General features: G+C 39.2%; 10 protein-coding genes and 1 long non-coding RNA gene across 20 annotated transcripts in view; 5 read left to right on the forward strand and 6 right to left on the reverse strand.

Annotated features, from left to right (window-relative positions):
- The first annotated feature begins 4,398 nt into the window (after positions 1–4,398).
- Positions 4,399–11,521, forward strand: LOC119496791 (pepsin A-like). Its single transcript, XM_037784359.1, has 8 exons — positions 4,399–4,817; positions 4,898–5,015; positions 5,479–5,597; positions 7,018–7,214; positions 7,326–7,442; positions 8,248–8,392; positions 8,480–8,578; positions 11,225–11,521. The coding sequence occupies exons 1-8, from the start codon at positions 4,650–4,652 to the stop codon at positions 11,354–11,356; spliced, it is 1,095 nt and encodes a 364-aa protein (XP_037640287.1). The 5' UTR covers positions 4,399–4,649; the 3' UTR covers positions 11,357–11,521.
- Positions 11,522–15,304: 3,783 nt separating this feature from the next.
- Positions 15,305–21,037, reverse strand: LOC119496783 (amphoterin-induced protein 1-like). Its single transcript, XM_037784346.1, has 2 exons — positions 20,641–21,037; positions 15,305–18,270 (listed from the first exon to the last, which is right to left on the reverse strand). Exon 2 carries the CDS (start codon positions 18,207–18,209, stop codon positions 16,671–16,673), a length of 1,539 nt encoding a protein of 512 aa, XP_037640274.1. The 5' UTR covers positions 18,210–18,270; positions 20,641–21,037; the 3' UTR covers positions 15,305–16,670.
- Positions 21,038–35,290: 14,253 nt separating this feature from the next.
- Positions 35,291–40,086, forward strand: LOC119496885 (G-protein coupled receptor 61-like). Its single transcript, XM_037784577.1, has 2 exons — positions 35,291–35,586; positions 36,679–40,086. The coding sequence occupies exon 2, from the start codon at positions 36,897–36,899 to the stop codon at positions 38,298–38,300; it is 1,404 nt and encodes a 467-aa protein (XP_037640505.1). The 5' UTR covers positions 35,291–35,586; positions 36,679–36,896; the 3' UTR covers positions 38,301–40,086.
- A 1,557-nt stretch (positions 40,087–41,643) lies between these two features.
- Positions 41,644–50,043, reverse strand: LOC119489730. Its single transcript, XR_005207241.1, has 2 exons — positions 49,774–50,043; positions 41,644–42,244 (listed from the first exon to the last, which is right to left on the reverse strand). It is a non-coding gene; the product is annotated as an uncharacterized LOC119489730 (long non-coding RNA).
- Positions 42,144–80,239, forward strand: LOC119489687 (AMP deaminase 2-like). Of its 6 annotated transcripts, XM_037772453.1 has the most exons (20): positions 42,144–42,273; positions 44,413–44,503; positions 44,701–44,771; positions 67,820–67,950; positions 68,848–68,978; positions 69,546–69,614; positions 71,586–71,697; positions 71,808–71,997; positions 73,351–73,489; positions 73,585–73,674; positions 73,781–73,910; positions 74,028–74,222; positions 75,202–75,333; positions 75,441–75,604; positions 76,221–76,347; positions 76,437–76,600; positions 76,730–76,850; positions 77,563–77,736; positions 77,860–77,970; positions 79,017–80,239. In XM_037772453.1, the coding sequence occupies exons 3-20, from the start codon at positions 44,762–44,764 to the stop codon at positions 79,230–79,232; spliced, it is 2,406 nt and encodes an 801-aa protein (XP_037628381.1). In that variant the 5' UTR covers positions 42,144–42,273; positions 44,413–44,503; positions 44,701–44,761; the 3' UTR covers positions 79,233–80,239. The 6 variants fall into 6 exon arrangements, 5 of the variants coding, with proteins under 5 accessions (XP_037628381.1, XP_037628391.1, XP_037628374.1 ...); XR_005207237.1 differs by lacking the exons at positions 42,144–42,273; positions 44,413–44,503; positions 44,701–44,771 and adding an exon at positions 49,381–50,289 and having other exon boundaries at positions 79,017–79,314; positions 80,033–80,239; XM_037772463.1 differs by lacking the exons at positions 42,144–42,273; positions 44,413–44,503; positions 44,701–44,771 and adding an exon at positions 47,203–47,466.
- A 3,554-nt stretch (positions 80,240–83,793) lies between these two features.
- On the reverse strand, positions 83,794–94,149 carry eps8l3a (EPS8-like 3a). 3 transcript variants are annotated; one of them, XM_037772485.1, is made up of 20 exons: positions 93,884–94,149; positions 92,815–92,901; positions 92,639–92,712; positions 92,489–92,553; positions 92,242–92,400; positions 90,666–90,815; positions 90,517–90,581; positions 90,307–90,434; positions 90,032–90,225; positions 89,657–89,762; positions 89,435–89,508; positions 89,255–89,329; positions 87,994–88,139; positions 87,536–87,818; positions 87,380–87,426; positions 87,205–87,301; positions 86,967–87,071; positions 85,665–85,750; positions 84,609–84,741; positions 83,794–84,518 (listed from the first exon to the last, which is right to left on the reverse strand). In XM_037772485.1, exons 2-20 carry the CDS (start codon positions 92,877–92,879, stop codon positions 84,507–84,509), a joined length of 2,064 nt encoding a protein of 687 aa, XP_037628413.1. In that variant the 5' UTR covers positions 92,880–92,901; positions 93,884–94,149; the 3' UTR covers positions 83,794–84,506. The 3 variants fall into 3 exon arrangements, with proteins under 3 accessions (XP_037628413.1, XP_037628430.1, XP_037628421.1); XM_037772502.1 differs by having other exon boundaries at positions 85,665–85,747; positions 93,884–94,148; XM_037772493.1 differs by having other exon boundaries at positions 90,307–90,431; positions 93,884–94,142.
- Positions 94,150–96,338: 2,189 nt separating this feature from the next.
- Positions 96,339–102,891, reverse strand: irf6 (interferon regulatory factor 6). 2 transcript variants are annotated; one of them, XM_037784159.1, is made up of 8 exons: positions 102,671–102,891; positions 102,105–102,283; positions 100,501–100,696; positions 100,317–100,412; positions 99,494–99,760; positions 98,336–98,728; positions 98,081–98,199; positions 96,339–97,378 (listed from the first exon to the last, which is right to left on the reverse strand). In XM_037784159.1, the coding sequence occupies exons 2-8, from the start codon at positions 102,276–102,278 to the stop codon at positions 97,154–97,156; spliced, it is 1,470 nt and encodes a 489-aa protein (XP_037640087.1). In that variant the 5' UTR covers positions 102,279–102,283; positions 102,671–102,891; the 3' UTR covers positions 96,339–97,153. The 2 variants fall into 2 exon arrangements, with proteins under 2 accessions (XP_037640087.1, XP_037640079.1); XM_037784151.1 differs by having other exon boundaries at positions 102,105–102,287.
- Positions 102,892–105,872: 2,981 nt separating this feature from the next.
- LOC119496680 (guanylyl cyclase-activating protein 1) lies at positions 105,873–110,102 on the reverse strand. Its single transcript, XM_037784168.1, has 4 exons — positions 109,908–110,102; positions 107,985–108,134; positions 107,610–107,700; positions 105,873–106,473 (listed from the first exon to the last, which is right to left on the reverse strand). Exons 1-4 carry the CDS (start codon positions 110,100–110,102, stop codon positions 106,343–106,345), a joined length of 567 nt encoding a protein of 188 aa, XP_037640096.1. The 3' UTR covers positions 105,873–106,342.
- A 6,845-nt stretch (positions 110,103–116,947) lies between these two features.
- Positions 116,948–129,827, forward strand: LOC119497851 (pollen-specific leucine-rich repeat extensin-like protein 1). Its single transcript, XM_037786273.1, has 5 exons — positions 116,948–117,240; positions 121,201–121,289; positions 125,328–125,418; positions 126,387–128,328; positions 129,063–129,827. Exons 1-5 carry the CDS (start codon positions 117,165–117,167, stop codon positions 129,157–129,159), a joined length of 2,295 nt encoding a protein of 764 aa, XP_037642201.1. The 5' UTR covers positions 116,948–117,164; the 3' UTR covers positions 129,160–129,827.
- Positions 129,828–132,810: 2,983 nt separating this feature from the next.
- Positions 132,811–137,157, reverse strand: wdr77 (WD repeat domain 77). Its single transcript, XM_037784615.1, has 10 exons — positions 136,773–137,157; positions 135,222–135,407; positions 134,983–135,124; positions 134,802–134,851; positions 134,161–134,231; positions 133,886–133,943; positions 133,711–133,782; positions 133,515–133,623; positions 133,368–133,436; positions 132,811–133,283 (listed from the first exon to the last, which is right to left on the reverse strand). The coding sequence occupies exons 1-10, from the start codon at positions 136,879–136,881 to the stop codon at positions 133,136–133,138; spliced, it is 1,014 nt and encodes a 337-aa protein (XP_037640543.1). The 5' UTR covers positions 136,882–137,157; the 3' UTR covers positions 132,811–133,135.
- Positions 137,158–141,354: 4,197 nt separating this feature from the next.
- Positions 141,355–143,766, forward strand: part of LOC119484167 (protein polybromo-1-like) — a 17,431-nt gene continuing 15,019 nt past the window's right edge. For both annotated transcript variants that reach the window (XM_037762773.1, XM_037762870.1), the window contains exon 1: positions 141,355–141,480. The gene's annotated coding sequence lies outside the window, so the exon portion shown is untranslated. The remainder of the gene's footprint in view (positions 141,481–143,766) is intronic.

Consider the following 143,766-nt stretch of genomic DNA (forward strand, 5'->3'; position numbering starts at 1 on the left):
ATAAAACACGACTGATCAGTTCAACTTGCTGACTAGTGAACTGAAAATTTAGTTGGATAAAGATACTGTTTGCAAATAAAAGTATTTGTATGCAACAAAATTTCATTTAAAATTTTTTTTTTTTATTATACTGAAATGAAAACAATAAATAATAAAAGTAGGAAATATAAATTAAAGTGCAAATACAAACAATATCAACAAGAAAATACCAGAAAATAGGCTAATGTAAACTGTAGTGCAACAACAAATATTAGGGTAACACTTAATTTTACAGGGCCGCAAATTTCATGGTAATTAGGTGATAATTAGCAAGTAACCTCTTTGAAATTTCTTTGGAATTACTCCCAAATTACCCCAAAATTTACCTTAAAATGTATCAAGAATTACTTTATTATAAACATTATTTAATAATTATATTCCACTATTTCCCAATAGCTGGTAATTTATTCAATACATTTCCAAGAAAAGAATACAAAGTTAATTGATATGCTTTATTTCCATGTCTGCTGATAAATAGATAATAACTAGCAAATAACTTTTGAAATATCTTTTAAAAACTCCCTGAATCATGACATTAGCTACCAGGTTATATCTGTGTAGACAATAAGTCACACAATGGTGAGATTTGTGACTGATCAGAAGTGTCTTCTATTAGTTTTGGTTTTCCACCTCCGATGAAGAGCAGCGCAGAGGCCGCTTCTCAAGCCTAAGGGCCCTATTTTAACCATTATATGCTATTTTAGCATCTAATTATTAAATAATGTTTATAATAAAATAATTTTCGATAAATTGAGGTAAATATTGGGGTAATTTGGCAGTAATTCCAAAGAAATTTTAAATAGATTACTTGCAAATTTCAATAAAGGCAATAAAGGTCAGTAAATGTTAAAAGATGACGTGCTGACCGAACCATAAGAGTTAATGAGGTCTTGCTTAATCTGTAGTCAGTATCCGTTAGCTGCAAGAGCTTTTGGCAACACAGTCGGCACCTCTACTTCCCTGTTCTTAGTTCCGCACCTCATTTGACCTGATAGTCACGACAAACTGAAGGACTGCTTTGTTGTTTTCTGTGTTTTAGGAAAGATCGCTACATGTTACTCTGACAGAAAGCTGTCAGTGAACTAAATTAGTCTAAAACAAAGCACATATAAACAACCCATGCTTTATTTACCATGGCTGCAACTAACGATTATTGTCATTGCCGATTAATTGATTAAATGTTAAAATGTACTGTGTGATAAACACAACGGCTAACCTGATGATGATTATGTGATCGTGAGTACAGTGTTTTATTTACCTGTTAAACTTTTTGTTATGATTTTCTTTTTTTGACTAGTGCCTTAAATGTTTTTTTTAATATGACCTGGTCATAATGAAAATGTTGAGTATTTCAGGTATCTCAGTGTGGAGGCAAGAAAGAAAGAAAACTCTTCTCTCTCCTCTTTGAAAAGACTCATGTTTACCTGCAGTGTGACTGAATGAGCTCTATACATGAGCTCTGAAGTTATGAACTCACATTCAAGGAATTCATCAGACAAAAGAAACTACGCCTTGGTAAGTACAATTTAAATTTGTTTTAAAATGTGCATATTTTTTTTTACCTTTTTGGTATTCTATATGAATGTAAATTGCATTTGATTTGTACCTGAATAAAAGCTGCTATTCTTGAAACACATTCTGACGTCTTTTTTTTTCATTTGAGTGGTCTCTTCTGGTTCTTAGACTCTCGGTCCTCTAGAGGGCACAGTTGGATGGCGTGACATGAACAGAAGACGTGCAGAGAGGGAGAAACGATACAGTATCAGTTTTTTTTAATAAGTAATGAGATAAGCTTATCCAGTTGATTTATGGTTGACAGGTGAGGAATTTTCTAATGAGACACACTAATGTCAATAACATTTGGTCTGCAGGCATTTACTCTTTATCTTTTAAAAGCCATTAATACTTGAAACAACCCTAAATGTGACGGCAAACTATTTCCTGGTGCGGAGGGACCTTTTAAAGTTGCTGTATTCAATAATACTTAACATTTCTTTCTGTAGTTGATGAGAAAAGTCAACAGAAACTCATTCAGAGTGCCGTCTGGGAAAGGTCAAACCTCACCGCTTCATCACCACTTACAGTAAAACCCTCCTTGTTGTGACGATGGGAGAAAGTGCTGAAATGATTTCTTTTAGTTGACCAAATATAGGGAGCACTTTTGAATGAATGAATGAATGAATGAATGAATGAATGAAAGACTTTATTTCGAACATAAAATAAATAAAAACAGATACAAAATAATAACAAACAAAACAAGAGTAATAGTGTCCGAAAAGGAGTAGGTAGAAGTAAAACGTATATTTCCCTACCCCTTTCTCACTTCTCCTCTATTAACTCATATATCATAGAATGATAATATAATATAATATAATATATCAACCCTTACAGTAATTGTCTGCTTGGTTAAACGTGATGATGTACATGGCAACTTCAAAACCTGACACAGGGTGACCTTTTTTATTCAATCAGTTATATCTGCACTGTTTTGGAAATCTGAGCTCCAAACAAATCCACTAAAACACAGAACTGGACCTCGTATTCACTCACGATTGAATCTGATGAGTCTTTTATCACACAGACGAACACCAGACGACTAAATCAAATAGTTTCATGAAGGTTTGTTTTTATACATTTTGGTGTAAAACAGACCTGTAATAGACATTTTTATCATATATATGTAAACATATCTAAACTTATAAAGTTATTCAACACGTTTTCATCCCAACTCGTCATTTATTGACGCTTTGTCAGACCCCGCAGCATCACACTTTTCGCTTGCAGTAAACACATACTTAATGTTGTGAAGAAAACAAAAACACTTGCTTAGGGTCCAGCAACAAATCTACTATAGTTAGGTTTAGGATAAAACTACATGGTTAGGCCTGAAACTACTATGTTTGTTCAATGAAAATGACCCTGAACGTTGTGAACAGGCGACACGAACGAACAGCTGATTGTAACGTGACACACGGGACACGAACGGCGGTCTTCTCCCGCCTGCCCGCAGTGTGTGTCTTTTCGCTCTTAAAGCTACGTCACCACAGCACTTTCCCTGAGCGTTTAATATTGACGCGGATGAGTTTACATTGTAGTTAATCATTTCTACGCTAAAGGGTGCCTTGTGCGACGGTATCTAACGCCGCCCGCCGTGACAAAGCGTCGGTATTTGACGCCCTGGGAGGAGAATGGGCTGAGTTATTGGGGTCATTTATCACCTGTTGTTGTGAAATCCTTTTGTTTAATGTTTTTTTTTGTGGTTTGAGGCTTATAGACTCTTTTCTTTCTATTATTCAATTCATTTTAATAAATTATTAACAGAAACGGTCAATGGAAAAGGTGAAACTCATTATTTAGCAATTTATATTCAACAAACTGTTAACACATGACGTGTTTATTTTATTTCAGCTGGGTATGTTGACTTTTAATGCCGATTTCTTTGAATAACCAACTGAGTAAACTTGCATTATGTTCTTTATACTAAATTGATTGACATTAGATTAAAGGACATTAGGAAAAACATACTCAAACATTCCTTTATCTGAATTTACTCATTCGACAAAGTGGTTTCTTATCAGCTCAGCTGTTAAAAGGACAAGTTCAGACCAGTTTTGACCTCCATATATAAACTCCATATATAAACTCCACCTGCACCTCTGAGATCTTTATTGGGTCACTTTAGAAATAATGAAGTCCGTCTTTGTATTGCTGGCCTTTCTGGCCGTCTCACAGGGAATTCTAAGGTAAGATATACAACAGACATTCACTTATGCTAAAATAAGAATATGCTATTTTCAACATGCTTTTGAGTGTGGTCGCTAAAGGTGTTTTTCAAAGTGTTACAGCTGTAAGATTTAAAAGAGTTAGTGATGAAATTCAGGGAAATTTAGAATAGGATAGAGTGATAATGCTCGCTAATATTTATTTATTTATTTAAAGAAATCCTAGTAAGCTTTGCTGAGAATTTAAGACAACCCAGAAGTAAAATTTCACTGCAAAAATCTGTCACAAAAATCATTATTATTAAAAATGAAAATTCAGATTGTGCTTTTTTTTTCCAGAACTGAGTGCATCATCTTGATTTTAATTTGAAGAAAAAAAATGTAAGGCTCAATATGGCCTTCATAAAGGTTTTAAAAGTTTCTTTATAAGAAAAAGAAAACCTCATTCACACAATTTAAGATGTCTAATACTCTAAACAATAATAGATAGATAATCCACCATAATATTACCATATTCAAATTATTTTGGACACACGGTACAAAGAGCAACGCTTAAAACGAAAGTGATTGAGAATCGAGCATTGAATTATTTTTTGTTTTTGTCCACCACATGACTGAGTTGGTCCATAGATGCTGAATTAGTGACTGAATCAGTAGCACCTGCATGGCATCGTTGCCATCAGTGTGTGAATGAGAGGCCAATTCTAAAGTGCTTTGGATAAAAGCGTTCCAGCCATTTATGATCAGCCGCTCCTCTGAGACAAGCTCTTGACCTTTTTCTAGCTCAGAACACTTCTGTTTATTTTCCCCGTTCTACTTCCCTAAATCACTCCCAGGCTGACGCTCCTTTTTAGGATAAGTTATGAGGTATGACATATTCTCAAAAACATGTTTGTGAGTATCAGGATTCCCTTGAGGAGAGGGAAGTCAGCCAGGCAGCAGCTGGAGGAGAGCGGCCTGTTTGACGAGTACAGGACGAAGTTTCCGTACAACCCTGCAGCTAAGTTTCTCCCCAGGAACGAGCAGAGTGAGGTGCCCTTGACCTTCGACCCAGACGTAAGTAGCATGTAAGCACTGTATACTCTGTAGCATCATGAAATACACACACTGACTAAATCATCTTATTTTGGGCAAAGACAACATACTATGGAGAGATTGGTATTGGGACTCCACCTCAGTTCTTTAAAGTCCTCTTTGACACCGGCTCCTCCGACCTGTGGGTCCCCTCCGTAAGCTGCACCAGTTCTGCTTGTGGTGAGTATTAATCATTATTATATAATCATAAAGCATAATTTATCATGGTGATGATCCTGTATGTGTAACAGGCCACCTATTGGTTTATTGTTTCAACCAAAAATGCTAAACATTTGCTGTTTCTCTTCTCTCAAATGTGAGGATTTGATGTTTGATATGATAGTAAACTGAATGTTTTCTGGTTTTGTACTCTTGGTCGGAAAAAAAAAGCAATTTGAATAAGTCACATCAGACTCTGGGAAATTATAATATGCATTTTTACAATTTTTGGGGCAATTTTTAGACAATAGGATTCAACAGTTATTAAAATAATTGTTAGTTTCTTACTGTATTCCTGAACTTACAGTATGTGCACACTCTTAAGTCTTTGTAACAGAGGACGTCTTTTTGTATGAGGCAAAAAGTAATGAAATGGACTTTCTGTTACCTGTTTCTCTCTCTCTCGTTCTCTGTTTGTCACCAGACCAACATGCAAAGTTCAGCAGCTCAGCATCCTCCACGTTTGAGGCTGGCACAAAGACGTTCCGCCTCTCATATTACAGTGGCTATGTAGCAGGGAGTACTGGATATGAGCTCATAAAGGTGACGATAAAACACCGACACTGCATTCTTCACCACCAGGTGGTGGAATGTAACTATGAACTTTTACTTACATTTCAGAGGGAAATTTTGTACGTTTTTTTACTACATTTATTTGACAGCTACTAGTTACTTTTCAGACTCATATTTGAGTTTTCTCTCTCTCAAATTCAAGTAAGCTTTATTGGCATAAATGTTCAGGTTACGTTATTGCCAAAGCTAAATTATATATTACTGAATAATTTCATTTCACACAAGAAATAATCACAATATCATAAACACATTTTAAACACACATTCTTTTACAGATGTAATCAATCAGAAACATGTTCAGAGCTTGTATCACCTCTTATTGTATGGCAACAGTCAACATATTTTGCAGCTAATGTTGCGCACTGATTTTTCTCCCCACATAAATACGGTAGTTTCTGAGGATCGGGGAGATGGATAAACTCAGGATATACATTATTTTTCTTTTTTTCAAAGAAAACATCTCTCACATCCTTTTATTTATCACAGTACAGTAATAAGAGAGATTCTGTCTCCACCTCTCTTGTATGAGAAAGTGAACACAGCCTGGCCTCTCTGGCTAGTTTGTTCTGCCTGTTATGGCCTGTTTCTATGGCCGGGCTGTGTCCACTCAGTCTGGACATTGTCAACGATCTGCCACCGTGTACTCTCTGTTTAGGGTCAAATCGATTTAATTTAATAATTTATTTTGTGATTTGGTGGTTTATGGAACATAATGTGCAATATCTGTACTCTTACACCACTTGATACTGTATATACATATCTATCTGATCCCCACCGTTACCCTACAGTACCCGTTTATATTTTTATGATCCATACTGTTAACCTCATTTTGGCATTGTATATATTGTATATATTTAGGATTTGCACCTTATTTGCACCTTTTGTTATTGTTATCTTAGACTTTTTATATTTGTACTCTTCCAACTTTGTATTGCAACTGCTGCACAGCACTTTCCCACGGAATAAGTAAAGTTTTATCTTATCTTATCTTTAAAAAAAATGAATACACATTTCTGTATCAGTACTTTTTTCTTCTTTCGTACCAAGTGAATTATCTCACAACCCTTCAGATTTATCTCGTGACCCTTTGGAGGGGGCCGACCTCTAGGTTGGGAATCACTGGACCAAAACATTACATACTGTAGTTAAAACTAGCTCCACCTCGCCTGCTGCTTATGCATTGATGTATCAGTAATACTTCTATACTTTTACTTAAGTAGGATGAAGAATGTTTACCTGTAATGGAGTATCTTTACATTAATATATCGGTATTTACTCAAGTAAAAGATTGGAGTACTTCTTCCATCACTGCTGCTGACATACATGTATATGTACCATACAGTATGTGATCTGTTTCCTATAACATTTTACAACTTGCTACTCCTCATCAGATAAGCGATCTCTACGTAGCGCACCAGATCTTTGGCCTCACTGAAACAGAGGCAACTTTCCTGGGCTCTGTGCCCTGGGACGGGATTCTGGGTCTGGCCTTCCCCGGCTTGTCACACGAAGGAGGCACACCTTTATTTAACAACCTGTGGAACCAGGGCAAAATCCCCCAAAACATGTTCTCCATGTACCTGAGCAGGTGAGGCTTTATTTGAGTTACGAACAGAGGAATAATGATGTAAACCTACAAACTGTCTCATGTGCAAAATTATGTTTTTATGAATGCTGCAGTGCTCATTTTCTCCTCCAGTTCTGTAGAGGGCAGTATGTTAATGCTGGGAGGAATGGATTCCTCATATTACACTGGAAGCATAAACTGGATCCCCTTGTATAAGGCCACTAACTTCTGGAACATCCAAATACAAAGGTAGCGTCCTTTTTCAGGTTTAAATGTTCATGTTGTGTTTTAAAGAGGACCTATTATGCTCATTTTCAGGTTCATACTTGTATTTAGTTTTTTTACTAGAACATGTTTACATGCTTTATCGTAAAAAAACACTTTATTTTTTCTCATACCCACTGTGCTGCAGCACCTCTTTTACCGTCTGAAAAGCTCTGTTTGAGCTCCTCACCTCCTACCCAAAAAACCCACTCTGCTCTGATTGGTTAGCTGGCCCACTCTGTTATGAGTAGTCAGCCAAACCAAACTCCTTGGACTCCGCTCCAGCTCTGCTCCAGCTCCGCTCTAACTGTCTTTGTTTGAGGGCGTGCCAAACTAGCCGCTAGGCAAATGTGTTAGTTGGTGACATCACCACGTTGCGGAAGAAAAGGCAGGACTTGAAGCGAGGCGTTTCAGGAAGTTCAGGAGCAGTGTTTCTGTGGGGGAGTGTAAAGCTTTGTTTATATTCGCGCGAGACACCGTGGCGCGGGCCTCTGTAGATGGAGCGCGTCCAGTGCGTTGTTCCTTGCAATATGCTCAAATAAAATATTGTGTGGATAAGCAAGAAGTCAATGAGTGGTACCGGAAAGGAAAGTAGGCTGCCTTGCAACAGTATAAACACCGACGTACCTCCAAACATTGCATTTGTGTATTGTAATTATTAATGTCACTTACTGTACCTCCAAGTCAGAATTATTTTCCGTCTCTTGGAGCTTTTACAATTGACATTATTTCGAGGTTTTCTTCTCCCCTCTGTTGTATGTCATGAATGCATTTGTATCGATACTTGCAGTATCACCATCAATGGGAACACGGTTGCATGCTCTGGGAGTTGTGAAGCATCAGTGGACTCTGGTACTTCTTTCATCACCGGCCCTAGCAAAGATATTAACAACATCAACGGTTGGTTGGGAACCTCCGCAAATCAGTATGGCGAGGTGAGTGTTTTATATAATATTAAATATGTCAAGTGAACTGCTCTGGGTTTTAAAAAAAATGTGACATTTAGTATATCTGTCCCTCAGGCTGTTGTGAGCTGCAGTAACACAGATCTCCTGCCAGACATCATGTTCAACATAGACGGCTACAGCTTCGCTCTTCCTCCTTCAGCCTATGTCATAAAGGTTTGTGTTTTAAGCGCAGAATGATATATGGTACCACTCTCTAAGGCAGACTTAATAGTTTTAACTAATGGCTTAATCAATGTTAAAGCAGCAGTGGGTAGAAATGGAGCAAATATGATTTAAAAAAAAAAGTTATTTTTTATAAAACAGTCACTATATCCTGACAGTAGTGCATGAGACAGGTAATCTGAAAAACAATCATGTGCCTCTGTGTCCTCCGGTGCTCCTAATGGCATCTGCAAGATTTCACAGCCTGGAGGAAAACAACCAATCAGAGCCGAGCTGGAGTCTGCCATCTCTGAGCAGCTGTCAATCACTCTCGAACTCCGATCAAACGGTCAAACTAGGCAGCGATCAAATATGAAACAATATTCTGTTACTGTAATGCCTAGTTCTCACCTCAAATGTTGTCAGAATCATCTTGTAGTGTACTGTTTAGCTGTAAAATGAGAAGGTTTGGGATCCAGCAGCCATGTTGAGATCTGCTGAGGAAATACCAAGCACCGCCCACCAGCCGAAGCACAGCCAATAGGAACGCTTGATTTTCTAAAGCCTGAAACAGAGTCATGAGGAGGTGCAGAAGTCTAGTTTTCTCTCAGAACACTTGAATTACAATATGCTGAAAGGTTATTATGGGATTTTTGCCCAATGATGCCAAAAAATTGTTCCCTACTGAAGCTTTAATAAATCACTTATTAAGCCATGAATAATTTAAACCTTTCTTAGGAGCAATGTTTGCTTCATAGAGTGTTTATAATTCATGAATATGGATGGAATATGTTTGGGTTGCCAGGTTTGATACATTCTTTAAAATATATCCTCCTCCAGTATAACTTGCTTTGTCTTTTCAGCTCTTTAATTAATCAAGACGACCCCTACAATGGATAATTCAACCCATTAACCTTCTGAGAAAGAGCTGCCGGGCATCTGAATAAAAATGTGTCTATTAACAAGTAGTTCATATTTACAACTCCAGCCTTGATGGCTATTTATAAGAAGATAAATCCATAACCTTTTATTATTATTATTATCATTATTGGCATGAGCGATAAATGGATTAAGGATCTGGACGTTTGGCAGCTCGTTTCCAGAAGTAAGTGGTTGAGGTCTTATTGATGAATTACAGAGTGAGCTAAAGCCTGTTGAACACCAGCCAAAGGGATTTTTCACAGCCTGTTTTGAATGATTTACGGCTAAATAGATGAAAATCAGAATCAAAGTTAAGTATGTTCAAATATGTGCTGACACAAGAAAAGTTGACTCTCAGTAGATCTGCTTAAACCCAGTATGGAGGACACATTTACAGGATGGTAAAGACAGAAGCATACAGCTAAACAGAGATGTCAAGCTAAACAAATATATGAAAACTTAAACATATGGTATAGCTATTATATACAGACAAGAGCTGGTCCACAAACTACATATATTCAGGTGAGCTTCTTCTATACACTATACATTCAGTTACCATTTTATAGGTACAGGTAGCTAAAACTAATGCAGTCTAATACAACAGTCCTGCAGTAGATCATACTTCATGAAGGTCATACAGTTCAGTTTTGTATAGCCTTATGCAGATGGGTGTTTTTATTATTTTGTCCACACCATTTGCCTCCATGAGGGTAGGTTAAATAAATAACAGTAACACCTGTCTGTAGAATGCAATACAGCTCAATAGGCCTTTCTCACAGCAGACATGTTGACTTGTCAAAGCAGGAAAAGCACAGGTGTTACTGAGAACACTGAACAATGGGTCTGTCCTGTTCAAGTGTTCCAGTGAGAGGAACAGCGAGTCAGCACGCACAATACCAGGAAGGTTCCTAATGGAGTGAAATGACCTGGAAGTATCTGAGTAGCAGCCATGATAAGAGCTGGTCCAGTCCTCTAAATAGTAAGGAAAGGAGATTCAATGCTTCCTTTCTTATCTTCTTTAGCATAGGATACACTGGACCATCCTTTACCAAAGGAAACGAGATATTAACATCCCACAATTCCTTGCAGCCGCAACATTTAAAGCATTCTGCCGTTAATAAAAATAAAATAATATCTTGCATATTATTTTCATGCAGTCATACACTAATTGGGATTCATGTTGATAAATATGAGTGGACAGTGATAACCATTTCACTTCACTTTATTTTTTATTAATTATTTTTTTCATACAAAACAGGAATAACAAATAAAATGAACAATAGCAAACTGTCAATAAACAAATAATCAACATAAATAAATATTACATGTCCGAAAGGGAGTAGGACTTTTTTTATTTCAATTCCAACCTTGATAATGAAGTGATATTTTTCACCGGTTGTCCATGTCAGGTCAGATGATCCTTTATTTATATGTTGATGTAAAGTGTTACAGCAGCAGAAGGACCTGTGGTATCTCTCTTTCACACACCACGGGTGACTGAAAGAGCTTTTTAATAAATACTATGACAAAGTCAAAATGTCTTCTGTGAAAAAGGCCTACAGTACCACAAAACTACATCCTTCAAAATGCATCAGTTGCAATATTATAAAGTGGTACCAGATGTTCATCAATAAAAAAAAAACACCATTCAAAAAGCAGCTTCTGCAGGTTTATTTCTCTGTTCCAGTATTTATGTACCCTGAGGTGATGAAGCTGCTCTCTCTCCTCTCTCCTCAGTCTGCGTCTGGGTGCAGGACCGGCTTTGCTGGGGTCCCTGGCCCCTGGATCCTGGGTGAGGTCTTCATGCGCCAGTTCTACACCGTCTTCGACGTCAACAACAGCAGGGTGGGCTTTGCTCAGGCTGTGTGAACACACGTGAAGAGCTGGGCCAGTTTTAAATGATATTATTGAGGCTCAAGTCTGAGAGCTGTGAGATATTTAGAAAATAATTCACTTTATTTTTATAACAACGAACAAACTATCCTGTAAAAACGTTCATAACTGTGAATGAAACTAATAAAATATTACCTTTCAGACCTTAAAATCTTTGTTGTAAAGCAGGAATTCAAATGCCTGTACATGTTATCCTAGAATATTCTGCAGAGGTAAAGAATCAACCCAAATGTTTTACTCTAGTATGGATCTGTGTGTTGGTCGACACTAGATGGCGTAGGAATCAGTGAGCTGCACATCCAGTCACTTCACCATTCATGTGATTCATGTGGTTCTCCTGGGAGGGGCCTGAGGAGAGGATGAGTCATCTTACTTAGAATTCAGTCTCTAAAACACAGAACCGACCGCCACTCATTCATTGTCAACAGCCGGCAGCTCACATTCATGCCATCTGTGTCTGTGATCTGAGATTTTCTTTAGGCTGCTGCATTTGTTCTAATTATAATCTGTGATTTACGGGGATGCGTCATTCAGCTCTTTTTCCATTTCAACACGTGCATCAACACACGGATCCTTAACCCTCTCGTGCCTCATGTGAACACTTTCATTCATATTTCCATTTAACACTTTAATGACGAAATACTTTAAAATTCAATGCTGCATTGCTGCAGTGTATTTCCCAAATGGTTCAGTGTAGTTACACACACAGCTGGCTGGTGTTGCATGAATTGTGGGTAAACATGGTAACATGAGACAGCAGCTACTGTACAGAAACAGGACATCCCTGCAGAGCTCTTCAATCATTCATCGTGCAGAGGGACTGCAGGGCTGCAGGTGAGGTTTCACACTGCAGCATCTGTCAGAAAGATGGACTTCTTTCCAAAAATAATGAACTGAATAATTAGGGGTGTAAGAAAATATCAATGCACTTGAGTGTTGCTGATATTACTGTATTGATTCTCAAAAACACTCTTTAGTTTACATGTAAAGATTCATGGCAGATGGTGGCTCAGATTGTACAAAAAGTAGAGCTATGATGTAGCACGTTTCACTTAACAATTATGCTTCTTGGTACAACTACACAACATAAAGATGACATTTTTAACTGGAATCTGAGACCTAAATCTAATGTCAAACACCAGGAGGCCGGTATAATCATACTGATCCAACTGACCGTTCTTGTCCTGGCAGAGGAGAGTGAATATAAACCAGAGTGCTCACTCTGCTCAGGGAGATCTTGCGGTCAACAAACCAAATAAGGGTGAAAAGCCAGCAGCACCGATTGTTGCCAGAAGAAAGTAAGCGTGAGGGACGGGTGCAGCAAAATACGACTCCCTGGGTGAACGGTTTCCGCTCCAGCGAGCTGTGCGGTCTCCCGTTTCACCCTCAAGTGAACAAGGCCGTGTCATTAGTGTGATGCAGAAACCTGAAGCTGGCTAACTTGGCCGGCTGAGGCCTGATCTTCGCCAAAACAGACGTCAAAATGAGGTCATCGACATCATCGTATCTGTTGTGTCGCATTTGGTGTTGAAGGAATAGATTGACATTTTGGGAAACACATGTATGCTTAGTCACTTTCTTGCAGACAGTTGGATGAGAAGATTGATACATCTAACTCTCGGCAAAATAGTGACTAAGCATATTTCCCAAAAATGTTGAACTATTCTTTTAAACCTGCAGTAGGCAGAAACTTTTTCGCATCATTTGGCAAAAAAAATCCATAATAACCTTTCAGCATATTGTAATTCAAGTGTTCTGAGAGAAAACTAGACTTCTGCACCTCCGCATGGCTCCGTTTTCAGGCTTTAGAAAATCTAGACTTTGACCAATCACAGGTCATTTCAGAGAGAGAGCGTTCCTATTGGCTGTGCTCCAGCTGGTGGGCGGTGCTTGGTATTTCCTCAACTAATCTCCACATGGCGGCTGGGTCACAAACTTTCTCATTTTACAGCTAAACAGTACACTACAAGATGTTTCTGACAACATTTGAGGAGAGAAATAGGCATTACAGTAACAGAATATTGATTAATATTTGATCAGCGCTTCTTAGTTTGACCGTTTGATCGGAGTTTGCGAGTGATTGACAGCTGCTCAGAGACACCAGGCTCCAGCTCGGCTCTGATTGGTTGTTTTCCTCCAGTCTGAAATCTTGCAGATGCCGTTAGGAGCACCGGAGGACACAGAGGCACATGATTTTTTTTCAGATGACCTGTCTTGTGCACTACTGTCAGGATATAGTGACCGTTTTCTAAAAATAACTTTTTTTAATCATATTTGCTCCATTTCTACCCCCTGCTGCTTTATCTTTATCTTTTAAATCTTCTTTGACTGCAGCTCCATTTGACAGCTTCAGTGCATTCAACTCACATGAATATAACCCACATCATTCACTTTGTTGACATTTTTTGTAGTTTATGAAATACAGGAACACAATAACAGACAAGATATAATACAGCAAATAATAAAATACAATAAGTCCTTATACAGGATTGCATATATTAAAATATAAGTTTGTGGCTTAACACAGAAATACAACCTCAACATACTAATGACAATATAACTGTAAACAGTGAACATGTAGGTTATTAGTTCTCAGCATGTAACTCAGTCTTTGGTTATAAGTACCTTTCAGAGGGAAAAGGAGATCTGTACAGTAGATATGTTCCCCTTTTGAGAGAGATACGAGTCAATGAAGTGATGTAGCTACATTATAATACTATTAGACCACGCGGTCATGACTATTTTCAGTGCTATAATTCCCACAGAGACATTTAATGAGGGTGTTGATCTTGAAAAAAAGCACCATGAGAAGTGACAGGATAAAAATAAGAGTTCCTTCAAAATAAAAGTACATTTACTGTACCTTGCTACATCTATCATTTGGGATCGGTGTGTTTTGCTGTTCAGTTGCTTCACTCGTTTATTAGTATGAATAATTATGTTTATATTATTATTATTAGTAGTGTTACTTCAAACTGTGTTCTGGGACGATCCTTCATCAGCTACGGAGCCAGAGTGACTTTAAGTTTGTGAAAACATCATCTGTGCTGGACTCTATCTCCTGTTATTTCCAGATGTATATCCTTCAAGTTATGATGTGAGCCTCTAAAATCAACAACGGAAATTAGGATGTGTTTGGAAACTGCTACTTCTATATTTACATTTCAGCAGCGTCAGGCAGCTTGTGTGCTGCACTAGCTGCTATTTCTGACTGTGTTTATGAGACCGCTGGCTGGCTGGCTGGCATTTGCTGATTTGCTGAGGGTTGGGCACTAAAGCATTCAGAAGATGGTACTCGCTCTCTGTTGTTTCCCTCGGGCGATGCTCCCTGGCTGCTATTAAATGTCCAATGTGACAGGATGAACATTTCTGTTAGCAGTCTGAATCTCACACTGAACATTTTGTTTTAACTGCATCGTAACAATAAAGTAGGGTTCTTTGTGTTTCATTTCATGTATCCAACCTAAATGGCATTATAGTATTTTTGAACATGATTAACCCTTTCTAAACAGTTCGAACTGAAGAATTGAGGCTGCTACAGCTGCGATGACATGATATCTCTGCAGACCCCACATGTTACGTTAATGAAGTCTTTTTAAAAAACGTCATTAATGCAAATTAGGCCTAAAATGGTTAAAATAAGCAGACACGTTGCAATCAGGGAATCAAAACCTTTGTCTTACAACTGGAACTCATCCATATTAAAAAGGTATTTCTGTGTTCAATATTGTTTACAGTGTCACCTAGAAAGTAGGAGTGTAACGATACATCGATTCATTGATCAACAATCAAATATCATCGATGCAAAGTGAAAACATCGATACATATCATCTTACACCTTTATTTTGAAATTCCCACTTTATATTTATCATTTTTTATTAAAAAGAATAGATTTTTTTTTCTCATTTAAATGTCTGGATATTTTAGTTGCTTTTTGTTAGTTGATATAAGTGATTGTGTTAAGTGGGCATAATGATATCGTATCATATCGATCAAAGACCCCAGAATAGAATCTAATCGAAATCGTATCAGCAAATATCGTATCGTTATCCAAAGGATCAATATAATATCATATCATGATGAAACTTGTGATTTATACTTCTATTGGAAAGTACCATGCAACTAAATTACTGGGTGAAATAACTGGCTCATCTCAATAGTTGTATTTATATTGTTGTAAACAAGGAGATGTCAGTCAGTACCTACCATTACCTACAGTGTGTACAGTATATGGTCGTAGTTACATTAATAACTGCCACAACACTGGATGTCGTCTGGTTCATCTGAAAACATTTTGTTATCATGTTTTTTCTTGTTACGGTGAACAAATTTGAACTAAATTTAATAAAGTGAATTACAGTAAAAGTCTTATGTATCAAAAAAGGCTGGGTTAATGATTCAGTAATTATGCTGAATCCAACTTAAAATAGACTTGCATACAGAGCAGTATTTAAATATGCACATATTATTAATTGAGCATTAAATCACACTCAAATCTAAAACAATATAAATAGATAAAATTGCATAAGAGTAATCCTTATAGCGTCGTGTCCTGTAGAGGCCGACAAAACCAAACAGGAATGTAAAACATGGCATAAATATTAAACATCTTGCAGTGGTAAATTAGGTGAGTTCTGCAAGCTCTGCATAAAAATGAGCTTCTATTTCAAGCAGCAACTTTAGTCCAACATCTTAAAAACTTCTACTTCTTTGTAGTGCCACAATCCCACAGTGCATAAAAAAGATGGATAACTTTTACTGTGAAGCCTCAGAAGCGAGCTGTTTTCATGCTGTTTGTTGTCTGAGTAATTAGTGCTAAGAGTTAGTATTTGTTTACTTTCTTTGAGGGACTTCCATCAAAAATGCAAAAAAAAACTTCTTATATTCTTACTTGCATAGCAATATCTCGCAGGACCAGCCGATAACTTGCAGTAAAAGTGACAGGAAATAAAATAGTAGAAAATGATAATAATAGGAGCATTAATTAAATTTTCTTTAAAGACATTTTAAGTTAAGTAATGGAAATAACTGCAATCCTGTGACAACTGAGATAAATGCATTCATCAAAAATATTTTTAGGTCACAAATGATTTTAACCACATCTCTCTGCATTATCAGCGTTTTGGGGTGTTTCTATATTGTTTTTTTTTATCAACTTTACATGCCGCCAGCTGTGAGAAAGCTTTAACTTTTGAATCTTGCACACATTCAAAGCATACAGATCTCAGTGTAGCAGCCACACGGGTCGAGCCATCACTGTCTTACCCTCCGGCCGCCGTGCCTCTGACTGCTACACCACCATGGGGGTATCGGAGCACACGGAGCTGACGGACTCTGCGTCAGACCTTCGTCTCTCCCTGTTGTCCCCCTGCCACTCCTCGTCTTCCTCGCCTATTGGGTTCAACCTCCCGTTCTGCTCCAGCTGGTCCTTGGGTTGCAGGAAGGCCACGTGTCTGTAGGCGAAGCCTCCGCCTTCCACTCTTTCCTGCCCCGTCTCCTCGTGTGCCTGAGCGATGCTGACGGTTGAAGAGTGGAGGCTGTCTCTGGGGTCGCCTTTCTCCAGGCCCTGACCTGGACAACAAGCGTAGCGGCAGGGCGTGAGATAGAGGTAGATGAGAACCATAAATAAACTGACCAGACACGCTACGAGGGTGGTGTAGGCCGTTTTGAGGTTCTCCAGCCCGCCGCTCTTGGTGGAATTAAACACCATTACAGTTACATAAAGCGTCTCATTGAAGGAGTCACTGGTGGCGTAGCAGGTGTAGACTCCTGAATCCTCTGCCTTCAGAGGCCCAAGCTGGAGGCCACCGTCAGGACGCATCACAGCAGTCTTGTGCGCTGGAGACAGTGGGATGTTTCCAGGCAGCACCCAGCTCTTCATCATGTTCCTCTCCCTAGTGTCACAGTCCAGGACCAGGTACTGCTCCAGATAGTCTTGTTTGTCCATAATCGTGACCTCACTGCAGTTCAAATAGACCTTGTCCAGATCCAGTATGGCCATTTTCTCTTTCTGCGTGCCTGGTTTCAAACAAGTGTGGTTGCCCTTGAAGTCTGTGGCAGAGCTGAGCTCCTGGAGGTGCCAGCTTGCCACCACTTCATGCACATCACAGCTGCAGGGCAGAGAGTTGTTGTGGAAGTACAGGCCATTCTTGATCCAGGCGGGCAGAGCCTGAAGCTCATGGAAAGGCAGGGCTTTGATTCGATTGGAGGACACATCCAGCAGTGTAAGATTTTCCATCCGGCTCCGGTCCTTCACCAGCTCCAAGGGGAAGCGTGAGACCTGGTTGTGGCTCAGGTAGAGCCTCTGCAGGCTGTTCATGCCGGAGAAGGCAGCGCGACTTACCTGAGCGATGCGGTTGCTGTAAAGCAGCAGCACCTCCAGGTGCTCCAGCGGCTCAAACATTAACTCGTCCAGCTGGCGGAGGCCATTAGAGGAAAGGTCCAGGTAACGAAGCTGTGTCACGTGCGCAAACGCCTCAGAGGAGAGGAAGGTGAGGCCGTTGTGGCTGAGCAGCAGACGACGTAGTTTGCCGAGTGGGTCGGGGGCCCACTCAGCTCGTAGGCCGGTGATGGCGTTGAAGCTGAGGTCCAGAACAGCTGTATATTGTGGGAGAGCGATGGGAACGTTGGTTAGATTCATCTTGGAACAGCTGATGATGTTGCTGGCGCACACACAAGTCTTGTGGCAGTCCAGAGGGATTGCCATAAACTGAGCACTGACTCTCACTGATGGCAACAATAAAGCCAGAGGTAGAACTGTGATGAGGCTCCTTCCTCTGAACACCGCTTCAGTGGCACCATGGGAAATCCAGAGCGACCCCCCCATCATGTCAGGGTTATAAACTATAGCAGTCTGGATGAGATCTAGTCTTCACAGAGGAATCATGGAGCTGTGTGGACAATAAGATCAATAAATTAGCACCGTTTTAGTGAAGATACAAATGAAAGATATTTTGTTGTTAATGCTTACAGCATCTCATGCTCTAATGCATCCAGGGGTGCACTGCAGCAGCTAGATCACAAGCCGATTGAATGGGCGTTATCAGCGATTATCCGCTGAGTTACGGACGTCTCTTTCCCAATGTAAGTCTATGGGAAAAAGTATTTTTGAGCCCAATGGCATCACGTGACAACGCGGAAGTTATAGTACCGCCATTTGGCCACTACGAAAATTGGGATCAACGACCGGCGCTCTTCCTGGGGGCTTGGCTGCTGCTCCCAGCTTTCAAACCGCAACCAACATGGCGGCTTGTTTGGAAACTTTCTTCTCTTATATCACGAGAATAGTTCACCAAAATGTGTTTCTGAAAACATTTCATGTGAGAAAGAAGCCATGCAGTTGCTGAATCTGTCTTTATTTTGGATCACTAATGCTTAGTTTAAAAGTTCCTTGAGAGTTTCCAGAGGCGGCGAGTCGCGCCGGACGCCCCCGATTTGTGTAAAGTAGACCTAGACCTCAACTTTATGCAAATGAGTAGTGGCCAACGTGACGCCCCGTTTCTCGAATTGCACCGCCACGCTACCAGAATGCATTGCCCGGCTGCTTACATAGACAATGAATGGGAAGCTTGGAAAGGATGGTGGCTGTGGACATGTACCGTAACTACCGGCAAAGAGGTGGATCGTGGGCGGAGCTGAGGAGGGCCGGGTAACGCAGCAGAGCAGCTAGCGACCTGGTACGTCACCCACCTGTCACTAAAAGCGGCCACGCCCTCAATTATGCCGAACTTTAAGTTAAACGGTTGAGTTATATATAAATCCCCCCCCCCGTACAGTTGTCATGAACGGGGATATTAGCTATAGAGAGACCAAAACCGTTTTTTGTACCAGCCTGCATTTCTGCTGTGAAGTTGGGCATTTTAACATGGAGGTCTACGGGGATTGACTCTCTTTTGGAGCCTCAAGGGGCCGTTTGATGAACTGCTTTTGGCACTTCCTCGTTGTCTTCATTTCTCCGCACCGGAGGTTGCCGCTTGGAGAAACCAAAAGTCAGTGTTGACTTACTTTATCTTATTACATTGCATTGTTGAATACTCTATTCTGATTGGTCAATCCCGGCATTCTACGATCTGTTATTTCTTTATAACAGACCGTTGCTATGTATAACGGACCGTTGCTATGTATAACAGACCGTTGCTATGTATAACAGACCGTTGATGGGCGCAGTTCTGATGTCGGAATCTGGAGGACCGTTTTTGTGTCAAATTATTGATTTATTAAGTAAGTAGCCGTGTAACAAAGCAGGATAATGTACAGCTAGCGGGTCATTGTTGTGAAATAAACTCTGCTTCGTGTCGGTGTTCACTGCTTCACCCTCTCTCGGTTTATTTCACAACAATGACCGGCTCGCTGTACATTATCCCTTATACTTACGTAGGTAATGTCCCTAACAAGCGTACTTATTTTAACCAAAACCCATAACCTTTTCCTAAACCTAACCAAGTATTTTTGTTGCCTAAACCTAAAAGTTGTTTGGTTTCAATTCACAACGTTAAGTTTCTCTTTCACTTCTTTCACAATAGGTGCAGTTTAGTGATAATAACGGCTGATAATAGAAATGGGTGCACCAGATGGTCACAAAGGTTATTATGGGTGATGGGTGGTCAGCAAAAAAAATTTCATCATAACCACAATTAATGAATTATCAAGATAAATCTCAGCATCATATCAAGAAAAAAAAACACTCTATAGATATCCTAAAAGATTATTAACACACTGATGTTTGTTTCATTTCACAACAATGACCGGCTCGCTGTACATTATCCCTTACTTATGTAGGTAATGTCCCTAACAAGCGTACTTATTTTAACCCAAACCACGATCTTTTCCTAAACCTAACCAAGTATATTTTGTTGCCTAAACCTAAAGTTGTTTTGTTTCAATTCACAACGTTAAGTTTCACTTCTTTCACAATAGGCTACGTTAGTGATAACGGCTGATAATGGAAAGAAATGGGTGCACCAGATGGTCACAAAGGTTATTATGGGTCAAGCAAAAAATATCGTCATAACTGCAATTAATGAATCATCAAGAGAAATCTCGGCATCATATTAATAAAAAAAACACTCTATAGATATCCTAAAAGATTATTAACACACTGATGTTTGTTTCATCCGCCTCCTCCTCCTCCTCCTCCTCCTCCTCCGACCATCATCATCACATCATCAACCTCCCCCTCTCACTGTGTCACAGACATTTGTCCCAGCAGGCTCAAGTGTCCCAACCTCGCTCTCAATAGTCTAGTGCCTTTAGCGCGTTACCTTCTGTCGGTTTCTTCTTAGGATCCGAAGAGAAAAAGGTTGGAGTCTTCTTCAACAGTCCGGTGTTGGAGATGATCCGCTACAGGACAGTCTCATCCTCTCTTCATCACAGCAGCAGAAGGGCCGGAACAAAACAGCCTGTCTGCGGTCCGCACTGATGAGGAAATGCAACCATCTGATAGTTGATCTGAGGGGAGCAAACAGCAAAGCAGCAGAGCAGGGGGTGTGTCACATCCTCTCTCTCTCTCTCTCTCTCTCTCTCTCTCTCTCTCTCCTCTAGCCTCCACTTCATCCTCAGATGGTCCAGTGCACTATACTATTAAAGCTGACAGTCCATAACAACATCAAAACATCATGTGTCTGAAATCAGCTACAGCATTTAAAATATTAATTAAACATGTGATGAACATTAATAGCAGTGTGGTAAACATCTGGGGAATGAACTGTCTTTGAGATGATGAGCTTCAGATTGTCTTTCCTTTCCTCAGTGCTTATACCTTACATTACTATATTGTCCATTATGATGCATTGTTTTTTTTTTGGATTGTGTAATTTTTTTTCCTCTCAGAATGCATTATACCTGCATTGGCCCATTCAGTGCTATGATGTGTTTTAATGATGGAGTCCTTCCCTCTCTGGTTCGTCTTATCACTCCGGTGAAGGGCAAACATTCATTGTGTGTGTGTGTGTGTGTGTGTGTGTGTGTGTACGTGCGTGCGTGTGTGTGTGTGTGTGTGTGTGTGTGTGAACTGCAGCTGCAGCAGTCTTTAGCTGAGGACGTGATGTGCATGCAGCAGTGTGCCAGGGATCAATATCAGCATGACGTATTTAACATAAACACCTCGGAGTCCTGTCCTGTGAACTGGATAAAACACTTTTAATATACAATCATTACGTTACACCAGTAAGATTTAAACATGAAACACTGTAGCTTGTATACTGTTTATTTTAGTTATCATGTAATTTAGACTCTGTATTCGTTACAGTTCAGCTCTGGCTTTTTTATCTTCCTCCTACATCATAATACTACCTGGCCCCATGCAGGTTTGCAATGTCATCATTTGATTTCACACATTATTTTAGGAAAATGCAACATACAAGCACAAAAAAAACCAAACAATGAAGGTCTTTTTGGCCACTTGGGGGTAGCAGAAACAAGTTATGAACACAACATTGGTATATCATCACCTTCTAAGTTGATAAAGTGAACTTGTTAGCCAACAGTTACAATATTTACCTACACATCCAGCAGTTATTGAACAACATTATCATTCATTTAGAGTTGTGTTTGCGTCCATAGACTTTGTTTCCTGCATTCTGATGACTTTAAAACAATGAAAATAACATAATAAGTACACTGTAACATAATTTTTATATGAAACTTCTAATTTTACCTTTAAATCTCAGGAAAGAAAACTGAATAATTTGCCACTCTGGCGTAAATTTGGCATGTGAATCTCTAGCGTAAACTAATATTCAGCAGTTTTTATTCATTTTTTGCCTCTGCTTGAGTATTTCTTTCAATGACGGCCCTTTCAGACACAATGCTATAACGGCACCACTGCGCTCTGAAGCCTATTATTTCCAACGACTTGCGCCAAGCCGGCTTTTCACTGCGTCGAGCAAAGCCCAACTTTGGGCGCTGCACGCTGTGATGTACGCTGAACCCCGTGTAAAGGCCTTAAAGCTCCGTAAAGACAAGGGGAGCTGCATATTGAAATGACACCTTTAACATGGTCACATTGTCATAACAAAATATGTTGATTATAGCTGCTTTAAAATTAGATTTTTTGACACAATTAACCAAGATTAGATAATCACTGGATATTGTGCTTTTTCCTCAAACAAATTTTCAATTAAATTATCACAACCCAGGTGACACAAAGTCAGCCCTCGGGGGTCCCATGCGGGGCAGTCGTCAGCTTTGCCCGGTTGGTAATCTGACCGTGTTAGTAATGCTGCATTGTTATTCACATCAGCAACCTTGGGATGTAGTTTAGATATAATCCAGTGCATGCACATTCAATTTAATTATACTGGCTACATTCATTGTATTGTCGGTGTTCAAAATCTCAAGCCTGTCAATCTGTGAGAGCAGGTAGTAGTGGTTGCAGATTCACCTGTTAATGCACAGGGAGGAGTCTAGAGAAGGGGAGATTATATAAAGACTGGGTGTGTCCTGTTCACATCCCTTTTGTGTGAGACCATGCTGCCAACCCAGTACGTCTATTCATAATAATTCTGACAATTTATTTAAGAAAACATATGATTTATATCCTTTGAGTCATCTCTAATTTAATGTTTGTCTCCAACTCCTTAACAGATCACGGTGTTGTTCTGGAGCTGTGTGATATCGGCCACTTACTTGTGAGATAAAGTCAAACCCAGTAAGAGAGGCAATCTGTTTAACTTTAGAAATAAGTGGTTTATTGACTTATGTTTGGTATAATTAGGATCCGGATGGAGAATGTGAAAGGATTTCTTCCTTAAGAAGTTGATGCATTAATAATGTAAGATAACTTTTAACCTCTTTATTATTTGTAATTGTAATAAGCATGGCAATATACAGTATATTGATTTCATTCGTTTATTGTACAGAAAAATCATCATCATTCATCCTTCATCATCCATCCTCCACCCATTATCCTCACTCGATAAATGGTTAAATGTCTCTTGGATCCTGACAAACAAGGCAATAATAGTCTAACTTAAGTGTAGATTATAAAGTCTTTTTTTCAGTCGGGATAACTTGCGTGCAGTAATATGGAAAACTCAAATACACACACGAAAAAACACATCACATATTCATAAATGATAGAACGATGTACAGGAAAGGCTATATAACTACAGTAGCAAGGCAACACACCGACTGAACACAAGAAAAAAGCCAGAACACACACACGTCAGGACTATGATTGGAGTCTAAAGCTGCAGAAGGTGAGATAGGGCAACGATGCAGAAGTCAACATGACAGATGACCATCCAGCTGTACATTAAATACCTTGTTATCAATCTTCTGAGCACAAGGTCACCTTACAGAGACACCCTCACATGAAAAGTGATGTGAAGATGAAATGGTCCACAGGTCTGGTTGCTATGGGCGCCAAGGGCAAGGTGGGGATGCAAACAACGAGAGCACCATGTGCGGTATAAAATGATTATCATGTAACGGGTGAAGAGAGTGAACACAGAAGAGACGTCACAACGTTAGAAGGGTCGACGTGCAGCGCTCGACACTGACCTGCAAGTCTTTGATAAAAGGTTAAACTGACACAAAATCCAGGCACGATGTCAACCATGAAATCACACTGTGAGGTCTCACTTACAGGTTAGAGTGTCCAGATAGTTTACATCCCTAAATAATCTGGTCCACATCCTGTCGAAAGAATACCAGATTGAATTATTATATAATAATTAAACCTAATTTTATTATGAACAGAATTGGCTAAAAAGTTCTACCCAAAGCTGTTAATGTAAAGAAATTATATATAATATGTACTCTAATTTTTATTGTTTTTTGGACATTTAACAGCAGATTTTTATGCCGTCATGGCCTTGCAGTGATATGATGATTGCCTCTCTGTTAAATAAACCTTACGACCATATAAATTAGCATTTTATATTAAAATCCATTTAGGAACTTTCTTCTAATGGAAAATTAAACATTTAAATTAAGGCTGTCAATCGATTAAAATATTTAATCGTGATTAATCACATGACTGTTAATCACAATTAATTACAAATTAATTGCACGTTTTTTTATCTATTCAAAATGTACCTTTAAGGGAGATTTGTCAAGTATTTAATACTCTTATCATAACATGGCAAACTGCAGCCCAACAGGCAACAACAGCTGTCAGTGTGTCAGTGTGCTGACTTGACGATGATTTTCCCAAAACTGCATGTGATTATCATAAAGTGAGCATGTCTGTAAAGGGGAGACTCGTGGGTACCCATAGAACCCATTTTCATTCACATATCTTAAGCTCAGAGGTCAAGGGACCCCTTTGAAAATGGCCATGCCAGTTTGTCCTCGCCAAAATTTAGCGTAAATAAGGTTGGAGCATTATTTAGCCTCCTTCCTGACAAGCTATGACATGGTTGGTACCAATGGATTTCTTAGGTTTTCTAGTTTCATATGATAACTGTATCTCCACTTTAGCTTTAAAACTGAGCCCACTACAACCTGAAAATCGCGTTAAAACTTGAATAATGATAAAAGCTCGATGAAATGTTTGCACAGATAAACTAATGAGAAATAGACTAAAACCCTTTTGAATGTCCTCTGGAGGAAGCTGTATATTGATCAGCTCCTGGAGTGCTGTAACATGAGGAATATTATATAATATTATTATCATTAATCTTTTTGTCAGATGTCTGCATGGATCTGTGTCTACATCCTCTCCCTTTGCATTATATTGAGGACTTATAGGTGGATTTATAAGAGACGGAGAGTACACCTTTTCACTTTAAGTTTTTTCATCCTAAATATTGCAGCAGAGTGTGTTTCCATTAATTCAATGCATGCGTCATCATATGCGCTGCTGCCCTACTTTCAGGGTCAGAATCCAACTGTTCCTATGCGGGAGCAGCTGAGCATTATGGGAAATAAAGTGTGAAGCAAGTTGGATTGTGTTGTAAATTGAAAAGAAAAATGATGAGTCATTTAGAGTCAGCTCTTGAAACTTGAAACATCAAGGTCTCACTCCACATAACAACAACAACATGTCACCACTTTACAATGAAAAGCAAATGTCTTGTTTTCATGAAATAAATACAGTCTTGTCTTTTAGAGTGTTTTTAATCTACGACAAAAAAGAATTGTCTGAACCCACAGAAGAGCATCTCGGCTGTAATCATTCATGTAAAAACCTAAAAATCACCAAATACAGAGATACATGGCTTTCACTAGACTGTCGCTGAGACCGAGCTGTGCAGGCGCGATGCATCTGCAACCTCCACTGTGTACTGATGTGACATGGATCTCAGTAACAGTAATTATCCGTCATTACCACAGAAACACCCACACACACACATGAAAACAAGCACATCATGCTACTTCTGCTGTGCTATGATGCAGGAAATGTGGCCTTTTTCTTTAGTTCATAACAATAACTATGCTATACTCAGGCATTAATCCCAACAAATGGTCAACAAATACCATGAAAAGATCAAAACCAACAGTAAATAGATCCTACAAACATTGTGTGTGTATTCCTCTGTGCCATAGACCTCCATTGTTGTCCAAAAACTATTAAAAACATGTCGATGAGTCATACCGTTGTACTGGCTGATATGTTCCTTCATTATGATGAACATGGGCACTGTTAGTTAAACCTGCAGTAGGTAGAATGTTTTTGGCATCATTGGACAAAAATCCATAATAACCTTTCAGCACATTGTAATTCAAGTGTTCTGAGAGAAAACTAGACTTCTGCACCTCCTCATGGCTCTGTTTTCAGGCTTGAAAAAATCTAGTCTGTGACGGGAGACTTTGGCCAATCACAGGTCATTTCAGAGAGAGAGCGTTCCTATTGGCTGTTCATTCAACGGAGGCAGCTGTCAATCACTCGCAAACTCAGATCAAATGGTCAAACTAGGCAGCGCTGATCAAATATGAATTAATATTCTGTTACTGTAATGCCTATTTCTCGCCTCAAAAAGTGTGCTCCGGCTGGTGGGCGCTGCTTGGTATTTCCTCAACTGATCTCAACATGGCTGCCGGGTCACAAACTTTCTCATTTTACAGCTAAACAAAACACTACAAGATGTTTCTGAAAACATTTGAGGTGAGAAATAGGCATTACAGTAACAGAATATTGATTCATATTTGATCAGCGCTGCCTAGTTTGACCGTTTGATTGGAGTTTGCGAGTGATTGACAGCTGCTCAGAGACGGCAGGCTCCAGCTCGGCTCTGATTGGTTGTTTTCCTGGTCTGTGAAGTCTCGCAGATGCCATTAGGAGCACCGGAGGACACAGAGGCACATGATTTTTTTCAGATTACCTGTCTCGTGCACTACTGTCAGGATATAGTGACTGTTCTATAAAAATAACTTTTTTTAATTATATTTGCAACCCACTGCTGCTTTAATCTTGAGTCAACAGCACATACACTGTCCTGCTGCTGTAAATACTCCCGAGTTCACCAAAAGTCACGGTTCCTCCTCCGTGACACCTGCCTGTAAGTGTGAATGTGTTTTTATTATTTATTCTGCCTTTTAGTATGAGTGACGTGCGCTTGGTGTGTTTTAGTTTTGTTTTGTCTGTTTGCTTGTTCCCTCTCTCCTTCTCACTACTCACCTGGACTTAATCTGCAATCAGCACACCTGACCACCAATCAGGCAAGCTCCTCTTCATTTCATAAACCACGCTCTAACGACCAGTCTCCACCGGATTGTTGCCATTCATGGTTTGTTGCCACGCTTCCAGCTCCTGCTGGTGATCTTGTCAGTTTGTTTCCTGTTAATTTGTTTGCTTGCTCGCCTCAACTAACTGCTGATCAAATCACATCCCCGGAACCTTCCTTTCCCCTCAACCACCGCCAACGCCAGCCTGCAATACCAAAAGCTCTGTTAATAAAATACTTACCTTTTCACCTACCTGTTGTCCAGCATCTGCATTTGGGTCCAGCCACAGGAACCCTGACACCAAATGTGTTTTAATCCGCCGCTGAAAAATGGTATCCAACAAATGCACTATTTACTCCGGCTCAAGTAACATTTGCAAAAAAACTACAGTGCCCAGATGTTTTAGGAAATTACTGACTTTTAAAAAAAATAAAACTATATATTTGTGACTTGTTTTTAAGGTTTTGCATCTTCACATGTAGCTAATGGACTTTTGGGGCTGAGAGCCACAGACAGGGAAGTTGGGAAGTCCGGAGAGGCCGATTAATGTGCTGTTTTAGTTCATTTCATGGGATTCATGGAATACTGATGCAGCCTTTCCTTCAACAAAATCATAATCATTCTACAGTTACAGACTCTCGATGAATGTAGTATTTCAATATTCATAACCTTCATTATTGTCTCTTGGCAGTTGTGATTTGAGTCGTGTAAGCTCACCTCTCGCTGTCACAACAGCCTGTTCACAAAGCTGAAGTATCGGATAGCAGGATGGATTTCGGCAACGGCCTGGTGGATGGGCGTTCTGCTCTTTGGAGACTTCCAGTTCTCTGGTGAATTATAAATGAGGTACAGCTCTGGGGCAGTGGCAGCATGTTATGGCAATATCCAACCCAGCCCACGGTGCTCCATCAGCGAAATGAGATTAGCCTCTTTCCTCAGGAAGAGCTGCTCGCTGCTCACAGCTGCAACAATAATGGATGTAAGAACTAATACTGACACTGAAAGGTTGTTGTGATGATCAGAAATAATATATTTTGGTCATGACATAAGCTGACGTGCTTTCATACTATACATATATTATGATATACAGTGGAATCAAATAATACAAAATAATTGTTTTTATAGAATCATTTAGTAATTATTGAGATTAGGCATCAACACAAGTTCTTTTGGACTTCAGTGTTGAATTGCAAGCAGCAGCTTCATTGAATGAGTCTCAGGCTTTGTCATTTTACTTTTAATGTAACTCACTAATTCTGAGTGACTGCAGAATAAAATCGCAATATATTGATGCTGAAACATGCACGACTGCATGCTATATGAAAAACACTTTGTGTTTCATAAAAAAAAAAATGTTAATGGTTAAGTATTTCTTGTTTTTGGACTATATTTAGAGCATATGTGTTTATATGGCTCGGGACAATGGGACCAAAAGCCCAGGTATCACTATCGGTATAGGAAGTGAAAAAGTTGGATTGGTGCATCCCTAATATTTACTCTTACACTGAATTGAAACAACACAGATATTAGAGCTCAAAGAGCATGCATATGTTTTGTGCTTATAGCATATTTGGTCATCAAACTCTTTCTTAATATCTTCTCTGAAAGTCACTGCAGATAAAAAAAAAGAAAGAAAAGAATGCAGGCTCATTTTCCTCACTGAAGGATCAATAGTAATTAATGTTTCAGATGTATCGCATCATCACAAAGTGAAATTCATTCAAAGCCAGCGAGAGAGAATAGATAAACAAATCCCAGAGATAAATCTCTCTCTGTGTGGAAAAAAACACAAGAACAAGAACATAGGAGGGGAGGAGGAAGAACATGTCTCTGTTTGTCCTGCTACCGGCCAGACTGGACCCCCTGTTTCACCCAGTGTGACCAAAGTGAGTTATTCTTTAAGGTTTGTTACTTTGATTACACCATGTGATCACTTTATGAGTCAATTCTCATGTTAACTGGAATATTGTTTGTGTTTAAGTATTATCTAGCTTTGAGTTGATGATAATTACAGTGAGTAAATGCATGTGCAATGCTGTTTGTCATGCATCTCCCTTTGTTTGTGTATTTAATGCAGATATATCATTTGATAAGAAAGGGGAAGTTCATCTAAAACAAGGTCCTTTTTGGGTGAAAATATCCGACTCGCTGTCCCTAATTCTGGTTCCTTCACATCTGATACTTGAGTGTCCCGAGACTCCAGCCCTCGCCGACAGTCACCCAAACACAAAACATGATCTTACTACGAGCTGAACTAGACATTTTTTTTTTAAGAGGGTTAGATTTTCTTTATTCATCCAATGCTGCACCAAACCCCAACTGTAAAATCCTAGTTTTATTGTTGTGAAAAGGCAGTCGTGTGTGTGTGTATGATGTTCCTGTGTCAGTATTACCTGTTTATTTAGAGGAATTGGTCTTGCACTATTGTGTTTAGGTACATGCATGTTCAGTTGAGCTTGTTAATGTGAATAAGTGGAAGTGGTTATAAGATAATGCAATACCAAAACAGTTCTTAAACATATTACTATAATCTGTGTTACAGTGGGTGAAGCAGGCAGCCACTGTACCACTAGCACAATATAGTGGACACACTGCCACCATCTGGCATAGCCGACATGTTCAGGGGCCTCTTCAAGAGGCACGTTTGAAACTTTGCTGAGTAAAAACCCAGAACACCACTGGATCTTAAACATGGACTGAAGTAAAAGATCTGTTTTCAAGACTTCATGACAGCAATGATTAACAGACTAAGAAGAACGTCTAATGAGATGTTGTGTACCTTATTGTAAAGTGTTACAGAGACGATGAATTTCTTTAGAAATGAACAAATAATTGTCATGCTGTGTTTCTTCATACACAAATTTTTGCTTCTAAAGACTGCAGTCTCATTGTGACAAAGGTGCCCTCGTGCATTTTGTTGGAACATAAGTTGAGGCAGATGAACAGAGACATGGTTGAAATATGACATCTGCTTTTATTTCAACACTTGCAACAAATCTTTCTCCCCGGAAACTGTATAAGATTATAGACTCTGACTGTGAACAAACCAAACAAATCACGCACATTTATCAATCACTTGGACTCACTTTATTTATGACAAAAGGCCATGTCCCCTCCTCTTACTCCCGACCTGCCATCCTCTAACCGTCCACCAGATGCCCTCAGACTCCCTCGTCAGTCCCGCTCACCTGTCATCCCCCACCCCCAGAGGTTAACCATTTAGCAAGTGGGTAGCATAATGCAGGAAATGCAAAGGCATAATGACAGAGGAAAAAGATGAAGCCGTTGGGAATATCAACATTTTCCTCAGATATATTCACGACCTCGTAAGTAGAAAGTGTCTGAAAGCTCTGAGTTCACGAGATGTGACGTATTTGTTGACGTTGTCAGAAATGGCGGCGGTCATTGAAGTTAATTTTTCGATGCATAATAAGTGAATATAAATATATTGTATTTTTAGTCGTATATTGTAATTCTTCGTAATTTTATAATATGTTTGAGGAAAATGTTGATATTCCCAACGGCCTCATCTTTTTCCTCTGTCATTATGCCTTTGCATTTCCTGCATTGTCACCCAGCCTCTGTGGCTTCTAGATGCTGACAGTAATGTTAATATTGCCGTTGCTTAGCAGCGGTGTTCTTCACAACTTAATCACTTGAACGCCACGCATATCGTCTGCACGACTTCCCATGTTGTAAACACGAGCTCACGAGTTTCATTTGAAGGCATCATGTGTCCCAGTTGTATGCATACTGCATGCTACAGTACGTACTTTTTACTAAAAGTAAAAATAAAAAATGTCATTTGGATCGTAGCCTAATTTTCACATGTCCTAGCAGGGTAAACAAACGTGCAATTGATCAAATTATTATGGTTAATGTTATTAATTACACCTGTGTTTACCCTGCAATGACATGTCAAAATAGCTGCTGTCTATTTGTGTAGTCACAGAGGGAACCACATCACCATACCAAAAACATTCATTAACGCAACTGATGAAAAACATTCATTCACATCATAGCAGCTACCTGCCTGGATATAATTCTATGTATACTGGTTCCAATGGAAACCATTACTGCGGCTCAGTGATTCAGAAAAAACAACAACATCCTTGTTATGGATGACTCATAATGCCCAACATACTTCCTAATGCCAAACAATACGTAAAGCTCCATACTGGTGGATGTTCACTGGAAGCAGAATAAACCATCAAGATATGACTCTACCTCAGATACAGTCACTGTCTGCTGTGATATAAACCTTCCAACCCAACTTCTAACCCTTTATCTCCTCTAACATCACTCCAATATATGCAAGATATCTGAAACTGGGATGTGACAGATGCTTGTTAGTGTGGTGTGTTAGACTTATGTAAAGAATCTGTCCTTCAGTCAGGTGTTGTCGAGCTTTGACTGAACAGCTTCTTTGTGCTTTTTGCTTGGATGTTATTAAACACAGAGCTGCTTAATGTTCTCCCATCCCCTCGGTGCTAAATGTGCATTTGAATTTGAGTTGATTGTTTGTGTAGGTTGCCGTAATCATGTTTTGGTGAATGTGCTGGCATTATTTTATTTCTGAGTGCGGCTGATATCCGTGCGTCCGTATCTATGGGTAGTTATTATTGGCAGTGGGAGCTCTCTGGGGTTAGTGCGGCGTCCTTTGCTATTTCTGAGTGCGAATGTGGAGTCTATTTTCAAGGTTGCCATGGAAACCATTGTATTTGTGGTGGCAGCGATTGGTGCTGCCAGCCGAGCAAGACTCTGCTATTTTTGTCATGAGTCAACACCTGATACACACACACACACACACACACACACACACACACAGGTGTACATGCCTGAATACAGATGAAAACAGACAGATACACTCACACAGAACCACACCACATTCTTGTATTGTTGTTTTACTGTTTGAGAGGCGTTATGTGTTACACAAGCATGTGTATGTTTTTCCCATCTCCCCTCGGTGTGTTGCCAGACATCTTGATACATCTTCACCATGACAACGGTAGTAATCGCTGTCCATTAAATATCTCCACCCAACTGCATCGTGTTTTCTTATGTTCTGCTGTCCAGGCGTGTTTGAGGTATTGACAGGGAGAGACGGATGACGTCGTTAGCGTCTAATCGGCCAGGTTTGAAAGATCATGGGTTACTATAGGTGATGCGAATTCAAAATAGAGGAATCTGAATACAAAAAGTGGTGATGCTTATCTCCTACAGTGTGATATTTTAGAGTAAAAGGTATTTGGAGTGTGAGATTGAGGACAAAAATGCTATTTTAAAAAGTGTTAAATAATAATTTACAATGGTGAAGAGCTGCTTGGTGATAAGGCTGCAACTGTTATTTTCACTATTGATTAATATGCCGATTTATTTTCTTGATTAATCAATCAATTAGTCAGAAATAGTGAAAAATGCCCATCACAATTTTACCCGGGCTGAAAGTTAAAAATGTCCAAAATGCAAAGATATTCACTTTACTATCACAAGAGACAGAGAAAAGCAGAAATCCTCATATTTGAGAAGCTAGAATATTTGGCATTTTTTATGCCCTCTGATGCAAATTTGTGATTTTGGATTATGCAAATAAAATTGACTTGACTTGATGACTCAAACAAGCAATTTTCAAAATATTTGCATATTAATTTTTTGTCGATAGACGCATCAACTAATCATTGCAGCTCAGTATGCAGCATTGGATTGATGGATGGTGGATAGATAGATAGATATCAAATTGGGAAATGATTGTGTTACAGCAGCAGGTCATCCAGGCATTGCACAGGAAATACACAGTAAATATAGATATCAACACTAGAGATCAATATCTATAGAATACACACTATAAAGAATATATTAGAATACCTACAAGTGGTAAAAATATTCTAACTTTAATACCGTGCGTCTATGATCCTGATGCAGTAAGTTCACTGATTTGTGGGCTGAAAGCAACAAACTGTATGATATTAAGACTTCAGTTCACACGGTGACTTAACCAGTGGCATTATTATAATGAGGCTATTAGTGAACTACATTAATCAATCAATTCCTGAGAGGTGCTGCAAGTGAAAACATGCTTTTTAATGGTAAAAGAGTGCAAGATGGGATTTCTGTGAAATGCAAATGTTATATGTTAACCTTACAAATGCAAATGAAAAACACCTCGGACTTAGCAGCTCCATGCTTGCTCCTTCAGAAGAGTAGCCTTACCCATAATAGCCCAGATTTCATTGTCCTCCGCTGACAGAGCAATGAGATGGACTGTATATGAAAAGATCACCGTGGCAACAGGAGCCCCAGTTTGAGAAGCTGGGATGGTGGAGGCTGAGGCCTGGCCTAATCAATGCCTCACTGTGTCAGTAAATCTTGTACTGGAGGGCACTTAAATCCATGAAATTACAACCCAAATCATTACCGACTGACAAAAATAAATAAACCGGGAGAGGAGGAAGAAATAAGGGATTAGATGTGAGGGTGAGTTATCATGCACTGTGCACATTCCTATTATTGAGTAAGGTCACATGGAGGTCATCTGTTAAGCGTTTAAACATTCACCCTCATATGTAAAACAAAACTAAAAGTTCATGGCCGTGCTAGTAGCTCTACTAGCCTGTAATGCTCATTATACACCAGAAAATACTTTTACTATTCTTAGATCCTTGGTACTAGGGTAAAACCCTAGTAACCCCCCATCAAAAATCCTCTGTAGACTGACAGGCTTAGCTCTGTATTGTTAGATTTGGCTCAGATTTCAGATGTTCTTATGCTGAGCAGCAGCTGTGTTTTGAGCTGAGAAGTAAAATTAGCAAGCTAACATGCTAACTGCCTGGTTACAGCCCTGTTAGGGTCTCATCAGCATGCTAACCTGCTATTGTTAACACACAGTTGGCATGTTTGCATAACAATCACTGCATGCTTATGCTGAATGTATGATGATGTGAAGATTTAGTTTGTATGTGTAGGCCTACAGGGAGCGCATCTACGTTCCTTCAGTACGTCATGCCTAAACCTAACCAATCCAACACACCAGCCCATTCATCAGCTGTCCGTTCGTGTCCAGTGTTCACAACATCAAGTCACATTTTCACTTTACAAATATAGTAATTTTAATCCCAACCTGTTTTTTTCCCTAAACCTAATTTAGTGGCTTTGTTGCCTAAAACTAAGCAAGTGTGTTTGTTTAATTCACAACGTTAAGCACGTGTTTACTGAAAAGTGATGCCGAGGAGTTTGACAAACCGTCAGTATGTGACGAGTTGGGATGACAACGTGTTGCAGCAGTCACCAACATAGGGCTGAGGGAACGTTAGCATGGTAGCACTCTAACCGTGGATGTGACATTTAGTGTAACACGTTAGTACGATATAATTTAAGTAGCCTATACAGCTAAAGTTGCCAAGAATTTGGTCTTGTTTTGAAAGGTATCCTGTCATAAACTGAAGTGTTAGGCAAGTACAGATTCTCACCTGGTTGTGGTATTAGAGGAATACTTATAGATACTTATAATATACAAGCTTCAAAGTATTAGCTATTATATATCATTTTATACAGTACACTTAAAGGAGCAGTGTGTGGGATTTAGTGGCATCCAGTGGTGTGGTTGCAGATTGCAACCAACTGAAAACTCTGCTCACTCCTCCCTTTCCAAGCGTGTCGGAGAACTACGGTGACCTTCAGGTAACTTTAAAAACACGAAAGTCTCTCTCTAGAGCCAGTGTTTGGTTTGGCCGATCTGTGCTACTGTAGAAACATGGTGGAGCAACATGACGGACTCCGTGAAGAGGACCCGCTCCCTATGTAGATATGAAGGGCTCATTCTAAGCTAATGAAAAATCAACAATTCTTAGTTTCAGGTGATTATACACTAATGAAAACATAGTTATGAATGTTAGATTTCCATTTCTGCTACTAGATCTCCTTAAATCCCACATACTGGCCCTTTAATATAGGAAACTTTAGATCACCAAACTCATTTAATTCATCCTCTGAGGATGGTGAATGTCTGTACAAACTTGCATGACAGTCTGATAGTTGTTGAGGTATACTGATATATTCATATCACAGTCGTTTTTGAGACTAACGCTATAATTTCATCTCTCGTACCGCCCTGAAAAATCAGCTTACAATGCTAATAACTACAGCGACAACATAACATTCCCCTACCATCATATTCAGTTCCTAATTTCTGAAGGTAATATTTAACACTGTAGTGAGGACACTAGGACCCTGTGGAGACAGTAGCAGCTCTGGTCCTGTTTCTCTCTGCCTCCTGCTCCATCTCTGCAGTCACTGTGTGTGAGTGGAGGGGGAAAGCAGAGAGTGAGCTGCTGTCTCTTTGCATGCATTTACATCAGCATCGCTTGAGAAAAACCTCTGCTGCTGCCACAGCTCAAGTCATCCAGGGAGGAGGATGCACAGGGCAGATCAAGGGATGGGAAGAGGAACAGGCTCGTGCAGTGGGAGGTACCTCAACAGCATCCACAAGGTGCAATGACTGATGTCCACTGTGTACCTCAGCAGTGGGAGCTACACCAGGTTTTCATCCTCAGAGACCAAAAAGCAGCAGACAGCTTGCATCAGGAAATACTCTGATTCAGGTACATGATGCTCTCTCTCTCTCTCTGCTCCCTGATTCTCACCACATCTTCCCGCTTGCTCTCACCCTCTTCTTCTAATCTGCTGCTTAAATACTGCTCAGTGCAACCATACATACAATTCAACTGTGATGTGATGTATAGAATGTGGGCCTTGATGTATACAGTGGGTGTAATGCATTAATGATTAATACATAAATGAGTAGGCGGTAAGACATGACTAACCCAGGCAGGAGGGTTAAACTGAATTGGGAGTACCCCCTATGTGTGATTTAGAGACGTTGCTCAGTGAGGGCAGTCATTCATAGGTGATGAGGGAGGTTAGAGCTCAATTTTTAGCCTCATTCGTACTGTTATCACTGCAGACAGGAGGCAGATCATCCCGGGCTTTTGTTACATCTGTGGCACAGAGCATTCATAGCAGTAAGCAACTGGATTTCCTTGATCTGACACATACTTATAGCAGCACCCACCCATGTCTGTTTGTTGTCTGTAATAGTTAATATGCAGACAGCCTCTGCAACCTATGAATACCCTCAAGTTTTCCCATTTGAAACACTAAATTCACTCATACTAAGTGGGTTCTTTAGTGGCAGACATGCTATTGTAGTACATGTACACATGTTGTGTTTTTTTTTAGCCATACACAATCAGTTTAGAGCCTGGGGGGTATGCATATTCAACGAGAGCTCACAGCAGGTGTAGATGTGATGGAAAAGGGCTGTCACCTATTTGTTGATGGGATTGGTTTTGGGGAATTAGCATGCATTCGTGCATTGACAGGATGTGCGCTTGAAAAGTATTCATCACCAGCTACTCAGCAAAGGAGCAGATTTATCTTTGACCTTTTTACCATAATATTAATTAAAAGTGTAAAGAAGGTGGTCCAAAATCCTTTAGGATCATTATGATCATACACGTGTGTTTTGGGCATCATTATTTGGTTGCAGATTGATGAACTATAATCTGTTCAAGTGGCTCAACTCTTTTGCGTGATGCTTTATATTCAAATTGTTTCACCCCTTCATTTTTCTCAGCATATTACTAAAAATTGACCCACATTGACCTTTTGTCTCCTTTCTCTCTTGTTTTCAGGGTGGGCTGTGACTGACGGCAGACATGAAGACTTTCTAGATGGACAGGAATCATAAAATCTGAACCTCCTGTCGATCGCAGCATCATCTTCCAGGACTATACAAGGCAGCTTTTGACCTCATTTTCAAGCCGCTGCTTTCTGGCCGTACTTCCTGGCTTTGAAGGATGGGTGATGGGCCTGTGACTGCTCCTGCCTGCCTGCTTCACCCCACCCTTCAATGGAGCCGATGTGGAACTCCTCCCAACCGCCTCCACAGCTCATGTCCAACATGTCTGCCTCCTATCTGCCCGAGGGCTGGGCCCTGTCCCAGTCGCTAGCCCTGCTGGCCATGCTGCTCATGGATCTGCTGGCTGTGGTTGGGAATGTGGCCGTCATGACGGTCATCGCCAAGGCCCCGCAGCTCCACAAGTTTGCCTTCGTCTTCCACCTGTGCGTGGTGGACCTGCTGGCGGCTCTGGTGCTGATGCCCCTCGGCATGCTCTCAAGCCGAGCCTTCTTCGGGGAGGCCCTGTGCCGGAGCTACCTCTTTCTCAGTGTGTGCCTGGTTAGCGCTGCCATCCTCTCCATCTCTGTCATCAATGTGGAGCGTTATTACTACATCATACACCCCATGCGCTATGAAGTAAAGATGACTGTTGGCCTGGTAGCGTCGGTGCTGGTGGGAATATGGGTCAAAGCCCTGGCCATGTCTGCTCTGCCGCTGCTCGCTTGGTTCCTGCAAGGTGGAAGAGCGCCTCTCCTGGAGAGTAGTGGGGTCGGGGGAGGAGGAGGTGGGGCAGTCCCATCTCCACCTGCTCATGGTCACAGGCGTTGCTCACTACACTGGACGGGTGGGGGGTCAAATCGCATGGCCTTCATGGCCCTGTTTACTCTGGTGTATTTCCTGTGTCCACTCCTGGTCATTCTTGTTGTGTACTGCAATATGTTCAAAGTGGCTCGAGTAGCAGCCATGCACCACGGGCCTCTGCCTACCTGGATGGACACGCCTCGGCGCCAGCGGTCAGAATCCCTCAGCAGCCGCTCCACGATGGTAACCAGCTCTGGGACGGGGACCGGGACAGGCAGAGCCACTCCGCAGCGTCCCTTTGGGGGAGGAAAGGCAGCAGCAGTGTTGGCAGCAGTAGGTGGGCAATTCCTCTGTTGCTGGCTGCCCTACTTTACTTTCCACCTGTATTCAGCTCTGGCTGCCAGCCCTCCGGCCACACTAGCATCTCTGGAGGAGGTGGTCACCTGGATCGGCTACTTCTGCTTCACCTCCAATCCCTTCTTCTACGGCTGCCTCAACAGACAGATCCGGGAGGAGCTGGGCAAGCACCTGCCTTGCCTGTTTCGCCGAGCAGGTGTAGAGGCGGAGGACAGACTGCCCAGCCGCGAAGGATCCATAGAGGAGAATTTCCTTCAGTTTCTTCAGGGCACCGGCTGCAACTTGGATCCTCAAAACTCTCACAGCACCTCCAGCCCTAAAGGGGAGGCCTGCTGCCCCGTGGCTCAGCCCCAACCGCCGGAGCCAGCACAGCCCATACCGATAGATTTCCGTATCCCCGGACAAATCGCGGAGGAGACTTCAGAGTTTATTGAGACTGAACAGGCGAAAAACAACCATATATATACAGACAATTAAAGTTTTTAAATGTCATTGAGATATAAACTGTTTCAGGAGTTATTTTAGTGAAAACACGTTTCTCTATTTCTACTGACAGCTGTCCAATAGTTCATTTAAATGACTTTAAATTGTATCTTTGAATCATTGCACTTTGCCTCATCAGATTTCATCCTTACAGTAAACAGTCACATGATTAAATGCAGTTTTTTGAGATGCATTTCAAACTGTTGCTTGTGAACAGGGAAATTACTGCTAGATTTTACAGTAAAAATGGCAAAAATGGCCTTCCACACAACCGCTCAGCTCTGTACAGTAAATTACTTTTATGACTACTGCAGTATTGGTGTAAAGCCTTTTTTTAAAGATAAAAAAATAGCATTAATTATATGTTTGATTCTATGAAGGTAAATTAATTCATGTTTTCAGAATTTTCAATTTAGGGAGCATTTGCTGAAATACACCGGCTCCCTCTCAATTAATTACTTCACCATTGTGCGGTGAAGCTCTGCTATTGGACGAATTACTTTTGGTATTCAGGAATGAGGATTAAACGGTACCACACACACCAACTGATACTGTAATTGTAACTGCCAAATCAATCATTTTTGAGACTCTGTTAAGATGATTATTCTTGAAGTTATGTCGAAGAAGACAGCAATAAAATACACAAAAGTATGAGTATTTAAGGGATCCATTGAGGGAAAAGCACTACTGTCACTTTTGATTGGTAGCTGTGCTTTCATCAATGATAAAGCCACTGTTAACCCTCATGCCAATCCGATTAGAATCGATTAGGAGGCGTACATATTGTGGCCTAACTCTCATGGAAAAGTTGTTTACAGATAACCACCTGAATTTTTGTTCTCCTTTCTTTGGTGCTTGTCCAAACACATCATTTTTTTTTTTTTATTTCCTAATCTCGACTCAGTTTGGGTTGACTTTATAACTCATCACCCAGCTTTCTGCCATGTGATGTATTAATCAGTGTATTTGGATATAGACCTTAAAAATCAGTATTCTCTTGATGCACTGCATTTACTTTCGAATATGATTCTATTTCTGACATTTGTTAAATGTACTAAATTGTATGTTATGTTTAGTAAAACTGTGAGTTTGGGTTTTGTGTATCACTCAGCATGCCCATTTTTCTTTTTATTAGTGAGTGCAGTAACTGCCTTTTTTGTTTGTTTTTCAGCTGTGGAGATTTTTTTATTTTATCCCGTAAGGAGAATGCATTAAGTTTGACTACCCTGCTCATCAGGGTTTTAACAGTACCTCACATGCAGGAAAAAAACATTATTTTACAGTCCTGCACAGTTCCATGTCAAGTATGACTACTGCACACTTTATTCTAACGTTGCAAGGAGACTAAAGCAGGTGTGATTTATTAGAAATGAGGGTGCAGACTTTGCTAGGTTTTTCATGATGAGGTGAAGTAGTATTTTATAGCAAACTGTTAGGGAAAAATATGACAAAACTATATGTGGAAATGTTTGAAATTGCTTTCTTATGTAATGTGGATACAGGGTTTTTAAGATATTTTTTGAGTGACGATGCCAATACAAAATCCAAAGCTTGTCGAGCTTCTTTTCATCACGTCTAAATATCCCAAACTGTGAATGATGATGTTGAACGTTTGTGTTAGGATTTTCACTTGTTCAGAGATTGTTTTTTATGCTGTGATAAAAATAAAAGAATGACTTCCACTGTACTGCAATGATATGAATGTGTTTTAGAAAAATACACGGCTAAAACTTGAGTGAGAGATGCTGTTGTAATAAAGAGTTTCTATGTTTGTAAAACATTTTGGATGCTTTCTCATCATTTCACCAACGTTATGGGGCCGCTGTCACAAATACAAATACATAGATCTTATTTTACTCAACATCTCAGTGTGTGTGGCTTAATCTCTCTGCTTTGCTTTGATACTCCATTGCAAAGAGGAGGGGGAGCGAGGATACAGTTCAAACACTTTGACCTTAAGGTAACATTTAAACTTCTAAAGGCCAAAGCCAGTGGTATGACCTTCATCAGAATAGATAGATAGATAGATAGATGCTGTGTTTCTGTTGGTGTGCGACAGGCCTCACACCTCAACGATGGACCTCAGTCAAACCGCCCCCAGCTTCGCCAGGATCTGCCATCCCCATGGCAATTATTACCTAGTGACATTTCTCAGTGCTTTGGTGGGCGGGAGGAGGAGCGTGCTCTATTGGGAATCCAACAAGACACCCTCATCTGAGACTTCTTAAAATACATTTCTCTAGACTAAACCAGAGCTGACGTTTTTGTTATTTTTTTTCACACTCTCTGGATCGCTTGTGTGAGTATCTCAAACTGTAAACTGAAATAACTCTCAGCTCTCTAGTCTGCTGTTTAGAATGACCTTTGATTGTTTCTTGTTCATCTTGGCTTGCTTTACCTTAAAGGAACAGTGTGTAACAGTTAGGGGAATCTATTGGTAGACATGTAATATATGAATAACTATGTTTTCTTTAGTGTATAATCACATGAAAATAAGAATCGTTGTGTTTTCGTTACCTTAGAATGAGTCGTTTATATCTACATAGGGAGCGGGTTCTCTTCATGGAGTCCACCATGTAGCACCGCCATGTTTCTACAGTAGCCCAGAAGGGACAAACCAAACACTTAACTTTTCCTGTTTGGGCCGGTGCCGATAACATTACTCGCTGCTGTCGCTGCCACTCTCTCTCTCTCTTGCTTCACCACTCACTTCCCACATACAAACACACTCTACGCACTCTACTCTTCTCAATCTGCAACCTCACCGCTTGATACCGCCAGATCCTACACACTGGACCTTTAATATCTAAATTTAAACTTTAAGACGTTTATCCTTGCATTAACATGACCTTTTTTTGTTTTTTCAAAAGTAACCGCAAATTGATTATTGTGCTTTAAAAAATAAATGTAAAATGGAACTGATATGATATTGTCGCTGATAGCACCAGTTACAGTTGTTCACAATAAAATCGATCTAACGTGATAGTTTGGGACCAAAGAAATGCAAAGCAAATCTAAACTATTGTTGAAAATGCACTTTTCATGTACTGTATGTGTCAAGACTAAAGCCAGCTGGAAACAGAAAAACATCCAAATACAAGAACAACTCAAGTTGCTAATCAAAGAGACATTTATTTCAGGTTAAAGTAAAATGTGGAGAACAGGTATAACTGTACGTGATAGCTAGATCAGCCAAAGAGCAAGCATTAGGAAGAATGTACTGACTGAGTGCCAAGAGGGCAAAGTACATTTAGCTAGAGGAATATAATGAACCATTTTTCTGGAAAGTGTCGGCATGCACAAGAGCTCTAAGAGGAAGGGAAAGAAGGAAGTGAGATGTGTTGACGATGCATCAGTTTATTAAGGAATAAAGATCTGGAGCATTAAAAAGACCTATATGGATCCTGTACAAGCTTAAAGGTGCAGTAATCCTTTTCCTTGCCACTTGGGGGCAGTGGAACTACATGAAAACTGACATATCGTCATATTATAAAGTTGTTATGATGAATATCTCAGCAAACAGCTGCCGATTTTCATATCCAGCATACATGAAGCAACATTAGTATTCTTCTGGAGTTGTGTCTTTGGCCACCATACGGCCCTGTGAAGTGGTTATACTGTGTACTGCTGTTGAGCCAAGGCAAGATTTGGTTTCAACTTAACATTTTTGGTAGATCCTGAATGGCAGTCCTCCTCAACGTATTCTGCTGCCACTGTAAAGCTGTTCACTCACAATCTTATTTCTGTTGTAACTGTCACAGGGCAACACTATCACTGAACAAACGGTGACTCCAGATGTTTCCTGCAGCTGTTGTTATCACAAAGAAGTGAAAGCAGCTGGACAAGAAGGTCACAACTGTTATCCTGCGCAAGAAAAACAACAATAGGACGTCTTTGTTTCCACCAACTTTCCAGGCACATTGCTTTGGAGGAGAGATCTGAAAAAAGACACACAGGCAGAATAAAGGTGACTATTACAAACACAAAAAGGCTAAACTTATTCCAACATTTGCAGCTACTAATATATGAATAATGAGATTTCTAACACAGTAATCTTTTAGTATATTTAAATGATTGTTCTGTTCCTTATATACAACATATTAGTTTAATAGTGATTATGTTAGTATGAGCCTTTTCAACACTAAGTTAATTAATTAATAAAATGAAGAGTGAAAACTTTGTACAGTACCACTGAATATCTCAACATCATATCTTGATCATATTATAACAGGATATTAAATTATTATAGATCTTATCTGTTGGTTTTAATAAGGTTCAAATATATAGCCTGTTTGTTGCTTCAGTGGAATACACCAACTATAGTAGTCTATATATAAAGCCTTTTACAGATATTTTACTTCTTAAAAACTGGTGTATTGTATTTAATTAACAAGTGGGATCTGGTCAGTGGTAATGTATTTAGGTACAACTTTGAGTTACTTTTAATTTACCTGAGTAAATCCATTTTTCTGACACTTTCTACCTCTACTCCACTAAATTTCAGAGGGGAATATTGTACTTTTCAATCCACTACTTTTATTCTACACCATTTATTGCAGGTTTTAAAAATCCTCATTAGGCATACAGATACATTAATCATTGTTGTGCAGTGAATTAAACTCTCCAAGATTATATAAAACAGGTAAAATTAGCTCCACCTCGACCAACTACAAGGTTAAAATTATGCTTACACGTTAATGAATCAGTAATATGAACCAAATAATATAATTTTTGTTTAATATGCAGTTTAACTTCTGCAGACTGGGGACTTTTACTTGTAATAGTATTGGCTAACACTTCATTTTACAGGTTTGCAAATTTCATGGTAATTAGGTCATAGCAAGTTAGAAAGTAACCGATTTAAAATTTCTTTGGAATTACTGCCAAATTACCCCAATATTTACCTCAAAAATTACTTTGTTAAAAAACATTAGTTAATAATTAGATGCTAAAATAGCATATAATTGTTAAAATAGGGCCCTTAGGCTTGAGAAGCGGCTCTGCGCTGCTCTTCATCGGAGGTGGAAAACCAAAACTAATAGAAGACACTTCTGATCAGGAATGAATCTCACCATTGTGTGACTTCCTGTCTACACAAATGTAACCTGGTAGCTAATGTCATGATGCAGGGAGTTTTTTAAAGACATTTCAAACAAGTTATTTGCTAATTATAATCTATTTATCAGCAGACATGGAAATAAAGCATATCAATTAACTTTGTATTCTTTTCCTGGAAATGTATTAAATAAATTACCAGCTGTTGGGAAATAGCGGAATATGATTATTAAATAATGTTTATAATAAGGTAATTTTCTATAATTGTTTAGGTAAATATTGGGGTAATTTGGCAGTAATTCCAAAGAAATTTCAAATAGGTTATTTGCTAATTATCAACCAATTACCATGAAATTTGCAGACCTGTAAAACGAAGTGTTACCTAGTATTTTTTTTTACATTATGGTATAGCTACTTAAATATAATATCTTAATAAAGTTAGCCTATTTTACCATGCACGTTAACCTGACTGCAATTGCACTTTGAACTGCATTTGTTTATGATATTGCACATGCTGATTATACTATTTATTATGTATTTAATTATTTATTATAATCATTTTCTTTTATATTGTTTTAGATTGACTACTTACTTTTACCACCCTCTATGACAGTTTGCACATTCGACACTGGTCACTCACCTCATAGCTGTCTTTAGACAGTACCCTGTATTTATAGACTGTCTTTTTATGCATTGTGTATGTGATGGGGAGTTGCAAACTCAATTTCGTTGTACCTGTACAATGACAATAAAGGAAATCTAATCTAATCTAATCTAATCTAATCTATTTCCTCAACCACTACTAGGTCTGGTGACAACCAGGGTCTCCCAGAGAAATAAAAACTACAGTTTAATCCCTCATTTTAAGAACAAGCTTGTGGTTTAAAAATGACACTTATCATTATGATGTTTATGGGCTCTTACATTAAACACAGCAAAACTAATTTAAAACAGGGTTTATGGAGAAAAAAACCTCAGGAAGACATTTCTGTGTGTTTGAGGGCGTGCGTGCTGACCTTTGACCTCTGGTGACCTTTGACCTTATTAACAGCAGCGGGCGGTGCTTCTTTTGAGGAAACTGCAGAATATCAACGTCAAGAAGCAGCCGGGAAAGTTCGTGTTGAACTGTCAACTACTAGTCGGTAAGTTATATAATTATTAGCGAAAAGCACTTTTTTTAACAGGGAAGCTTTTTAGTAAACAGGACAGTTAATGATATGTAGAGATAACGTGTCTGTCAGGTCTCAGGTGTAACTGATAGCTTATCAGCTTACAGTTAGTTAGCTAACTCTGGTGATCTATTGTCAGTTTAACAGACTGTACTGTGTGTTTTCTGCAGGACATCTGCTGCCTGGTGTCAACTACAATCTACTAGATCTGCTCCCAGCTGGTCCTCAACCATGTCAGGTGGTAAGTCAACACAGTGACACAAGTAATGTCAAATAAGGGTCGTTTAGCCTAAAAGGTCTAAAAGACAGCTGTTTAAAGGTCCCATATTATGCTAATTTTCAGGTCCATACTTGTATTTTGTGTTTCTACCAGAACATGTTTACATGCTGTAATGTTAAAAAAAACACATTATTTTCCTCATACTGTCAGCCTGAATACACCTGTATTCACCCTCTGTCTGAAACGCTCCGTTTTACTGCATTTTGCAACGGAATTGCAACGGAATTGTGTTGCTAGGCAATAGTTTGGGTCCATGTTTACTTCCTGTCAGCTGATGTTATTTACATACACTGCAACAGGAATAAACTGGGACACATTTTAATTCAATCATGGTTTATTTAATAGGGACCAATACAATGTACATAGACAACTTAAAAACAGCTATCTGATGCCAGTATCATAGTGCTTATAGCGGATGCTAATTTGCAACACCTGTCCCTAGAGGGACTTTTTGTGGAAATAAGAGATTAAAACAGGAATGGGTACAGGAAAAATAAATCAGAATCAGAATCAGAATCAGAAAGGTGTTTATTGCCAGGTGTAAGAGGTATACACGAGGAATTTTCTTTGGCTTTGTTGGTGCGAGACAATAGTATAATAACAAAGAAATAGATAAAATAAATACAATAAAGCACACATTTAAAAACATTACATGTAAAAACTAGACATGAGTACAGGTTTGTCGCTGAATTAAACAGGATTTGGTTGCTCTCTTAAAAGGTGGTAAAGTTTGCAATAGATTTCAAGTGATCAGGTAGCAAGTTCAAAGACTTCGCTCCTTTCACAGAAAAAGCTGTCTGAGCAAAAGATGTTCTGCAGAGTTGAACTTTACAATTGCCACTTGAAGCTACTCTGGTGGATCTGCTACAGCTCTGTAGTGTCATGATGTATTTGCAGAAAGGCAGAAAAGACATTTAGAATGTTTATGTTTAAAACCGTGTAATGGTCTAAATAATGTGTATTTGTGACATCACAAATGGACAGAAATCCTGACGGCTTGTTTCAAATGCACAATTTCTGAATATGGGCTGTGTGTATTTCTCCGTATATTGAGCGTTTTGATAGTTTAAGAGTATTTATATAGCACTTAAACCTGCTTTATAATGTAAAAGACCTGAAAATCTCACTTTTTACAATATGGGACCTTTAACATGTACATCCAGCAGCTTAAAACTGCTTGACTGTATTTATGTCAGTAAGTCAGAGGTCTTTCTTGGGCACTTTATTGTCTTTAGTGGCCTTTCAACAGATAAAGTGCCTTGTTACTAGGGCTGCACGATTATGGCCAAAATGATTATCATGATTATTTTGTTCAATATTGAGATCACTATTATTTTGCCACAATTATTCATTGATTTAAGCGACAACATATTGTTATTCAGATTGAAATAAACAGAGCACAGTTTTCACTTAAATGCTGTGCTACATTCCTACTAATGAACAAATTAGGGCTGCACGATGTTGGAAAAAACTGACATTGCAATACTTTTTTCTGATATATATATATATATATATATATATATTGCAATATGAAAAAATACAGGAATATTCACCCTACCCCTTTGTTAGCTACCTTATAAAGTTAAATGCATCAATCTGGTGCACTTTGAGAGCAAAATTAGCAACAATAAGAATCTAGATAAACAATTTTATGCTTTCAATTTAATCAGAAACACATTGGTTGTATAAATAATATCTATCCCCAAAAATGAAGCCAAAACAGCTCGGCTGGTGGCTGTCTGTTAGTTTAGAAAGTGCTTGATTTGATATGCAGCAGAGTTTTCTACGAGCAGAACGTGCATTTTAACGTCAATATCACAGTCGATCATGTTTATTTAATTGCAGGAAGCCAAAATTGTGATCGCGATTAATATTCAATTAATTGTGCAGCCCTACTTGTTACATACTCTGACATTGGCTTTATAAGTAGGGCTGAGTACTAGAACACCGGAGGACACAGAGGCACATGTTTTTTTTCAGGTTACCTGTTTCATGTACTACTGTCGCGATATAGTGACCGTTTTATAAAAATAACTTTTTTTAATCATATTTGCTCCAATCTCACCAACTTCAGCTTTAAGTAAAAAAAAACAACTTAAAAACAAACAAACAAACAAGCAAACATACAAAAAACTCAAAGTGCTCAGCTTCAGTTAGGTTCTTGCAAATACTGTAGTTGCTATCAGTCCTGGTGATTAGCAGAAGCACTGCTGTTAATAGGAGGATAAGTCATGGCTCTGTTTTATAAAATGCTAAAACAATCCTGGGTTTGCTTTTGTCGTAGATCGGTTTGGTAACATCAGCCTTTGAATGCAAAGTGTACTTAAAATAATTAAAGAAAATTTGTTTTTATTCAGTTAAGTTTGATGGCGTTTTAGATTTCACATTTCCTATGAAATGGTGTACATGGAAAGAGAGAGCAGTGTGTGTTTTTGGTGTATGGCCTCTCTGCAAACAAAATGCTGAATTCTATGAGCTTTGCTCTGAAGGATTGGGAAAAAAAAAATCCTGAAGCAGCCAGTGATTTGCACAGTGGTCTCATTTTTAGCATAAGGGTGTGCAGACAGAAAGCTTAACCAAACAGAAGAGGCAAAGAGAAAACCAGAGAAGGATTAACAAGAGCTATCAGGCAAGCATAATTGACTGCTGTTTCCAGGTAAGGCATTGAGAATGTTAGTAATGTGGTTTTAGCAGGATGTGTGACATAGCCATGGGGGTAGTTAAGATTTTTGTTTCAGACAAAACTAGGCCTCTGTTTTTTTACCCTTTGCTGCTGCTGCTGAACCAGATGGTGAGCGTCAGCTCTCTCAAAAACTGGGTCAGATTCCAGAAAAGGCTGGAGAGTAGATTCTTATTTAACTTGGGAAAGATAAACCTGGACTTCTTCCATTTCTGTCAGTCACCCAGCGGAATGTGTCTTTGAAAGATGTTGTTGCCAAGCTCATTTGATAGAAAGGTTGAGTTTTAGTTATTTGATTGTTGTACTGTATGTAACGGTCTGTTTTCTATCTTCAGGGCGTAGTTTGAACAGGTTTGTGATTGTCTTTGTTTTTAGTCTAATTCCACACTAACTCTAACAAAGAATAATTTATAGATTGCGTTTCACTTTTAGAGATCAGTGTGGTAGGTTTTAGTGTTTTGGGGTTTTGACCTCAGGCACAGTTGTTGAGCATTTTATTCAGAGTTCATCAAGTTCAGTCTCTACCAGAGGCCAGTTTACTGGCAAAAACTGTTGAGCATAATCCTGTAGTTGCAACTTTAATTCAGTTGTTTTCTTTTCTTTTGTGTATTCTGTAGTCTTTAGTTCAAGTGTAATTAGAGGACGGTGGTCGAGGAAATTAATGATTGAATGGTTTTGAGTTATCTTCAGTGCTGGGAAGTTAATGGACTACAGCGACAGTATATTTGAAACTGTGTCTATACCAAGCGCTATCCATGAAGACTGTGCTCTGTACTTTTGCATACAGGGCGTAAAAATGAGCACACTTAACCTACTAAATGGTCAGCTGCATTCAAATTATGGCAGAGCCCCTTAATGTTGTGTTAATGTTAGTAAAATGTTTGCTGTCTGGTGTCTGTACTATTTGATAAAGTGAGTTGAACAGCAGCTGTGTGCTCAGAAGGGACAAACATGTTTTTGTCTAACTGCATAAAATGTTCACACCACTAGATGGTTACTCTTTGTTTGTAGCTCTTGCGCCGACTACTCTGTCAGTTCCAAAAAACAACGAAAGGTCAATATTGCAAAGTCAATAGTCAGTGTCCTCTAGCTTCAGTAATACACAGTAGATGTGATGCAGTTTTTGAATATATGTAAACTGATCTGTGACATGAAAAATCCTTAAGCTGAAAATGAGCCATTTTAGTTGTATTCAGTGTAGGCCCATGGGGAGTCTAAGAAAAGCTTATTATTTTGAAAAGCCAAATTAGAGCTACCACAATCTTGGGCTGCACAATTCATCAAATATTAATCGCGATCACAATTTTAGCTTCCCGCAATTAAATGAACATGATTGGGTATCGATATTATCTATACAACAGATGTGTTTATGATTAAATTGAGAGCATAACATTGTTTATCTAGCCTCTTAATGATGCTAATTTTGCTCTTGAGATGCACCAGATTGAAGCATTTAATTTTATTATTTAGCTAACAAAGGGGTAGGGTGAATATTCCTGTTTTTTTTCATATTGCAATATATTTAGGAGAAAAAAATATTGAAATTTAAATTTTTTCCAACATCGTGCAGCACAGGGACGTAGCTCAGCATGGAAGTGAAAATATTGCTCTGTTTGTTTTAATGTGAAAGTGCAATAAAATATATTGTCGCTAAAATCAGTGAGTAATCATGATTATCATGTTGGCCATAATCGTGCAGGCCTACCACAATCACATGTGGTGCAAATTTATTTTTGTATTGTCTGTACGATATGTCCTAGTGTGATGTACAACACCTTTTCATTTTGTAGTTAACAAGGACCTTCAAAGACAGTTTTATTTGTTTTACTTGCTTCAGGCTCTGCTGACTTGTGGAAGCTTGTGTGGTTACTACACTTTAAGTAAAAGTGTGTAATCATAATTAATGCTCCTGAACTACAGGAACAACAATAGAGAGAATGTTGTGCATCTACTTGTCACGGGTTGCATTACTAGCCTTGCTGGGCATTGGTTGCCACTATTTATAAAACATCATATCAGGCGGGCCTTGCTCTGTGTGTGTTTAGGCTGTCTGACTCCCCTCAGAACTTTCCAGCAAAGAAGATTGAGAGTTCGCCAGTCAGTTGACACACTAAACTGGTTCCTGTGCTTATCCACTCGGACCAATCTGTATTCTTAGGCTTTTTTTCGTCACTTGCCGTTCATCTGGATCCCTCTCTCTTGGTTGAATACTCATTCTCATGATATCTAGTCTATCTAATTGCTATTTTTTAGATGAGTGGAAAACTTTTGCCCTTCACTCACCTTGGTGCTCAGCTGCCCGGGGGTGTTGTCGGTCTCCACGTCATGCTGGCTACACACTTTGATCCGCAATGCCATCCTCTGTGGCTGTTTTTCCCTGCATCGTCTTGAGGAAGCTCTGGTTGCTAGGGCGACCAAGGAGGATGGCCCCCAGTAGGAGCCGGGGAAGCCTTGGGCTGCCTTTCAGCTCGTCGCTGTGCGGCATGCCTGCTGACCTGCTGCTGGCAAGGAGGAGGAGGAGCCAACTCTGCAGAGGAGCCTCTACCGGCCCAGTATGGGTCCTGCCGTCCCGCTGCCCCACCATGAGACAGAGCTCCAGCGTTAGAGCGCCTCTCTCCCTCTGCTGGCCACTGCGCAGCTCAGACTCGCTCTGCTCCAGTAGTAACACGAGCACAGTCGGCAAGATGTCATCCTCTTCCTCCACCTCCTCCTCCTCATCCAACAATGATGGACAAGGGAAGCCTAAACCTAAATCCCCGATTCGCAAGAGGGGGAGCCTGCAGAGCACCACCAGCCCTGGTGAGTGGGTGAGAGGGGGTCCCATAGAAAGACAACTCTGCTCTTACATGGGAGTCAGAAAATGACACAGATGCTTGTGCAATGGCATTTAAGAATCCATTCTGCTCACCTGGAGCAATAAGGGAGGAAACTGAGTTTCCAGAGGTGGATCCACTGCAACTCTAGTTTGTTGCTCAGTTTTGTTTTGTATCTGTTGTTCAGACGTTGGCTTAATTTGTTTGAAGCTTTGACTGATGTTGTATATTTAGCATTCAGCATGCATGCTGCTTAAGTGGAACTGTAATGCAGTTCACTACCAAGAATATTTTAACTGAACTAGGGCTGCAACTGAGTTAATGTAAACACTTGATTGTTTAGTTGTTTGAAATGTCAGAATATATGGACAAAAGCACATTGCATGTTCTCAGAGCTGCAAACCCTGTTACTGGTGATGCATGAATCTCAAGAAATGCTTGGCGTTTTGATTTGGTAAATTATCTGAAATGATCTATCAATTACTAAAATTGTTGTTAATTAGTTTTGTCAATCGCCTCATCAATTAGTCGGCAAATATTGTCAGCTCTAAACTAAATTTTAATCTTGACTGCTCAGTAACTGACACGCTGCTGTTAATACGTTAATACGTACTCTAATGCAATAAATACATTATAATACAGCTAAACTTAAACACAATATACACCTGACTCTGCTTTTACTGTCATATCGTGCATGATGATGAAAGAACACACTATAGGAACCGCCTTTTGGGAGTGTTTCCCATAGATAGTTGTTATATGGGTTGTCTGCCCAAATAGATATGCACTCATTATTATATTGATTATTTCTTCCAACCAACTGAACAATGTAAAAACTATTACAAAGTTATTATTTTTAAGCGTGTATTTTACTTTTTTTCGTGTTGAATGTTGGAGATAAACCATGTTATGGGATACCCAGCCCTTAATGGGCCCCTTGGCCCTCCCCTAGTAGCAACAACAGTTTATCACGTCTCTACTGGCTTCTCCTTATCTCATCAGCTTGGGTTAGACAAAGCAGTGGGGTATGTTTATCTTACAACCGCACCTTTCTCATGACGACAATACTGACACTAGAGCTGCAAAGATTAATTGATTAGTTGCCAATTATTAAATTAATCGCCAACTTTTTTGATTAGAGGCTTGAGTAATTTTTGAAAGAAAGAAAAGTCAAAATTCTGATTTCAGCTTCTTGAATGTGAATATTTTCTGTTTTCTTTACTCCTCTATAACAGTAAACTGAATATCTTGTTGATTCGAAACACTGATCAACATTTTCCACCATTTTCTGACATTTTATAGACCAAACAACTAATTGATTAATCAACAATGTAAATAATCGTTAGCTGCAGCCCTAACTGATACCAACTGTTTGGCCCAAATCTCATTATTTTTATTTAGAGGAATACGCAGTGACCACATGGAGAAAAATAAACCTCTTATATCGTATATTTTACTGCGTTTCATTCTCCCTTTTCATTTAAGTTAGATTCCTCCATTAGCATCCCAGATGTGATAACTATAATGAGTTTTGATTCAGTCTCATTGAGTATATTTTACATCACTTTAGTGACATGACTTCTGGACTTTTTAAACAAAATTAGAATGGAATTGCAACACAGTTCATATCAGAAAATTAATAATAATAATTTTAACTTTAAGTTTCCTAATTCCATTTTGATTGGGCTTCTTTACTTGACTTAGATTTAGAACTGTCAAACTGTAAAGTAGTTCTGTCAGTCAGAAGTAGGGCTGTCAAAGTTAAGTTTACCATGCTATGATTTGAGCATATTTTTTTCTGGACAATATTTGTCATAGTTTTGTGTTGTTAATTGATTTCTAGTAATACATATATACATACATTTGCAAAAAGCAAGCATATTTGCCCACTCCCATGTTGATAAGAGAATCAAATACTTGACAAATCTTCCTTTCAGGTACATTTTGAACAAATAAAATATGTGATTAATTATCAATTAATCGCGAGTAACTACGGACAATCATGCCATTAATCGTGATTCAATATTTTAATCGATTGACAGCCCTAGAATAAAGACATAAGTTATTGACATTGGCATTTTAATAGGAGTTGTCACCATAGGCTTGTATATTACTGTCACGTGGTGGTGTATTAATTAGTGTATTAGTGTATTAATTAGTGTTACGTTATTGTCTATTCACAAGGTGTGCTTAGGGGTTTCGTTAGCTTTTTAGTGTGATGGGATATAGGCCAAATGATCGTAGCTATCCTTTGAAGTTGATGCTAACTGGTCTCTGTGGGGAGAAACTAGAAAGTTAGACCATCAATGTATCTGTGAGGCAATTAAATGTTAATATTGATTTAATCTGAAGCCACTTCCTCCTGTGCCATAGCACAGCACAAATGTTGAGTGTTTGGAGGGATGCCGCAGCAGATCTCGAGCAGTAACTCACGTTGACACACACTATACTGTATTTGCTGAGGAAGCCCGTCTTTGCTGCAGTAATAAATAACTTAGAGGTTTCTCCATCCATGCAGTCATTTAAGTCCTCTCAATTAGCCGCTTGGCTGAGCCCTGCACTCCCAGTCCGTCATAAGAGCCACATGTAGGCCACCCATTACAGCACTTCCATCTGACCACACCAGTCTGTTGGCATTGTTGATGCCAATTTACCACTGCAGAAAAATCTACTGTAGCTGCAGCTTGAGCAGTTGGTGTTAAATCCATGTCATGAACTGAAGCCTTCAGTATTTCCTGTGTTACTTCTAGCATCTTTCCTTTTAAGAATCTTGGAGGTTTAGTTTGTTTTTAAAATAAATCCTTATCTCCTTCACTCCTGCACATTTGAAACAGTTCTCTTATGTAAGTGTCGTGTTGATTTGCTGGCGGAAACATCGATTACTCCGTCAGTTTTCTCAGCTGCAAGAATCTGTCTCTGCCTGCAGGCTGCTCTCTCCCACTGGACCTTCATAGCATCACATGAAGCAGAATGTGTAATGCCCTAGCGTTGCAGCCAGAGCTATATGACGTGATATATAGAGGCTATTAAAATCTGCCAGAGAGGTGGAGGGAATTCCTCTCTTCGGCATGAGTCACTGCTGCGCTGTCTGTTGTGATCTGTTCTCAGATACTAACTTACTAGCCTCTACCTTGACTCTACCCGCTGTTCCTTCTATCTGTAGGCTGTCTGGTTGTCGAGCCTCCTGTACTGGTTGATGATTTATCAGAAATACTGTTCCTGTCATGGCATGTCTTCATGTGTATTCTGTATAGCATGACTTGCCTCGTCACGAGGGGCTCTGTTACGTTACCCTGGGGGGGCTTTTCTTCTTGAATCATTAGCACATCTATACGTTGTTGCCCTATAGACTTTAACCTGCACAACTTGAAATTGTGACACCAGGAGATCCTGCCCAGGGCCCCATATCCTCACAGTGTGGTTGTGGGTGTTAAAGCATGTGCTAAAGCAGGTGTTACCTACTCCTGCTGAAAAGGTGTCCGTGGGATTTCTTTCTTCGTGAGAGACAAAGCAGAACCTCAGTGTCGCTGCACCACTGAATATATTATTTTTTTTATTGTTAACCTTTAGAACATTGAGGGAACCATCGAAGACACATTTAGGACAACTAAAAGGTATGGCAATAATGACATTTGTATCACAAAACAGTTATGTGCGATTATGTGCAAACCCAGTTAGGCATGTGTTTTATATGGGGACTTTGTTTTGATTGAAATGTGATAAAGTGTGTGAATATTAAGAACATTTTCAACTTCTTTTAATAGCACATTTTAATAAGTACAGTTCTGCACTTTTCCATTACACCGCTAGAGGGAGTCTCTGGCACAAAAGTGCTGTGTAAAGTCAGACCTTCAGTTTTAAACAAGAGGCTGGTTGTCAGTGTCTCAGGTCTTTGACTGCAGTCAGACATGAGTGAGGACCGTTTGCTCTGTGTTTGGGTGGAAAATTCCACGGCTTTCTTTTTGCTATGAATAGCTCTGTTGCTTCCCAATGAAACCGAGGAAGTGTGTCAGTTCTGGAAAAGGGATTTTGGAAGTCCAGGAACCAAGGCCTGGAAAGCTGTAACACCAACAGGTGGGCCTGTTGTTGCTGGGGGCGAGTAGATGACCAGCAGAGCTACAATATCGTCACCACAACATAAAGACACACACACTCGCATGCCCAGAGCAGCTAGACTATACATCATGCCATTGGACACACTGTGTCTCACCGGGGTGATTTGCAGGCTGACAGACACATGGTCCTGGTGGGTTGTATTTCACTGCTGAGGTACAGTTAAGCATGCTGCTTTGGTCTGTCTCTGCTCTCAACATGGCTCCTAATGAAGATCCATTTTCATTTAATCCACCTCATTGATCACAGATGAACCAGCGTCAGCTGATGTTTGGTCCCTGACTGGCTTTTTATGTCCTGTGACCTCATTGAGTCGGTGAATCGCTCGCCCACCACTCCCATGGTCACTTAATGATCTCTGCTAATGCATTGTGAAAAGATGCATCCATACAGCTTCTCAACACACACTCATCACAGTTTACTGATCATCAGGGAGCTCTAAGAGTAGGGCGGGGTGAGATGTGGGTTATAATCAATAGATGATATAAATTGTCACTTCTTATGTAGCCATCGGTTCAGTTAGATTGTTTAATTTGATAAGTCCTCTCTGCAATTATCAAAACTGTTGAACTGTTCTTTGTTATTTGATATGAGGTGATATCAAGTAGCAAATTCTTCCTTCGTTATTGTGTTTGCATTTGTGCATTCCTGTGTGTATCAGACCACTAAAGTGTTCTCCTTAGTGAGAAAACTGAGCTTTCCTTATAAAGCCTAAGTCGAGAGCTGAAATGATCAGCGGATTAGTTAATCGACTAAAAATAGAACAGCAACCTTTCAGTCATTTTTCTTTCAACCTCTGGTTCCAGCTTCTCAAATATGAAGCTTTTCTCTGCTGTTTATCAATGTAATGTAATATCTTTGTGTCTTAAACTGTTGGTCAGACAAAACAAGACATTTTAAGATGTCACGTTGGGCAGTGAGAAATTGTGATGGACGATTTTTCACAATTTTTTGACGTATTGACTAAACGATTGATCGGTTAATTCATGCAGACTTTCTGTAGACAGTATCTAACATTTATAACATTCTGTCAGTTTCACCAAACAAACAATACAATTAGGGCTGCAAATAACGATTATTATCATTGTCAATTAATCTGTATTATTTTCTCAATTAATTGATTAGTTGTTTGGTCTATAAAATGGCAAAGCATGGTAAAAAATGTCTATCAGTGTTTCCCAAAGCCCAAGATGACGTCATCAAATGTCTTGTTTTGTCCACAACTAAAATATATTCACTTTACTGTTATAGAGGAGTAAAGAAACCAGAAAATATTCACATTGAAGACACTTTTTTCCTTAAAAAATTACTCAAACTGATTATCAAAATGGTTGTCAATTAATTTAATAGTTGACAACTAATCGATTAATCGTTGCAGACAGTTAACCCGAACAAGAATGGTGAGTCTCAACAGAGTATCTCAAAATAAAGATAGCAGTAATGATGTGTGTGCATGCACATGTGAGTCTGTATCGAATGTCATAGAAACAGGTCATGGGTTATCAGAGGCCTCCTCACTTAGCCATCTCTGTGAAGCAACACTCTTTTTATTGCCCTTGGCTTTTTGATCCCTGCATGGTACACTTTTGGTCTCAGGATCGGGATAATACCCTTTCAATGTCCGAGCACTGCTAAGTACAGTGTGCGACATGTTGACAGCGTCAAGTGGCACAGTGTTCCTCTTTGCTATATTCAGATATGGTGAGAGGTTTGGTGACCAGACAGGGCTCTGGATAATCACAGAGGATTGCAGGGGGAGTGTGGGACTGTCAGTGTGTGTATATGCATGTACGTGTACATGTATGTGTGTGTGTATATGGGTCAGTGTGCAGTCAGTGTTTTTGTGTATTTGCTGTGTGATGGGCTGCAGGGAGGATTTATTGTTTTGAGAACTTTCCTGATGGACTCAGGAAGAAAAACTCACAGCTGCATCAGTCTGAATGCTGAAAAGCCATTTTGCTTGAATGCTTGTCCTGTTTTATTCACATGGGAGTTTCTGTGCAGGGTTAGAGATTAGGTTCGCTTGACAGGGGCCTTGTGTTCCTCTGGGAGAAAGGGAGTCAGAAATGGTGTGCAGCTACTCCCCCGTGCTCTGTTGATTAGCGTCTTGGGAAAAAGACTTGTTGAAACAACAGAGGTAATAGCAGTAAAGCGCAAGCCTCTTCTGAAAAAGACACCAAACCTCAGGCTGTTTTCAATAAATTAGATTTAATGAAAGAAAGTGGATGTGTACATTATCTGGCTTCTAAGCTTTCTCTGATTTTATTGTTGTAAGCAAGTAATATCATTAATGGCAAAACACATACTCATCATCATTATTTATCCTAAGGGATGCCATTTCAATCTTTTAAGATCAGAACAGAAAGTCAAAAGAAAAAAAAAAAGCCTTGAGCTAGTACAGTACAAGTTCACAGAAATATAATGTATGAGAAATCTCCACATGCACTATGGCATAGGTTGCATGTCATTTAAATCCTCTACCCTTCAGTTGGCTGTAACTTAACAGCCTGAAGTGACAGTAGCATTCATCTGTAGAAAACCCCTTAAACACATCTATATGTTCACATAAAGTATGCATCTAAAGGCTCCTTTATAGGCTTCTTAAATACAAGTGGCAATTTAAACATGTCAGCACCAATAAATTGGGGTCAAATGACTTCCTGTGAGTGAGTTCCTACCACAAAAATACATTTTATATTTTTGACTTTAATCACTAAGATTTATCATATTTAAATTGGCATAGGTACATTCACTGATATTGTTAAGATTTAAGATGAATGCGAAAGTTGCAAATGTGCTACAGAAATCATATTTTAAGCTTTGTAAAACGTTCAACCACATTTTGACTCGATGTATTAAAGACCCTTCTGTGTTTGCTGGAATAGTTGATGTTTTGAATGAATGAAGTTGTTTTTTGATTTAAGTCTTTTTTAAGCAAAAGTCTCCAAATAGATTGTTTACTTGTGGTGTGGTTTAATCCTCAGCTGAGCTGTAAACGTCCTGCTCACTTAGTGCACTGCAGACGGAAAGTACACCTCACATACCACCACATTTTAGGTCCATCATGTAACAGGCCACACAGCCAGAGCAACGAGAGTATTGTGTATCTGGGTTAACTTTTTTCCAAAACTATGGGTGATGGGTAGGTGTTGATTGTGGTTAGTATCTATGATATTCTCAGTGTTACTGAGAAATATAGATAGATCTCAGATTTAAGAGACTCGTAGGCACAAAGGCGTGGCACATAAAGCTCTCTGCCTGTCAAACTGGGTTAGTACACTATCTTGAGTTTTAATACTGTGGCATGAAAGATGAAAGTCAAACTCTCAGTTATGAGTCAGACCCGTAGAACAACATTGTCAGCGTAGTTTCCTCTGAGTCTTGTGTACTTTATAGTGTTGGCTTGATTTGCATTGCAGCTGGATCATTTGTGATGTTATTGGGCAAAACTGAGGATCTGTCCACAATTCAGTACCTGGTTTGGTTTGTGTCTGCTTTTTGTGCGTCTTTCATGCTGATGTTTGTGTGCGCCTCTGTGTTTCTATATTTGATCTTTGCTTTTTGGTCTTTGAGTGTTACTTTGCAAATCCACTAAAAATGGCATTTAAACAAAAGCTTAGCAGATTTCTTGCACACTGTGAAAGACAGCAGACAGGCCTTCCTCGTGCCGCACAGCAGTCATGTGAGAGAGGAAGGAAACAGCCTCCCATTGGCATCATGTGATCGGTGCAGAAAGCAACATGGCATGCAACATGTAAATGAGCTCAGTTGCATGTAAACACAGCCATTGCATCCTTGTGCTCAGTCATACGAATATTGACCTCACAAACACAAGTAATCACACTTTAGACATTTGATTTAAACGTCACACAAAAATGATATAAATCATGAAAAAAAGTTTCAAGTTTGTTTATTCGTCATATGCACGACTATTACAGCAAGCAGTCGTTGGCAATGAAAATCTTGGGTCTCAGGCACCCTTCAGCAGACCATCAATGTATCTATGAGGCAATTAAATGTTGATATTGATTTAATCTGAAACCACTTCCTCCGTGCGCCACAGCTTGAGTTTGCCATGTTATGATTTCAGCATATTTTTTTTATGCTAAATGCACCTGTGAGGGTTTCTAGACAATATTTGTACTTGTTTTGTGTTGTTATTTGATTTCCAATAATAACTATATACATTCATTTGCATAAAGAAAGCATATTTGCCCACTACTATATCATACATACATACATACATACATACATACATACATACATACACAGAGGTGTAAACAGTTTGTAAAATAGTAGAGTATATAGAGCTAAGGTGACAGTATAGTGGTAAGTTAAGTCTTTATTTTGCTGCATGAGAAATTTGGCTCGCTGCATGGATGCATCAACACAGCTTCATCAACAGCAAGCAGAATAAAAAAACATTGCACATAGCAATAAAACATTAAGCAATAAGACAATTAAAACAGAACTACATTTGCAGCAAATACATGGATAGAGTGCAAATCAACTGATTTTATTACATGAATGAAGAAGGAATGTTTGAATCCGTGTGCAATAAATGGACATGTAGTAATTATTTCTCAATATTGGTATTCATAACATGATTTAAAGGTTTGCTCTCATGAGATGAGAGAAGCGGTGCATCATGAAAAAGAGGTGGGATGTAGAGAAGAGGTGGGAGTGACCAGAGATGCAGGGCCTCCTCCATTTTACAGCACAATAGAGCCAGAAGTGGTTCACCCCAGTCCCTCCCCTTTACTGCCACGTGGTATATTCCAACTCAGTATTTAAATCCGGGAGCTTGAAGGCTGTACTGTTCATGCACAGAAAACCGGTGTAATCCAGGAAGCAGCTGAGAGGCAGAGAGAGAGAGAGAGAGAGAGAGAGAATCAGAGGAAAGAGGAAAGAGGAAAAAAAAAACTGCTTCACCAGCACACTGGAGGTGGCGACAGTTACAACAGGAGAAGCATAGAAAGGAGAAATAGAAGGGAGGGGGATTGTGTGATCCTGGTGTTAGAGCAGCTTGTGTTTAGGAGAGAGCGATTCCTGTCCCTCTCTTCTCTCTCTTTGCTGTCTCTTCCACTCTGCCAGCGGGGGGAGGGAGCATCGAGCACCGTCCCAGGCCTAGTTACATGTCCCAGCATCCCGCAAGAGCTCAGACAAGGCCACTGCGACCGTAACGGAGACTGTGAGAACAGGACAAGACAGTTACATAGAGGTACTGTAACCTATGCTGCGTAATGATGAACACATACTGTAGAACCTGTGAATACTGTGTTACTAGAAGTTACAGCAGTTCTGTTTTGAGGCTTATCACTCCAAAAATACTGCACAAGCAAGCTCATAGTGACAGATGAGGTGTCAGTAAACACAGTTGGCTGTGTGCTGGAACAAGCTGACAGCATGTAGAAAACTGTGGGAGGAAATCTAGAAATGATGGGGGATTTTCTTTAAGAGAGAGAGAGAGAGAGAGAGAGGACAAATACGTCATGCATCTCTTAGGTCGGTCTGTTGCTATGATGCTGATATTTGGAGAGCTTGGTGTGTGCCATAGTTTATTGCAGACTCTGGCTGTTGCAGTGAGTGAACACTTGGGGCATCTGGTCCTCGCTGCTGTTTGCTACAGTCCTGTATGATGCAGTAATATTAATCACTGAGATCCTTGTGAGTGTGTGTACATGTACAGTGTACGGCACACGTTCTACAAGAGTGTGCAGTAAATCAGAAAGGTGGTTGCAACAGAGTTGCTGAAGCTGGAGGAAAATAAATGTCTTATTCAGAACTGCATCTTCATCAACGCTGTACTCTCTTCAGGCAGTTTGTGTGAGCAGACAGATAAACTGCTGGGGTCTCGGTTTTTTAAAGTCCACCTGAACATGTTGTCCTTCCTGATGTTTATAAGGGCAGAGTTTTTGTGGGAACAGCTGACATCTGTTTTGTGTGTTGGTGTATGTGATGGCAATGACAAGTGACTTATCTGTCTCCTCTTAAAGGCCATTTGCCATAGTACTGAGAATTATCTTGTTTTTTTCTGCATGCATTCAAATGTATTTTTGTCTCTCTCTCTCTTAAGCATTCCTTCATTAAGTTAAAAAAAGAAAATCATGCGTCAACTGTTTATAAAGAATTTGCAGGCAGCAGCTTTTTAGCTGGCAAATTTCCTCAGCAGTGTTTGTTCCCTTGTACTGATCCCCAGTACTGATAATATATTTATGAGACGAAGACCCATAGTAGCGGCTTATTCTCATCTGTAGTTGCTAAGGAACATCTGAAGCATGTGTCATCACTCTTCCTCTCAGGGAATAAAGTGAAATCACCTTTCTAAACATTGGAACCACTATCGCAGTAGACCAAAAAGTAAACTAAAACACAGTACTATGAGACACTATGGCATATCAACAGTTTCTCTCATTCTGAGATGCCCATCATGCATTGCTGCTGCGTGACATCCCTGGCTCCTTTTGAGTTTGCATTAGTATTTGATATCACTACAAATATAAGTAGACAGCCTTTATTTAAATTATTAGTATCAATGGTTAGTCTCCTGGTTTGATAATGGCACACACAAGCTTATTGTGTTGTGTGTTTACGTGTCTGAATAATACATGCACAAACATATGGTCAGCTGTGTAACAATAAGTAGGGCTGGGCGATATTTCAATATGAATTGTTCATTGATATTCAGCAGAATCATATTGTGATGACACGATCGTTACGTTGTTGTTCTACAACTTTCTATTGTCAGAGCTAATAATATAGAGCAAACTGTAATCAAGTATTAAAATTAGTTTTTGAAGTTGATCTTTTAACATGTATGAAGTCTGGTGTCATGTTATGTGTAAAAGTGGAACACGATTTGAACGTCAGCTTGATTATATTAAATTTAATTTTGAATGCATTTGCCATATCGTGATATATTATCTTTAATATTGTGATTATAATATCAACTATATTGCCATATTCTCGCCATACTTCGTTTTTGTTCAGTTCAAGTTTTTGGCATCATTGGGCAAAAATTTCCATAATAACCTTTCAGCGTATTGTAATTCAAGTGTTCAAAGAGAAAACTAGACTTAGAAAACTAGATGAGAAAGTTTACTCCGGCTGGTGGGCGATGCTTTGTATTTCCTCGACAGATCTCAACATGGCTGCCGGGTCACAAACTTTCTCATTTTACAGCTAAACAGCTCACTACAAGATGTTTCTGAAAACATTTGAGGTGAGAAATAGGCATTACAGTAACAGAATATTGATTCATATTTGATCAGCTCTGCCTAGTTTGACCATTTGATTGGAGTTTGCGAGTGATTGACAGCTGCTCAGAGACGGCAAGGCTCCAGCTCGGCTCTGATTGGTTGTTTTCCTACGGTCTGTGAAATATTGCAGATGCCTTTAGGAGCACCCGAGGACACCGAAGCACATGATTTACTTCAGATTACCTGTCTCACACACTACTGTCAGGAAATAGTGACCATTTTATATAAAAATAACTTTAAAAAAAATATTTGCTCCATTTCCACCCACTGCTGCTTTAATAGAAGCATTGAAGATGATGATATCATAATTTTTGATAATTAATTCACCGTTGGGTAGAGGGTCATTTTGGGACTTTGCTGCCTCTTGCTGCAGAGAAAAAAACACATATTTACCAGCAGTATTATTAATTGGGTGCAGTCAAACTCCATCATGCACATTTCAAAAGAGACCGTCATGTGCACCGGTTAATTCAGGGTGTGTGTGGTTGTGGTTAAGAAGAAAGGAGAGAATACATGGTTGTTGTTTGCTTAGCACAGTAGTTAATTTCTCCCTGCAGCTATACTCACCTTAACCTAACCTTAAAAGCCCAACTGCTGAACTGCAAAATAACATAACATTTTCCTACAAGAGTTGACTCCTTGTCTCTTAGGTATAAAGCCAGCAGAGATTCAGTGCCCTAACATGTTGATATCTGAGTGAGAAGCAGAACCATCTATTGGCTATATCTAAATCTATACAGGCTGGCATTGTGAGGTTACATGTAAGATGTAGATCTAAAATAAAAGTGTATTTCTTTGAGACATGAACTGGTTAAATGATCCATAACATATCATTGGTTGTAGGGTCATGTTGGGGCAAAGCATAGAGCAAGGAGTGTCCCAACATGTTCGACAACACTGTGGGGCTTATGGGACTTAAGGTTTGTTGCATACAAAGTAGTTTCATTGTCCAAACACAGTTAACATCATGATATTACAGAAAATAAAAGATGTCAAATTGATATAGATTGATGCGGTCATGGAATATATTCAAGGACATTACTGTACAATGTTTTTTTGACTACTTCAGTATCTGGCACTGCCAACACTATGCCTGCTGCTACTTTCGGCCTGAGGGAGGATGAGGACGAGACAAGCTGGAGGGATTGTATTGATCCTTATAGAGCTGCGGCTGGATGACTGTCTCTCTGGTAGGGTTCAAAGGAACAGGTGGGTAGTGTATGTGGGCGGTGTGCAGACCCAGGTCCCAGGGATGTGAGAGAAAGCTGAGAGGGAGAGCTTTGTCAATATTACTCACTGGTCCAAGAAATTAACTCACAATGGCTACGCGAAGATAGAAGTGTTGAAGCGTTTCATTTAAAAATAGACAAGACACTCACACAGTAAACAGCGGGTTTGAGGTGAGGCTAGAGGCTGGGTTTGTTGGCCAGCCTGTTTGCCAAATCACATTGCAATCTGGATCTGCAATGTGGTTTGAAACAAAACAAAAACAGTGCTTATCTCAAGGCTTCACAGAAATATTACTCAAGGACAAGCTCACAGTTTTTTTTTTGGTTGGACTCCACCATAGCCCAGACATCGAAGAAATGTATCTTTATTGACGGCGTTATATCAAATTTTAGATACAACACTGTCAAGACAAATTAACAGTACTCTTCATTTACCTGTCTAGTTGCTGTTTGGACTTCTTTTTAACTGAATGAATCCTACAGGCCTTTATGACTAATTAGTCTTTGAAGTTTCCCATCATAAACCTTCTCGTGCTTCTGTTGTTGTTTTGATGGTTGTCTCTTGGCTGTGTTTTTGTGGGTTTTGCATATCAGTTGAGTGATTTTTGAAAGAGGTATCAGAGCAGAATATGAGCCAAAACTCACACAGAGAATCTGCGGTTCAAAGTTTCATTCTTCTGCTTTCCTTTATTTTTGATTTTGTAGTCTGCTGAGTTTCTCCCAGTGTGGTTGTGTTTACTTGTATGTGTGTAGAAGGTTTGTTCACCCTACTACCAGTCAAGTCAGTTTTATTCATCGAGCCCAATACAAATCACATTCAATCCCGATCATTTGCCTCAAGGGGCTTTTCAATGTGTACAGCATTTGACACACTCTATCCTTAGACGCTAGACCTATACTACCATGATGTCACTGAGATAAATAGAGTCGAGGGTGCTGGATTAAGAGTCATCTGTGGTGGACAGGCAGGGGGATTACATGGATACCATACTGGGGATGACTCTGTTTCTGTGTGTGAGTGTGTGTGTGTGTGTGAGTGTATACTTGAAGTTTGTCCATGTGAAAATGGACATGTCTTATCCACATGATGAATCTGTGCACTTTGCATTTTTAATGAAATTAATTATATTAGGATAAACCCCTCGAGATGCATCATCTCGTTTTCAAAGGGGTCCCAAACAAATGGAAACAGAACAGTATTAGACACAATGTTATGTACACAACAGCGACAAAACAAACAACATATAACCAAACAAATACGACTAAATAACAAAGGAAAACATTAAATAATAATAATCATAATAATAATAATCCTCCCACAGAACAATTTGAGTTTCAGAGACTTTGTTTCCTGCATTATGGTGTCTTTTAAAGAATGAAAATTGCAAAATAATAAGTACACTGCAACAGCATTTTTATGTTAAATAGCTTACTTGAATTTTGCTTTTTATTCACAAGAAAGAAAACTGAATAATTTGCCCCTCTGGCATGAACTTACTTGAATCTCTGGTATTAACTAATATTCATCAGTTTTCATTCATTCATTCATTCATTCATTTGTTGTCCTGCTTGAGTATTTCTGTCTCATAGTACTCATTTCTCTCTTTTTCTCTCACTCACCAAAGGCCCTTTCAGACACAACGCGACAACGGCACCAATGCGCTCTGAAACCCTTTATTTCCAATGGGTGATGATAAAAATAATAATAATATTAATGATAATAAAATAGAAAAGAAAAAGATTATAACCAACCAACACAATAAAATTAACAATGATCAATCTCTAAATAGTATATTATAAAATATAAATAATAATAATCTGATAAATTGGCCAGGCTGATATTGTTTATTGCAGAAATATTTGCATATGCGTATACTGTATGTTGGCCATTATGTTTGTAGCAAGAAAATGTCCGTACAGATATGACAAAGATACCATAAAGATACTATAATTTAGAAAGTGTTGCTGAAGTTTATTTTTCAACCATAAAATAGTCTGCTCAGTACATATTGTGGTCGCATTTCTTTCAAAATCTAATTTATGGAATCCTTTTGAAAAATGTTTATTTATGCTATGTGTATATCTACATATACTGGTTCTAATGATGCATGTACTGTATGTTCAAACACTCTTTTTATGTCTTTGAGCATATGATTGTCAGCAGATTGTGGCAAAGCTGTAACTCACATCTTTCAAAGCTTCTATGTGCAATATTGAAATGTTTTTCCAGTGTCATGCTGCTATAGTATACTGTGGAGAGTTACCCTCTGTCCTTTCCTAACTCCACAGCCCTGGGGGCAGACAGCAGATGGCAAAGACTAATTGTCACAGGCCAGACACAGAACCAATAATGGCACCAATTATAGAGGAGAGTGAACACATCACTCCCAAAGCCACAGACTTATTATGAGCAAGTGAGTAACTGTGTGTGCACATAACTATGGTACTTTTTAAATTATGGTTCTCTTTAACTTCAAGTCGTGGTTGTCTTTAGAAAATACACAAGGATCAGTAAATGTGATGTTTCTCACACTGTCCCTCAGTCTTCGGAGACAAAGGCATTTTGTCTTTTGGTGGTTTTCCTCTTGTGTCTTTGGTTTAGTCTGGAGTGGAGCTGGCGTCATCTGTTTCCAGCAGGTCTAGAGTGGGGAAGGCCCCTCTGTGTCAACCTCAGGTGTTTGTACGCACATGTCAGTGTGTACATGTGGGTTAGGGTAACTCTTAACAAGTGTGTGTGCATGTCTGTGTGTGATTGAAGTGACACAGTATCTATTGGTACAGCTGGCCTTCCTTAAGCCGGCTTCTGTTCTTGGACATATTACAAGGATGCAGCCGCAGCCACTGTCACCAGAGCTTCATACATAATAATATAGTTATGCCCTGCTCTTTTTGTATTTGTTTAACTTCTGACTGAATGTTTGCAACTGATCTCCAGTTTAGATGCAGGGAAAACTGGGTGTCCATGTAGCTGTAAACAAAAGGAAGTTCTTGGCCAAAGATTGCTCAATCTAACACTCGATAGCCTTGTGTCCTGTGAAATCAGTTATTTGTTACAGCAACTTCCGTAATAACTGGTGGAAGATTTAAGCTGTTGATTTTCTAGTTTTAGATTAAACAAAGTGATAAAAGCAGTTGTTTCTAGAAGCTGTTTGTCCAAAGTCTATAATTTTAACTAAATGAATGTTAACTTATGTCACATGAGTAAGCTGTAGTGTACACTATAGACTATATAAGGAGTGGATGTAGTCACCGTGACGTCACCCATTGGTTTGTGGACTGCCGCTTTGAAGCCTCCAGTTCGCTACTTTGGCCGTCGCCATGTTGGTTATTTGCAACAAGAAGTGATACGATATGGAGCAAAGTACAACCAAACTCTGAATAAGACATTTTTAGGTGACCAAAAAGATTATAATTAAGTTTCATGAACTGAAAACACATGGTGAAAGGGTTAAAGTTGTAAGACGAAAACATGGACAACTCTTATACCCTTTTTTATGGGCTATTTTACTCTAATTGAGACCATAATTTACTAAATGAACATTTTCTCATGGACTTCTATACAGTCTGATTTCTTTTTGCAACCAGAGGAGTCGCCCCCTGCTGGCTATTAGAAAGAATGCAAGTTTACGTTGGCTTCACTTTTCAGACCCTAGAGTCGCCCACTGGTTTACACATAGTCTGAATCAAATCTGTGCTTTCTAAAATCATAGTTTTCCACACTCAAACCATCACATTTGGTCATCACATATTTTTGTTTGTGATGGTACTATTCTGCTTCGTCTGTTTTTACATATTAGTCTGTAAAATGATGAACAATAGTTAAGTTTGTAGAGAAATTAGCACCATTGCCATTGAATTAGCTGTGAGCCCTCTAAGCAGCCAGATGGTCCATGTGTATCTGAACCCCCTCTAGTTCGGTCAATTACTACACATTGCACATGATGTTTCATGCAGTTGGCTGTACACTATGACTAATTGGACACTATAAAGAAGCCAAGTTATATGTGTGTCATCGATGTGTTTGGAGCTGTTTCAATAGTAAACATTTACATGGTAAACTACAGGCCTGTTCAATCCTTTGCATAAGCACACACAACACAACACACAGTATTTTGTTAGCCTGTACTTGTCTGGTAAAAATCATCTGGCTCTTTTCCATAGACACTGTGCTTCATACAGAAGTGGAAAGAATGTATTAGTCAACTGGAGGTATTGTTACTTTACTGATCTTTTACTGAAGCAAATTCATCTACAGTATGTGATAGTTAAGTAAAAGAAAAATGTAACTTAGTACAAGTCACCATGTTGCTTTACAGAAAAGAGACAGCATTGTTAAAATTGATCTTTCCAATGCAACACTAAAAGGATCAGAGGTGGAGTTCAAGATGGATTCTTTAATTGTATTTTGTGGCTCCTGATACAGAAAAAAAAAACATGTAACAATCTCTGGCCAAAGGGAACCTACTTACTCCAAATATATACTACTCAGTGGACAACGTAAAAGTATTTTTACTTTGTTGAAATTTTACATAGCTAAGAAAATGTGCATAGATTACTACTACTATTTTTTTTTTTTTTTTTTTTTTTTTTTTTTTAAACAAATGAAGCTGACCACTTGGCATTTTAAATGAAATAACTGTTCTGCTTTCTGGCTTTTCAGCCTTTTGCCGGTTTGTGGCTGTTTTATGTTTGAATGGTGGCACACGTATAGATGTTGCAGTGATTGTGTTCAAAAATCTCAATCTTTGCACTTTGTTACTTGTTAATGGTAATCCATCGCCTCTGCCTTTAATGGGCACTGTCTGGACCTAAAAGTAAACACTCTGTATTTAATGTAATTAATCAGTTCTGAAGTCAGTGTGGCTCCATATGTCACTATTACATACTGTAAGTCTGTGTCTCTGTCTCTCTACAGACCTGTGTGGTGCGTCTGGGCACAAGCCACTCAAGACCCAGAGATCACTTCCAGGGACGCCTGTTTCTATCACACACTACCCCATCGACCTGCGAACATCCATGGAAGAAAAGTACAAAGAGATTGCTGAGGTAAGAATTCAAAGCCGGACCGATTACATTAGATCGTTTAGGTACAGCTAATCTAAATAAACTTAAACTAGGAGCACTTTTGATTAGCACCAGTTTTCCAGCCATTTAGATCATTTTAATCAGCTGTTACTGGAGATTTGTTTAAATGTGGAATTTGCCAGTTAAGAAAATACATGTTGGCAAGTTTGAATCCTTAATAGTTAATCAGTAAACATCTGTATATTGTCCCGCTAGCTTCTGCCTGGAGAATGATTTTAGCTTCCAATATCTTAGCAGTTTAACACAAGAAGATTTTGTTTTGTTGATTTACTGAATTAACCCCCAAGTAATAATAAACTGCCTGCCTGTACAATCAAGAATATTATAAAGACTAGAAACTAGAGCTGCAACGATTGATCGATTAGTTGTCAACTATTAAATGAATTGCCAACTATTTTGATAATCGATTAATCAGTTTGAGTTAAGAAAAAAAAGTCAAAATTCCAGCTTCTTAAATGTGAATATTTTCTGGTTTCTTTACTCCTCTATGACAGTAAACTGAATATCTTTGAGTTGTGGACAAAACAAGACATTTGAGGACGTCATCTTGGGCTTTGGGAAACACTGATTTGAACATTTTTCTCCATTTTCTGACACTTTATAGACCAGACAACTAATCGATTAATCGAGAAAACAATCAACTGATTAATCAACAATGAAAATAATCGTCAATTGCAGCTCAAATTGAAACTATGTCACAAGTTCATTAAAATGTTTTCTTATTTTGAATGAGACCAGTTCAATATCTGCTTTGGCAGAAAATGCAGCAGGTGGTTTTGTGTGAGAGGCCTCCATATGTGTTCGGACGTTGACCTGTTTTATGACACCATAAATGGTATAACTTATGTTTGCACAAAGGAGCTGTTCACACGCAGCATGGCAGACAGCGAGATGCGGACCGCTCCTTATGAGTTTCCGGAGGACAGCCCCATCGAACAGCTGGAAGAGCGAAGGCACCGACTAGAGAGGCAAATCAGCCAGGACATCAAGTGAGGAAATGCAAACACACAGCGCACACACAAAGCCAGTTAAATAAACTCTTAACATTATCTCAGACAGACAGCTCTCCCATGCCCCCCGCTGTTTACACACAGTCTTGCTTTGACCCATGCACACATGCTTATAAGCTTCCAACATGCCAGTTTGTGGACTAACTAACCCCAGCAATCAGCTAACTGGGCTAGCCAGTCCTCTTCTACACAGACCTTTATAAGGAGGTGGGCTCCGTCTCTGTTGCCAGGGTTGACGCTATCTGCATCACTAAGCTGATCGTTTGGTTGGTTATCTGACACGCCACCAATCAGGGTGTACCACTACACTGATGAGATTTTTCTGTTTGTGCCAATCTCACAATGCTTTGTATGTATGTGTATATATATATGTATGTATGTATGTATGTATGTGTGTGTGTGTGAGAGAGTGCTTGTTTCTGTGTGTGCTTGTGCATATATCTGGTTTCTCTCCTTTTGTGTGCTTAATGTCTTCTCACTACCTCTGATGCCCATCTGCCTCCTGCCTTGCCCTCACTATCCTGCGCCGCTGCATATCACGCCAAGGCTTGAGCCAGAGATCTTGCTCCGCGCCAAACAGGACTTCATGAAAATCGACAGTGCTGCAGACCTAGAGTGAGTGAGATTTGCGTTTCAGTATGTTTTGTTTTGTTTTGTCTTTGATTGTTTAATTTCTTTCAGTTCATCTCTATTTTGCTTGTATTCTTAGAAATGCACATGGCAACTTTTTACCTGAATGTTTTTATTATTTAGCATTACTATATACTTATAAATGTCTAGTCTAAAAGTATTTAGGAACTCTGGACTGGTGTAAGTACTTTTTCTCCAGAACCACTGACAGATTATCAGCATATTGAGATGGTCCACATCTTCCCCCTGCTGGTGACTTGATAGATGTACAAATGGGTACCTTATTCTTTTTCCTTTTTTAGGGCGCTTTCACGAGCCATAGTCCGTTTGGTTAGTCCGAATTAGAGTGAAATGGATACTTTTGGTTCATTTTCTATTCAGTCTGGTGTGGTTTCACAGTACATAAATTAAAGCGGACCAAATAAAAAAAAAAAAATGTGCAGAGAGGTGTGTACGAAGGAGCGAATTGATCTTTTTTGTCTGTAGAGCCGCCACGTCCGTGCAGGGAATCGCAGATTTTGGTATATTGCTTTCGATGTTTTTTCCCTTTGACTCGGCACTGATCTGCTGTGCGCACAAATCCCTTCTCCTCCAGTTTATCTGGAATGTCTTTATAAACGTCACTTTTTTTGTGGACTTTATTTATCTTATTCTGTATAAACTCTCCTACTCATGTTAACCTTTTTTTTAACGTGTGTCCATTTCAACAAATGCCTGCTCAAGCCGCCTGCCTTTTGGTTCACTTGGAAACGGTCCGAGACCCCCTCTGGCAAGCGGTCTCTGACAGGTTGTTTTGGTCTGCACCAGAGTACGATTATTGCACCCAACCGCCCAAACGAAGCGCACCAGAGCTCGATTAAAACTGACTAAATGTTGGCTTGTGTATGTGCCGTTACTTTCCCTAAAGACAACGAGTCTCTTACGTTTGAATGTCTAAAGTCTGTATTTGCTTTTTCTATTGGTCTTGATTTGACTTCCTCTGTTTTCTTGGTCATGAAATCTCCTGTGAACCTCAAGACATTCTTACAGTTGTGGTCATTGGGCAGCTCTGTGTGTTACTATTGAAGTTTATAATATAGATACATTGACATCCCACTAACTGGTAACTTATGAGTACAGTAGGTTTTGAAAAGTATTCATACTTTTTTCTTTTTTTTTACTCAATTTTTGAACATTTTTTTCGAGATGTGCAAATGTATTAAAATGAACAGTCAGAAATACCTCATCTACAGCACATATGTTGCCAGACTTTTTATAATGACATTTCTAATGGAGTATGGATGCGCTCTTCAACAATAATTTCTGTTTCCAGAACTTGATTAGAGAACTCATTATGCAAATTCAATCAAGTGGACATTATTTTCAGATATAGAACAGTGTTTGAGACATGCATCTAGAAAAGGGTAAACACTTTATTCTAAAGCATGCAGAGTTTTCAGGAACACAATCACATCATTGTGATATAAGACATTTGTCTTACCAAGACTCAGAGAACTGAACCACTGAAACCACCTGTGGGCAGACTCTCAATCCAATCTGCCTCTGCATGAAATAATCTGAAGGACAAACTGGCAACCTGAATGTGTGCAAAGCTGCCATCAATCACAGCTTATAATGTTCCTACAAAATACTGAATAAGAGTCTGAACATGCATGTAAATGAGGAAATTTCAGGATTTTATGTGTAAAAAAACAATTGCCTTGTTTATGGAGTGTTTTGTGTTGATTAAAGTAAAAGGGGTCTGAATACTTTCCAAACCCACTGTTTCAAACAATAAACTGCGTTATGGTGTAAACTGCTAGTACACCTTTCTAAAACCAATAACATCTGGATTATCTTTTCCATCATTTACTTTTCTGCTCCTGCTTATATCCACGTTTTCCATCTCTGTATGGTTTTATCCGTTCTGCCTCTGCCTACCTTTCTCTTGTTTTAAACTCTCATTTTCTTTTGAAGGTCATTGGAGCAAGAGAGTGTGGACACTGTTGATGATGGCTTTAAGGAGAGGAAAATGCCAGTAGAGAGAGAGTACCAACGGGTCTCAATATCTGGAGAGGAAAAGTGTGGGGTGAGGAGCTTTTTTTCATATGATTTTCATGTGTTTTCATCAGCAAGTCAACTTAAACCTCGAGCAAGTTAAATTCCTATTTTCATTACTGTGTATTGATTTCTTCCCAGGTGCCGTTCACTGACCTGGTAGATGCTGCGAAGTGTGTGGTGAAGGCATTATTCATCCGGGAGAAGTACATAAAGCGATCCATGCAGTCCTTTTGTAACACCACATCTCACGCCCTGCTGGAGCTCGGGATGAAGCCTCTGGATCTCTGGACGGACTATGACGATATAGCAGAGACCCCTGTAGATGCTGGTACACACCAAACATATTCTATTACAGTTGGGAAGAAATAGCATTTAGAAAGTGTATTTCAGAACGGACAGAGCTACATGGTGGAGGGAGAGGAGGCGGAGCTATCACACTTTGAAACTGTAGCCAAGTTGAGGTTACAGAGAGCATTTTTGGTCACTCCATATACCGTAGCATAGGAAAAGCCTTTAGTTAGACTGCCTCCTTCTTTGGCTTCCCATTTTGTTCTGGGAATACCTGTCAAAAGAGAGGCTACAAGCATTTCAAGAATATGTGGCCCTGTTCTGCAGAGGAATCTTGTTTCTTTTCATGTTTTACCTCAGAATACCAGGAAAGATTGCATCAGCACGCATCACTGGGCTGCTAATTTATATACAAGATGCCTCAGGGGCAAAAGGGAAACTTGCAGCCTAATCCAGCTAGAGCTGTAACGACTATTTGATTAGTTGATCAACGAAAAAATAATAATTTTTCCCAAACAAAAATGCCAAAAATCTCGAAAAAAAACAGTTTTCTTTGTCTTGTATGATAGGAAACTGAATATCTTTGCTTTTTGGACAGTAAGTCAGACAAAACAAGTAATTTAAATATGTCACCTTCAGCATGGGGTAATTATGCTGGCCATTATTCATTATTCTCTGACATTTTACTGACAAACCTATTAATCGATTCATTGAGAGAATAATCTGCAGATTAATCCATGATTAAAATAATCGTTGGCTGTAGCTCTAAATCCAGCATTTACCCCAAACATTTGAGTGTCTCTCCATTGGACTGTAGTCTTTCTACTCTCTGCGGTTTCCCTCTTTATAATAACAATAGCTACTTACTACATTGGCAAAGTGTTTCAACTCTCTGCAAGTTTGCTTTATGATATAACTGGGGCTAAGGTAACATCGGACCTTTCTTTCCAAAGGGGTTTTCCAGGACCAAAACTATTGGGCTTGTTCAAGCTTGAAAAAGTGACAGTCTTTAAGATGAGCCTTTCAGGCTATACATAAATGGATATATACATGTTTATACAGGTATATTGTTATTGAGACAGCTAGGAAACGCCAGAAAGAAAGTGAAGAACTTGCTAAACTGATCTCCCCCTCCACACCATGAACTAATGGGCAAAACAATTGAAACAATAAAGATTATGAGAAACACTTCCTCAATGGCTGTTTTTCAATTTAATCAGCTTTCCAAATTTAAATGTAATTCTTAAATGAAAACACAGTAGTCACTCGGGACCACTATGTAGTAAAAACTCCTACACTGTGTCTCTTTTAACTGAGCAGTTACCAAGTCATTGTTTATCATTTTAAGAGGTTTTTTTTATAGCATGGATGATATAACATCTTGTTTTCCCAGATGCCCCCGTCCACCCACCTGTCTCAAAGACGCACCCCTATGACCACGACCCCAAGAATTTGCCAGCAGACACAGGATATGGTTGCAAGATGATTGGTGGAGTAGTCCACGTTTACGCCACGGAAACCAACATGGACAAGTACGTGTTTGTACCTGCAGGATAACTAAAATAATAATTAAAAACAAAAAAGAGTGAGTCTGTTTGTATAACTTTTATACTGTTCTGCTTTTCAGAAGCACAGAACTGGACCTGCCCTATCCTGACCTGACGGAGTACATCGGAGACATGAATGTTATGATGGCCCTCATTATCAATGGCCCAGTGTGAGTGTTTCTTTGATACCATCAGTCTACAGATGTCACTGTTTAAATGCTGTGTATATTTTACATGAAATATGTGCCTGTGTTTCCTCTATATGGTGTTTTACAGGAAGTCTTTCTGCTACCGCCGCCTGCAGTACCTGAGCTCTAAATTCCAGATGCACATCCTCCTGAATGAGATGAAGGAGCTGGCCGCTCAGAAGAAAGTTCCACACAGAGACTTCTACAACATACGAAAGGCGAGAGACAACAAATGCCAATCTATCACTGCTATACTGATAACATCCATTGACTGTTGTTAGTTGACAACATTCTCATGAGATACAAGGTCATATGTGCCTCTCTCCTAACTACAGGTGGACACACACATACATGCATCATCCTGCATGAATCAGAAGCACCTGCTGCGATTCATCAAGAGAGCCATGAAGAAATACCCGGGGGAGATCGTTCACATCGAGCGCGGCCGTGGTCAGACCCTCAAGGAGGTGTTTGAGACCATGAACCTGACGGCCTTTGACCTGAGCGTAGACACTCTTGACATGCATGCGGTGAGAAATGGGAGCAGTGGTAAACAATATCTAACTGAAGTTCTGCTAAATGTTTTGAGTTACTCGGCCCTCATGCAGCAACAGTCTCTTAAATTTCTCTTTTATTTTCTCTTAATTTTCTGTAAAGAGGAAAAAATAAGAGTAGTCAACTCCAGATGCACCAAACGTTCTTAACCATCCAAATGTGCTCTTACCCTGAATGATCAATCCCACTTCATCATAAATTGGAGGCGTGTGGCCAATTGTTTATTATTAGCATAGATAACGCCCCTTAAAGACTATATAAGGGAAGGTTTCAGCAGTTCTTGTATAACGCCCTCTAAACACTATATACTGGGGCAAGTGTTGTGCCATGTGCAAGTACTCTGACACATGTCCAAGAATTGTGGAGATGCCCCCAAAAAAAGGCTGTAAGAAAAGGATCTTCGGCAGATAGAAAGAAAGATAAGACTTTATTGATCCAAAATCCATAGCATCTAAGAGCAGTATGTAAGTTATTCAGAAGCTGAACACATGCAATATCATCCAAGTGAAGGGTAATTGGGTTCAATGGACCATACATTTAATAATCTAGTCATTACAATTACTCTAAAACATATAATAATCTAAATCTAAATATGATATTCATGGATTTCTTTATGTTCCTCAAATTTAAAACGTATGTTTCCTTGTGTTGGACAAACAGTTTGTGGGCTGGGAAAGCGAGATGTCCTTTTCTTATCTTAGTATGAGTGCTCTCGACCACTCGTAAAATTATCTCTTACCTAGGAGAAGAGCAAAAATAAGAAAACGTGAGTGGATCCCACAAATCAATGGGTACTAATAAAATAAGAACAAATCATGGATACACACAAAAATAAGAGAACATTTGTTCGTACATTGCTTCCGGCATGAGGCCCATTGTGTACAAAGGAATACTGCGTAACGCATTTAGTAAAGATAAAAATGAGGTTTGACTGGTTTTTCATTTACCTATCAGGACCGCAACACGTTCCATCGGTTTGACAAGTTCAACGCCAAATACAACCCCATCGGAGAATCCATCCTCAGAGAGATCTTCATCAAGACTGACAACCACATTGAAGGAAAATACTTTGCACACATAGTCAAGGTGTGAAATAATTCATATGTTAAGTATTTATTATCCCTCATACCCAAACAATTTATCAGTACATACACAAACTGATGCATTGGTATATCCTGTCACTGTTTGTCCAGGAGGTGATGTTTGACTTGGAGGAGAGCAAGTACCAGAACTCTGAGCTACGCCTGTCCATCTACGGTCGCAACCGGGACGAATGGGACAAGCTGGCTCAGTGGGCCCTCAAACATCGAGTGTACTCTGACAATGTGCGCTGGCTCATCCAGGTGCCTCGTCTTTTGTAAGTACTCCCTCCAACTTGCTTTACCTTGAAGCCGTACTGTTGTCACTGGTGGTCATAAACGTGGTTGTAATGAGAGCACGAACCAAAAGGAATTCGTTTGTCTGTTGATTTCTGTGTTGAGGTATGAGAGAATATCTGCTCCTTAACTAGTGTAGACATGGATTATATCTTCTAGCCTCTACAATGAAACTTATATTTGAAATTAGGGCTGTCAAAGTTAACGTGATAACGCGTTAACGCAAATTTGTTTTCATGCCACTAATTTATTTAATGCATTAATGCAACTTGTGAGTGTTATGTTTTAAAGCTAGAGTGAAGATAATGGCATCATGTGAAACTAGAAAACCTAAGGGATCCATTGCATTTGCATAAAGCAAGCATATATCCCCACTCCCATGTTGATAAGAGTGTTAAATACTTAACTGACAAATCTCCCTTTTAAGGTACATGTTGAACACATAAAAAATATGTGATTTATTTGCGATTAATCACGATTAACTATTTTAATCGATTGACAGCCCTATTTGAAATAAATTAGTTGTTTTTACAAAAACAAACAATAATCATCTCTATGATGACAACAAATGTCACTTTTCAATCACTACCTCTCCAGTGACGTGTACCGCACAAAGAAGCAGCTGGCTAATTTCCAGGAGATGTTGGAGAACATCTTCCTGCCGCTGTTTGAAGTCACGATCAACCCGCGTAGTCATCCTGAGCTGCATCTCTTCCTGGAGCATGTGAGTATATCACTTCACCAGAAATCCAAGCGATCCTCATGATTCACACTCAAAGAGACTGAGTGTTTTTGTTGCATGTGTGTCCACAGGTGGTGGGCTTCGACAGCGTGGACGATGAGTCCAAACCAGAGCACCACATTTTCAATCTTGACAGTCCTCTGCCAGACAACTGGACAGAAGAAGACAACCCTCCTTACTCCTACTACCTCTACTACACCTACGCCAACATGACTGTGCTCAACCACCTGCGAAGGCATGGAGACAGCTGGACACATTTATAACACACAGGAATCCTTTCATCCATTCATTTAACACATAATCATTCACAAAACAAAACATGAGGTTTTAATGTTGTTTTTGTAAATTAATTTGTCTTACACAGGCGGAGAGGCTTTCACACGTTTGTGCTGCGACCTCACTGTGGGGAGGCCGGGCCGATCCACCACCTGGTGTCAGGTTTCATGTTGTCAGAGAACATCTCCCACGGACTGCTGCTCAGAAAGGTCAGGACAGTTCACAATGGATGGGTTGTTTCCAAAAGTTTAGTTTTAACATATTGAAACAACATTGTTCTCACAAATGCTGGCTGTGTTCTAAAACTAATTCGGAAAGCTTTATAAAGGCTTTTTGTTGTTGTTGTTTGTTGACTTTTCCCTTTTCACAGACCTGATGGTGTCAGAGAACTTAATTTATGTCCGTGTCATTTTTTTTGGTAACGTTTCACCCTTTGCTAAGCCCCTCCCCCCTTGGTTACTGTTGCTAGGCCTGTCAAACTTTCGCACCTGGCATTTCAATATGGCATCAACGTGCTAAAATTATTAGCGTCTTACCTTGGAGCAAACAAAGGAGTTTTTTTTTTAACTTTGATGGATTCAGCTGTGAGTGAGGTCTTCCACACTGTTTAATCCATATCTGAAATCGCTCCTCTTGCGTTTTTGGCTTCGGAAAAGCAAAGAAATACGACACTCTGCTGTCGGACATGCGGGTTCCATACACACCGCTGAAAGCTTGACAGGCCCCCTCGCGTAATTACTAATGTAGGATTGGCCAGTGGCCGTTCTAGGGAGGGGCTTAGCGAAGGGTCGGTTGGATTGGATTGGACCTGCACTGTGTTTACAGATGCATAAAGAGAGATAGAAACTATTGGGTAACATGTACAGTAGGTTCAAGATTCAGTTAGTCTCTCCTTCTCTTTCTCTATTTGATATCCATCAGGCCCCGGTGCTGCAGTATCTGTACTACCTGGCTCAAATTGGCATCGCCATGTCACCACTGAGTAACAACAGCCTGTTCCTCAGTTACCATCGCAACCCGCTGCCAGAGTACCTGTCCAGAGGCCTCATAGTCTCTCTGTCCACTGATGATCCTCTTCAGTTCCACTTCACTAAGGTCAGTATGAAGGACGTTAGCCTGAATCTACACATGACCTACATTTAAAAAAAAAAAAAAAAACTGATCAGAAGTGATGAGGCTGAAATGTCATTGTTCTCTCTGTGTGTTTGTCTGGTTCAGGAGCCTCTGATGGAGGAGTACAGCATCGCTACTCAGGTGTGGAAACTAAGTTCCTGTGACATGTGTGAGCTGGCAAGAAACAGTGTCCTCATGAGTGGGTTTTCACACAAGGTAAACTAGTTTATACCTCTTCTCATTTTGTGTATTGCAACAGGTGACACACACTCAAAAACATCATCCTTTTATGTTTATTATAATGTTCAGTTTTTGGTGACATTGTCAGAAATGTATAAATTCAATTATCAGTTAAAGGTGGCGTTGTACTGGACACCATTATATTGAGAGGTGTTTCTAATTGTTGGTCCTCCCGATTTACATACATGAGGCTGTACATGTAGCGCCGCAACCCCATATAAAGGGCAGATGAGGTGGTTTGGCCCTGGAACACTTTACAAAGGGATGTTGAAGAACCAGGTCAATAAGCAGGAGTAGTGCAAAAAAAAGTGGTATTTATTATTAAGTTTACTGAAAGAAAGGACAAAAATGAAACCCAGAAATTTCAATAAAACTAAATAAAATGGAAGCAAAAGAGCACCAAGCAAATGAAAACTATCTGTCAGCTCCTTTCTCCCCCTCCTCCAATGAATGGCATTTCACCGTCTCAGCCTCACCTTACCAGAACCTGCCACCTGCCCTGATAAGCACAGGGTGAGCGAAACAGAGCAAGCATCCAAATCATACAAAATAGTTAAATTACCATTAATACAAGGTTTCTAAGTTACTGCTGACATCTCAATTCATCTATGGACACTCATTACATATCAATGGACACATAAATTATACCAGAATGCCATTTAGTAAAGAAGTATCTCACCTGTCGTTCAGCCCCTCCCTGCTAAGAGGACATAATGAGGCAAACCTGTTGACGCTCCTTGATTGAGCCGCTGATCTAACGCAAATATTTGCAAAATCAAAGTAGTCATATATTTAAATCTTTCACAAAACTCCCCAAATCCCACAATCCATAAATCCAAAAGTTCAGTTAAATTGTGTTTTTAAAATAGCAACAAACAAAGAAAAATCAGTTGGGGAATCCAGTCCGTGTTTTAACTGCTGGGTTGTGGATGAATGACCGACTTCCGTGAAGAGCTGTGCAGAGGGAATTGTGTTTTACTCATATCTGAGCTTCCCTCTCATGTAGCTTCTCTTAATTCCAGGCCAAAAGCTACTGGTTGGGCCCCAGTTATTCAAAGGAGGGTCCTGTGAGCAACGACATCCGTCGCACCAACGTCCCTGACATCCGCGTGGGGTACCGCAGCGAGACGCTCTCTGAGGAGCTTCAGCTCATCACCCACGCCGTGCGCACTGTGGAGCTGGACACCATCAATGAGGAGGACTCTCTGTCCATGGCCCCTATCCCGGGACAACGCTGAATCCACAATCACCAGGACCTGTCCTGTAAATCCCCAACCCCGTGGTCCACCCAGCATGACACTGAAGAGACGTGGTGTGAGGGTAACTCTGTTGCATCCTACATACAGTATAAACGCCACCAACCATCACTATAGAAGTATGCCGCACACACAGCTACAGGGATACAGTGCTGCCAGAGCACTTCAGCTTCTGCATTCTTCAGTTTCTTGTGTTGGAGTCATTTTTAGGTTGCAGGAAAGGATTTTAATTTTACAACTTCTGTTTCTTCTGGTCTCTGTGGCATGTTGAGTCTCAGTCAGCATAATGAAGGTTAGCAGAGATGACCACCACTAGTGTTTCTTGTGAATGAAAAGCAGAGAAACACTCGCCAGAGACGATTTAGGGCAATGTTGTCTTTATTTCTCACCTGTGATTTATTCCGTTAGTCAGCAATATGCTTTAATTCACCGAAAACATTACATAGCATGTAGTATCTCTGTAGTATCTGTGTACTACAGAAACACACACAACCAGCACATTGAAACTTTCTGCACAGAAAAGCTGCTCTGAAACGTTGCTTATCGTCCACTATACAGTCGTGCTGCTTAACTGGACCTAGTTCATCTATCATCTTCATTATACAAACCTATAATGAAGGATCACGGATGTAGTTTTATTGAAATAATACAGGTGAAGGGTGGAGGTACCCACACAACACACTTTGACAGGTTTCATGTTTTAAGCTACTAAAGCGCTGCTTACAGCTTGGAGATAGAGAGAAGAGAGCTTAGCTTCTGTCTGCTTGTTGTTGTGGTTTCAGATCATTTACCGGTACTTGCCAAATTGCACACAAGGAATCGTTCTTCCGTGATTTAAATGAGCTCAGAAAGTAACATAGAAAGAGAGAGAAACTCCACAGCCCTCGAGTGAGGAGAGAAGCAGACTTCCTGGCGGTCGACTGCAAACATTCCACGAAGCAAACACTTGTCTTTAGCTGCAAAGGAAATCCAGTAAATGTAAAATTGTCTAGGTTAGATGGTGTATTTCTGTGGTAGAGATATAATGGGCATTGTAGATTTGAGCCACAGCACAAATAAGTGTGGATGGATTCAACATCGTCCAAGAAGATCACCCTTACCGTTACCTCACTGTGGCCATGAAGATATGGACCCTCTGTCCCTCCTTTGGTCCCTGATTTTACTCATTCCTTCCCTTACGGACAAACCAGAAAGTCGTGGAGTTTTTCCCCCTCTGCATGCAGTGCACTGTACATATGTACCAAACCAAGACGTCACAGTGCCTTTTCATTTGTAGCTTTGGGCTAAAAATGCCCAGTTTTTGCCTTCATCTCCTGGTTTGCATATTTTTTCCTCAGTCATGTACAGTAGGCCTCTACGCTGTTGTAATATCCTCACCGATGGAACTGAAACCACCTGGCTGCATGCTCGGTGTAAAATAGCTTTGTACCCCAGCCTTCCTTTGACGAGGAAAATGGATTTATTTCTAGTTCTCTGCTCATAAGTGCTTTTCCTTTTGCATGCCTGCATGAGTAATGGATGGCAGGAGAGAATGAGATGTTTACAGCGAGCTGTAATGTGAAGCATCTTGACTAATTCAGGGCTGCCGACCAGCTTTTGAATCAGAAATCTGTTTGCAGTAAACAGATTTAAATTTGTTCACCATGTAGAAACGAGCAAACCATGCTGGGACATGGTTAAGACTGTTGCATGGTTCCTGTAGCATTTTGTTTTTTTAAACTTGGCTCAAATCTACGGAGGCCCTGAAAGGTAAGAGAGAGGAAAAAATTCTGCTGATCCATTTTTCAAGTCTGATCTAAAGAGTTTTTTCTCCAGTGTTTGTGACTTAAGAACAGGTGGAAAAAAGGTTTTGCCAGGATAATCTTTCTAAGTTCCTATTTTTCATCTTTTGAAACGGTAAAAAAAGGAGAAAGTTTTGTGTACGTTGCGTAACGTAGAAAAATTATCCTGTGAAAACTTTTTTTTTACTAGGGCTGTCTATCGATTAAAATATTTTAATATTAAATATTTGAATCGATTGACAGCCCTTAGTAAAAAAAAAATAAAAAATAGATTAATCGCATGATTGTCCATAGTTAATCGCAAATTAATCACACATTTTTTATCCGTTCAAAATGTACCTTAAAGGGAGATTTGTCAAATATTGAATACTTTTTTCAACATGGAAGTGGGCAAATATGTTTGCTTTATGCAAATGTATGTATATGTTTATTATTGGAAATCAATTAACAACACAAAGCAATGACAAATATTGTCCAGAAACCCTCACAGGTACTGAGTTTAGCATTAAAAAAAAATGCTCAAATCATAACATGGTAAACTCAACCCAACGATGCCATGCCAGGATCTTCACTCTAGCTTTAAAACTGAGTCCGCTACAACCTCGCAAAGATTGATTGCATTAATGCGTTAAAGAAATTCGTGGAGTTAAAACAATTTGTGTTAACGTGTTATTATCACATTAACTTTGACAGCCCTAATTTTTATCTGTTTCACAGATGAAAAAAATGGAACTTAGAAATATTACCCTGGTGATTCACCTGTTCTTAATTCATAAACACAGGAGAGAAAACGATTAAGATCAGACTTAAAAAAAATGGATCACCAGAATTTTATTTCCGCTTGCCTTTCAGGGCTTCCGTTCAAATCTGATCAACGCTGGAATCACATTTTATATTGTACATCATCATGTTATCACACCACTCTACCTGCCACCGGACACGGTCCGACTCTCCATCAAACTGTGAGCATTCTTCTTAAACAGATGCTACCGTCGGGTAATATTTGAATCAGAAAACATCGGCCTTTATTTGAATAACCAACTGTAATGTATCATCATATATACACGTTTTGCTTTATAGATGATTAGGATGAAAGATGAAAACCTGCCTATGAATACAGTAGCTTCTAAGTGTTCATCGGAGGCGCTGGAGTTGTGCGCTGAACACGGTGAGATGTGCGTGTTTGTTGGATTTCATGTATAAAGTGTATTTTTTTAAAAGGGGATATATAGAGATAAGAAATTTTATATTCACAATATATTGATGTCAAGATTTAACACCTAGTTTTCTTGCTGTTGATCATTGTGAAATTAGCATTATGTCATGAAAATATAATTTTTCAATATGGTTTTATTGTTGTCAGCCTTTTTAATTTCTTAATCAGACATGATATTTGAGAGTCTGTCCGGCCTATTTAATATTACAGTAGCTGTTCTTCCTCACATGTTTTTTTTTATTCCTGATCATTCTCAGTTAATTTTTACAGCACACCTATTGTACCCCTGATAAATAGATACATGATAGATAGCCAGTTAGACACTAGCCCTTAAAAACGAACCCTTATGTCACATCAGTAGAGTCGGCTTCTTCTGTTTGTTTTGTTGCAAAGATTCATTTAAGCCATCGAACTACACTGACTTGTTCAATGGCATCAGGTCATAGACTGAAGCACAAAGTATAATTATGTCCAAGTAGTGCAGCTTCATTCTGTTATTGGCCTTTCCCAGTTTTAATGTTTAACAACCGTAATTTTTTACGGTAATTTTGGTGTTTGATAATAGTATACCTTGCTGTGGTGCGTTACCTAGGGATGACCCGAATGCTTCGAAGCTTCGACCATTGCCATGGTAATCGACCTCCAAATCAGTATTTGAATGCTTCATTCTTTTATATATATGTAAGTATGTAATAATAAAGTTTAAATCCCAAAATAGCACATGAAATAAGGAATAATCCAATAATATTATTCATATTACAATATTCAATATTCAATATACATTTATTAGTAGTTATTCTCAGATGGATATCGCCGTTTGTGTGTAGAGGTGCGTGTGTGTACAGTAGTGCCGCAGTGGCACTGAAACGGGGGAGATGGAGACAGAGGGAAGAACATGTCAGCCTGCCGTGCGGCGAAGCTTCGAATACCTTTGAATATTTCTCATCGAAGCTTCGAAGCCCAAAAAATGGTATTCAGGACAGTCCTACACTAACCTGAACCTTTTCCATCCACTCAGCTTCACAGCCTGTTTACTGTATTTATGTCCCTTTCATTGTTTCATGTTGTCTGCACTCACAACATAGTGCAGCCTACCTCACAAATACTAATCTCTGATACATGTTGCTGCTCTGTGTCGTCCTCAGCAACAGCACATCACAACTAACGATTATTTTCACTATTGATTAATCCACTGATCTTTTTCTGGATTCAACACTTACTCGTTTCGTCTATAAAATATCAGAAAATATGGGAAAATGGCCATCATAATTCCCCGTAGCGCACAAGGTATGCATGTGTTCAGATTGTTTGTTTTAGTCCATAACCCCAAACATATATTTGCTTTACTATAGAGACCGTTTGAGAAGCTTGAACCAGTAAATTGGTCATTTTCACTCAATCAATCATCACAATTGTTGCTGTTTATTCGTTTCACGATCAACTGATGGATTAATCCCAGTAAATAATGGTGCATGAGAGATGATTAAGAAGAGATAGAACAGCTGAGACCATTCAAAGATACACACAAAACACAAAAACATACCAGTTATTCAAATATATGCTTTACTGTATTCACAGATTTATAGTTCACATTACTTTATTTCTATGTACTAACTTCACCGTGCATTAATTATGACATACTAAGTATTCTGATGCTCACACTATATATATATATATATTTCTCATAAAGTATATTTGTTTTTACACAATCTAGTCACTTTTTGAATTTTTTATTTCTACCTGATTTCATGTCCATTGATCTATAGCCATATTATTGCCTGGAATGGATTGCCAGTGTTTAACAGATGCTTCTGATAAGGTTCATGTGCAATGTCTGAACAATGAAATAAAGCATGTTTATTCACTAAAACTTTGTCTTGAATAACTTTTATTTACAGTTTATTTTATCACTTTTGTGTTACATAATTTAGACCCAACACTTTGTTAAATGTCTTTCTATACACCGTTAGCATAGTATTGCTGGATACATTTTCTAAATACACTTGATCTAATAATGTGCCGACTGATTTGATTACATTTTTGAATGATACTTGACAAATATACATTTTAAAATGACATTTATATTATTCGATACAAGGTTTTGGAGGATAATATATAATGCCAAACAAGCTGTAAACCTGATCACACTTATTATTGCTCAATATTCTCTGAAAGCTTACAGTATATTTGGTGACTTGTTTTGGTCCGTGATGATTTCTTATTCTCCTTCGACGTTCTCTTGTTGGTCTTTTTTTTTTTTTAAATGGCGACCTGCAGTGTTGAAACACAAAAACAGTCAGAGGGGTTTCTGTGTTTACATCAGTGGGTGCGAATGAAGCTGTGACTGTGTGAGTCACTTACGGCCATGGCGGACTTGACCGCTTGTAACTGGAAGAAGACTCGCCCCCCTTCCTCCAGACACACGGCCTTCAGTTCCTCTCTGGTCATCCCCAGCAGCATAGCGCCGCTCAGCCCGCCCAGACAGCGTACAGTGCTGCAAGAGATAAGTCATATTGATCTGTCCTTAATCACTTATAACAGTACTGTATTACTTGACCAAACTGTAATGTGTGTCGGTCGAGTGCAGAGTGCAAAAATATTTAGTATTGCACCACAAAATTGTATAATCAACTGTAAAACTAAAAGCAGAAGAGGTCAATATATCCTGACTTTTTGTCCCTAATAAGGCTCCAAAAACACCGGATCCTACGTTTCCCATAATGCAACGCAATAGTGTCTTTCATTTCTTTCTAACCCCACACCTCCAGTTTGTAATACAGGCTTTTCTGTTCAACTCCATACCAAGTAAGGGATAATGTACAGCTAGCGTGTCATTGTTGTGAAATAAACCCCACATCACCCTGTCCTGGTTTATTTCACAACAACATGACGTTAACCCTGATGACATCATCAGTATTTCTCAAACTTTGGAAAGTTCCTTCCAGAGCGACATAAAACATTATACAACTGCATGTTTAAAATCAGTGGGATGCCCCTTTTAAAGTGCAAAAACACCAGAAACAAATACGCTGCAACACTTAGAGTTATTGAATATGTTATGCAGATTTACAAACTAATAAATGTATGTGCTTTTTAAAATTCGCCACTAAATATTACATTTGTTACAATCTTATGTCGGCCTCTGAATGCCTTTGTTTATCCACGCCGAGAAACAGAAAACATGTTAACCAGCTGATCAGATGATTTTAATCTCTAAATTCAGTCATAGACTCCCATCAGCCTTTAATGATGCATGCACGCACATCTATAACTATCTATAGTGTTCACATTCAGATGGATATAATGGAATATACACAGTGAGAAACAATGCCTCATACTGTAGATTGGAGTAGGTTCTATCAAGTTAAATGAGTTTATGAAGCTTTATTGTCTAATTTAATGATTGTGTGTACTCACATTTTACTAAAGCTCTTGTCTTCCAGCCAGGCTTTCACTTCTGCAGGCTTGGACTTCTTTGTGAGGACAGGAGCACCTCCATTCTGCTGAGAAAATGTGATGATAAAGCATTTAGATTTTACTGAAATGTAAGGATGAGTATATTACATGTATAATATATACATGTATATGTATATGTATATACATAGTGTATACACACACACACACAAACACACACACACACACACTAGGGCTGTCAAAGTTATTGCGATAACGCGTTAATGCAAATTCATTTTAACGCCACTAATTTCTTTAACGCATTAACGCCACTTGCGATTTTTAGCTTGTACCGGGTTCAGTTTTAAACCTCAGGAATCCATCGGTACCAACCATGTCATACTAGCTTGTCGCAAAGGAGGTTAAATAACGCTCCAAACTTACACTAAATGTTGGAGAATAAAAACTGGCATGTCCAATTTCAAAGGGGTCCTTTGACCTCTGACCTCAAGATATACAGTATGAATGAAAATGGGTTCTATGAGTACCTACGAGTCTCCCTTTACAGACGTGCCCACTTTACAATCATCACAAGTCATAGTCAAGTCAGCACACTGACAGCTGTTGTTGCCTGTTGGGCTTCAGTTTGCCATGTTATGATTTGACCATATTTTTTTATGCTAAATGCAGTACCTGTGAGGGTTTCTGGACAATATTTGTCATTGTTTTGTGTTGGTAATTGATTTTACAATAATAAATACATACATTTGCATAAAGCAAGCATGTTTGAAAACTGCCATGTTGATAAGAGCATTAAATAATTGACAAATCTCTCTTTAAGGTACATTTTGAACAGATTAAAAAATGTTTGATTAATTATGATTAACTATGGACAATCATGCAATTAATCGTGATTAAATATTTTATTGACAGCCCTAATATATACACAATGTTAATGGTATGGAATAAAAGCTTCTTAATGTATTGAATGAGTCACATTTTACATTTTGTAATTATTCTGATCAGATTTGCATATTCGTTCAAAAATCCCTGAGAAGTGACACATAATTACTGTACACAAGCATATTGTGAATGAAGTAAGTACTCAATTTACTGAAGTACAGTTTTAAACAATAATTGCATTCCCTCCGCTTACAGCAGTGGTTGAGATAAAGTGTAATCTGAGACTGACATCCTGTTTACTGACAGTGAAGTTGCTGCTTTCCTTCCCTGTTCATTTCAACGATCCCCCTGTGACTTTCTCCTTTGTTGAGGCTTCCTTTATTCAGAGTTTAATGTGACGTGTGTTGTGTTAGTGGTGCCCACCTCGACAGGTTGCTGGTCATCAGCCTCCAGGACATTATTGGGTACAAAGCCCTCGTCCCCTCTGCTGTTCCTCACTTTCCACCAAAGCTTCGACACGTCCAGCAGCTGTGGGCGGAGAAAGCAAAGACTAGCCAGGGTCTTGAAGAATTATGGGCATTTTCTTTTCTCCTTTGTTTCAGCTCTTTTGTAACCTCAAATAGAGCAGAAAGAGTAGCTGGTTTGTGTCACTAATACTCACCTCAACTATTTCTCCTTTTGTGACGCTGAGCTCTCGTTGGTTTCTTGAGATGAAGTCACACGTAACCTGCATGTGACGTGGTTTTGACTCACCTGGGCTGAAATAAGGACATCAAATAAGTAAAACTTTGAACATTCACATGATGTTGAATTACACTTTATGTGCTTGTGTGTACCGTGTTTTTTGTGGGGTTTTAGCTGGTGGTGTCCACTTGGCTGCAGCCTACACAGAAAAAAGTCTTGTTATGTTTTTCTTCTTCCTCACCTCTTCTCTCCAGACTACCTGTCTCTCTGCGCTGGTGTCACACTGAATGTTTGATGCAAGGCTTTACCTGGCTGGGTGCAGGTTGTTGACGCTCTTCCTGTCTCCTCAGAGGTTCACTGAGTGCAGGTTTTGGATGCTCTTCCTGCCTCCTCATAGGTTCACTGGGTGCAGGTTGTTGACGCTCTTCCTGTCTCCTCATAGGTTCACTAGCTGCAGGTTGTTGACGCTCTTCCTGTCTCCTCATAGGTTCACTGGGTTCAGGTGCTGCCGTCACCTCAGGGGGCTGCCAGCCATCAAGGAACTGCAGATCGTATGTTGGGATGTCCTCGTCGTCATCTGGCCATTTAGTACTGGTTAATGATAATTAATTCATAACTGATTATCATCCTGACACACAGCAGTCTGATATATTTTACTAAACCAAACTGAAATGTGAGTGTAAAAGCAGTCCGCTGGTTGAGGAAGTACTCAAATCCTTCCAAAGTAAAAGTACCAAAAGTCCAACACTGTCCAGCAGTTTCTCACCTGGGGATGTTCCAGGCGTCTCCCAGAGACTGCCACAGCTGGTCCTCTTCTGCGTTGGCTTCTTCACTGAGGAGACGGATACACTGAGGCGTCAGCAGTGGCGCCACGATGGTCTTTGGCAGATCCTCAGGACAGTGAGATGCCACCTGGTGAGGAAAAGCATAACTCAGTCTGTTGTGCAGTAGTCCTGTTCATTAGACTAGTTGCAGGGCCACAGAGGGGGTCTGCACACTGGGTTACAGCTCTCACAATGACCTGACAGCAAATAAACTGGATAAAATGATCCAACACATATTCATGAACAGCTAATTTTACAAACATAGACATCTTGTAAAATGAATTAAATATAAAGAAAAAATTCATGATTTTTTTTTAAGTAGCCTGTGTAAATTAAGTGACACTAATTCAACAAGAAGGGTGTACATAAAACATGTTAAAGGCTGAGCTAATCACACGTAACAGAACTGCATTCTTTCAAAGTCACAACTCCTAATACTATGTGAAGATTTATTATTCAGTATATAACAGGGTTTTAAAGGGACTATGTAAGGTTTTACACGTTTTTAATCATTTTTTTACCGCCAATGTTTGAACAGGTTGTAACCTAACCTAAAAAATGAGACCTTCCGCGACTTTCTGGGTTTACTCCGTCAGCCTGTAGCCTGCTTTTAATGTGAAGGACCCGGGCCCTTTTTTCCAGGAAGATCCAACGGATGTGAAGTGCAACGATAGCTAATGTTCAGATAGAAATAGAATCTGCTAACGCCAACAAACGACCAGCCCCCACCACGACTCAAACTCCAACACTAACTCCACAGAAGCACAAAAAAACAAAGTTATATCTCGTGAAGCCCGTCTTGCGAAACAGGAATGTGACCGACATCGGGGGAAAACTAGGATCAACATCGGCCCAGGCCTTCAATTCATGGAGGGACCTTCGTTTGGTCAGCTAACATTGCTGACAAGCATGTAAAATATAGAGTGATATTGTGATTTTAGCTGGCTAATGTTGCTGGGGTTAATCAACACGATGCCTGTCAGTGACGTTAAGTCTTGTGTGTGTCGGTAGTGCGAGTGCGAGTAACAGGACGCTGACTGTAGTTGACTCAACGGCCACAGGTGTCACTGTTAACAAGCAATTTCTGATTCTTATAGCCCCTTTAAGTGCATTTTGAACTTTTTTAACAGTGATTATAATTCTAAAAATCATACATTATGTGTTACTATTAAAGATTATTCAAATGTAAGAAATGTCACTTACAAATGCTAATGTGGAGAATAAGGAGTGAACAAATTCAGGTGCGTCTGGATTATTAATCTGTCCATCGAGCTCCCCCTGTCAACAGAAACATTTCACTGTTACACATCCTGTACATTACAGAGCGAACAGGAATAACACAGACGGTGATGAAAGTCTGTAAATGAGATGAAGGACACATACCACCAGGTTGAAACCACATTTGATGTTATGGAGGCACACTTCAAATTCCGCTACAGGGGGCATACCGTCCATGGCTAAAGAACCAAAATAAAAACATGACGAAGACTCACAACTGATGATGTTTTGTATGAAATCATATTTTTATACAGAATATTCCGGTATAAACTCTCATTTAGATACAGTCTACATGTATATCCGCCTTCATTCCCTGCATTAAATTACCTTTTCCTTTCTTCTTTTTCTTCTTTTTCTTTGCGTTTTTAGCCACGACTGCAGCTACTTTTCCCATGAAGATTTCTATGTCACTTAAAATATGATTCAAGATATCCTATACGGACAGAAAGAAAGAAGAAGTAAGTCAATTCCACAATCTTCTTCTCTTACTACATGTTACTAAACATGTTTGGAAATGTTTTAAAAACTAAATATGTCACAGGTTATTATCAAATATACACTCAACAATGTTGGTAAGACTGTTTGTAAGGCAATACACTCTTCTGTGAACTGTAAAGTTGTATTATATGACAGATTGTTTATTACAAACTGTTAAAAGCACAATAAAAACAGTGTTAGAAATATATATATATATACACTCACTATATTCCTGTCCAGCTCTGTGTATCGGCGTGGGGGAGACAGAGGTTCTTCTTCGGTGGTGGACGGCTGCGGTGAAGGAACCTCCTCTCTTGGAGATGGGGCCTCCTCCTCCTCCTCCTCCTTCTCCTCTTCCTCCTCCTTCTCCTCCTCCTCCTGAGGTACAACCAGTTCAGGCTCAGGGACGTCATCCTCCTCTATATGCACAAAGCAGACAGAAGGTTTGTATTGATATTGATTTTATCATTAATAATCAAAGCAGCAGTTGTATAACTCACCGTAGTCAGGAGCCATCCACCGGGGCTCTGGGTCAACTGCAGGCTTCTGCTCTTCAGGTTCAGATGATTGTGCAGCGTTATGAAGGTTTTCCATTCCCTGATGTCTTGCTATTGGTCCTGCATTGCTGCTTCAAAAAGTGTGAGAGGAGTTTTGAGGAATAAAATCTATAATGTTTAATGTATTTGTTCTCACTGACTTAAAGTTCTCACCTGATGCCTGAATCATCTCTCCTGCGTGACAATGCTGCTGAGAGATCCTTTTGAACCAAGTCAGCCTGTGAACAACAAAAAAACATTTAACTCTCATTTATTTCACTTCACAGTCACGATAGCAGCCATTTCCGAGGTTGTTTCCTCACCCTGACATCCTCACACTGAAACATGAAGACAGTGGTGGTGTGTTTTCCTCCGGGCCGGACTGACACTGTGAGCAGGGAGTTAAACGCTCCAGCATCCAGAACAGCTTTCAGCTCCAGGACGTCACCGAACGCCATGGACTCCAGCTCCTCCTGAGAAAACACAACAGGTTTTTATACACACAAACCACATCATAGACGTCTGCAAATACATTCAAATTTAAGGAAAAACCAACATAAAGTATCTTCAAGTTCAAGTTTATTATTATCTGTGTGGGAACCACAGAAAATTATACAATTAACTTCTTGTACCAAGGCACTCTCAATTTAGAAACATGAAAATTAAAATATACAATACAGTATAAGATTACAAATATAATATATAGTATGTTAGTAAAATGTTTGGGCCACCATGAACCTCTAAAACAGCTTCAATGCTCCTTGGCTCCAGAGCCTAAAGGTCTATTAGCCTACTATCAACACCATTCTACCAAAAGATATTCCCTCATTTAATATAAATAGCAATAATAAAACTTTGTTTACATAGTGCATTTTCATACACAACGGGGCTAAACAATGTGCTTCACAAAAAAATGAAAAATACACATAAAAACAGACATATAAAATGGGGATTTTTAAACAAATAAAATCGAAATAAATAGTAAACAAATCACAATTATTACTGTGGGCATAGCCACACATTTTCATCCCACCTCTTCACATACTGACGCTTTGTCAGACCCCTCTGCGTCACTTTTCAGTCGCATTAAACACGTGCTTAATGCTGTGAATTATACAAAACCGCTTGCTTAGGATTAGGCAACAAAACCACTTAGTTAGGTTTAGGAAAAAACAACATGGTTTGTACAGTGAAAATGTGACTTGACGTGAACACGGGACATGAACGATCAGCTGATTGTAACGAACAGCGGACTCCTGGATGAAAGCCTGGTGTTGTTGGACCCATCCCTTTGGAAAAGGGGAAACAAACAGTGGTCGTCCTTGTTAAAGTCAGACATTTCTATAATAACATCACGTGAAATCCTCCTTTGCTCCCGGACAAGAGTCACAAGTCACTACAGAGCGTTGGCACTTGAATGTAAACATATGCTGTTTTGGAAAATTTGCTGAAATTACTGATTTTTTGGGGAGGACAGTCTCAAATATAGAGTTGTGTATCGTCTGCGTAGAAGTGGAAACCTATTGGCAGCATGTTCAGACAGAAAAGAACGGGCCCAGGACTGAACCCTGGGGTACGCCATAAGAAATCTCCAAGGGAACCAAAGTAGTCTTGACCTGTTAGGTAAGACTTACACCAGACTAGAACTGTGTCAGAGAGCCCAATCCTGATTTCTAACCTTTCTAAAAGGAGATTGTATAAAACACAGTGCTTTCATGATTGTGGTGTTCAATGGAGTTGCGATCTGGTGACTGTGAAGGCTCCAAAATATGATTCATGTCTATTTTCATGCTCATCTAATCACTCTGTGTCCCTTTATGCACTGGGTGGGGTCATTGTTATCCTGGAGGAGACTACTCCCATCAGATTTGTTGTTTGTAGGCCTCACATGCCGCTTACCTTAGTTTCAATGTCTGTGAGCAGCAGGTTGGCACCGCGCACCTCCAGCCGCATGTTCTGACCCCACACATGACCCATCCCGTCCACCACCTTCAGCCGCTCCACACAGTCCGCCACGCTCCTCAACTCCTTCTCATCCAGGTCACACGTGAACAAGTGCTGCAGCAGAGAGGCGTTAAAACACAACATTAAACAAGGCACGATTCAGAGAGGGTCACATTTGTATGGATAATGTTACGTGTGATACCTCCACTCTGTACTGAAGTTTGTCCATCATCTTGTTTACTGATACTGCGTAGTCCCTCCTTTGCACTGTTAATCATCAACCAGAGCTCTGTGTCATTCATGAAATTGAAGTGAACAGGTGTAACCACTGAGAACAGCAGTGTTAACTTACTGTAAATTGATTTAGCGCTCGGCCTCGACATACTTGACACCTGTGATGACACCTCATCCGTAGCGGAGAAGCCACTGTCACAACAAATACAAGCAAATTACAACATTGATCATCTGCTGATGAATAAAGAAACAATCAATTGATCAATCAACCACATTAAATTGTGAAATCCATACTTGGACTCGATTGATCCTGCGTAGCTGCTGGTGTCGTTGCCAAGGAGACTGTTACTCCTGGACATCGTCAGCACTGACCGAACACACCTGCCACAGCATACATGATATGAATTATACACACCATAAATGTGTAATGTCAGTGGTGTGAGCTGCGTCAGCAGCCTGCATTTGAAATAAATCTATAAATCATTTCTTTTGGGAAGTTTGTTGTGCCATCAGTGTTTATTCAAAGCTGACCGAAGCTTAAAAATCTCATGATTTGTTAAGTTTTAATTGAAAAAAACAAAACTTTTACAATAGTCAAAGGCAAGATTAGCCTTTGCTCAAACAACGCCTTGATTATTATTAGCAATAAATGGGTCTGATAATCATCAACTAGTTATAGTCACCTAGCAACACATCACTGTGATCCACCAAACAACAACATGTTTATGGTGCCAAGGGTTTGCATATTTTAAAGACAGGTTTCAGAATCAGAATCAGAAATATTTTATTGATCCTCGGGGGAAAACTGGAACGTTACAGTTGCTCTTATATATATAAAAGCAAAAAGAAATATAAGAAAATAGAACTAAAGGCGTATGTAAAATGTACATTATGTACAAAATGATACAATATATAACACAATATATGTAAAGAAATATAAATAAATAAAAATAAGAATAAGAAATTAGAAAATATGAGAAATATATACAAATATGTGCATCAAACACGTACAATACATAACCACAGTATAAATAAGTAAATACAAAATGCTGAGAAGTGCGTTTGTGTTTGCTGTGACACAAGTGTAGATGAAAATAGTCCAAAGGTAAACGATCTGTTTGAATACAATAAAACAAACGCAACATATTTCAAACACACAAACGGTGTGAATGGTTTACAGTATGTCAGAAAAGTCTTTATCTGTTCTAATTAGATCTGTTTTTCACTATAATGAATAAAAGGAAGATCACGGTGATGTGGATTTAGTTTGAACTGTCGAGCCTTAACCACAGATCCCTTACACATACTGTATAACAAAGACAAATCCAGTTTATTGTTGTAAATCACGGTCAGAAGCTCTTACCGTTGATGTCTGGTAGATGAATGCTGTTGAGTTATTCACCCCTTAGAACAAATACAACTCATATTTGAATCCTGTACTTCAGTCAACGACGTACAGCCAAGACTTCCTCATAAAGGAGAAGGACAAAGTCCGCTGTTAGTAGCAGAACGATGAGAGAGACACTGAGTCGACTCAGTTAAGGGTGTGAGGTCTTAATGTGGCATCCCGTCTGAGCAAAGGTTACCAGATACGGAGGAGAATCACCCTGGAAAAGCTTAAAGGTCTCCAGGTCTATAAATAAACTGGTGTGCCCTATCAGCATTTTGACATTTATTTCCATCTTATAATGTTGTATTGAGCGACAACTCCTTTTTTTTTTTCTTCTTACTCATCGAAAACAATTATTTTAGGCCTAAAAATGTGTGACTCCTATCATTGATAACTGCCTACAACACGTCAGGTACACGTTGCAGTGGATTAAAAACAAATCTACAGAGAAAGAGGAGATAAAGATGTGTTCATTGCATTGCAGTACTCATATTGTTTGTATTCAGGGAGGGTCATATCTATCCAACATTATTGTACTTTAGTTATATAAATGTAAAGTCAGGTTTATCTCTATTCAACGTCCAGTTTTAAATGTGTCTTTCCTAATGCCCCCTTCTTCATATAGTGCATATGTGGGGCCAGTACTAAAGAAAGAGCAGTTAGGGAAGATAAACAGAGAAATGTCATCAGTGTTGTCAAGTTGTAGCCCTTCATATCTCTGTCAGTAGCATGTCAGTCCACTTGGCAGACTGGCTCCTCAATAAAACCACCAGCTTGTAATAATCACACTGCCAAACATTAACCTGAACACATTCCTCAGTGATGTCATGAACACACGGTAAACAACATGACCATATTTAGCCCGACGCTATTCATTATCCTATAAAATGATGATAAGAGTTTCCAGTCAGTCATCCAGTCAGAGAACCAGCAGAACCAGAACCAGAGGCTAAATACAAATCAAGATAAATCACAGCAATCCTGCCTGTTGAGCAATACTGGAAAGTACTGAGTACATCAAGGACTGTAGTTACAGTAATTACTATTTGGAGGTAGTAGCATTTTGTGTATTTCAATTGTATGCTACTTTATATTCCCACTCCACTATGTTTCAGAGAGAAATATTGTCCTTTTAAGTTTCTACATTTATTTGAAATCTATAGTTACTAAGATTTTAAAAAATGAACATATAAAACGTGACATTATACATTAAACTGAACTACCAAACAGTATGAAAATGGTTAAAAGCTTTGCTGTGACAAGCCACAACAATATAATTATATTTATACATTAATGCCTAATAAGTACTTCTACTTTTTATATTTAAAGAAAATATTCCTGATACTACTTCTTTACTTTTAATTAAATCACATTGAATGCAGGACTTGTACATGTGAGTATTATGGTATTGTTACTTTTACCTAAGTATCGAAATATGCCCTTTTCACAGCAGCCATTTTGACACGTCATAGCAGGGTAAACACAGGTGTAATTAATAACGTTAATTATGGTCCTGTTCTTCTTTTATTTTATATAAATACGTTTATGGAAAATTCATGATTTTTTCTCAATAACTTCCACGTAATGTGATCCAGTGACTCAAATGTAATACCAAAATGTATCCCAACATTTGACACACAGGACACACCTTTAGTGCTTTTTTTCTCCTATATATTTTATATGAAGAGGTGTGTCCTGTGTGTCAAGTGTTGTGCTACATTTTGATATTAAATTTAAGTTGCTGGGTCACATTACATGCACGTTTTTTTTTTAATTCAGAAATTTTCCATAGAAATATTAATATAAATAAAATAATATCTCTCTACATGGCTCTGCTTAAGACGTCTCATTTTGGCATCTTAACGCGGGGGTGTTAGAAAGGAAGTCTGAGGCACGCCGATTAATCATATAAACTCTAATCTCTCCTATTTCAGCTTTATTCCAGAATCATATAAATTTCAAAGTTACTCAGTACCATTAAAACCACACTTTTTTCTGTTTGCCTTGCCCCAACCACCCCAATGACGGGTCATACTCTAAAGATATCAGTCACTCCAATGATTTATTTGGAATTTATCATGAGATGGCTGGAAATCAAATAAATGTAATCTATCAAAACAACCTCACTTCGGAGGTTCAGACCCCCAAAACACATTACACAAGATTGTACACATCCCAGACCAGCTGCTGTTAAACTAAACCACTGGAGGTCAGCAACGCTGCACGAGCACATTCAGACGATGCAGAGCTGCAGATAACTCACTAATCTGTCAGCCTGCAGCTTCATCAGTCAACCAGCTGGGGCAGAAAAGCAAACCATGTTTGTACGACAATAAATTGTACAAAGCCAATATAAATTTATTTTACTTTCTTTGCCCAGAAACAAGTTTACTAGGTTTGGCATCATTAATGTAATTCATAAACAATGTTATTTTGGCATTTTTTTATTGATAAAATAAACAATCACAGGATGAATTCAACTAGACGTAAAACATAATTCAGCACCCCAAAGTGCAGTGGCATCCATATTAAAACAGACCCATATATATATTTATAGCTGAATGTTGTTTAGTTAAATGGATACAACAAATGGCTTAAAAATCAAAGATGTGAATACAAAAATATCCTACGATATAGATGGAAAAATAAAACTGAAGACAAATCTGCAGGCCAGGTCACCAGAAAACTGATGCTTCTGTCAAACATTTGTTTAAAAAAGTGAAACATTTAATTACATGTGCTGGCAGGATAAATAGATCTCAAACAGTCTAGTCTGATTAGTCATAAATGAATAGAATAATCTATACTTTGATTCATTATTGCCTCTATTTTATCCATCACATACAAATCCCACACTGAATGTGTTGCTTCAAAACATTTTATAATGAGGTCAAAAGATAAAAAGGTATTCTGTAGTGTTTCTTGACTCCAGGAAAGACAAATAAGGCACAGGGAGATTTCTGTAACTCATTAACTTTGTTAAATGTTCCGTTGCAGCAAGCAGGACTTTGGCCCATGCAGTCACCTCATCCGTCTACAGATCCTGCACAAAGCATGCAGAGGGATGCAGGCTTGAAGCCACTACTTCTATATACAGAAAAGCATCGTCACAGTAGCACATTACTAGAGAAAAGCACAAGAATCCTACAGTATAGTGTGCACACTTCTAAATCTGATTTCACATAAGTACTTCTTTGCTAACAGTAGCAGTGTGAGACACACACAGTGATGTATATGTTTGCTTCACTGTGCCTGCAGAGCCTGGACGATGTTGATGCCCTGGCCGGGTGGCAGCGCCCAGCCGTCCTGGTGGGTCTGCAGCAGGCAGTACAGCTGCTTTAGGTGGGTCACTATGTTGTCTTTGATATCTGGGATAGAGATCTGCAGGCGAACGCTGCCGCTGTCGAAGGATCGCGTGTTGTCGCCAGAAAACATCTCGCATATCATGCGGGCTACCACTGGAATGATCTGCAGGAGAGAGGACCAGTATGAGTCAGAGACTACAGCTTATTGACTGTCCTGTGTTACATGTAACGAGGATGAGAAAAGAAATATGAGTTATGTGGAAAAAAAAGGTGTAAAGAGCTGCAGCTAGAGTTAACATTCAGCAGCTTTTATTTGCTTTAAATCAGGGGTGCTGAAACGTTTTCCCCTGGAAGGCCAAAACTAAAATGTAATGGTGGGCCATGGGCCAGAATCAAACACCTATTGTATTGTTAAAATGCAAAATGCTACCATCCCAAGTTCCCCTAATTGATGGACTTCCTGTCTCTACCTGCCGTGCTCAGATTATGAAAAAAATAATTAATAATTAGGGATCCTACATATTTAAAGCACATTTTACCTCAAAATGTATTTATTTTTTCGTTAGAAACATCTGAAGGGCCAAATCGAACCATATGGTGGGCCAACTTTGGCCCGTGGGCCCCACTTTGGGCGGTAAATAATAGAAAAAATATGTTTAACTAAGAAGGGATTTTCTGCTTGTGTATTTTATAAAAAAATATTTTCATGCAAAATGTTTTTTCATGCAGTGAAATATTTTCATGCATATTACTATTCTTATTAAATAGAATATTCTTTCTACTGTTTTAAAGAGAGATGAAGTTTGTTCATGCACGGTTTATGGCTACTGATTACTGGCCCGTACAATAACTTCTTGTTTCTCACCTGAACCATGATAAGTTTCCTCTCTCTGGGCCTCCCATCAGGCCACTCCTCTCCAAAACACAGGTTGATTTCAAAGGTAGGAGGGATTGGTGTCTGGCCGCGCTGGTGGGCGATCACTCCTGCACATCATAACATTTATTATCATTAGAATTCCTTCTCAGAAAGAGAGAATAATTACATTTTTTAAGAGCTGCAAAGACCATAATGTAAATGAAATCTACATGTAACTCAAGTTGTTGTGAGAATCCTACTTACCACTGAGAAAGGACTCCAGGCAGAAGAGTTTGACCTTCCTCTGGCGCTCTATGAGATTCGGAGCAGTTGGATTTGGAGCGCAGGGACCGGACCAGTACACCTTGCACTGGCAGAGACGCACCGCGTAGATGTCGTGACCGCTGACCTCCAGGATTAGGCCTCTGTCCATCACATCCAGCAGGCGGTTGGTGAAAATCCTCTGCTTGTCATTGGTGATGTGCTCCGTGGTCGGGAAGCGGAGCTGTTCCAGGTTCACAGGCCCGAACAGCTCCTCCTGGTTGACCATGGGGCCGAGGTCTCCGTAGAACAGCCTGCAGCCCTGCGGGTTGCTGACGTTCGCTGTGGGACACATCTCCTTACCTCTGTACCAGAACTGCACCTCCAGGTCGGTCACTGGGTCGGAGACAAATGCAGAAACCATGTTTGACATACAAGTTATGCTTCAATTTAAAACAGGGACAATTCACCCAAAAAGATAAACTTACAATTTCTCCCACTGCACCTAAAGTGCCCCCCAAGATTTGGAGATATTAAGTGTCAACTTTCATCAAAATATTCTATAAATTATCTTACTGTCAACAAATTAATTGATCCTTCTAACAAGTGTTGGCTGTAGGGCTGCTCAATTAATCATTTTTATATATTTTTCAATGAAAATGAGATTAATGATGTAAAAATTATCAATCACTTTAATATTGCAAAACATATCGCAATATCAGTCAAAATAATCGCAATAAGATTTTTTTTAGAAATCGTGCAGCCCTAATTGGTTGAGTGGCATATTCCTCCATTGTTGTCCAAAAACATCACAAACAATAAGCCAAATTGTTTCACTGACTGACATTACGATGAACATGTGCAGTGTAGTTTATTTTGGAGTCAATCCCACATACACCATCCTGCTGCTGTAGATACTCACCGAATTCCAGCTAAAAATAGTCCTCAACAAAGGGACTACTGTATTTACTCCCTTTTGTATATTGTTTAATAAAAACTACAAGACCCAGCCGTCTTAGGACATTTCATGGACTGGGCTGAGCTGTAGTATCCAATTAAATCTCTTTGAATCGACTAACTGCAGTCTGGGAAACAGGAAAACATATATTTTTTTCGGTGGACTGTCTCTTCAATGAAATGTGGTGATCAGTGCGTGCTTACTCGGTAGGGAACTGATCCACATCTCTGGAGAGGCAAACAGGACGTCGGGTAGAGTAGGTTGCTGCATCGGTTGATCAGGCAGAGCAGCGGGAGGCATGTCACCCAGGGGTGAAGGGTGCATCTCCACATCCACAGGCTCCTCTTTAGGCCAGATTTTAAGAGGCTCCTCTTTGGGCCAGACCTCGTTTGAAGGGGGACAACTGGGAGGCTGCATAGAGGAGTCCGAGCTCATCGGAGACCACATGATGAGAGGAGAGGGACTGGTGCCTGAATGAGGAAAGAGAGAAGAATTAATTAACTGTTAACAGCAATTCACTTTGCTTTTTGGTGTAAGCCAGGTGTTACGTGCAGTGGTAGGGTGTTGTTTCATTTTCCTCTTCTCCTGAGTCCCTCAGGTGCTGCCCTTCCCCCCTTGTGCAGCTGTGAGGGATGAGTGTGCGTAGCTGCGGCTGATCAGTAATCAGGGTGAAGTTAAAAAGGCAGCGGAGGAGGAGACAGCGGTGCCGGTTCGGCTGTCCAGGGTTGTGCCGGTGTGGACAGATTTTGCGACGCTCCTCGCAAGAGGAGGTGTTATTCTATTTTGCTAGCTGTCTTATGTTGTCAGTAAACTTGTGTTTTAGTTCAGTACTTTAAGTTGTGTAGTGGTCAGTTTTGATTCTGTAATTAAATAAACATTCTTTGTTTCATCAACCTCTGTTATCCTAATTTCCTCTTTTCCACCCGGTTTTACTTTTCATTGTTACTCCCCCCCTCCCCTAGCCTTTACGTGAACCAGGAAATTAAAAAGTATATATATGCATGGAATGTAAGAGAAGTTATTTACCATTGGATGGGTATGGAGGGAGAGACTCTGGTGTATTTGGAAGATCTTCCTCTCCACCATCATCATCAGGAGTCCAAGAACCAGCATCTGAGGAGGCTGGGGGGGGGGAAGTGTAAATAAATAAAGTGAAACAGAGGAAATATTTGTAACTGAGGGCAAATAAAGCCAGCCAGCTCTTACTTACCCTGGCTACTGAGGGGCTGTGGGATGTCGCAGACATCGTAGATCTTCAAAGGGTTCATGGGGACCTCTTTGGTGCCGTCGTAGACCAGGTTGAATTCTCTGCTTTTGTTCAGGGCACATCGAAGCTGAGCTTTCCACTTGGCGGGATCAGGTTCATCAACTCCCTCCTGGAACTTCCCGGTCTCTACGGCCCATGCCTGGAGGAACGTTTAAACACGGAGGAGGTATCAATATCACAGTAACGTTTTTATATTTCTGCACAGGATCCACATATTTGTACTGTTTTAAAAAATTAAATGTAGTTGATGCAGTATGTGGGGTACCTTAAGAGATATCCAAGATAATGGACAATAGATTAATGTGCATGGTTAAGACCCATGGAATATATTTACAGTTATGCCAGTAGATGTAGAAAATGTCTCATCACCCCCCTAAAGATGTCCTTTCTTTTGAAACGTGTGTGTACAATGTCACCCAATTTATGTGCTCAATACCAACATGTTTTCCTGATGTTACACCAAAACACAATTTCACTTTTTCACTACCATTTAGTTTGGTGGTGATTGTACAGGGACAAAGAAGACGCAATGCACTCGTACAAGGAAAGAGTGCAAACGGACAAACCAACGCCGTTGAAAACACAACGGCCTTCGGCCTTGGCGAAGTTAATAAAACATCTCATAAAAAGTGTACTTTTGATGCCCGAGTTGGACGAATTAAGTTATTTGATGGTTTATTAGCTGTTTTTCTTAAATACATTACAGAAAATTATAAAATAAAGTGTCGATGCCTAAATTGTCCTCCAATTCTGGAAAGACCAACCACATCAGCTATTCTCAACCACTCAGAGGACCACCCAGTGGGCCGTGGAGGACCTGTCAAATGGTTAGATTAACCTCTTCAAAATCCGATGGCCGCTATTCTGTCTTTCAGAGGGTTGTAGCGGGCTCAGTTTTAAAGAGACCGGTATCATAGGAAACTAAAAAACCTAAAGAATCCATTGGTCCCAACCATGTCTTGCCATCTTGTTGGAAAGAAGGCTAAATAATGCTCCAAATATACACTCAATTTTGGCGAGGAAAAACTGTCATGGCCATTTTTAGACGGGTCTCTTGACCCCTGACCTCAAGATATGTGAATGAAAATGGGTTCTATGGGTACCCACGAGTCTCCCCTTTACAGACATATGTCTCAGATGCAGTGACATAAAGTTGAAAAAATGTTGTTGGAGCTCAGTTTGTAATTTATTTGGGAAGGTGGTCCTCGGAAATGTTTTTAACAATCAGAAGTGGGCCTCAGGATACAGAAGGTCGAGAACCCCTGCACTACATGACCCCATGGCTATATCCTAATGCTAGAAGCCAGAGAGAGGACTTATGTAACTGAGTTGCAAAACCAGCTGTTGCTCCAGAAAAGGCCTATTTAAAAAACAGGTATGAACCAGCTCAAACGTTCCTTTAACATGGAATAAATATGGATTTAAAAAAAAACATGAGTGCCCAATCTCTTGCATGTGCAGCAGTGCCAACATCAGCCTCAGGAGGTAAACAAACATTTGATTCCTCTTTTAGCTGAACTTTTTAGTGTTACAATGACATCTGTTACCTTAAATATGGTGTCCTCGTCCTCGTGCTGGGGTGTGTGTCGTGTGGCGTGTTTCCATGGGATCCTGAAGCGCATGGCCTCCCGGTCGATCCAGCCCAGACCCGGGTACCTGCCGCTGTCCACCTGAGCCACCAGCCAGGGCTTCAGACGGACCCGTCGAGGGGTGATCGCCATCCTGCCTGGCTGACAACAAACACAAACAAGTCAGTCTACTGTAGATACTGTTCCTCTTGACTCAGTGATGCAGCTCACAAATCCTGCGCGTCCGGATTCTCCAAACATTTTGAAACCAGCCTCTCTCTCTCTCTCTCTCTCTCTCTCTCTCTCTCTCTCTCTCTCTCTCTCTCTCTCTCTCTCTCTCTCTCTCTCTCTCTCTCTCTCTCTCTCTCTCTCTGACAGACTGGATGACCTTTAACTTATTTACTTATTTGTTTTATAGCTGCTTCAAGGTTAGACTTTGTGTGAAGGGTCACTATATCTTTAAAACGTTAGAAATACAGTAGAATTGATCCAAAACTCAAATAAACAAAGCGACCAGACCTGATACTAAAGAAGGACGCACATACCTGTGGTGAACCAGGAAGTAGGAGCGGCCTGCTCACCAGCAGCCGGAGACGAACCGGGTTTTCCTCCGGTAATCTCAACCTCTGCTGCAGAATCACTCTGAGAGAACAGACCACCGAGAACCACTGAGACGAAGCTGCGAGCGAATAACACCAGATTAATGTCTGAGGAGTCTGTAGAGCTGATGTTGATCACTGATTCCCCTCCTCCCCTCCTCCTCTCTCCTCTCCTCACCGAAACTCAGGTACAGGCGTGACGTCACGCCGGTGACACACCTTTCCTGAGCAGCTGAGGGGAGAGCTGCACTTGGACAGGACACTTTAGTTTTCCATCTGGACATTTCACTGGGATACTTTATTGATCCCCGGGGGGAATTGAGTTTTGCTCCTGTTCTAGAATATAAATATAAATATATAAAAATAGAGAAATCATGAGAAAATATAAATAAGAAATATATATATATATACATAATATATATATATATATATATTATATATATATATATAAATCTTATTTATATTTTCTCATGATTTCTCTATTTTTATATATAAATATATATATATATATATATATGTGTGTATATATATGTATATATATATGTGTGTATATGTATATATATACATATGTGTGTATATATATATATATATATATGTGTGTGTATATATATATATATGTTTATATATATATGTGTGTATATATATATATATGTATATTTATATATATATAATAACAGTGCAAATAATAATAATGCTGAAAAATAGGATCTAAGCAAATATTATAAATGCATGCATTTATAAAGATGCAAGAATAGTATAAAATAAGATATGTATATATGTATATATTTACATATGTATATATATGTGTATATATGTGTATATTTGTATATATTTGCACATGTACGTATATATATGTGTATATATATATATATATATATATATATAAAACAACAGTGCAAATAATAATGCTGAAAAAAAGGATCTAAGCAAATATTATAAATGCATAATTTATAAAGATGCAAGAATAGTGTAAAATAAGAATAATAGTTTAAATGTTCTGTATAAATAAATGCGGTGTTAATGCTGGAGTAAACCAGATTATTGCACAGCGGAATTATTGCACTACATTATTGTACTGTTAAATCAGTATTGCACAGTTAAAGATATAATAAAATATCCAGGTTATAGCTCCTGATAGGGGTAAAAAAATAATATAAACAATAATACATAATAATAATAATGGTATATGTACCATTTTGATAGTAACATGGTACAGCATGGTATATTTAACATACTGTGGTATTTTTGACAATACCATGGTATATGGACCATATATACATTTTTATGTTTGTTATTTGCTTTGAAGAGTGTGATAAGAAGTTTTAGTTTATTTTTAAGTTACCCTCATCTAGACATGCATATCCATAAAGCCTCTAGGCTACTTTGTACACTTGCAGACATAATTTATGACTCAGCCGGCATGCAGAGCGGGAGTTTCCAAAGAAAACACTATGAAGTGAAACAAGACGGCGGACGGTTGATGATGATGATCCTCTCACTAATCATACTAATAATAATAGCAACCAAAACAGCCCGACAACAACAAGCCACTCCCTGAAACTACTCATGGCTCTGAGAGCGTGTGACCCACATCTAGCTGGGTTTCCTGGTTTCAGCATAATATCCATAATGAGTCCGTCATCATGTGTGTGTGTGTGATGCTAATTATTTGCATTTTGTAGTAGATTGCTGTTTGAGCCTACAGTGGCTGCTTGGTGTGATGGGTTGTCTTCGGCCCAATAAGTCACAGTATAGTGCCAGCTGTAGCATCACAAAGGATCAAAGACCCCAATCATGTATGCAGTAGTCCCCAACATACTGTAGGCTACATTTATCATAAAGGGTACTGTAAAGGGGTCATCAAAGGGATAAAAAAGAATAGCCCATATCCCTGTTCATTGTGGAATACTGAATACTCTTCTGTCTACAGGACACTAAAAATGAGTCAAATGAAACGATCCTTGATGGCAAAACTCCCAGACCGTCCACATTAATGCCACAATCTGTGATGAGGGGTCCAGAGTGGACGTTACTTGATTTTAACTTGTCACAAAATGGTTGAGAAACAACTACCACAAAGTCATCAAAAAACTTGTGGGACTTTATGTGAATTTAGCTAGTCCTATTCAAGAGTGTGCATGCACATATGCAACACACACACACACACACACACTGTCATCACCCATAATAAAATATGAAGAATGAATGAAAACACAGTACTAATTCAAATCTATCACTTACTGAGCTGTCTACAATGTTAATGCTGGAGAGGCTTCTTGCTTAACACTTTACAACAACATTTGTTTGGTGACACAAAGATACTTTCTTTTGTCATTTACCTTTAGAAATGTGCACATATAAAAACAAGTCTTTTTCTTTTTAAACATAAACTCTCTAGGCAACAAACTTGACAGCATCTTAAACTAATCTAATGTTGAACTTTAATTCAGAAAACCCCAGACTGCAGGCTGTCTACTGCTGTGGAAATGACAAGAAAAACATGTTTCTAAGCTCGTCAGGGTTGTAAAAAAAAAGCTGCAACGGTTGTTAGCTTGTTGTATCCAGTTACTTTGCTTTTCAATTTGAAGTGCAACTTAAGTTAAATAAACAGTCAAAAAAATGAAAAGGATTCAGACTAGAGGCTGATTAAAGAAGAAAGACAGATGATTTTGATGAAGGTTCTTTTATTGTTTATTCTATGCATTACTGTGAATCTACCTCAATGTAGGCAGAGCTTTGCATCTATTTCATTTAAAGTTATTAAAATTATAAAACAGCTTTGCTGTAAAGGCTTTACAAAAACACCTACATCTATGTAATGGCTCAGAAGAAGGGACATCTCAGGCAACTCTACTGTACGGTATATATCTCATCTTATCTCATCTCATCTTCAACCGCTTATCCGGGGTCGGGTCACTGGGGCAACAGCTCCAGCAAGGGACCCCAAACTTCCCTTTCCCGGGCCACATTGACCAGTTCTGACTTGGGGATCCCGAGGCGTTCCCAGGCCAGTGTGGAGATATAATCTCTCCACCTAGTCCTGGGTCTTCCCCGTGGCCTCCTCCTAGCTGGTCGTGCCTGGAACACTTCCCTAGGGAGGCGCCCAGGGGGCATCCTTACTAGATGCCCGAACCACCTCAGCTGGCTCCTTTCAATATATATAAAGTATATATGTATATAAAGGAAGTCAATGGGTGTCTGAATAGTAGGTTTTACCTAAACACATAAAGTTCAACATGTATTTAATGTCAAACAGCATGCGATGGCTAAAATGAATGGAAATAATGGCACCTAATGCACATTGGAGGGAAATCATTTAGTGTGTCATTTCAGCTGCAGTCCAGCAGAGGATGCTCCTGAGAACTGATTTTTAAAGTTTGTGTCCTTTCATTGAATGCAAGTTTAATATTTGGGGGAGAAGGAAAGTCTTCGCCGGCTCATGAATATGTGAGGAAAAACCAAAACAGTACAACCGACCGTGCTGCACTTTGACAATGACCCAGAGTTTAGTCCACACCCATTTGTCCTGATGATTTGTGGGTTATCGTGAACCCACATCTTCAGCTCTGGCACAGTTATACGAAAATGTATATTTTAGAGTCCATAAAGTTTGAGATATTATACTTTGGCCTTCATCTCTCCTTCGATTTTTTGGACAATGTGTGTGAGGTCCAAACTCTCTGTTAGTGTAGTCAGCAGCATGGCGTCGTTCTGAACCCCATCCATGAACTCTTCATAGGAAAGTTCACCTGGAAAAAACAAACACACTGAACTTAAATCCTTTCATCATGTTTACAGAGCTATTCAGTGAATAATTTGCCAGGGTTAAAGGTCCAGTGTGTAGGATTTCGGGGAATCTATAAGCAGAAATGGAATATAATATTCATAACTACGTTTTCATTAGTGTCTAATCACCTGAAACTAAGAATCGTTGTGTTTCCGTTACCTTAGAATGAGTCCTTCATATCTACATCATGGATGTATAAAGAGAACTGGATACAGCGTTGTAGGCAGGCATTCCTATGAGAGTTGCTCAGTGGCGCATGAAGCCAAAATGGCTCGACTGCCGAGTGATAAAGTACCCGGATCATCCGGCGATCTTCCACAACCATTGGGCACATGGAGCAGGCGCAGTAGCGTTTCCTTTAACTCCACCTCCCAGCCCTCGCTCCAGCCTCGGTCTGAGTCTCATTCACATGAACGGAGGAAGGGAAATAACTCTGGATTCAGCTATTAGTGCATCTTACAACTTTTAGGACCTAATGATTTAAATAAGGGCTATTCAAGTGTTCATACTGGGAAGTTGATTGACCTTAAAAAAATTCCAGTTACAGACGGCTCTTTCCCAATGTAAGTCTATGGGAAAAAGTATTTTTTGGGCCCAATCGCATCACGTGACGGACACGGAAGTTGTAGTACCGCCATTTGGCCACAACGAAAATTTGCTTCTATGCCCGGTGCTCTTCCTGGGGGCTTGATCAACATAAGGAGCAGGTCCTCTTCACGGAGTCCGCCATGTTGCTCCGCCATGTTTCTACAGTAGCACAGAACGGACAAACCAAACACTAGCTCTAGAGAGAGCCTTTCACATTCTTACGTTAGGGAATGCGATTGCAAAACCGTGGTACCACCAGCTGCCGTCTGACTTCCGTTGCTCCTAAAGTAGTGTTATTATGGTAAGGATGGCCTCTGAGCGAGGTGAACGGCGTTACCACGGTTTTGCACTCAGCAGCTCACGTTACCGCAGTCTTGAAAAGAGAGGAGTGAACGGAGGGGTACTCACCACTAGATGCCACCAAATCCTACACACTGTCCCTTTTTAGATATTCAGCTTTTTTCCATCTAGCCCCTTCCCAGCCCAGTCTGTATCCCCCCAGTGTCTCACCATCTCCATTGATGTCAATCTTGTCAAACACCATGTTGGCAAAGTCCTCTGCTGATATCACACAAGGAATCCCATTGATTGCACGGATGGACTAAACATGACACAAATAAAGGAGATCATGTTAAAAACTGACACATGTAATTGTTGCTTACATTTCTTCAACCAGTAGATGTCAGCTAAGTGTCAGCTATTTGCCTCTGCACCTTATATTACACACAGTATATCCCACGCTCCTCTAAGCCTGTGGTGGGGTTTCTGTGTCATTCAGACCTGAGTGGTCTTTCTGAGCTGGTTGGTTCAGGACAGTACTTGAGATTTCCTCAAGTCTGTCACTAAGCCATGGGTCAAAGCTTTAACATGAAGGCTCATGTGCACCTTAATTATCTGCAGCAGCTCGTCACGGTCGATGTAGCCGCTCCCGTCAACATCATACAGTTTAAAGTACCAGCGGAGCTTCTGCTGCACTCCTCCCTTCAGCACCAGGCTCAGAGCGGCTACGTACTCCATGAAATCAATGAAGCCATCCTATGAAAGAAAAGGAAACACCATGTTGAGCATTGTCTTTAGCAGAGCAGTATGGCATTCAGTGTACTCCTCCTACATTGAAGTATGTGCAAAAAAACGGGCAAATTGTGGAATTAAGGCCCGTTGCCCACCGTTATATAACTTCTTTAATGGTCCAGTGTGTAACATCTCGGGGGATCTATTAGCAGAAATGGAATATAATTTTCATAACTATGTTTTCATTAGTGTATAATCACCTGAAACTAAGAATCGTTGTGTTTTCGTTAGCTTAGAATGAGCCCTTCATATCTACATAGGGAGCAGGTCCTCTGCACGGAGTCCGCCATGTTGCCCCGCCATGTTTCTACAGTAGCCCAGAACGGACAAACCAAACACTGGCTCTAGAGTGAGAACTGGATGCAGCGTTGGGGACGGGGCCCCGTTCATTCCTATGGAAGTGTCTCAATGGCGCATGAAGCCAAAGTGGCTGGACTTCCGTATCCCGATCTTCCGGCGATCTTCCGCATCCATTGGGCCAATGGAGCAGGCGTAGTAGCGTCTGCTCGGTCACATGGCTCGGTCACGGGGGCACAACATCACGCTGTCGTCACGGCTTGCTAACACCGCCTCCCAGCCTTCGCTCCAGCCTCGGTCTGGGTCTCATTCACATGAACGGAGGAAGGGAAATAACTCTGGATTCAGCTATTAGTGCATCTTACAACTTTTAGGACCTAATGATTTGAATAAGGGCTATTAGAGTGTTCGTACTGGGAAGTTGATTCACCTCAAAAAACATTATCCGCTGAGTTACAGACGTCTCTTTACCAATGTAAGTCTATGGGAAAAAGTCTTTTGGGGCCCAATGGCATCGGAAGTTCTAGTACCGCCGTTTGGCCACTACGAAAATTGGGATCAACAACCGGCGCTCTTTCTGGGGGCTTAGGTAACGTGAGCTGCAGAGTGTAAAACTGTGGTACCACCAGCCGCCGTCTGACTTCCGTTGCTCCTAAAGTAGTGTTATTATGGTAAGGATGGCCTCTGAGTGAGGCGAACAGCGTTACCGCGGTTTTGCACTCAATGGCTCACGTTACCTAAGTCTTGAAAAGAGAGGAGTGAGCGGAAGGGTACTCAGTTGGTTGCAATCTGCAACCACACCACTAGATGTCACCAAATCCAACACACTGTACCTTTAAATGTAATACTTTGCTGCGCTGATCAAAAGAGGATGTGCCTGTCTTGTTTAAGGTTGTAGGTCAGTTGTGTAATCAGGGTCGCTGGGATAAGCCCCCTCTCTAATAGACTTAGAGGGTGGCTTCTCAGTCAGATTTGTATTAGCAGAAACAATCTAATGAAAACATGGGCAGCCACTGAAGGAAAACACATGCACTGTTTTTAAAAATTGAGATTAACCAGTTTCTTTGCTCATACAGTTTGCCATAGCGTATTAATAGACATGAAATAGTTGGTGGAAATGAAGCACATGCAAACATATATACATACATGCATTTTAAAATCTTTGTGGGTTCTTTGATGATGAGGATGATGATGATCATTATAATCCTTATTAATGGTAATGGTAGTAGCAAATTATCAGTATTATTGATATATTATGAGTATGATTTGTATTATTCATATTAGCAGAATTATCATAAGTTATATACCTGCAAATAAAAATAAATGCAATGTGAACTGTACCATCACCATCTAAACATTTTACTGTCAATCCTATTCAGTAAAGATGAAAAGCAACTAATGATGAGTATACGTAGAGAAGAAGATTATAAATCGTCTTACATTATTCATATCAAACGTTGTAAACATGGTCCTAACGTAGGCGTTAGACGTATCCGACAGGTTCCTCAGGCCAAAGAACTGCTTGAACTCGTAAAAGGTGAGAAGTCCAGATGGGCACTCGGTCATGAATTTTCTGTACCAATGATGACTCTCACAAGCTTGTAGATCCTCCACAGTCGCCCCAGTGTTTCCCATGTCTAGATGTAGGAAATCCTGGAAAAAACCATCACCAGTATGCAGTATATCCACCGAGCATCCGGGCATGGCCAGTATGCAGACTGCAAACAAGCAGCAGGATGCAGTGTGTGTGTGTGTTCATCTCTCTGTGCGTCTGTGTGAAAGGCTAAGAATATGTAATCCACTTTGCTTGCCAGCAAAGACCCAACTAATAAGAGAGACCTAATTGAAGAAATAAACCCCAGACACCAGCTGACCAACAATTAATATTCAAAATGTCTGACTGGCTATTATGAATCAAATATCAATTATTACTGCTCATTTACCCAATTTCTATAGGCATTTGTGTGCTTAATGAACTCTGAGGAATTTGTTGGGTAAAAAAGTATATAATTTAAGGTCATTCATACAGGGTTTTATGTTTATTAAGAATTAGTATTTATTTATATGAATAAGAAGGAAAAAAAAGTTTGCTATGAATTCTTGAGGAATTGTGTTTGGCTTAATGTTTGTTAAAAGCATGACAATAATGTTTGTCTTCCGGCCTACTTAATTGTTAATTTAATAAGATGAGTTGCTTCATCATAGATGTATGAAGAGAACTGGATACAGTGTTGGAGGCAGGGTCCCTTTCATTCATATAAGAGTTGCTCAGTGGCGCATGCAGCCAAAATGGCTCAACTTCCGACTGGAACAGTACCCGGATCTTCCGGCGATCGTCCGCATCCATTGGGCCCATGGAGCAGGCGCAGTAGCGTCCGCTCGGTCACATGGCTCGGTCACGGGGTCACAGCTATCACGCTGTCGTCACGTTTTGCTAACTCCGTCTCATTCACATGAACGGAGGAAGGGAAATAACTCTGGATTCAGCTATTAGTGTGTTTTACAACTTTTAGGACCTAATGATTAAATAAGGGCTATTCAAGTGTTCCTACTGGGAAGTTGATTTACCTTAAAAAAAAATTATCCGCTGAGTTACAGACGTCTCTTTAGGAAAAAGTATTTTTGGGCCCAATGGCATCACGTGACAGACACGGAAATTGTAGTACCGCCGTTTGGTCACTATGAAAATTGGCATCAACGACTGGCGCTCTTCCTGGGGGCTTGGTAAAAGTATGGGACAAAAGAAAAGTTTGACCAGATGGTGGCGCTATATATATAAGTCAAGAGTTTCTACAAGTCATCCTCTGGGGACCATGAATGATTGAACCAATATTATTTACATTTAAGCAATACAATTTCCATAACACTTTTAGTTTAGTTTATTTGAGAAGGAACAGTACATTTTATTTTTCATCTGTAGTCCCTGGCCAAGGTGTTACAAAAAGGTTAGAAAAGGACACACAGTTGTTAGAAGCAGTTGTGACATTTATATGAAACAGCATGTCAGACAAGCAGGACGTATAGATAACAGCAGCAAAAAGAGAGTTTAGTGCTGACTTGTGTGTAATAATCATCCATTGTTTACTGAAAGATCTGTAAGTGTTTAGTTGTCTGATGTTAACTGGAATTAACTTCCACTCTCTTGAACCTCTGACAGACCGGGCTGACTGTCTAATAGTCTAATCTCCTCTTATAGACCTCCTAGTGACACGATTAGTATTGATTCTTCACTAAATCATAAATCATAAAGTGAGACTGATTTTATGTGTAGGTTCACTATTGGTCCTCTCCTCTCCTTCACTGGGTTAATGTCAATGTGCTGTCTTTGTCCCGCAGGTGAAAGGGGGCCATGAATGTGGTTTAATGCCATTCAGAGGGGCTTTGGAGTGAGGAAGTGTGGGCCGACCCTCAGTCAACACTGTGAGTGTGTTACTCTTCTGTTACTGCAGACATTGACATGAACTCAACCTCACAGCGACGGGGTCATCGACACATCGGGGAAAAAAGAAAGTAAACTCTGAAGTACATATCGGTACATAAACAAGGAAGCCAACCATAAAATGCAGCATCAAACATTTTTTTTAAAAACTCAAAAGATATTCTAGCAGTCAAACATCAGTCTAAAGATATTTAGCCATTCATAAATGTTTATTCCTTAAGACTCTCACTGTAGTCCTCCTAAGTGATCTCTCAGCTTACCCTAGTTCCACTGGAGGAGAAACAGACCGTCTTTAGACCCTCTTAAAGCTCCTTCCTCTGCTGTCAGATCCAGTTTGTTGGACAACAAGCCTCGTGTGAACGTCCCCCACTACTGAAAGAATTACAGTTTATAGTCCGATGAAAAATTACATATGAGACTGACAGATTTTGTTGCAGCGAGATGTTACAGCATGTTAAAGGGTCAGTTCACCCAAATTATATTAAAAAATCTTACTTCGTAGTAGGCTATGTGGAAAAAAATGGTTGTATTCGCCTTGGTTTGAAATTTTGAGTTAACCACAAAAAGTTAATCTTGTCCCTGGACAGATGTTTTATAGTCACCCTATATATCAGAGTCAGGATCAGAATCACAAATACTTTATTGATTGCCGGGGAAAGTTACAGTTGCTCTTATATAAACATAAAGAAATGTAAGAAAATAGAAATAAAGGAGTATGTAACCTGTAAATTATGTACATCACGCTACAATATATAACTCAATATATGTAGAGAAATATAAGTAAATAATACAAATGAGAATATAAGAGATATGTACAAATATTTGCATTAAAGCTTCAGTAGGCAAAATATTTTTGGCACCATTGGCCAAAATTCCCATAATAACCTTTCAGCATTTTGTAATTCAAGTAAAAACTAGACTTCTGCACCTCCTCATGGCTCTGTTTTCAGGGTTTAAACAGTCTAGCCCGTGACGGGAGACTTTGGCCAATCACAGGTCATTTCAGAGAGAGAGCGTTCCTATTGGATGTTCATTCAACGGACGCAGCTGTCAATCACTCGCAAAATCTGATGAAACGGTCAAACTAGGCAGCTGTAAAATGAGAAATTTTGCTCCGGCTGGTGGCCGGTGCTTGGTATTTCCACAACTGATCTCAACATGGCTGCCGGGTCATAAACTTTCTCATTTTACAGCTTTTTCTACCCGCTGCAGTTTTAAGACATGAAATATACTGTATAACATATAACCACTGTGCAAATAAGTAAATACAAAATGCTGAGAAGTGGGATCTATTAAGTGTGTTAAATATAAATGCAAGAATGGTATAAATAAGAATATTTCTTGAAATGTACATTATAAATACAGTGTTAGTGACAGAATATTGCACAGTTGAATTATTGCACAAATTATTGTACAGTTGAGTTAAGTCAGTATTGTATAGAGCAGTTGTCGTGTGAAATAAGTTCAGGATATATACATGGGAAATGAATATGCATACTAAGACATACATAGACAAACATAAATCAGATATGCACGCAGGCTCACACAGACCTTACTGTGAACAGTTTTCATTGGATCTCTACTGAATAAATACTGCTGACAAAACTGACAGCTGGCTTCAGATAACAAATCTGTAATAATGAAACTCATCACTGTTTCTGTTGTCTCAGTAACTGCACACTTCAGTTTCATTTCCATTTACAACCAATTTATATCTCATCATGATGGAATGTAAAATATTTATGGTCTTTCAGCTTTCATTATCTTTTACTTTAGTGTCTATAAACCAATAATGTCAGCCTACTTTATATTCATTTTGGATTTTCCTAATGTGCAGGTCAGGGCCTATAAACTGTGTTTATATGCATATAAAGCTGCAGTGGGTAGAAATGGAGCAAATATGATAACGAAAAGTTATTTTTATAAAGCGGTCACTCATCATACTATTCATCAAAAGGGTACAGTAAGTGCTGATGAAGTCAAAAGTCAGGTGCAGAAGTCTAGTTTTCTCTGAAAACACTTGAATTACAATCTGCTGAAAGGTTATTAAGGAATTTTTGCCCAATGATGCCAACACATTTCTGCCTACTGAAGCTTTAAAAGATAAAAAGACTGCCATCACTGTGCCTCTCCTTGCTGAATGAGCATGATGTGGCAACAAATAACTGAATAAAAGCCTGAATAATTAAATTAATGAACGGCTGAAAAAGCTCTTCATGTGCAGACCTGCTCACGTTATCCTGGGTAGAGTTGACCTTTACGGTTCAGGGAGGCAGGTAAAGCGTCAGAGGCCTTTGCCAGCATTCTTCACATTTCAGCCAGCATCAGTCAGCATGATAAATTCACTGACGACAGAGGAACTGGTCGGACCGGTCTGGTTCGTCTCCAGGACAACTGAGGTTTACGTAGGTGCGACAGACAGACGTGAATGAAACACTGTGTCTGTAGCCAAGAGGGATAAATAAAGGAATGATTGGCTCTCTGGACAGCGTCTATAAACCCACTATTATGTAATTAAAAGCCTACTTAAATTCACCTCACTAATTAAGGATTATTAAATTAATTATAATATTTCATGTATATTAAAATATGATAAATTACACAATACACAAGTATACATACATAAGTAACTAGTAACTGCAGCTGTAAAGTACAAGTAGAGAAGTAAAACTCACAATATTTACCTCTGAAATGGAGTTGAAGTACAAAGTAGCAGAAAATTGAAATACTTAAGTAAATTAAAAATACTCTAGGTTATACAAATACAGTACAGTAATAAAATATAATGTGTTATTATTATAATTATCTATTTATTATTAGCATTATTTGCTCTGTCTTCCCTCTCTCTTCTTCTTCATCAGTTACAAATACACACCAACATAACCACCTTTATTAACAACTGGTTTGCATATTTATAATAACAATAACATTGTTGTATCCATTTTTGTTCTGCTTTGTATTGTTCTGTCTCTATATTTATGTTTCTGTCTTTTCCTGGATGTCACTACCTCTGTTTTCTATACTTCCCTTTGCACCAATAAAAAAAAAAAAGATAATGAATTAAAAGAAATAGACATTTGGAAATAAAACAGTAATTGTTTAAAGGTTAAAACAAATACAAATACAGTACTTGAGTAAATGTACTTAATTACTATTCACCACTAGTATTATCTTTGTGTAACCGTTAACCTCTTCAGCTCCGAGGCTGTGAGAAACAAAGGTCTTTAGGTCAGCTCGCTCTGAGCTCTACAGGAGTCTTGATCCTCTTTAGCTTTTAACATCATCTTTACTGTTATCCTGCTTACACAGGAGTCACATGCTTCACCATCCTTAGGTAAATAATGCCTCAGAGTTCAGGTAATACCTGAGCGATGACACAGATTTATATTAACGATTAAAAAGGGGATTCATGACAAAAACTTAATATTTCAACCATAATTAATGAATAACTGATACATAGCACGGCACCCACTGATTTGTTTTGTTAAGTCTTCTGACAAACACTAAATTTCTGACCAAATGTTGTATATTTCCACTGTAAAGGCTCAGGACAAAGGGGTGATCATGCTTTTACTGTTTTACCTTCAACACTGTACCAAACTATCAGGTTGGCTGAGTCTGCATCACTTTTAAAACCTTTTATAGATTTATGTTGCTCTTTTTAATTTTCAGTTTCATTTCTCCATGTTTGGTCCTGAATTTCTTGTTGTATTTTATGTGCACCTGATGTGATGGAAGTCGTACTCAGATCATTAAAGTACACACTATAAAACTAAAAACCACACTATATAAAAAAAAAGTCCAAAGTAAAAGCACTCATTCTAAAGACTGGGCCCTGTCAGTGTTATTATTATTATTATTATTATTATTATTATTATTATTATTATTATTATTTATGCATTACATGCAAACAATACTTGTAATGTTGTAGCTGGTTGAAGTGGGGTTAATTTGAATTGCTTTATATACTTTTGGGTAGTTTAATTGATAATAATGCATCATATTTTATAAACTAATCATAGGTTTTCTTTTTAAAATCTTTTAAGTAAATATATACAATATTTGCCTCTAAAATGTAGTTCAGTACGAGAATTAAAAACAATGTACATGTACATTAAAGTTTTATTCAAGTACAGTATTTTTTTTCTACTTTATTTTTTTTTTCGAGATTTTTTTCATATATGCAATTTACAGTTCATAATTACAAAAGTAATTAGAAATTATAAAATTAAATAAATAAATAAATAGAAAAAAAATTAGATGAAAAAATAAAAAAGGGGGCAGAGATATAACAACTAAAGTAACTAAAGTACAATATTTGAGTAACTGTAGTTACTTCCACCTGGATTCTTGTATAATTTTGGCTTGGAAAGGTGCTATAAAAATAAATAATAATAATAATAATAATAATAATAATAATAATAATAATAATAATAATAATTTATATAAATAATAAAATATTTTATATAAAATAATAAATAATAACATATTTTATATAAAATAATAAAATAATTTATATAAAATAACAAAATAATTTATATAGAATAATACATAATAACATATTTTATATAAAATAATAAAATAATTTATATAAAATAATAAATAATAAAATAATTTATATAAAATAATAATATAATAATAAACAAGTGATGTTAGTTCCTTATGATCAGAATGATTGTTTTATTACAACCATGAGAGCAGAATAATCATCTTATTTCCCATCAACATTTTACTTCCTGTTGAAAGTCCAAACACTGGCCCTTTGATGACCGTTACAAAATAAAAGCCCATTTGGCATTTTATCAAGATGCTGGATAGTTGAACTGTTCCTAAACATGTTTGTGATGGGAATTCATCAAATAGTTACTTCATTTTTCTACCAAATCAGTCAGCCCTGCTGCCATGTAGATATACTGTATAGAAGATATACACCACAGTGTGCTTTGAATGAATGCGCAGGTGAGATTTGTGCAGGAATGTGAGGCCTCACCTGTTGGGAGTGTTTAATAAAAACACAGGGAGGCACAGTGAAAGGGGAGTGGGCGGGGTTTAGCTCCATTTTCTCTGTCTGTCCCGAAAAAGTTTGCACCACCAAACCTCAAAAGAGTCAGATTCACCTGGTGCGCGCGGTGCACCTGTCGCGACAGTATAGCTCACCTGCGCTTTACCTCGGATCTACCTGTTGATTCAAGATGCGTCAATAATCCAGCACGAACCGGCCAGACGTATCAACACATTAACTACCAAATAAAATAATCATGAAGAAGGGAGCGTTGCATTTTCTGGGTCGAAAGAAGTCTCTGTTCGACACCAATATGCCAGCCAGAGACATGGGTGAGTACACTGCTTTACTGGGCCCACTGGCTTTAATGGAGAATAATAGGTATTCAACTATTTACTGAAGAATAACACGACCTTTGTACTTGGTGTTGACATGGACAAACGAAGCTCCCATATGTCCACTTCATATACCTCCTGAAGGAAATCTCAGCAGTATTTCAGTATTTAAATGTCATGTCCTGATGAACAGGTGTGTGATTCATTCATGAAATACCTGCTTCTCTAATGTTTAAGTTCTTTCATGGTAAATCTGTGACCTTGCTGCATACCTGGCTCCATTCACACACTGACCCTCTGTCCTCTGTCCTCTGTCCTCCACCAATTGTGTTCACTCAGTGTGATTTAGTGTTGCCTTAACAATGCTTTGAGGAAACTGTTTAGGAAACTCCAGCCAAGTGGGGAAAGTTTGGTTGTAACTGAATATGCAAGATTGAATAGTCTGTAATTGGAATTATGTCTAAAGCAGCTGCTTTTATTGTGTTTATTTAAGTATTATTTAAGTTTAGACACAGAGTGTAGTTTTTCTAAAATTAGAATCTAGTGATTGTGGTATCACCTATAATTATTGAAGGGCAGAGCACTATATCAATATTATATCGATATCGTGATATGAACTCACTTTTTAAGAATTTATTTTTTGTGATTTTATTTATATTTTATGACTCTCTGGGTTTTATATGTGTTTAGTTATTGGCTTTTAGGACACAAATGTGTTCTGTTTTTATTGTAAAGCACTGTGTAACTGTGTTTTGAAAGGTGCTATATAAATAAAGATTATTCATATTATTATTATTATTATTATATGAGACTACGTATCATCTTAGATTTTGGTAATATCGTAATATGACATAAGTGTTGTCTTTTCGTGGTTTTAAAGGCTATATAAAGCGATATCATTTTCTGCACTTACCAGACTGTTCTAGCTGCTCTATTATTTGTCTTTATTTTACCAACTTAGTCAGTATATTCACATTACTGATGATTATTTAATAAAAATCAAATTGTGTAAATATAAATATTTTGTAAAAGCACTAATCGTCAGCTCTACGATATCGTCGCAATATCGATATTGAGGTATTTTTACCAAACACATTGTGATATTTGATTTTATCCATATTGCCCATCCCTAAATTTAAATATTCTGAAGAAAATATGATGATACAGATTAGATATTTTAAGTCATTGGAACACATATTAGTACTTTAAGATCATAATAAAACAACATATAACAGCATATACTGTATACATACCATTACAACTGAGCAATCTTCATTTGCGAAGGAAGACCATGAGATGCAGTAGAATGCTCTAGAAAAAGATAGTAAGTGGACCTTGAGTTCATTTTTGAGCGTGAAATATTGATTATTTATTCATAGAATTATATTGCATAGCCTTTACGACAAGGAAACTCAAACAGTACACCATTATATTCAATTAAAATCAGATAATATCCACTCCCACATCAGATCAGTTTACAAATTAACTGCCCAACTGGTTCCATTTGATTGACGATAGCAGGAAACTGGATGGATTATTATGCAAATAAGCATCATGAGAGAGAATATTTGCCTATTTAAATTAGGCAGGTGCACAACAGGGAAGCTAATAATTTGGTTAGACTGGTTTAACACCACGGCGAATTCTTTCTATAGAAGTTCATACAGAGTTGATGACACAGTTGTATTTTTTTTTTTCTTTGCGTTCCTTCGGTGTCTCTTCAATGAAAGGTGTTGCTCTAGATGGCAGACATGACATGCAGACTAAGTGGCTCTGAATGACAAGCTTCCTTCATCAGTCACTTATTGGCAAACAAAGATGACTGACATGGGAATGAAAAAGGAATGTACGAAAAAGGAATGTCTTTTCTCCAGCCAACTCCAGTGACATCTGAGATTAACAGTTAGTTTAGCAGAACGGTTTCTCATTCTTTTAAGTTGGATGGGGATATGTTTAGTGACTGTCTCAGTGCTCTTTCAACTCACCTCTCCCCTTTGAACTGAACACAAATGTGAGATTAAGACCAACAGAACATTTTCTGACCATTTCTACAAAACATTGACAAATTATATAAATATCTATTTTGACGCTTTGACTTCAAATTGCAGGATCATTATGCTCTGCTGTTTGCAGTACAAACAATAAATGCGTAATAAATAAATAAACTTTCATTGAAAACTTTCATTTTTAGCCGACAACTTAAATTCATTTAAAGGTGCTCTATATGATATCCAGAGCATTAATATAGCAGCAAACAACTATTGTCTATGTAAAGATATAGAGGAGTAATGTCTACCTGAGCAGAGAATGAAGTCGCTCTCCCTCTGTGTGTGTTGTAATCCAAGTTTCTCTGTGTTTTGTTGACATAGCCAGGCAGCATGTGCTTTTAGTGCATGTTCGTGCATGTGAGCGTGTTCCACTGCGGCCACCGCTCTGCACTGCTCTCATACGGCAGTTACAGCTGATAACGCTGCCCTTGCGTCATCACGGAAGTGTAGCACCTACCCTCCAGTTCCCCCTCAGATTAACACTGTTAGTGCCGTCTGCACTATTGACGTTATTTTCGCTGTTAGCTCCGTTTGCTGCTAGCCACCATCGCCATGTTGAGAGCCGTGCAGAGGCAATAGAAATGCTCCGAGTCTTGCATTTAGCACCTTTAATCTAAATTTATCCCATGAAATGTTCAAATCCTGAATCCTAAGCGGAAATATAATTAATATTATTTAGGGCTGTCAAAGTTAACACAATAATAACAATCAATCTTTCGGAGGTTGTAGCAGGCTCAGTTTTAAAGCTAGAGTGAAGATACTGGCATCATATGAAACTGAAACCTAAGGAATCCATTAGTACCAACCATGTCATACTAGCTTGTCGCAAAGGAGGGTAAATAATGCTCCAAACTTGCGCTAAATTTTGGCAAGGAAAAAATATCATGGCCATTTTCAAAGGAGTCCCTTGACCTCTAAACTCAAGATATGTGAATGAAAATGGGTTCTATTGGTACCCACAAGTCTCCCCTTTACAGACATGCCCACTTTATGATAATCACATGCAGTTTGGGGGCAAGTCATTGTCAAGTTAGCACACTGACACACTGACAGCTGTTGTTGCCTGTTGGGCTTGAGTTTGCCATGTTATGATTTGAGCATATTTTTTATGCTAAATGCAATACCTGTGAGGGTTTCTGGACAATATTTGTCATTGTTTTGTGTTGTTAATTGATTTCCAATAATAAATATATACATTTCCACAAAGCAAGCATATTTGCCCACTTCCATGTTGATAAGAGTATTAAATACTTGACAAATCTCCCTTACATTACATTACCCGTACATTTGAACAGATAAAAAAATGTATAATTAATTTGCAATTAATAGCAATTAACTATGGACAATCATGTGATTAATCATAATTAAATATTTTAATCGATTGACAGCCCTAATATTATTGTGTCTTAATGTGTCTAATAAGTTGTGTTGCTGTAATTAACTTCAGTTACCACCTTAACTAAACTTTCACTTCAACACAAGTATGAACAAAGATTATAGTCATCTGTTCGGCTGCCCGTAGCTATTTAGTTGTCAACAACAAAACTACCTTTAACAGCACATGGGGTCACACTGTAGATCATTAGGTTGAGTGACAGCTACTAAGAGGCCACTTTGGTGCAACAGTATCTCATTACCTGCACAATGAACAGAATGTACCAATCTTAACCAGAAAGGAGAACCTGCAGAAATACTGCATAATGACAGCAACAATGTGAATTTATGTTCTTTTAAATTGAAAATGATCTGCCCATGTTCATCCGTGTCTTCTTACACTAACCACATTGTTCGTCCTCTCTGGCCAAATTATTCACAGAGCTTTGAGCAGGAATTGGATGGATAAAGGCATGAACTGAAACCTGCTTTGCTCACAAAGGAATGACAAATCTTTTGCTTTTTATCTCCTCAGACAATGTGGAGCTGGTGCTGGGGTCATCAGCGATCCCCGAGTCAGGAACTGCCAGCGTGCGGGCCAGACCCACCGTCAAGCATTACGCTGTGAGTATCTCAGTAAAGCTTCATGGTGCATATACTACACACATTCACATTTATCACTCCGACATTACAATAACACAAGATGTGCGTCACTCTGAGCAGACTCCACCCCGTCGTTTATCCAACTGAAGGATTACTTCATCTTGTACTCCGTAATCTGCAGAGCTGCACAGATGCAAATGAACTGATAAAAGACAGTTTAGTGTTTGACTGTGTTTGAATCTGGGTCAGCTTGAACAAGCACAGGACATGTTACCATGTGTTTGTTAATCAATAATTTGTAATTTTGTTAGTTGAGCATTGACGCCAGTCAGAGATGTTGGTGTCTGTAATAACTACAATATGTCCTCATGTGGGAGTGAAAACACTGACGCTGTGGAAGATGGCGTAACTCACAGTGTGATATTATCACGTCATGTTGTCCACAGTAAAGATGGTATCACCATCTAGGTACATTACAGTACGTACTGTAAAACAAAAGCTAAATGTGGAAATTAATTTTTCAAAAATCAAGAGTAAGTCATAAACAGTACAGTGCTGTATTCATTTATTTAATTCAGAGGAATTTAAAAAAACTGAAAATTTTATGTGAAGAAATTACTGCAAAAAAATGCTATTTACATTGCACAGTCAGTGATTCATACATGTAATAGAAACTTCTATATTTGGTTCCAGTGTATTGATAAAGTATCACCAGTGGTGGAAAGTAACCAAGTACATTAACTCAAGTACTTTATTTATTTTGAGTTACCTGAGTAGTTTCATTTGATTCTACTTCATACATCTACACCACCACATTTCAGAGGGAAGTATTATACTTTTTACTCCACTACATTTATCTGACAGCTAAAATTATGATTACTTTTCAGATTTAGATTTTACATAAAAATATATAATATGTTTGTATAAAACCATCCTCAACAATGTATTGTTTATATAAAACAATACATTGTTAAGGATTAAACCAGTGGTACTCGACCTTTTTGGCTTGCAGCCCCTTATATAAAAAAAGTGTCTAGTTTAGCACTTTAGCTTTTGATAATCAAAAAACATTTTGCTGATAACACTTTTTTACTTTTACTGAAGTAGAATTTTGAATGCAAGACTTTTACTTGTGATGGAATAGTTTTACATTGTGGTTTTGGTACTTTTACCTAAAGGCCCCATATTGTAGAAAGTGAGATGTCGTTTTTGATTATAAGGGTGCTATATAAATACTGAGAAAGTATCAAAATGCTCAATCCACAGAGAAACGCACACAGCCCATTTTCAGAAACTGTTCTTTTAAAGGTGCCGTCAGGTCTTCTGTAAGGTTGTGATGTCACAACTATACAGTCACCTGTAGAAGTGCCGCTAAACTCCATATAGTCGACGCACACAGTGATTCCCCCGGTGCAGTGATGCTGTGAAGACGGCGACAGCGCTGATGCGAAAGACCAGAAAACGCTGACCAATCAGAGCAGACTGGGCTTTTTCGGGAGGAGGGCTTAAAGAGACAGGTGCTAAAACGGAGTGTTTCAGACAGAGGGTGAATACAGGTATATTCAGACAGACAGTATGAGGAAAATAATGTTTTTTTTAACATTAAAGCATTTAAACATGTTCTAGTAGAAACCCAAAATATAAGTATGAACCTGAAAATGAGCATGACATGTCTCCTTTAAGTAAAGATCCCAATACTTCTTCCACCACTGTGTATCTCAAGTGTAGATATCCCAATATATTGCTGTATTTTTCATTTCTAAGTGGTTTAGGAAGATTCACCTTAACTAGTAGCTTTAGCAGTTCGTATGGCTGTCAGGCCTCCAATTATATCGTCATGTTGCAGATATAAATAAAGAGCTTATCTCTGCTCTGGTTCACACACCTCAGTGTTTGGGAGTGTTCTATGAATGCGTCTGTGGCATGTGTTGGACGTGGCACACCCAGCAGCACATGGGTAGGACAGCTGAGATGGCTGTGACAGATGAAAGTGAGTCATAGTGACGGTAACAAAGAGAGGAAATCAAAATGGATCATACGCCATCTTTACTGACACGCCCTCGTCCTGTGGTGCAGTGTTCATACCTTTCCGAGAAGCTAACAAGTGTCCTGTGGTTATTAGGCAAGAGAGTATTGTTCTTTAAGGCGTGATATCAGGCAGATGTCCAATTTAATTAAAGGTGCTCTATACGATATCCAGAGCAGCATTTTTATGTAGACAAATATTTTTTTTAAATAATAATACATCCACTGAGTCTTTAGAAAGGTGCTGAATAAAAGTATTGCTTTTCCTGAAGAGAACTTGTTATGATTGTGAATTAATCATTTAAAAAATTTTGGAGGGTCTAAAATGATTGTTTTGTTTATCTGTGTGGAGAATATCTGACATTTGGTTTCCACCTCTAATGAGGCTTGTGAGCCAATAGTAAAACAACGTTGGTAGCACGTGGTATCTCTGGGTCGTCAGTTAGTGTGTAAAAAATGGATAAATGGCTGAGATTGACGGTAAGTGCCTGCAACGACTTGTTGTGAAGTAAATGCAATGGAACGAGGAGGGAGAATGTCACATCTAGTGGCTGAATGTGATCAATAGCACCTTTAGCATTGCAGCAAACAACTATTTGCTATGTAAAGATATAGAGGAGTAATGTCTCCCTGAGCAGAGAATGAAGTTGCTCTCCCTCTGCGTGTGTTGTAATCAGAGCTTCTCTGTGTTTTGTTGACATGGCCAGCCTGCGTGCCTTTTAGCGCATGTTTGTGCATGTGAATGTGCCTCACTGGCGAGCCGCTCTGCACTGCGCTCATATGGTGGTTACAGCTGATAACGTTGCCTTGACCAACAGCGCCGTTGCGGAAACATAGTGACTATCCCCCGGTTCTCCCCCAGGTTAACACTGTTAGCACTGTTCGCTACGAGCTGCCAGCTGGTCGTGTCTAGAAGGGAGCCCGCAAATTGCGAAGTCTGATCTGAGATCTTCCAGACTCGCTGCTTTTCGAAGTCAATGCCTAACCTTAACAGTCTTGCAAGAGTTTCCCCAGTTTGCTGGCTCTCCTCTAGCTACTACCTGCCGGCTCAGCCGTCGCCATGTTGAGACCCGTGCGGAGGCAATAGAAATGCTCCCAATTTCGCATTTAGCACCTTTAATCTCGAATACAAGCATTTAAAGTGCTGAAAAGCACTATACATAAAGCAGTATACCAGCAACTTTTACATCCTAATTAATAACCAGCCTAATTTATTGCATTTAGCAGATTACTCAAAGAGTCTGCATCACAAAAAACATCCAGAGGTACAGCAGTTAAAATATGTTTTGTGTTGTTGGAGTGTTCTTTTTTTCCTTTTGAAGGGCATATACCTGGTTAACTCTCATGGACTGGTATTGTGTCAACACAGTCTTTGTTTATTTTTGGTGGCTTTCAGGCCATGAACAGCAAATCTCTCTCACACACGCACATACACACTCACAGGTATCTAAGTGATGGCATGCAGACTCAGCCAGGCCCAGGTTAACACTAGGACAAGGTGATGAATCATAATCCTATGAATCACTGTGTGCTCATCATGAGTGAAGTATGTGAAAGTATGTGAAAGCACGGTGTACAAAAAGGATTCTTTAGAAACCTCCACCTCTAATTTAATCAACCTAAGAATAGCCTAAAAAAATGCACTATTTGGAAACAGACATAACAAATTCATACATTTTCTTACAGAGTAGTGAGTTGTAGTAAAACAATGAGTTTTATTTTCTGTCAGAGCACATTTTATTATATTCATTATATTATATATATATATTATAAACCAAGATCTGAGAGCCAGTGGAAATATTTGGTTGCAACTTTTATAGATGCCAATAACGTAACAAGTAATGCCGTTGTCTGTTGTAAAGGTACATTGAGCTCTGTTGAGAACTGGTTTGTTCACTCCAGGGGTGAATAGTTGGCAGCGCTTCTCGAACAGGATGTAGAGTTGATGTCATGTATATGTCATGCTGTTCTGTTTCTTGTGTCTCAGATGTTGAAATATCAACAGTTTGATGTTTTTTTGTTTTTTCCTCACAGTCCTCATATGAGAGTTTTTCACCGTTTGCCGTCCCGACACCCACAGTCCCCGACCTCCCCCCTATGAACGGTCCAAAGACCAACGGTTCAGGTGAGCGTCTACCTACCTCAAATATGTACTCTGAGTTTAACATGCAACACACTAGCATTTCATTATTTACACTCTGAGGGACCCAGATCATTTGTGGCGCCTTTACTCAGACTCAGTTGATGGATCACAGCAACCAGAATGTCTCCATAAAGGGTTGAAAATGCAGGGCAGGTAAATGTTTGTCCAGGCTGTTGCTCAATAACCCTCCTGATTGTGTCCAAACCGCCAGACCAGATGGCAGGCATATTTACAGAATGGGAGTGTTTGCATTTATAAAAATAAGTGGTTATCATTTGTTTAATTTTAGCTGTGAACAATTCTAAATCTATGTAAGATTACGTCTGTATATCACTTGTTAATCAGACTTTAAACTGTAGACTTCATTCATTTTTAAATGTTGCTGATTCTTTTTGATCTATCTAGTTATTTCTAGTTTTTTAGTGAATTGTTAATGTAGAATAGAAGCCTAATTGTATCCAGGATCAATTCAGTATGTGTATTATTATTATTTTATTATCTTATTGTAATACTTAAAGAGGACCTATCATGTTCATTTTCAGGTTCATACTTGTATTTTGGGTTTCTACTAGAACATGTGTTAGTATTATTATATAAGTATTATGCAAATGTGTTACTTGGTGACATCACCACGTTACGGAAGAAAAGGCAGGACTTCAGTCAAGACGTTTCAGGCAGTTTAGGAGCAGTGTTTCTGTGGGGGAGAGTAACTCCCTTTAACATGGACTTTGGGCTTTGTAACTTTGCAGACCTTTTACATGCACAAAAAACTGTATAGGGGAAAAGCAAAAAAGCATAATAGGTCCTCTTTAACATTTCTCACATACTTATGAATACTTCTACAGTATGTTGTATGTATGCTTAAAACATGTTAAATATTGTTCCTGCTCCACAGTGTACAACAGTTCTGAACTTTTCCCAATTATTCTCTCTTTTCTTTCTTCCCGTAGTCGGTGGAAATCACTTATCCAATGGATCTGTTATATCTGTGCCTGACCTTGTGGAGGAGGAGGAAATATATATTCCTCCTCCTCCCTCTATGGCACCTCCACCCCCTCCAGGGACATTTGTCCCTCCTCCTCTAGACTTCATGGGTGACCTGAACAGTCTAAACTTGGCAACCCTTCAGCCCGCTCCAACACCGAACTCACCGGCACCTTTCTTGGAGGAGGAAGACTTAACCTTCATGAAACCGCCACCAATGGCTCCGCCAAAGCCTCCGTCTACTTCCTCTAGTGGCTCTGAATTATCCGTACCCATTTCTGCTTCAACGCCACTCAAAGTTCCTGAGCGTCCAACCTTTTCCCCGCCAGAGCCTCCTTCTGAAAGGCAACACAAGACTCTTAAGAAACCACCTCCAAAACCCATTAGACTGTCCTCTATATCCACCTTTGAATCCCCACCAGTGACTCCTGCCCCAACTCCCCCTGCGCAGACACCCACACTGTCTACTTTCAATCCCCAAAACACAGCAAAGCTTTACTATGTTCCTCAGACCTCAATCCTCAGTGGGTATGAAGAGCAGGACACAAAACCCAAGCAGATGTTACTCCTGGAAGATACAGCGTCTGCTAACTCTGCCCCAATGCTTGTCCAGGTGGATGGGAAAGCCCCTAAAGCGGTTTCACCATCTAAACCAGTTCCCAGAGATGTACAGGAGCAGATGGAGAACTTACGAGTGACCCAACCCTCTCAATCACCCCTCCCTGAGCCAAACAAGGAGGCTAAAACGGAGATAGTTTCAGCACAGCCAGAAATGGACAAACCTCTCCGGACTCCACATCAGACGTCACCACTGATGGGTACTCCGGTGAACGCTGAGCCCACCAAGGACAAACTTGAAGGATCTCCAGGTCAGACTCACTTATTCAGTCCGTTGATAGATTGTAAACTACGCAACCTGAAGAGTAGTGAAACCAATGGGGCACGAGATGCACCTACAGCTTCTCCTCTGGCTCTTTTACTAGCGGCAAAAGAAAGAGACAAATATAAATCGAGTAACCCTCTTTCGCGGGAAAACAGCGCCAAGACAAATGAGCAGCCCAGTGCAAGCATTCAACCGAGTGACTCGAGTCCCAATTCCTTTATCATCACTCCAAGGTCCAGCTCATCCTCTTCTGTAACATCTCTCAAAAGAACGCAGGAGAGTCTAAAGTCCGTCAGTCCTGTGGTACATACGCAAACAGTTCAGACTCCAGTAAAATCCAGCAGTCCTACTCCGGTCAAGTATCAGATGCCATCCGCCAGCTCAGCTCTCAGTAGGATGGCTTCATCCCCAAGTGTGACCACCAACCTGGTTGAGCAGAAGCTAAATGCAGTGCAAAGCCCCTCAAAGTCTCAACCCACACAGCCTGAGGAGTTGAGTATGCCGTTACTCCCTCCGCCGCCAGAGTTTGGTGATTTTGACGACTTTATGGAGCCCCCTCCTTCCATGCCTCCACCCGACCCTCCCATGAAAAAGGCACAAATTCTCCCTCCATCTCATGTTCCACCTCCTCCTCCAAAAGCCAAATCCCCAGCAGCTCCAAAGCTCCCACCTCCTGACATCAATGTCAAATCAAAGCTGCAAATCCCAACGAAACCCAAGGCGGCCCCTGCTCAGCTACCACCCGCTCTTTCCTCCAGCCAGGCCACACTGCTCAGCATCTTACAAAAGAAGATGTTGGAAATGGAAGACAGAATGACCCCAGCAAAGGAGGCAGAGTACACGTCTGATGACTGGGGCGCCCCCTTGTCCGAGGAGGACAACAAGGTCCCTGTTGTCCCCACAGCCACACCACAAAGCAAGAATTACCCTGTGGTCAACAAAGTCCCAACCCTGAACATGCAGGAGCTGGAGGCTAAAGTGCTCAGGAAGTCTCAGGAGACCTCCCCAGTGAAAGCACCCACCAGGTGAGAGCGCTCGAATATGACTATAGAGTGCTGCAGGAATGAGTCTTACAACCTGGAAATTAGTATTTTAGCACTTCCGGTTCCCTTTGTCCTTTACAGTACGACCCTCTAACTTACTATTGTTGAATAATTATATTATTATTTACACATATCACAGCCTTCGTCTGAACATTTAATTATTCTGGAAATGTAAAATCATAGTCTGTAAATCAAAAAGGCAGATTCAGAAACCTTTTAAATAATGTTCCATTAATTATATTTGTTCACAACTAAAAAAAGTTATGAACAGTTCACTAATTATTTTACAAAAGGGAGTACTGGCCCACTTCGAGCACTGTTTACGTGTCTTAAACAAGGTGGTTGCTAACAAGTGGCTAAATGAGACTACTAAACGTCATCACGCCGACTCGTCCGCCGTTACAGCCTCGTTGTGTATACTCGCAACCGTGCTGTAGTTCGTTTATATCCTCACATTATTATTATATATTATTAACATTATCTTGCTGAACAAAACGTGTAAGTATCATAAACGTGTGTTTGCCACAGAGCTTATTTTCTGCAATAATCCAAAACCCAATGGAAAAATCCCATTGGCTTTCTATCGAGGGAACCCAGGGCGATGCTGACTTCCTGTTTGGCCTACAAAAATACATCATCCCTGCAGCACTCAATAACCCCAGTGTTTGTTTGTGTACAGTATCAACTCATAATCATGAATGTGTTCTTCTTTACAGCAACGGAACGCAGTCAAAACATCAGCACGGTAAGACCTTTACAATTCGGCCTGGAACCAAACAGCCTATTACTCTCGCCAGTGAAGGGGATCCTTAATGAGATAAGTGTTCTTCTGTTTAGCACAAATTGCACGTGATGGGATGATGCGATTTTGCATCAGAGGGAATTTGTACAATGGGGGTAAAAGAGCACTTTGAACAAATAATGTTAGCAAATATGTTAAAAATGTTTCATAACAATAGCCTGAATGTACTCTGAATATATTTCTCAATCTTTGAAGAACACGCTATCACTGTCAAATCGTGTTTTTGTATATTATTTTTTAAGTGTTAGTCCATTTTTTTAAAGTGTTTTTTTTTTGGCTGCTGCTGTTTATTCAGTGTAGAGGTATATGTCGCATATGTTGCCTTTTTAACCAAAGCGTTTAATAAGCCTCATTGCCACATGGTTAATATTCAGAAGGAAATTAAAGGTCCCATATTGTAAAAAATCATATTTTTATATCTTTTATATTGTAAAGCAGGTTTAAGTGCTTTATATACTGTGAAAGTATCGAAGCGCTCAATATACAGAGAAATACACACAGCCAGTATTCAAACATTTTGCTTTTGAAACAAACTTTCAGGATTTCGGTGAATCTGTGATGTCACAAATATACAATATTTAGCCCATTACACGGTTTTAAACGTAAACATTCTAAATGTGTCCCAGTTTATATGTTGTTGCAGTGTATGTTAATGACATCAGCTGACAGGAAGTAAACATGGACCCAAACGGTTGCTGGGCAACGCAATTCTGTAGCAATTCCGTTAAAATGCACTAAAACGGAGTATTTCAGACGGCGGGTAAATACAGGTATATTCAAGCAGACAGTATGAGGAAAATAGAGGTTTTTTTTAACATTACAGCATGTAAACATGTTCTAGTAGAAACACAAAATACAAGTACGAACCTGAAAATGAGCATGATATGGGACCTTTAATATCCAAAGTTATTCATAGCTGTAAAGTGTGCGGTGAGTGAAAATTAATCTACATTTCTCTCTACAAGTCTCTACTCTGACAGGTTTATCTGTAATCTTGATTGTAAAATACAATGATAATGTACAATGCAATGATTTGTATGGGTTCATGCTGTAGTTACATGTCCCATAACTGAAATGTTCTTTCACTGTTGCATGTACATTATGTAGGTCTACTGGAACAAAACTAACAGTTAACTCAGACAAGTGTGTTCATCTCTCAGTAGGATTGTTTCTCATATTTATTGATCTAGGACATGCTTTGCCATCTGTATAATAGTTATTTTACTGCAGTCAAATGTGTGTCAGTGTATTTACTCTCATGCTGTACATATCAGTTTATATAAGATTATATATTGTAAGATTTAGTTGTATGTACATGTTAAGGCTATATAATCAAAATATTTAAAATATTGTTTAGAAAGTCTTTAAGCAGCATCTACACCAAATGTTGTCCAACAACTAACTGGAAAATAAATCTGAGCAGTAATTGCATGTTTTAATAAATGTCCTTGAGGTATTTTTTTAGTGTTCACAGTATTTATGATCTTGTGTTAGTATCAACATGTCTTAGTACAGCTGACATGGTGCTTTTGGGTGTGCATATGAAAAAGAACTGGCATGACAGTTGCACTGTAGATTATAAAATAAATTGACGGAAAGAGTAGCGAAGCACCGATATAAAGATTTTAATCAGCAATATAATGAATAACCTTTTCTTCCTCCGTCTTAGGCTAGTCAAGTTCTTTCAAGATTCACAAGCGTTGCAGATCTCAGTCTCAGTATTAAACCCTTTGTGAAATAAATCACATCTAGAAAGCCATTATATAATAATTAAATATAATTATATCGATAATAGACTCTAAATTGCCCGTAGGTGTGAATGTGAGCGTGAATGGTTGTGTCTCTTTGTGTCAGCCCTGTGATCGTCTGGCGTCCTGTCCAGGTTGTACCTCGCCTTCACCCAATGTTGGCTGGGATCGGCTCCAGCGCCCCCCCCCCACCCACAATGGATGGATGGATAGGTGGATGAATATCGACAATATATGAATGCCATATTGACATTTCATTGCAGGGCAAACACAGCTGTAATTAATTAAAATTAATTATGGCTGTTGCATTTAGGTGGGCCCTGGTATTGTGCGTGCTGGCTGACTGTGGCTGTGACACACTAAATACAACGGGACCATAATTCATTTGATCAATTACACCTGTGTTTACCCTGCTATGACATGTCCAAATGGCTGCTGTGAAAAGGGCCTATGTAAGTACCCACCATATGCCAACTGCATGTAGAATAATTTTGCTATTACTACATTTATAGCGACAAAGTCAAGGTACTTTTTTCTGGTAAGGTGCGGCCCTTTGTGCTTTAATGACTGAGGCAATACAATGTTCCTGAATTCCTGCATGTTGAGCTAAATATTAGCTATTATTCAAATTTACCCAAAACGCTATAGAAAAAAGGACTTTGCAAACACAACATAATGAAAGAATAGCATTCCATTATAGCTGGTCTGATTATGGTAAAGTGTATTATATCGGTCACAACACATTGAGCTGGCGCCATGTGAAAATGATAATGGCATCTAAATCCAGTTAGACCCCAGATTAGCAATGACACCATACTTACTGTGTAATCTTGTTAACTTCTGAGCCGACTGCCCATTGATAAGCACATAACACACACACACTACCCTCCTCTCTGACCCAGCAGTGGGTTAATGGGTTCTGCCTCAGTCACATGGTTGTATCAGTATAGCTATGGGATTTATAGTATATGATGTATAGCAGCTATTCTCAAACAGCGGATTCCAATCTACTGGGTCGCAGAGGTAGAAAAAAAATCTAAAAATATTTGTTTTTGTAATATACAAAGCTAGTTGTTTTTATATCCAAATGTGCTCAAGAATTCAAATGAATAGAAGCTTGTGTTAATATTCATATTAATATTATTGTGTCCTTTTATGCAAATATATGCAGGGCCTATCTATTTATTATTGAAATTCAACTAACAACACAAAACAATGACAAATGTTGTCCAGAAACCCTCACAGGTACTGCATTTAGCATTAAAAAAATATGCTCAAATCATAACATGGCAAACTCAAACCCAACAGGCAACAACAGCTGTCAGTGTGTCAGTGTGCTGACTTGACTATGACTTGCCCTAAACTGCATGTGATTATTATAAGGTGGGCATGTCTGTAAAGGGGAGACTCGTGGGTACCCAGAGAACCCATTTTCATTCACATATCTTGAGGTGAGAGGTATCTTTAAAACTGAGCCCAATAAAACCTCCGAAAGATTGATTGCATTTATGAAATTAGTGGCCTTAAAACATTTTTGCATTTACACGTTATCGCTACTATCGTTAACTTTGACAGCCCCAGTTTTAATATCACCACGCCAATCAGGGCAGACAGTGATGGTGAGGGTATGCAGAATATTTATTACAGCTGACAGTGGCATAACACATATTTACAGCTCAGTTTATTTTTTCTCCTTTTTTGTCATATTTTTTTTTTCATTTATTTGAGAAGGTGGTCCTAACAATCAGAAGTGGGCCTTCAGTTGCAAAAGGTTGAGAACCCGTGGTACAGTATATAGCATATGCCTCATGAACACGATGTGTAATTTTTCTCATCCCCAGTACCTTCGAAATACAGTTCCTTCCTAGAGTCTTGCATTTTAGTATATAATAGGTTCCAGGAAACACACAGAAATGTTGCCATCACAACATTAAGTTACCTTTAATGTAAAATTATGCAATATAAATGTGTTGCCTCAAGTGTAATTAGACATGGAAGTGCTATACAGTACGAAGGACGTAGATAGAGAGAGACCGTAGTAATGCACCGAGGCCAAGACTGGAAGAGCAAAAGTCCAAATATTCTGCGCACATCTGGAGTACTAAATGACAATGAAACAATTTGATCCATATTTCCTAGATTTAACTTTTTAGATACACATGGACGCCCCTAAAAAATAGGGGGGAAAGTAGTCATCTTAAAATGTGGTCTTTCCGAGGTGTGCGAGCATCTATTGGGTCTAAGAGGAGGAGTTTAGAGCTTCAGCAGCCGGATCCACCGTGTGGTGAAGCACCAGGTGATCCCAGCCTACGGTCGTGAGAGTGTTGGAGCCACCGTGGAGCCAGCACACGCCTCTGGCAAAGTCCTGGTGTCGCCGATCTCTAAGTCTAAAGAAGAACAATATATGATTACTATCATTTAACGGTACAGGAGGTTAACCAGGCGTTTTGGTATGAAGTGCAAAGACTCACATTTCTTGCAGTTCAGAGTTCATAACAGCGAGGGAACAATCATCACTCACGGAGGCTAGCAAGGAGGCACTGGGAGGGGGAAAAAAGAGTTAAAATATTGTAGAGAAGTAATGTAAAAGCTAATGATATGCTGGAATGATTGTTTACCTATGTGTAGAGAAGGCAAGCGCATTAACTCTGCGGCTGTGGAGGCTCTCCATCCGGGCCGGCTCTGTTCCCAGGAAATCCTTCACTGTCACTCTGCCCATCTCATCACCTGAGTCACAATAAACATGATCAGAAAGGCACGGAAGAATGACTTAATGTCTCCGTCAATCTATAATCTGATGCTGCTGGGCCTTACCAAAAGCAATGGTGCTTCTGTGGTGGGGGTGCCAGGCTACAGTGGTGGGGGAGCACATGGGGGACTCTACATCTGAGACAAACACAAAGATAGCGATGGAATATGAATAAAAAAAAGATTGTGTCTTGACAAGATGTATTACCATTAAATTACCTAGACAGACTATGTTGCTCACCTATTCTTGAGGCTGGTTTGTTTGGCTTCCTCCTGTCCCACATCAGCACACGGCCATCCTGAGGGATGGAGGATAACAACAGGCTGAATTCACAGTTCTCTCTCTGCTCTTTATTACTGCTGGACAATTATTGTAGCTTTCTTGTGTTACAACACAAGACGAAGTCAGTTCATCCCTATTAATATGCACAATTATGCAGCAAGGTACTCCAGTTCAGGCAGTTATTGAATGTTAGATATTGTGTTTTGCATGCTAACTGTTGATCAGTATCTTACCTGACCGCAGGAGATGAAGAGAGACTCGTCTGTAGGACTGCAGGCAACACAAGTGACTGGCTTCGTGTGCGCTGGAGGAAGAAAAAGGTATATTCAGTTATATTTTTTACCATCTTTATGGATGAGCATTTTTTTTTTTTTTTATTGTGTCATGTCAAACTACATTCTCTAAATAAGACTGTTTATTATGCAATCATACTTCGTAAATCACTAGAAAGTACATAGTGTATATTTTTTGCCAAAACTGTAGAATGCTTCAAATGTATTATAATGACAACACTTGATTAAATTGCACATAACAGGCAATTATGTCTTTTTTTAATTCTTAAAATAATTTTCTTAATTTAATTAGTTTATAAGCAAATTATTTATTTTTTTTAAAAGAAACATGTCACAGTTTTAGCAAATAATTAAAAAAAAAATCTTAGATCTGCACCAAAAGAGAATCACTTGTTCTTTGACCCATGGCTGAACTAAACCAAATTGTATTGAGGTCTGTTTAAAGCTTTTGAAGACGTGCAAATAAACAGAAGACACATGAATCTAGGGAATAGTTCTTCTTATGATTGAAAAAAACAAATCAACACTTTCTATTACTGCTATCTAGATATTCTGAGAGCAGTTTTGAGATGTTCTCTTACCATTGTAGGTAGTGATAGCCGTCTCCTGACCGAGATCCCAGACTTTAATTCTGTAGTGAAGAAACGGAAAGGGTATTGTGATGAAAAAGTGAAAAATCATAATGGCAAAGTTTAACACATAAACAATCAACATGCTTCTGTTCTGCAACCGTGCATGTATCTGCGTAAAATGGTGTCTAACCGGCAGTCCATGCTGCCTGTGACAGCGCTGTTTGCTCCAGTAACTGGGCTCACTGTGGTGACAATGTGGTCGTGCTCATGTTTGGTGAAGCGATTCACCAGCAGGCGTTCATCCTCTGCCAGTTCCCAGAGCTCCAAGGCACCTGCACAGGAACCAGTCAAACAGAATCCCGTTTAACATCCAAGTCTAAAGACCAGTGCTTGATTCATAATTGCTGTGAATCTGCTTTTTTTTTTTACCTGAGTCTGCTGCAACGACAACACCCTTTTCTGATACCCATTTGACATCTGTGACTCCAGTCTCAGTCTGCACACCAGCTTTGCAGAGTTCCTCATTGGGGGCCTGCTCAGGGTCACTGTAGATCCAAACAGATCCCTGCCAGCTCCTGCCACTGAGGCTGGAGGCACCGAGCAGCAGAGTCCCATCTGCGAAGAGAGCAAATAAGAAAAAAACAACAAATTAAAACATCAATATGTTAACGCTGCCTCGACAAATATCTAAACTGATTTGTTAAGAGTCACTCTTCAATTCGGCTAGCAATCCATCACGAAATTAAATTTGTTTGCTTAATAGCTGGGAAACCGGTGGATTGCCTACTCCGGGTAGGGAATGAGTCCTTACCCCAAGTGAAGGAGTTTAAGTATCTCGGGGTCTTGTTCGCGAGTGAGGGGACGATGGAACGTGAGATTGGTCGGAGAATCGGAGCAGCAGGGGCGGTATTGCATTCGCTTTACCGCACCGTTGTGACGAAAAGAGAGCTGAGCCAGAAGGCAAAGCTCTTGATCTACCGTTCAATCTTCGTTCCTACTCTCACCTATGGTCATGAGGGTTGGGTCATGACCGAAAGAACGAGGTCGCGGGTGCAAGCGGCCGAAATGGGTTTCCTCAGGAGGGTGGCTGGCGTCTCCCTTAGAGATAGGGTAAGAAGCTCAGTCATCCGTGAGGGACTCGGAGTAGAGTCCTTGCTCCTTTGCGTCGAAAGGAGCCAGTTGAGGTGGTTCGGGCATCTAGCACGGATGCCTCCTGGGCGCCTTCCTTGGGAGGTGTTCCAGGCACGACCAGCTGGGAGGAGACCACGGGGAAGACCCAGGACTAGGTGGAGAGATTATATCTCTACTCTGGCCTGGGAACGCCTCGGGATCCCCCAGTCAGAGCTGGTTAATGTGGCCCGGGAAAGGGAAGTTTGGAGTCCCCTGCTGGAGCTGTTGCCCCCGCGACCCGATCCCGGATAAGCGGTTGAAGATGGATGGATGGATGCTTAATAATTAACCACCTGCAACAAACTTGATAACCTAATTTAGAGAGATAGATAGTAACTTTATTGATCCTGAGGGAAATTCAATTTTCCAGCATCACAGTTCCATAGTGCAAAACATGTTAGTAAAAAGGTAGTAAAAAGGTTAGTAGTACAAACTACAAAAAAATATAAAAATACAAGGAGATGAAGAAATCTGTTAAAACTGAATATATAGCAGGCTAACAGCTGTGATACACGAATATTAAATAAGTGAATACAGTGCAGAAGAGACTGTTATAAGTGAATATAGTGCAGGGTAACTCCAGTAGCTTAGTCTATGAAAGTGCACTGTGTGCATTATTATCTGTCCTTTATTTGCACAGCTTTTTTCATAAACAAATGCTATTTATTTAACATTTCAGCGGGTTGTATATATGTCAGAGGAGTCTCACACATCAGTCCATGTAAACAGACTCCTCAGACTAACAATAACCAACTAGCGGCACCACGTGTTTACCTGCGTAACCTTCCTCTAGCTCTGTGTGTTACCTACCTGCTCTGTACTGCGCTGCGCTCAGGTGCTTCTCCATGCAGGCTGGTGCATTAGGAGGGATGTTCCACCGGTTCTCCTTGATCATGCTGGTATCCACCGCACTTTTCATTAAGATTTAGTACGGCTGTGATTTTACAGACAACTTTAGCGCGAGTTCTAGGTTATCTAGCTATCTGTAGCTGTTACTGGTTGCTTGCAGAGATACTACCGTTGTCTATGGCTTGTCTGGGAAAGATAGCTAACAAGTCAGCTTACGTTGGCTAAAGAAAGCTAAAGTTGTTGTTCCCAGAATGAATGAACGAGTGAACAGAGAGACAGCAACACATGGGACCTGCGGATGAACACACACTTCCTGCTCCGGGTCTCTTCTTCTTCTTCCTCTTCTTCTTTGCTTTTTTTTGGCAGACTGTAAAACCAACTTTTAGGTGCATGTCGCCACCTACCGTACAGACACAGAACAGGGTGTTTACATGTGTAGTCTAATAAAAAAGGAAAAACAGAAGAAAAAATACTATATTCTATTAAACAATTATTATTGTTGTAAACAATAAAATTGAAAAATATAAAAAAAAATTATTTAAATGCTCTAAAATATTAATTTTACTGTATTAACTTTCACATAGTCTGTGGTATTGTGATTAAGTTATATTATAAGTAATGAATTGGTATTCTGCATTGATAACAAATTAATATTTTGATAAGGATAATTATATCATTAATTAATTTATATTTCTGTATGACAAAGATAAAAGGTAATAATTATAGTAAGAATAATTATAAATAATAATAATTAGAGTTAGAAAAATTTAGGAACATTTAATAAGAGTATATGTATGGCTCAATAAGGAAGCGGGTTAATAATTAATAATTTACTTATGGAGAAGGGGTGGGATTAAATAAGTTTATACTTCTTCTCACTCCTTTTCTTATATGTAAATCAAGGCATCAAGTGTTGACAATTTATTTTTCTTATGCTTTTCATTGTATGTAAATACTACTTGTTTCTGACTGTCTACTTGTTGGTATGATCATTCTTTTTCTTTATTTTATTTTTTATTTTTTTTGTATTCAACATGTTCGAAATAAATTTTGAAATGAAAATGAAATGAAAATAGTTTACATGGGTCTGGCCAACATGAAATTTCTTCCAACCATTGTACCAAGAAAAAAAAACACTGTCCTAGACAATTTAGAAATATTTAAGTTTAAGTTGTGTTCTCATTATTTCTTTAAGTTTAAGTTGTGTTCTCATTTTTATTTTATTTGAGCATCTATAGCCTACTTAATATTTATTGTTGTGCCGCTCACCGGTCTTCTCCATAGACTGTATATAAAGATGGTCTTCACCAAGAAATAAAAAAACATGTCTTAAAAAACAGAAATGTATCTTTAGTTTTTCTGAAACAAAATGTCTTTAGCCAATTCCAGTACCTTGTTCCCCTCAGCCCAGTCACAGCTTTACATGAATACATCAATAGGCAAGGTGTATTACAATAGGAACATCAGACAGCATCAACCTTGTTTCAAACACATCTAAGTAGGCTACACTTCCCAATTTGACCATATATATGAATATTACCAATGACACATCACCTTGTCCTCTCAACATAGTAAGTTATGCTATTTCCTGTTATACAAATTGAATGAGCCCTGAACATTATTTCCTTTCCTTGGAATACAACTGATTATTTGGTCATGGATTTGACTTTAGACATTTTCATATCATTATATGGCACTACAGTTAATTCTTCTGTGGTCTGTTTATTGTGATGTTGTCACACTTCCAGACTATTGTTTTTTTCATTAATACAATTGGTCACCTCTCAAAAATGTGGTATAACCTGCCCAAGACTGTAGGAGTGGCAATTATGCATCCTCTTTAAGGGTGTGCATGAAACAATGATAGGAGAAGTCCTTTCATTCTTTGTGAACACTTATGTGGTATGTGTATATATATGTATATGGATTCTGATTATCTCCTTCAATATGTTTTTCTGGTTCTTTGTCAAATATCTAATTACCATATTCTGTCTTGCCCACTATTATTGATATTTTACTGCAGCGCGCATCCTTATTATCATGCATGCTATAGTGTTTCTTCTTTTTTCTTCATATTGGCAGACAGTAAACCTATATAATATTTGCATACATCCCTTTGAAGCTGCCAAGCAGATGTCATGGGGAAAAGGAAAGAAAGAAAGAAAGAAAGACACTACTGGCTTTGAAAGATATTTCAAGTATTTGCATTGTCTGTTAATCTAGCTATGTTGTGCCCTAAAATAAAGGACCACATCAGACTGAATTAGAAAATATCAGGAGGGAGGCGTTGAAGACATTTTAAAGCCTTTAATATTTTCATATGTACCAATTTGCTTGCCCCATTTGTAATTCCCTCCTCTACTGACAAAGCAAAATTACTGTTAGTGTCAAATGCTACAGTAATTACATGTTTGAGAGTTGCAGAACAGTGGTTTGCAACCTTTTTGGCTTTTGACCCATTGTCACCACCTCCATCTGTAAGTTATTAGCAGGTCAACAAAAAGAGTGATTTTGTCCCAGTTTTTATTCTAACGGTCTGAGCACAAGAGCTGCAGTTAAAACATTACAACAATACAAGTAATAATAACATCAAGTCACCAATAGGCTACTTAAAAACTGTTATTGTTACGAAGAATTGTCTAAAGTCCATTTATTACTGCGAAATCTGACAAAATTATAGCCCATTGTCTTAATGTCTTCATGATGGCTTTAGGCTATATGTGGCTTAAGTAGACCTTCAATTCTGATCAACTTCAGAAATCAATAAGAGAAAGCCAAATTGTGCTTTTATTGTTTTTTATTATCATCAGGATGCAATTGTCCCAATGATGCACTACTATCTGACAAAATTTAAAGGGATAGTTCCAGTGTTATGGTCTCCTATTTACCATATACTCATCAGCACAAAATTTGCATTCTTAAGGCAATTTGCATTTCTACTTAGGGAATCTTCAAACTTCAATGATGATCACTGATAAATGTCAGTTATGCATACCAATATGCGTGCAATATGGGTGTTACATTACATGGAATACCCCATTTACTGTAAATATAATTTATAGTATTTTGTTACCATGAATCCAGAATGATATATTGTTTAGTTTTTCAATCAAGTTGAATGTATTCTGGGTTTAATGTCACTCTACAGACATAATCTGTAATCTTTTTTAATCTTCCAAATTTGGCTGTTTTTTCACACTGAAATGGTCCCGTAGTCCACTACAGTGGACATGCTATAGAGTTAAAAAATTAAAATCAAAATTAAAAATTCTGAATTGTTAGATTTTCTTTTAACCCTAAATAGGAAGAAAATCACAAAAAAATACATTGAAAATACCTGGAGGGTACAACACAAAGGAATAACATGTCAGGAATTTAAAGGTCCCATATTATAAAAAAGTGAGATTTTCATGTTTTTTTATTATAAAGCAGGCTTAAGTCCTATATAAATACTGTGAAAGTATCGAAACACTCAATCCACAGAGAAATACACACAGCCCGTATTCAGAAACTCTGCATTTGAAACAAGCTGTCAGGATTTCTGCCCATTCGTGATGTCACGAATATACAATATTTAGACCCTTGACACTGTTTTAAACGTAAACATTCTAAATGTGTCCCAGTTTATTCCTGGTTGCAGTGTATGTGAATCTCATCAGCTGACAGGAAGTACACATGGACCTAAGCTGTTCAAGCCCCCAGGAAGAACGGCGGTCGACGATCCGGACTTTCGTAGTGGCCAAACGGCGGTACTGCAACTTCCGTGTCAGTCACGTGATGCCGTTGTGCCCAAAAATACTTTTTTCTATACTTTTCCAGACAGAAGTCGAGCCATTTAGGCTTCATGCGCCAATGAGCAACTCTCATAATGACCTATGTATCCAGTTCTTTTAATACATCCATGAAGCTGTTGCCTAGCAACGCAATTCCGTTGCAATTCCGTCAAAATGCGCTAAAACGGAGCGTTTCAGACAGAGGGTAAATACAGGATAGTCAGGCAGACAGTATGAGGAAAATAAAGATGTTTTTTTAACATTACAGCATGTAAACATGTTCTAGTAGAAACACAAAATACAAGTATGAACTTGAAATTGAGCATGATATGGGACCTTTAAGATATTTTAATTGGCTCTTTATGGTGTATAAACTGTCTGTTCACATCATACATAAACAAGCATGAGTTCTCTCTATGAGGTTAAAAAACAGGTTTCTTATCTGTGATTTATGACTACTCGATCTAGCTGATATTGTGGTTTTATGCTTGGCTGAAGAGGTTTTGTTCAGTCAAAATGAAAAAGGTTTAATGGCGAGTTGTAAAGTTGACTTCAACTAACCGGAAGTCTGTTGCGCTCATTACTTTACATCTTTAATTTTTAAAAGAAAAATGGTGTCTAAATACTAAAGTTGTCACCGTTATGTGACCTGCATACCAAAAAAATCACTCATTAAAGCGAGAAGAAGGAAAATAATCATTGCAATCATGTAAAACACATTTATAACTACGAAGAAATCATACGCGCTTTTATTCTGAAGGATAAACAAACCGGAAGTGACGGTTTAAACCGTTGCTAGCTTCACACTTGTGTCTCTCGGTCTGAAATCGATAACAGTGATTGGCTTTTCTTGATTATTAAAGATTTTGGGGAGTCTAGTAACGTGCTCCCAGAAGGTAAGCACACAACTATGTCAAGTGGTGACACTAATATATTTCCCATAAGGTGTCGGTAGCTTAGTAACGTTAGTCGTTGTTATAGTGATGCCTTTGTCTCGTCTGTTAACTAGCAGCGTTAGATGGTGTTGACTGTATGCTAATGCTAGCTGCTCAGTGGTCAGTACCTGTCCACACTTTGAGTGACAGGTCAGTGGACAGCTGCTGGTCTTTGTGTGTGTGTGCTAGCTTACTGCTGATGTGTGTACACTGGACTGCAGTCTGTATACGCAGCTATAGATGACATGAGGGTTAAACATTTATGTTGAGTCAAACCTTCCAGACATTGGTGTCCGATGATGGAAACATCATTCCAGGTGACAATAATGAGCTGTCACCTTTTATAGTCTGACTTTTAAGAGCATTCAACCTTTAAGAGGAGACCAGAGGGCCTGGTGGAAAAACCACACAACTGCTTATTTTCTGTTGCCATTTTTTATAGGAGAGTTTATCAAAAATTAACATTTCCAGTTGTCTCAAATATAATAATTTATAAAGGGGTCAAAGGTAATTTGGGGTGACATGAAATTACTCATCATGGATGACATGTGGGTGTCTCCCATCCCTATGATGGCCCTGCCTTCAATTAGGGATGCACCGATCTGACTTTTTCCAGTCCCGATAGCCATACCTGGGCTTTGGGTATCGGCCGATACCGAGTACCGATCCGATACCAGTGTTTAAAGGTCCCATATCGTGCTCCTTTTCAGGTTCATAAACTAAACTGGGACACATTTAGAATGTTTATGTTTAAAATTGTGTCAAGGGTCTAAATATTGTATGTTTGTGACATCACGAACGGGCAGAAATCCTTACAGCTTGTTTCAAATGCAGAGTTTCTGAATACGGGCTGTGTGTATTTCCCTGTGGATTGAGTGTTTCGATACTTTCACAGTATTTATATAGGACTTAAGCCTGCTTTATAATAAAAAAACATGAACGTCTCACTTTTTTTATAATATGGGACCTTTAAATAATAAGCTGTTTGCGGTCCCATTGTCACCGATATCCGATTCAGCTACTTGAGTCCATATCAGCCCGATATCAAATCCAGTATCGGTATCCGTGCATCCCTTCATCCAATACACAGAATGTGAGCATTTATAAAGGTATATTCTGTGACTTACATTAAAGAAAACAATATTAATTTTAAATAAAATATTCCCACATTTTAATTTCAAAGTGTCTACCATCTTGACAAATTTGTTCATGTTTCTTCAGAGGTACTCCTCCATTTTCCCCCTTTTTAAAAAAACATGTAAAAGTGAAGCTGTAGAACATAAACAGGTCAATGAAAAGTACAATACCAATATAGAAAACAGTTTACAGTTATTCCTTTGTGTCTCTATCTTATTCTGTTTCTCCAAATGTTTTTTTTATTATGTAGGCTTACACATGATCAGCTCCAATAGGCCTTTTTTTAATGGAAGTGTTAATAATGAAATGAATGATGACTGAGATCTATTTAGGTACTTCAGTTTCAGGGTCCTGGTTATAGACTGTACATAAAGATGGATGACTCTACTTTGTCCCACTGTACAAAAGTCAAGCCAAAATATACCGGATACCGGAGCCATCTTGAGATTTTGATGTCATTTGGAGCCAGAGTCTGTGCAGTAATGATTGGGCGGCTGTGGTATCGAGGTCACGCCCACACACCTGCCTGAGCCAATCACGAGCCAAGAGCGACCGCAGCTTGTTAGCGTGAGCCACCTAGCTGCTACGTTAGCTCCACGGTAGCTGTTTGGCTAGAAAGACACAACTAATATCTCTATAACTACATTTGTGATCAAACTGACATAAAATTTTCTATTACACAGACTCATGACGGTTATGGAAAGTTAAAGTTACATCTCCTCTCTCTGACAATTCCTTTTTATAGCATCGAATAACAAATTAAAACCAAACTTATCAGAAAAATTAACACTTGAACATCCATCAGCGTGATAAGAACTACCTAAAATGACAGAAACCATCTTTGGGAAAAATGTATTTGACCGTTTACATGGAGGGGGCGGAGTTTATGACCTATACTGCAGCCAGCCACCAGGGGGCAATCAAGATGTTTTGGCTTCACTTTTGGAGAGCTGTCATGTCATGTATCTTAATATAAGTCTATGGTCCTGGTACTGTGCATGCTGATTCACTGTCACACATATCTATTTAAAGTGCTCACTAGGACATGTGAAAAGAACGTTTGCTCATTTCTTCAGTATTGGTAATCATAGCTTCCCATTCACAGCAGTA

The sequence above is a fragment of the Sebastes umbrosus genome, chromosome 1 (genome assembly GCF_015220745.1).
Source record: "Sebastes umbrosus isolate fSebUmb1 chromosome 1, fSebUmb1.pri, whole genome shotgun sequence".
Classification (NCBI taxonomy): Eukaryota; Metazoa; Chordata; class Actinopteri; order Perciformes; family Sebastidae; genus Sebastes; species Sebastes umbrosus.

Excerpts from the sequence above, each read along its gene's own strand:
- LOC119496791 (XM_037784359.1), top strand. The coding sequence starts at position 4,650 with ATGTTTGTGAGTATCAGGATTCCCTTGAGGAGAGGGAAGTCAGCCAGG. Across the intron at positions 4,818-4,897 it reads CCTTGACCTTCGACCCAGAC|ACAACATACTATGGAGAGAT; the intron begins GTAAGTAGCATG and ends TTTTGGGCAAAG. Across the intron at positions 8,579-11,224 it reads CTTCAGCCTATGTCATAAAG|TCTGCGTCTGGGTGCAGGAC; the intron begins GTTTGTGTTTTA and ends CTCTCTCCTCAG.
- LOC119496783 (XM_037784346.1), bottom strand. The coding sequence starts at position 18,209 with ATGATGGGGGGGTCGCTCTGGATTTCCCATGGTGCCACTGAAGCGGTG.
- LOC119496885 (XM_037784577.1), top strand. The coding sequence starts at position 36,897 with ATGGAGCCGATGTGGAACTCCTCCCAACCGCCTCCACAGCTCATGTCC.
- LOC119489687 (XM_037772434.1), top strand. The coding sequence starts at position 49,842 with ATGCCATCCTCTGTGGCTGTTTTTCCCTGCATCGTCTTGAGGAAGCTC. Across the intron at positions 67,951-68,847 it reads AGTACAAAGAGATTGCTGAG|GAGCTGTTCACACGCAGCAT; the intron begins GTAAGAATTCAA and ends GTTTGCACAAAG. Across the intron at positions 69,615-71,585 it reads GACAGTGCTGCAGACCTAGA|GTCATTGGAGCAAGAGAGTG; the intron begins GTGAGTGAGATT and ends TTTCTTTTGAAG.
- eps8l3a (XM_037772485.1), bottom strand. The coding sequence starts at position 92,879 with ATGTCCAGGAGTAACAGTCTCCTTGGCAACGACACCAGCAGCTACGCA. Across the intron at positions 92,713-92,814 it reads GCAGGATCAATCGAGTCCAA|TGGCTTCTCCGCTACGGATG; the intron begins GTATGGATTTCA and ends TTGTTGTGACAG. Across the intron at positions 89,509-89,656 it reads GAAAAAGAAGAAAGGAAAAG|CCATGGACGGTATGCCCCCT; the intron begins GTAATTTAATGC and ends TTGGTTCTTTAG.
- irf6 (XM_037784159.1), bottom strand. The coding sequence starts at position 102,278 with ATGGCGATCACCCCTCGACGGGTCCGTCTGAAGCCCTGGCTGGTGGCT. Across the intron at positions 100,697-102,104 it reads ACGAGGACACCATATTTAAG|GCATGGGCCGTAGAGACCGG; the intron begins GTAACAGATGTC and ends ACGTTCCTCCAG. Across the intron at positions 98,729-99,493 it reads GTGGATCAGTTCCCTACCGA|TGACCGACCTGGAGGTGCAG; the intron begins GTAAGCACGCAC and ends TCTCCGACCCAG.
- LOC119496680 (XM_037784168.1), bottom strand. The coding sequence starts at position 110,102 with ATGGGAAACACTGGGGCGACTGTGGAGGATCTACAAGCTTGTGAGAGT. Across the intron at positions 108,135-109,907 it reads CAACGTTTGATATGAATAAT|GATGGCTTCATTGATTTCAT; the intron begins GTAAGACGATTT and ends TTTCTTTCATAG. Across the intron at positions 107,701-107,984 it reads AGCTGCTGCAGATAATTAAG|TCCATCCGTGCAATCAATGG; the intron begins GTGCACATGAGC and ends TGTCATGTTTAG.
- LOC119497851 (XM_037786273.1), top strand. The coding sequence starts at position 117,165 with ATGAAGAAGGGAGCGTTGCATTTTCTGGGTCGAAAGAAGTCTCTGTTC. Across the intron at positions 125,419-126,386 it reads TCCAAAGACCAACGGTTCAG|TCGGTGGAAATCACTTATCC; the intron begins GTGAGCGTCTAC and ends TTCTTCCCGTAG. Across the intron at positions 128,329-129,062 it reads CCAGTGAAAGCACCCACCAG|CAACGGAACGCAGTCAAAAC; the intron begins GTGAGAGCGCTC and ends TCTTCTTTACAG.
- wdr77 (XM_037784615.1), bottom strand. The coding sequence starts at position 136,881 with ATGAAAAGTGCGGTGGATACCAGCATGATCAAGGAGAACCGGTGGAAC. Across the intron at positions 135,408-136,772 it reads CGCAGCGCAGTACAGAGCAG|ATGGGACTCTGCTGCTCGGT; the intron begins GTAGGTAACACA and ends CTCTCTTCGCAG. Across the intron at positions 134,852-134,982 it reads ACAGGCAGCATGGACTGCCG|AATTAAAGTCTGGGATCTCG; the intron begins GTTAGACACCAT and ends TCTTCACTACAG.